Raw genomic sequence first — 142122 nt, 5'->3', positions numbered from 1 at the left:
AATTTTCATGTAGAGGCACTTTGGAAGGACACCTTTTCATGACACTATAGGCCTAAAAGGAAACTCTATTACAGACATTTTGCACCAGAGATATGGAAATGTTTGATGGGAGAGGTGATCTTTAGGTGTTATATAAGCGGTTTCCCAAACAAAAATCATGTTTCAAGGAAACCAATAAAATTCTGTAAACATGTAGAACAAACCAAACAAAAATAATGTAGAGGCATTTATGTCTGAGATATATTGGGCTCCATCGTTTCGCGGTTGCAACTGCTTATAAGTCAAAATTTAAATTTTAGAACCTAATTTTAAATTTGATTTTGTGGTTTTTTTCGTTGTGGTTTGTTTTACAAATTTCGCTTTTGAGTCGCTATGGATACGTATATAAAAGTTTTACCTGTAAATTATTTTTCGTTTGTAAAAACGTGTTTTTACTTATTTCTCCAAAAAGCGAAACGATGGGAGCCATTATAAACTACTCACAACATTAATTACTCTATACATATAACGAGTTTCTTAGCAGATATTTCTCCTTGGTATTGGAAGGAGGTAGGAGCACGTCTATTTCATATTTTTAAATCAGTAAAGCACAACAGCGTTAATGGAACTTGTAAAGTGGATGCAAGAGGTCACTAATCTTTCTAGTTGATGAAATAGTTCACAGAGGCTTGATCTATGGATGCAATTAATCAAGAGAACTTCTTGCACGCCCTTAAAATTTTAGCCAATCCCTCGTGCTCCTGAGTTTTGGTTACTTCCCTGTATGCCTATGATTTTTTGTTTTAATCCCTTCCATAGCCATTCCATTAATTGACCATTAGTTGACCATTGAATTCCCATGAAATAGTTAAATTTCCCTTATGTACGAAAGAAAAATATAAAAATTTATGGAATATATTGTTGAAAGTGTATAATTTGTTCTACGTGATATTATATTCATGATTTTGTTGTGTGAGGTATTATTCACGGCAAATTTTATTTTTAGATAATGATAGGAAAAATAATTTTTATTTATTAAAAGTATATTATATATATTAACATATTTTTATGCTAGTACAACATATATCCCAGGTGTTGTATATCTTATGAAAAAATGCTATCCAAAACTAAAACTGTTATGTTTACCATTTAAAAAAAATGATACACATACTTTTCAAATATATATTGTCAAATGGAATAGGGGAAACACCTCTCACCCAATGTGTGGGGGTGACCATGTATTGATATAGCCTTGAGATCCTTAATTAATGTATAAAATGAATACAAAGATATAATGCAATCCTATAGATATATAGCTACATATGGATGATAAGGCTCATATATTCCTAATACCCACCCGCAGCCACATAAGGATCATGGACGCAAAGACTGGACCTGAAGTCCGTGAACAATTGTACTGGCAGGCCCTTTGTCATGATACCCGTGACCTGACAGGAAGACGGTATGCGAAGATGGATTAATAATCTTGTTATTGCTTAGCCCAATTACAAGATAGGGTTTCCTTTATATATCCAGAGTGCACCTCATTTCATCCCTAAAAAAACTCAAGGCCATTACATAATTCAACCGACATCTTCATGCTTAATCCTGAATTAAGGATTCCTAACTTTACTGAAACTAACATAATCTTAACGACTCAATCTTCTCCGGCTTTGCCAAACCACGGTGTTACTGACATTCTCCCCGGTTCTCTTCTTGCACTAATGAGTCTCAACCATTAAACAAGCCCATAACATATTATGCTCCCTCTTGTCCAAAATAAACACCTGTACATAGGTTTAAAATACACTTAGGAAGAATTCAAAATAAAAACATCCAATAATGGGCTTATTTGTTGCTGAGTGAGTGAGCGGTAGTCGTTGGAGATATGAGAATGCAATTAATCAGAAAAACCTGATTATGACATCTATTTCCTTAATTTTATTAAAAATCTGTTTTACATCCGTGAACTTTTATGAACTTCAGAACTGGATGTTATTCAACCTTACATTATCAAAACCATTTATTTTTCAAATTTGGTCTATAGTTAGAACGGTTTCGAGTGACGCGGCAATTTTTTTTCTTAAAAATAAATGAATTACTTCTAAAAATTTGAAAGAAAAAAATCAGTTGTGCACATGCACAAAGCCAAGGCACCTATAGCTATAAAGCAAATCCATATTGCAACTCATTTCTGATACATGGGCCTGAAAACCTAGGGTTTTATCAAATTTAGTTTATCTCATTATTTGACATGTAGGATATTCCCGGGCGTATCTGATATTCTGATGTCATAGCATATATTCTCCTCTTTGGTTACTTTATTTCTCAACCTAAGAGCTAAATGGTTCTATACGCAATTATGACTGACAAACTCGATGCCGCTAGTTCACAATTATTAATGTTGCCAGATTCACTTCTACCTTTATTTTGGTAAATGCAGAATGAAGTGTCCATGCTTATGATTCAAGCTGATCCAGAAGCTGCAACGACACTTCACCGTCAGGTAGCAAAGAAACGGGTGACTGATGAATCAACAAAGGATGTTAGGTCACTGACTCAGACATACACGAGCAACACTTCGCTGGTGGCTATCCTCATCGCGACAATAACCTTCGCCGCTGCTTTCACCTTGCCTGGAGGATACAGCAACGATTCTGGAAGCGAGGGGCTCCCTGTCATGGCGAGGAAGCTGGCATTTCAGGCGTTCTTGGTTTCTGACACCATGGCGATGTGCTCCTCTCTTGCCGTTGCCTTCGTGTGCATCCTAGCAAGGTGGGAGGATCTTGAATTCCTGCTCTACTACAGATCATTTACCAAGAACCTCATGTGGTTTGCATACATGGCCACTACCATAGCGTTTGCAACTGGCTTGTACACCGTGTTGGCCCCACGAATACTGTGGCTGGCTGTTGCAATCTGCTTCCTTTCGGTTTTACTGCCCATTCTGACCAAGCTGCTTGGTGAATGGCCTGTCTTGAAGCTCAGATTTCGGTTAGGTAGAACTTTCAAGTCTGATCTCCTTGATATGGTTTGACATCACCGGACTTCTCTTGCCGGTTCTGCTTTCTAACACTATATAAATTCATGTGAAATATGTTTTGTAATATGTGTATTTTGTTTTGGTGATATGCTCCGAAGAAATCATAGAGATGATGGTACCACAAACAATACTTATGATTCATGAATGAAGTGTTACGCCCTCGTTTGTATTTGCTGCTTCATTTCTTTCTATCAATAAGTATTTGATTTATTTGTGAGACTATTTTTATGTTATGACGTTATTTAAATTCCATATGATCCTTGAGGAGGATATCAGGCGATATATGATTAAACGATCAGTGTATGTACTGTTTTTATGCATGGTGAAACATCTGAAAATTACGTAAGTTCAATTAAGTAAACATTTAGTGTAAAAGTGTGAAGTTTTGGGGAAATTTAAAGCTCTTTATGCAAGTAATTTTGGAAGACCCTTTAACTTTTCAAAATTAAATAAGATACTTTTATTGAGCAATCACAAGAATGGAATTATCCCAGTGTCCTGTAAGTTTGGCCCATGAAAGCAGCCTGTAGAAATTATCCTAGCTTCTCTTCCATTGATGAAAAGTGAGCAGTAGTTGGATAATTTAAAAAATGAAAAAGAAAAATGGATCCCGGATACAGCAGAGAAGGTCCACAAAATTATTCGCAATTTTTCAACTTTGTTTTCTAGTAGTGTTAAATTCCTCAAACAATATAACTCCCGAAATGAAAAATGTGTCGGCACTGTTCAAATCTGGTCCGAACAGGCCCAATCCGGATCCACCTCTTTCTCCCTGATGAGCTGCACAAACCAGCAAACATGGATGGGAAAGAAATTCTATGGCACCTGGGCTGTGTTATTTTCCCCGTATTATTTCTCGGTTTTTGCAAAAAAAAATTTATATAGAAGTTGATCATCTCATATTTGTAAAGTAAATTTTAAGCTTTATAGTAATTAGTTTCGTTGTTTATACCATAAAATACTATCAAAAAGTTAGATAATTTTTCATCCTCATTTGACAAAGCAATGTATACATCCTACTCGTTGCCAATCGTGATGCAGGGTTGACCTTGCTACAATAGTTTCAAACCTGCGAGAAATTCCTAAAAATAAGAATGGTAATTTCAACATAAAATTTCAGAAACAAAATAAGAGCAACAAGATAGACTAGTAGCAATGGCCACTAATCCAATCAAGCAAAGTTACAAGTGGCTACGAGGTCAGAATTTTGAAGAAACCGTTTGATGACAGGAGGAAGTTAGTGGTGGGTAGGTCAGAATTGTACGGACATTATATTCAAGCCCGAGAGTCCGGTATTTCATATATTAGCATATCACCTATGTGTTGTAATAAAATTTTATTAAAAAATAACATTAGCATATTACGAAAATAGAGTTAATAAAAATGATTTGATATATAAGTCAGTTATTTTTCCTTACAAAAAATAGGAGAAAGTTAATGGTGGGGTAGGTGACAAATTCGCAACCATTGCTCCTCTTTATAGGAGTATTGAAAACAAAAATATCCTAAATATTGGAAGGAAATTCGTGTCACCCCTCAAGTTTCTGTCCCAAGCTAAAATTCAATAAAGAAATTGTTAATTAATAATTGACATAATTAAAGCTCTCGAGAAATATCCCTCCAAAGAATTAATTTAATTTAAATAAATTAAAGTCCATGAACTCATTAACTGGAGGTAAAGTTGAAATTCAAACTATAAAATTTGTCCAAAAAATTTAGATTAAAAATTTGCAAGGTGAGGCCTTCTCACTCTTTTTCTTTTTCCCTCCCCCTCCTTCCTCCCTTCGGGCCGGCCTAGTCGTAGCCGCGGCCGCGGCCCACCTCCTTTCCTCCCACGCACGCCCTCCCTACTCACTGGGCCATTGGCCCAGCTCGCACGTGCCGCACCGCGAGGTCCGCTCGGCCTCCCTCGCCGCTCGCGCCCGCTGACAGGCGGGGCCCGCCTGTCAGCCACCCCTCCCCCGCGTCCGACATGGTCTCCGCCGTCGCCGCCGCCATCTCCTCCGCCCGACGCCACAAATCACGTCGCCGCCTTCCAAATCGGCGCCACCTTCCATCCCTGTGCCCTTTCCAAATGCCGGCGACCCCTTTCCCCACTATATAAATCCCTCCGCCGCACGCCATGTCGTCCTCTCCACAGCAACCCGAGCCGCCGCCCACGTCGCCGAAACTGCCGTCCGCCGCCGGTTCCTCGCGTCGTCGGCCGTCATCACACGTCCCGTCACCTCGCTGACGTCACCGCTGTTTGCTCGTCGACGGTGAGCATCTCCCTCCCCCCTCTCCTTTTTTCTCTTCGGCCGGTCGCTGCCGAGCCGCGCCGTCGCCGGGCGTGTGCGCCGCATCGCCGTCGCCACCGCTCTCTGGCGTCGCCGTCGCCTCCGCGACGCCATCCCCGAGCCGCCTCCGCTGACGCCACCGTCGCTGGCCATCCTCGCCGACCTGTCGCCGTCGCCGCCCTTCCTCTCGGCCGCACCCCGTGCCGCCTCCTCACCGTGTCCTAGGCCGGCCTCCACCGTCGCTGTCGCTGTCGTGACGCCGCTGCTGGGCCGTCACCGCTGCTGCCGGCCTCCCAGCCGAGCCGGTCACCGCCACCGGTCACCCCTTTCCCTCTCCCCTACTCTCGCTCTCGCTGACCGGTGGGACCCACCATCGACCGAGCCCCTCTCTCCCTCCTCCCCGGGCCCGCTAGTCAGCCGCCCGACCCCTCCTCCCTCTCTCTCACCCTCCCGGGCCCTCTCGTCAGCCTCTCCCGGCCGCCCTCTCTCACCGACAGGTGGGGTCCACCTGCCGGCGCCGATTCCCTCTCTGGCTGACGTCATAAGCCTCAATAATTGCGCAATATTTAGGATTTTTCCATTTAGTTAAAAAAAACCCAGAAAACTTCTAAAATTCATAACTAATTCATCTTGTCTCCGTTTTAGTCCATTCAAATTTCAGTAAATCCAGAAAAATGCCAAGAATCTACTAAAAATAGTTTCTTTTACTGTTTCAGTAGAGTTTATGCCTATTTATTTATTTTTTTGTGCTTTGTCGCTTAGATTCGGACCCCGCCGAAGCTCCCGTTTCTTCGAGATCGTCGCGGAAATCCCTCCTGAAGCTGAGCAAGGCAAGTGGCACTCCTTTTGACCATATTGATCCTAGTTATTGTCATTACCCTCCAGGGTTAATTCCAACTAAAATAGGGTCGTTGGTGCATTGTTTTGAAAGTCGCACCCATGACAATTAAGGACCAGTTCACGGGAAACTCTGGAAGTAATCTAGTGCTAACCACATGCCGAAATGGGTAAGGTGGGATTTGAAGCATGACTTCAAACTATTTGACGTACCAAAACAAGGGTGGGCGTGATGGAGTATGGATGGGAGTCGTGGTGTAACGATAGCCTATGCTGCTTCCGGATTCACCAAGGCACAAGAGGGTGAAGTCCCAGAGAGACAGCCTAGAGGGGGGGTGAATAGGTGTCCTAAAAATTCTTTCAAATCGCAGCGGTCAGTACAGGGGCCGGACCGTCCGAGCCTATGGTCGGACCGTCCGGTCGGCACTCTCGGGTTGGGCCGAGAGCTCTGGCCGGACCGTTCTGGTTAGAACACCGGACCGTCCGGTCAGTGAAAAATGCAGACTTGACAGTCTACCTTTTCGGTGATGTTCCTAGGAACGTGATGTGATTGTGTGTGTAATAAAACAGTAGAAAGATCGCAGGAACAACCAGACCATGAAATCATAAGAATAAAGACACGAGAGATTTATCCCGAAGTTCGGACCTTTCGATCCTACTCTCCGTTGAGGCGCTCCTGCGAGCGGGATCTCTCTCGATCCTTTCCCTCTCTTGGCTTTCTCCCACAAGGCCAACACGGGTCTCCGAATTCACAACTAGGGACTAGCAACCCCTTCGATCGACCACCAAGATCTAGATCAAGGCGGCTTGCCCAGCCCTAGATTGGAATTCGCTCTACCCTGCAGCCTTCTATGAGAAAGCACAAGAATTCACTATCAATCTTACATATTCCCTTGCAGAGGTTAGGCACCAACCTTCACAACTTGCTCCCGGGCGATCCACACGAATCGAAGGCTCGCAGGCGACGCCTATCCGTCTAGGAGATCAATCTCCAAGAGTAATAGGCCACCTTGACTCCACATGCATCCACCAACACCCGAGAATAAACACTCTATCACTCACTAACCTTAACACTCTCTCTAAGACATGATCCAACGATTAATCTCTCTAGGAGGTGTATTGGGTTAGTGGGGAGGCTTGAGAGGTGCTAAACTTGCCCTAGCAACCAAAAAACTCGAACAGAAAGCCTCACCAAAGGCTAGATCTCAAGAGCCCCTTTTATAGGCTGGCAGTCGTCACTTAGCCGTTGGAAAAGAAACCTAACCGGACTGTCTAGCTAGGGGTCGGACCGTCCGGCTGACACTTAACTCACTCACTCAGAGCTGGGGCCGGACCAAGGTCCGGACAGTCCGGCCACCGGACTGTCCAGCTTGGGGCCGGACCATCCACATATTCGACTTAAGCAGGGGCCGGATCGTCATGTCCCTTCTTCAGGAAAAATAGCAGCGAGCCTCCGCTCGACTTCGACTCAACCCTAACCACTCTTGGATGCATGCTTAGCTTCTGGTGACCCCTCTTAATAGTACGGAGTTCCTACGACTCAAAAAGAAAAAATAAAATACGCCTTCGAGCGCCTTCGTCTTCATAGAGCCATCGCTTCGGGTCACACATGCTCTAAGTTTTATCAAGTAATCCTTCAATCGAATTGATCCTTTAAACTTCTCTGCAATCACAGCTCATTAGCACACACATGCTTGGCTAGCATTGTCACTAATCATCCAAAACTTCGTTTAGGGGCTAGATGCACTTTCAATCTCCCCTTTTTTGGTGATTGATGACAATACTAGACAACGCATGACAATAAAACATCATACATGCAGAGATCCAATAAATCTAGCTCCCCTAGAAGAGTGCTACCTTCAACAAGCAATTATGCATGAAACTTGAACTTTTCTAACGTAAGGCATACGAGTTCATGCAACAAACACACAACACATAGCAAGGAAATTAAATGCGAGCTAGCCTACAGTCAATACATCCCAGCAACACAAAAGTTCAGAACAAAGGATAAAGGGGGGCGGACTATCCGGCTTCAGGGCGGATGGTCCGGCCGACACAGACTCAGAAACATTTTGACCCCTCTCAATTCTACAACTTCTCTCAATTCTGCAACTTCTCCCCCTTTGGCATCAATACACCAGAAAACGGAGCAAGCAGGGGAGTGAGATGGTCAATCCTCATCTGACGGGACAATCTCAGTGGCGCCAGAGGCGATGCTCGCAGTGTCGTCCTCTGTCTGAATCCCATCACTCTCAGTGTCGCCCTCTGTCTGAATCCCATCACTCTCAGTGGCCTCTGCCTCTACAGCTACTTCTGGCTGAGCTGGATCTTCCATCTGAGGTGCACCAAACACAAACTCCTGCTGAGTAGAGTGGCCACCTGAAACTTGAGGTTCTGAGGCCGCCTGCTCTGGCAACTGTCCTGCCTGCTGCTCTGACTCCCCCTCTGCCTATGCGTCTCCCTCCTCATCGTCTGTTGCCTTGCCCTCATCAGACTCGTCCTCCTCTGAGGACTCCGCTGCAGGCACCTTGGACTCCTCGTCGTCCTACTCAACGTACTCCTCCTCCTCGGTGTCGATATCACTATCAACAGGAGCAGGGCGAGAAGAGGATGCGCCGACATCACGGACGATGGTACGGGCAGCCTCATAGGCAACAAAGGGATCCTCGTAGACCTCATCCTCGGACTCAAAGGGAATCTCATGCCCAGACTCACGCAGAAGCTGATTGATCTTTCTTTCGTTGGATTTTACTTTCACTGATGTCCTCTTGCAGATCCCAAAGATAGCAGAGAGCGCTTTCTTAAAAGGAGAAAGTGATCCTGAAGATGGGCGTTCAGGAATCTACAGAGTGGAGGGGCGAGCTAAGGCACTGGACTTCCCTTTGGCTTTGCTGACTTTGGGGAGAAGGGGCTTGTAACTGCTGTGAGCACAGTCAGCTACAAAACGCAGACCAGTGACTGTCTCAATCATCAGATGCAGGTATGGAGCATATGCAAGTCCACAGGAGGCATCCAGGATGATTTGTTGTAGCTCATACCAGATATACTTCATGATGCTAAAAGGAGGCGCATTTTTCCTCATGCGCAACAGCAAGGTATGGTGCCTGGAGGTAAGGGCTGTCTTGTCATCGCTCTTGGGCGAAACAGTAGTCTTCAAAAACTTGAGTAATAGATCGTAATGAGGAAGGAGCCCCTTGGTCGAGCCAAGTGCCCCTGCCGGCATCCAGTCTGCATACAAGGTGCGAACCACCTCTGAAGACATTGGGGACTCTGCGTGTATGCTGGGCTTGTTCAGATCGAGTGCATCGAGTCCCAAGATGGTGGCAAATTGTGACATGGTCACAGTATACTCTTCCCCTTCAGTCAGCCACCGCATCTGCTGTTTAGTCCCATCCTCCGTCTCCAAAAAAAAACAGTCGCAAAGAACTGTCCAATCAGCTCCTCATTCCAATCCTTCTCCAAGCACATGATGCCACCAGCATCCTTGTGGATGCACATCTTGATCACTTGCTTAGCTACCGGATTAGTAGAAGCATGCAAGTAGTCCTAATCCACCCATTTCATCTCTGTGAGGGAATTGGTCCTGCCGAGGAACACTGAGTTGTACCAATCCACTTGCACCTAGGTCTTGAAACGGTAATATGCTTCACACAGGTACTGCTGTTCTGGAGCCTTCAAACGTTCAACTCTGGTCTTTCCCATGCACCTCATGTAGTCAATGCTCTTCCTTGGAGTCTCAAACTGGTTACAGTGCATCACAACCCTTCTTTTCCGTAGCTCAAGGGGGCGGCCGCTCGACTCACGATGGGAAGGTCGAGAGGAGCTACCACCAACTGGTTCCTTCCCCTTCTGCTTCTTGGATTTCTTGGACTTTTTAGCGTTCTTGGCTTTCTTGCCCTTGGCAGGAGGGGATGAAGGGCAAACAGGTGAAGCGGTCTCTCAACCTGTCTGACTACGAGTACGGGGATGCGGAGGAGACTCAATCACAATCCCCATGGAGCGATTACGGATAGCAGCTCGCTTGCCTCCCTCTTTGGTTGCCACCTTCTTTCCTTTTGTCATTTTCCCTCTTGGCAACTCAACCGGAGGGGAATCCTCACTGTCTGTCTTTGTAGATAGCTCCTGACGAGCCTTCTGACACTTTTCTGAAGTCATGACTGAGGACAAAAAGTGTAAAAATCAAGAAGCATGAAAGAATTGAAGTATGGTGGAAGGTGGAGCCAAAGAATTAATCGGACTGGCTGTGGGTCGAAGCTCACTGTCTGGCCAGAGAAACTGAGTCGGACCGTCCGACCAAGGGCCCGACTGTCCGGTCCAAGTGCTTTGCCAGACTGAGAGGGCCGGCCGGACCGTCCGACCTTGAACACCGGACTATCCGGGCAAGAACAAGTGGTTGAGTATGTGATTTTGGCCAGTAGATTGGTAAACTAGACATCTAACTAAGTGGTTTTCTATGATCAAAAGTTGTTGAACCTAACAGATTTAGAGATCGGGCTAAAACAAGGTGAAAACCCTAGAAAAAGATTGAAACCAATACCTGGAGTTGGGGAATGTCGATTCCGCGTTCAGGGGCAAGTTCTTCACCACCAATGCAGCGAAAAACATGTAATCCGAAGCCTTTTCGACGGTGCAAACCCAAAATCACCTCTATGGGAGTGAGAGGGAGTTAGGGTTTGAGGGAGAGAGGAAATGAGAGAGATTTCCTCTCTCTACTCGGCCTGGGGGCAGTTAAGGGAGTCGCCGGCCGGACCGTCCGGGTAGGGGCCAGACCATCCGGCTGGGACTTTGCGAAGCACGCTGAGGGGGCTAGCCGGACAGTCCGGCTGGGGATGGATTGTTCGGTCCAGACTGGACTCTGGTGGAAGTAAAAGAGGCTGAAGCGAAACTAACTCTAAGAAGATTTGGCTATTCAACTTGAGAATCAGATCAAGCAATCAGTACAAAACTATGATTCTTAAGTCAACAACCATTTTCGCAATCTAGAAATCAAGTTTTCGCAAAGCACTCAACAATTTTCGCAACCAAGTTTGAAAAACAAGAATTTTAAAATTTTGTTTGGGAATGTTTGAGCCTTACTCCTGGTATTTAAGACCAATTCTATTTAAGAATTGACCTCTAGAAATACAAAGACTCATGTCGTTCTAACATGTGTTTGAAATTGACTTAACTATTTGAAAAATCAAGCCGTTTTTCATGCAATGCTGCGAGAATCCAAGATATTTAGTTCATTTCTCAACTCACAAAACCTTTTCTCATCTAAGGGCTTGGTGAAGATATCGACTAGTTGGTGTTCGGTTCTCACATGAGTTATGGAAATGTCTCCTTTGGTTTCATGGTCCATCAAGAAATGATGTCGTATATCGGTATGTTTGGTTCTTGAGTGTTGGACTGGGTTGTTGGCTATTTTGATAGCACTCTCATTGTCACAAAGGAGGGGATCCTAGTCATGGTGTATCCAAAATCTTGGAGAGTTTGTTTCATCCATAGGAGTTGGGCACAACACGCACCCGCAGCTATGTATTCGGCTTCGGCGGTGGATAAGGCTATGGAATTTTGTTTCTTGGATGACCATGAGACTAGAGACCACCCAAGAAATTGACAAGTCCCTGTGGTACTTTTTCTATCAACCTTACACCCGGCATAATCCGAGTCGGAGTAGCCCACTAGCTCAAAATTGCATCCTTTCGGATACCAAAGCCCTAGGTTTGGAGTGTGCACCAAATACCTCAAGATTCTCTTAACGGCCACTAAATGACATTCTTTTGGAGCAGCTTGAAAGCGAGCACACATGCATACACTAAGCATTATGTCGGGCCTAGATGTGCAAAGATAAAGGAGGGAGCCGATGATTGAGCGATATACCTTGATATCTATCTCCTTACCATTTACATCAAGGTCGAGGTGTCCATTTATAGGCATTGGCATCTTGATGGATTTGGCGCTGTCCATGTCAAACTTTTTGAGGACATCTTTCAGATACTTTGTTTACGAAATGAACGTGCCATCCTTGAGTTGCCTTACTTGCAAGCCGAGGAAGAACTTCAATTCTCCCATCATGGACATCTCAAACCTTTTGGTCATGATCCTACTAAACTCTTCACTAAATGAAACATTAGTCGAGCCAAATATTATGTCGTCGACATAAATTTGGCATACAAACAGGTCATTCTTAAATTTCTTGGTGAAGAGAGTAGTGTCGGCTTTCCCGATTTCGAAACCGTTCTTGGTTAGGAAATTGCGAAGACACTCATACCACGCCCTTGGTGCTTGCTTGAGCCCATATAGAGCCTTGTGTAGCTTGTAGACGTGGTAGGGCTGCTTTGGATCTTCGAAGCCCAGCGGTTGCTCCACATATACCAATTCGGAGATTGGTCCATTGAGAAAGGCGCTCTTGACGTCCATTTGGTATAACTTAAAATCATGGTTAGCGGCATAAGCTAATAGAATGCGAATGGACTCAAGGCGGGCAACCGGCGCAAAGGTTTCTCCGAAGTCAAGTCTTTCGACTTGAGTGAAACCTTGGGCCACTAACCATGCTTTGTTTCTTGTGACGATCCCATGCTCATCTTGCTTGTTCCGGAAAACCCACTTGGTCCCGATGACATTTTGCTTGGGCATTTCCACTAGAGACCACACTTCATTTCTTTTGAAGTTGTTGAGCTCTTCTTGCATGGCCATTACCCAATCCGGGTCTCCAAGTGCGTCTTCCACTTTCACTAGTTCCAAAGATGAGACAAACGAGTAATTTTCACAAAAACTTGCAATTCGGGATCGAGTTGTTACCCCTTTCCTCATATCACCAATGATGATGTCCACCGGGTGATCCCTTTGTACTGTTTGATGAATTCGAGGATAATGCACCGTGGGGGCCGGAGCCGATTCTTGCTCACATGCGCCCACGACATCAATCACATCCCCATGGTTTTTATTGCCACCATCATCATCAACTAGTACGGGATCATCTTCGGTTGAGGATTCTTGTTGAACATCTCGTTCTTGCTCTTGCTCCCTCTTAACCTCCCGGGGTCTTACATCACCAACAGCCTTGTTGTCTATATCCTCTCATGAAATTCCAATTCCTGCATCATTCACTTCAACTTGCTCTACTTGAGAACCATTAGTTTCATCAAACGTCACATCCCTTGAGATTTCAACAATACCGGTGGTTTTGTTGAAAACCCGATAGGCACACACGTTTGCCTCATATCCTAATAGAAAACCTTCATCTACTTTGGATGCAAACTTAGATGATCTAGGCCTTTTGCTAAGAATAAAACATTTGCAACCAAAGACACGGAAGTAGGATACGTTTGGCTTTTTACCGATTAGAAGTTCATATGCAGTTTTCTTAAGAAGCTTGTGGAGGTATAGACGGTTGAGGGAGTGGCACGCGGTGTTGACGGCTTCGGCCCAAAAGACATCCAGAGTCTTGTACTCATCAAGCATTGTCCGAGCCATCTCGATAAGTGTCTGGCTTTTCCTCTCCATAATCCCATTTTGAGGAGGATCATATGGAGCGGAGAACTCGTGCTTGATTCCCTCTTCATCAAGAAACTCTTCAACTTGGGTATTCTTGAATTCTCCTCCGTTATCACTCCGAACTCTTTTTATCTTCACTTCAAACTCATTTTGCGCTCTCTTCGCAAATTTCTTGAAGATTTCTTGAGTTTCGCTTTTGTCATAGAGAAAGAAGGCCCAAGTGAAGCGAGAAAAGTCATCAACAATTACTAGACCTTGTTTGTTACCTCCCAAGCTTAAATAAGCTATTGGTCCGAAGAGATCCATGTGCAATAACTCCAATGGTCTTGTAGTCGTCATGATGTTCTTTGTGGGGTGGAAGGTTCCAACTTGCTTCCCTGCTTGACAAGCACTACAAACTCGGTCTTTCTCAAAAATGACATTAGATAAGCCAAGAATGTGCTCCCCTTTAGAAGATTTGACAAATTTCTCATCCCGGAGTGACCAAGGCTTCGATGCCAAAGACATCCAAGAGTCGATTTGGCGATTAAGCAAGATTTAGAGTTAACTCTATCATTGTCGAAGTCGACAAGATAGAGATCCCCCTTTAATCTTCCCTTAAACAATTTCGATTTGTCATCTCTCCCAAAGACGGTAACATCTATGTCGGTGAAGAGGCAATTAAATCCAAGTTTACATAATTGAGAAACCGAGAGTAGATTGTAGCTAAGGGACTCAACGAGAAAGACATTTGAGAGAGAATTGTCTTTGGAGATAGCAATTTTACCTAAGCCCATTACCTTTCCTTTGTTGTCATCTCCAAAGATAATGTCATCGCAATTTCCTCCATTCTCGTCGAGTGAGATAAACACACTCCTTTCTCCGGTCATATGATTAGTGCATCCGCTATCGATCACCCAACTCGAGCCACCGGAGGAGTATGCCTACAAGAAACAGGTCAAGCATGCAATTTAGGTACCCAAACTTGTTTAAGTTTGGGTCCCTTAACAATAGTGATCAACTCCTTTGGGATCCATATGCTTGGCCTTCGCTTCTCTTGGCTTGATCTAATGAAGATAGCAACCACACGTCCACGGTTGTTCTTCATGATCACATGAGAGCCACAGATAAGTCTCATTCGAGCTGGATCCTCATGAACTGAGGAGAGCTCAAAGTCAACCTTTCCGCTCAGATGGGGCCGGACTGTCCGGCCCGTAGGAGCAGACCGTCTGGCTGGTACTCTCTGCCAGGCAGACAGCTTAGGTCGGACCGTCCGGTCCTTGCCATCCGGCCGGACCCTTCTGCCAGACCGAGAAGTTTGACCGGACTGACCGACCCAGACCAAACTGTCTGGTCTACCCTCTCTGTTGAACAGAGGGGCCGGACCGGACCGTCCGAGCCTGGCCGGACCGTCCGGCATGCCTTCTCTATTGAACAGAGGACTCAGGCAGGACTGTCCGGCCCTGTTCGGACTATCTGTCCTCGGGGCTGATTTTTGTGTCCTCTTCAACAGTTGACTCCCTTTCCTTCACAAATGCAACACATGGTTTACCATTGATCATTACTCTTTTTGGGCTTGCATTTAAGTCGGGGGAATATCCAAGACCTCTCTTATCCTTGCTGTTTAAGAGGTGATTGCCTTGAAGAGACCATCCTTGGATTGGTAAGTTCGAATGCATCCAAACTTTACCAAGGTCTCCAACCTCTCATTTTCTTTCTTCAACTCTTTGAGAGTTGCATTGTTAGTCTCAACAACACTTAAGTCAATAGTTTTGCATTTCTCACAATCAAGAATAGTATTGACTATTGTGTTGTCCTTAGAGTTGGAGAGGTTGTGCTTAAGATTGTCAATTTCATTCTCAAGACCATTGTGCCTCCATTCATGGACACAATAGTTTCCTCAAGGATTTCATTGACATCCTTAAGATTGGTTATGGTTTGATTTGCTAGTGTAAGCTCCTTAGACAAATCAACCAACTTTTCATCCTTTTCGGCAAGGACCTTTTCAAGAGAGTCATTTTTTATCCTCTCTTGAATAAGGAGATCCTCTTGCCTCTCGAGAGATCCTTCCTTTTCTTCTAGCACTTTCATGAGTTTAGCGATATGAATGAGAGCGGGTTTGCTAAAATCTCTAAGCAAAACATCATCATTATCATGGTCTATATCATCATCATCACTAGAGTCAACATGATGCTTGGGAGCTAGATATACCTTGCACCCTTGCGCCATGAGGCGCAATGGCATATGGTCACCGTCGTCGTCGCTCAAGATGAAGAAGAGTCGCTCCGTGCTTGATGACGATATGGCCATGGTAGCGACGTCTTTGCTCTTGGAGTCGCTTGACTTGGGCTCCTCCTCTTTGTCGCTCTCATTGTCGCTTGAGAACCACTCTTCACCACTGTGAGCTCTCCCAGGCCTTTTCTTGAAATACTTGGTCTTGCCCTTGCCCTCCTTGTTCTCAGCGAGCTTGGGGCAATCCGGTATAAAGTGCCCAAACTCCTTGCACTCATAGCATGTTTTCTTGGATTGCCTCTTGTACCGGTCCTCATCCTTTCTCCCATAGCTCTTCTTGCGGAGGAATTTCTTGAATTTGTGAACCAAGAGAGCGCGTTCTTCATCCTCACTCTCCGAGTCACTTGAGCTCTCTTCTTGAAGCTTGGAGTTAGTCTTCTTTGCCTTGAATGCAATCTCCTTGTTCTTGGCTTGGGCGGCATTGGTGGCGTATTTTTTAACTTCCTTGGCTTCTTCCTCCAAGTGTTCATGCGAGATGATCCTTGAGAGCACGTCACTTGGAGTCATTCTCTAGAAATCGCTTGACTCACGGATCAAAGTCACCAAAGTAGGATTTCTTGGTGAAATTGCCCGGAGCAAGCGCTTCACCACAACACGATCCGTCATGTCTTCACTCCCAAGGCCACGGATCTTGTTCACTATGACCATCATCCGGTCATACATCTCTTGAGGTGTTTCGTCATCTTCCATCACGAACCTCCCTAGCTTCCCTTCAAGAAGTTCAATCTTGGATTCTCGAACCCTTCTTGATCCTTCATGAGCAATGCGGAGCATGTCCCAAATCTCCTTGGTTCATCAAGTTGATCAACCTTGTTGAATTTCTCCGGGCTCAAGGAGTTGAGAATCATGCTTGCCGCTTGAGCATTGCGGTGGATGAGGAGCTCTTGCGCCGGAGTGAGATCTTCTTCATCTTCCGGCATATCCTTCACACCTGTGCACACAACTTTCCAAACACTTGGATGCAAGGAGATTAGATGAAGTCTCATTTTATGTTTCCATGCCCCATAGTGAGTACCATCAAAGGAAGGTGCATGACCGAAAGAGATAGAAATGTTAGATGATGAAGTATTGAGTTTAGAGTAATCAAACTAAATAGAGGCTCCCTTTTTGGTAGAGCCTTCTCCACCATTTTCATCTTTACGGTTGTTGTTGTTGAAAACGTCGCTAGTCTTGTCTCTCATCTTGGATCACTTCAAGCTTTTAAGCCTTTTCAGAAGAACCTGGCTCTAATACCAATTGAAGTCCCAGAAAGACAGTTTAGAGGGGGGGTGAATAGGTGTCCTAAAAATTCTTTCAAATCGCAGCGGTCAGTACAGGGGCCGAACCGTCCGGTCGGCACTCTTGGGTTGGGCCGAGAGCTCTGGCTGAACCGTCCTGGGTAGAACACCGGACCGTCCAGTCAGTGAAAAATGCAAACTTGACAGTCTACCTTTTCGGTGATGTTCCTGGGAACGTGATGTGATTGTGTGTATAATAAAACAGCAGAAAGATCGTAGGAACAACCAGAACACGAAATCATAAGAATAAAGACACGAGAGATTTATCCCGAAGTTCGGATCTTTTGATCCTACTCTCCGTTAAGGCGCTCCTACGAGCGGGATCTCTCTCGATCCTTTCCCTCTCTTGGCTTTCTCCCACAAGGCCAACACGGGTCTCCGAATTCACAACTAGGGACTAGCAACCCCTTCGATCGACCACCAAGGTCAAGATCAAGGCTACTTGCCCAGGCCTAGATTTGAATTCGCTCTATCCTGCAGCCTTCTATGAGAAAGCACAAGAATCCACTATCAATCTTACCTATTCCCTTGCGGAGGTTAGGCACCAACCTTCACAACTTGCTCCCGGGCGATCCACACGAATCGGAGGCTCGCGGACGATGCCTATCCGTATAGGAAATCAATCTCCAAGAGTAATAGGCCACCTTGACTCCACATGCATCCACCAACGCCCGAGAATGAACACTTTATCACTCACTAACCTTAACACTCTCTCTAAGACATGATCCAACGATTAATCTCTCTAGGAGGTGTATTGGGTTAGTGGGGAGGCTTGAGAGGTGCTAAACTTGCCCTAGCAACCAGAAAACTCGAACAGAAAGCCTCACCAACAGCTAGATCTCAAGAGCCCCTTTTATAGGGTGGCAGTCGTCACTTAGCCGTTGGGAAAGAAACCTAACCGGACTGTCCGGCTAGGGGACCGGACCGTCCGGCCGACACTTAACTCACTCACTCAGAGCAGAGGCCGGACCAAGGTCCGAACCGTCCGGCCACCGGACTGTCCGGCTTGGGGCCGGACCGTCCACACACTCGACTTAAGCAGGGGCCGGACCGTCATGTTCCTGCTTTAGGAAAAATAGCAGCGAGCCTCCGCTCGACTTCGACTCAACCCTAACCACTCTTGGATGCATGCTTAGCTTCTGGTGACCCCTCTTAATAGTACGGAGTTCCTACGACTCAAAAAGAAAAAAATAAAATACGCCTTCGAGCGCCTTCGTCTTCATAGAGCCGTCGCTTCGGGTCATACATGCTCTAAGTTTTATCAAGTAATCCTTCAATCGAATTGATCCTTTAAACTTCTCTGCAATCACAGCTCATTAGCGCACACATGCTTGGCTAGCATTATCATTAATCATCCAAAACTTCGTTTAGAGGCTAGATGCACTTTCAGAGGTGACTCCCTGACTTGGTGTAAAGGAGGGGGTGAAACCTGAAGTACAGTACGATTAAATATGGAGGGTTATGTGACGGTTCCTATCACGGTCTCCTTTCCGGTATACCATGGTGGTATGTCAGCGCACGTTCAAGTGCAGTGGAGTCGTGTCTTGTGGGTACAGTAGTACACCTCTGATCAGAGTAGAATCTATTCGAATAGTCGAGCCCACGGTCATGGGTGGACTCCCAGATTCACTGTGATTAGTTGAACCATTAATAACTTGGGTAAACTGGCTTTCACTTGGGCCTACTGCAACATGGTGTAACGTTGACTAGGGGTTGGGGCTGTTGCAACGTGGGGTAACGTTGAACAGCATGTTGATGCTTTATTTAATTGCTTTATTTAACTGCTTTATTTATTTAAATCCTGTTATTTTACTTAAAGCTATGTTTTACCTAAATTGCTGCTTTTGTGCAACTAACCCTAGCCTATCCTTGTATTTACTTGTATACATTCATTACTCCCTTTCTGTGTTGCTTGTTGAGTACGTGTATGTACTCAGCCTTGCGTTTTTCCCTTCAGAAGTTGAGTACGGTTCAGATGGAGGTGATTATGAGGTTTAAGGCTTGTCCGCCGTTGAGGTGCTGCTTGTGGTTGAAGTCACACTACGTTGAAGCCAGAAGCCCTTTACTTTACTTTCCGCTGCATGTCGTTAGACTTTAATTACCTTTTATTGCCATTTTTAAGAACGATTGGTGATGTAATCAACATTGTCTATTGGTGTACCCCGACTGGTCGTGGACGGGAATTTTAATACACAATAATGTTTGGAAATTCGTGTAAGGAATTTCTGGGCGTGATAATTCGTTTGTTATATGCTTTTAAATTTAGATCCTATGGGCAAATTACGGGAATTTTTTGATATGTTGTCACTTATTAGAGATACAATCAACTTAGAATTTTTTTTTGATGTTAAGACTACATTATATTGGGTATTTTGAAAGTATCACAATAAATATCTAAGAGTTTGCTTGCAGACCTCCCACTTGTACCTACAACAAGAAGAAATTTCAAATGGGCTGAATTTGGGATGGTTTCTCTTCTAGCAATGCTGATAGCAGTTCATCCACCTCAAGTACTGTTGTCACTTCTCAAGGCGCCGAATATTGTCTTCCTACTTGGATAGCGATGCAATTAACTACAAAGCATAAGTATTCAATGTACTTTGTGCAATCTCAGTGATGTCGTCTAGAGGGGAGTGAATAGGCATTCCTAAAAATTCTTCAAAAGTCACAGCGGATAGTAGGGCCGGACCGTCCGGTTGGGGCTCTCAGGTGAGACCGAGAGCTCTGGCCAGACCGTCCGGCTTTGAAAAGAGTGGATTCAGATAATTTCCTTTTCAGGTGAAGTTTCAAGGAACATGAGGTGGGTGTGCAAAAGATAGAAGGACAGAAACAAATGCAACGGTAGTAAAAATGAGAAAGCAAGATAGTGAAACAACAAGTTTTTTCCAAAGTTCAGATCTTTCAATCCTACTCCTCGTTGAGGTGCTCCTGTGAGTCAGATCTCTTTCCATCATATTCCTCACTCAACTTTCTCCCACGAAGTCAACTTAGGTCTCCAAATCCACACCTTTAGGTTTTGATTGATCCTTGATCGACCACCAAGATCAAGATCAAGCGATTCCTCTCAACCCTAGGTTATGATTTGCTCTACCCAGCAACTTCCTAGAAGAAAGCCTAAGTTTTTTTCACTTTTAAGAGTTACCTAAGTTCCTTGCGGAGGCTAGGTGGAACCTTCACAAATTTTCTGGGGCAATCCACAAGAATCGGATGCTATCGGGCGACATCTATTTGTCTAGGAGAGTGATCTCCAAGAATGCTAAGCCCCAAGGATCACCATATGTATCCATGGACTCCAAATGAATCACTCAAGAACTCTCCACCTAGAACTCCATCTCTAGACTTGAATACTCACAATAATCACTCTAGATAGTCATAAAACTAGTTAGGAGGGCTTGAGAGTTGCTAAAACTACCCTAGGAGGCTGCTAGTTCGATTTTGGAAGGCGCAACAATGGTTAGAACACTAGAGTTCAATATATAGACCTATCATACGTCATGTAGCCATTGGAGAAGTCACCTAACCGGACCGTTCGGCTAGGAGCCGGACCTGTTGGCCCCGTTCGACCAACAGTTAGGGACTCTCTCTAGGAGGTGGTCGGACTGTCCGGTCTGATTGGATAGTCCGGTCCAGGTTCTCTAGAATACTGACTCTAGACCAAAGAGTTTTAGACCAGTTCACTCATGGATGCATATAGAGTCACTTGCAGCCCCTTTTAAGAGTACGGTGATCCTATGACTCAAAAACAAAACAAAAGATCATCGATCTTGATCGGAAATTGCATGGGAACACTTTGATCGATTTAATCCTGCAATCCTTGTTGAACCAAAACACTTTTTCTGCTTCACAGGCTTGTTAGCACAAAGATGCTTGAATATCATTGTCATTAATCAGTCAAAACTTGATTAGGGGCTAGATGCACTTTCACTTTGGTGGTGAACTGATCACAAGATGACATATCCCATGCTTTTCAAAAACTAGCACGGGTGTGTTGACAGTGCCTATATCTATGATGTCCTCGAATTGACTTTTAATCTTTATGGAAGAATTATTTAGGATACGAGAATAAGTCTAGGCAACGAGGTGGTAGAAATGATACTTGTCGTCAAAGACTGAGAGCTAGCTAAGGAACAAGGCCAACAAACCATAGAGAACCGAATTTGGTTGCTCAGTCTGAGAATCTTTATCTAGATCAGGATGGACTAGATTAGTAACTTTTTTATTTTTTTTATTTTTTTGAATTTTGGCATGTAGGTTGTACTCTTTCTTCTTTGTCATGTTTTCTTAATTATGAGTTTTTACGTGACAAAGTTTTTGACGAGGCAACTCTTTAATATCAACCTTAATAATAGATCATTGCCCCCTTTTCCCTTATATATTTCCTCATAATTTTTTCGTATTTTCCTTCCTAATTCTTGTATTTCTTTTTACTCTACTTTTCTCAGTCACGCACTTGCGCATCATATATTGCCGCCCGCGCCTCCTGCCCACCAACAGCCATGCGCTCTCAGCCCTAGCCTCCCACTCCCTCCATTCAAACAAGGAAAATGTATACTTTGACCCTCCCCCAACTATGACTCCAATCTAATTCATACTATCCGACCATACAATATTGACTCCTGCAACTATTAAAATTGTGCAAACTAGATCTCTCATAGTTTTGGTTAATGTGGTATGTATGTGGTAGTGTTTACTTGGTCTTCATTGCACGTGGCATCGATGTAGCCATTTTGTAGCTTTAGAATAAAAATAAAAGAACAAAAAAATTTGAGGAGGTCGAGACAGAGGCATGGTCACATATTTTGTGTTTTTCATTTTTATTCTAATGCCAAAAAAAGGCTACGTCAACACCACATGGACCAAGACCAAATCAACACCGCCACGTAGGCATCACATCAACTAAAACCGCTTTCCAAACTACCAATGAGTATATAATTTACGTTATTTTAATAGTTGGAATCAATAAACCTATTTATGGGGTTGAAGGATAAGAATCAGATTCGAGCCACAGTTAAGGGGTAAAAGTTTTTTTTTCTCATTCGAACAAACAAGAAGCGCGTGCCAATGGGCTGCAGACGGCCCACGGCCCCAGGACAGGTAGCCTTGTGTTGTTGTTGGGCCATGGGCTCAACACTTGGGCCGGCCCGGCACGGCCCGGCCCGCTACAGGCGTCGTGCCTAACGGGCCGTGGCAGCCCGGTTCAGCCGTTTGGCCATCTATTCGGTCTCCTCCTCGCGAGTCCTGCGGCGACGCATCCTGCTGCTTCCGCCGCCGCATCGTCGCCGCCGGTGGGCACACATCCTCTTCCCCATCCCTCTGCCTCTCCTAGACCTGGAGGTTATTTTGGATGTTTTTGGAGTTTTGGTGATTTCTGATTGTTTTTTTTTTTGGGTGGTTTGATTCTAGGATTAGGGATGTCGGGCCGGCAGCAGTCGGAGGAGCCGGAGGAGCAGGTGGACCTGGAGGGGGACGATGACACCATGGGCGACGACAACGGGTACCGCCGCCACCGCCGCCGTGAGGACTCTGAAGAGCCGGAGGTGGAGGAGGAGGAGGATCCGGCCGAGGGCGACGGCCGTCAGGAAGACGCAGGGCCGGCGGCGAGCGAAGGAGGCGCGGGTGAAGAGATGGACAAGGCCGCCGGCGATGGGCCTGAGGGCGAGGAGGAGAAGCGGAAATGGGACGAGCTGCTCGCTCTGCCGCCTCAGGGCTCCGAGGTGTTCGTTGGTGGTCTCCCACGCGACACCACGGAGGAGGAACTTCGTGAGCTATGCGACTCATTCGCCGAAATCCTTGAGGTATCTCGATGCTCTCGTCTTCTTCGGTACTCTCTTCATAAATTTTTATAAGGTGTATTTTTTTACGTAAGCAAGTCAAATTTGAAGGAATTTGACCAGTAATTAGTTAATACACAAGTACATTTTGGTGTTAAGACTTGTACTGTTAGATTCATTCTTGAACACAATATTGGTTTCATAGCTATTAGAAACATATTTTGTGAGATATTAATGGTCTTCAAAGTACTTGAACACAATATTGGTTTTATAGATATTAGAAATATATTTTATGATCAATTATTGCTCGAGTTTTTGTTTCAAAGAAATTATGAAATCAAAATACACCTTATGAAAATGTAGAGTTTTATTTTCCCACCTATAGTATGTACTGCAATCTGACCTGATGCCCTCGATGACAGGTGAGGTTGATGAAGGATAAAGAGACCAAGGAGAACAAAGGATTCGCATTTGTCACCTTCACCACTAAGAATGCAGCTCAGCGTGCTATCGAGGAACTGCATGACAAAGAACACAAGGTAATCTTTGTGGCTCTCTGGGTTGCAATAGAGGAAATCTACTCACATATGCTTATGTTGGTGGTTTATTCTTTGGTGCAGGGAAGGACACTGCGGTGCTCATTGTCGCAGGCAAAGCACAGACTATTCGTTGGCAATGTACCCAAGGGGATGAGTGAGGAGGAGCTGAGAAACATAATCCATGGGAAGGGGCCAGGTGTTGTCAACATTGAGATGTTCAAGGTGTGTCTGTGATTTCATGGTTGTATTTTACTTTTATGACAAAGGTTCCAAATTTTCTAATAGAGATGTTGTCTTGGTCCTGCAGGATTTGCATGACCCCAGCCGTAACCGTGGGTTCCTCTTTGTTGAGTATTATAACCACGCTTGTGCAGATTATGCCAGGCAGAAATTGTCAGCACCAAACTTTAAGGTCGATGGTAGCCAATTGACCGTCAGCTGGGCTGAACCTAAGGGTTCATCAGATTCTTCTTCTGCAGCTGCCCAGGTATCTTTACTACAAAAAGGCCCATTGGAGACACTGAGTCTGCACTTACTTAGAATTAACCCCATCTACCATCCATTATTATCCTTATCTATACTATTATAAAAACCAGAGTTTGTTCCGCCCTTCCAGCCCAACCATCACGTGTCCTTCCCATCACATGTGGTGTGCAACGTCGTGCCGTGTCCTTGTTATGTCAGTGTAAACAGAGGCGAGTGCCAGCATATCCTCTCCAAATAGTCTCTCCCCATGTCCTGCAGAAATTGTTTCCCCATATACACTTGCGATCATATCCCACACCTGGTGTATGCCATTATCTTCTGCTCACACATTTATCCCACCTCCATGTGCACTATGTTCAGGCAGTGTGGTCAGCACCCTACCAACGCTGATGCTCTACAGATGGAATGCCTGCATACTTGACACCGCCCCCAACACCAAGCATTGATGTTCCCTGTGCTCAAAACTGTTACATGCACCAGTCCCGCTACTATAGTGCTATCTTCCCCTCAGCCGCTCGACCTCAAGTTGCTAACTGGTGTCCACAGATCTACCAGCTCTCCCTCTCCAATATCCACTGCCACTTGGCTACACACCGTCCCACTCCAAGCGTAGGCACCTCCATGCCCTCGCTAACATCACTGGTGTAGAGTACAACAAAAGGCAGTGTCAACGGTGGCTGGCAGCCTGGCACCATGATGCGGGCAGATGTCAAGATGGCAATGTGACATGGGTCATGTGTGTGGCAGCTCAGGGAAGCTGCAGGGGAACATCTTCACAGCAAGCAGCAGAAAGTATGCATCGGCAAGATTGTCTTGTGTCCAGCCGTCCATCGAAATGGTGACACTTGCTGACCTTTTTCCTCTTTTGGTTCCTGTGTTGCTGCCAGGGGGTTCAAATAAGGATTTGCCTTAGATAATAGCATTCAGTTATGTACTTATGTATGCATACAAGGTGCTTGAGAAAATGCTCAAGAAACAAGACTAATGGATTTTAGAGCATACAGTAACTTTTTAGTTTGTTGTGTTGAAGCTGCTGGGTCTTTCTTTAGAGCACAAGGAGGTGATCTGAATGCAGAAGGTTCTACTTTCGTTTGAAGTTGGAGACTTCATGTTTCGTATCATGAGCACCAGCAATTAGAAGTCTGGTTCAAATAACCAGTGCTTTGCTGATTTAGCAGCGGTCTTTGGCTTACCAATTGTTTTATCTAGAACTGAACACTTAATTTCTAAGAAAAAAATGCTCAATCACTTTTTTCTTTTCGAGACATATATACATGGGTTCTCATACACCAACAGTTGTATGCAAGCTTATGTATCATGCACGCTATGTTTGTCACATATTTGCAAAAATGTATTATAATATATCCTACAGGTACATTTAGATGTATTCAGTTTTTTCTTATATATGAAAGGTGCAGTTCTATCTTAATTTTTTTTAATAGCTTGAAATGTTTTTAATCTTAAATTTTATTATTAGCTTAGAAATGTTTTATCCCATCACACCGCACAGGCCGCTGTAAATGAAAAACTCTGCACTATTTATTATTCAACTAATGCAGTGCAGCTCTGCACATCGAAGTAGAGCCCCTTAAGGAAAAAAATGTTTATATTGCTAATTTTATTAGGGTAATGTACTTGTAAAATAGGCATTTAACTTCTTTTATGCCATAATTTTGCTAGAGAATTGTCAAATGAGTAAAGAAACATGAATCTGTGATATATTTGGAGCTATTTATATTTACTTATTTCTTGTTCACATTATATTGTGAACCAGAATTACCTGTTACTATGGCTGAACCAGAATAGCCATCGTTTTGTGGATGTAGAACCAAACATATTTTGTTGTCTGTACATCGAAACAGTGTGCCGTAGTAGTTAGGATGTCTTCGAAGTTAGTCTACTCGTTCAATGCCACTGACTCAGCTCAACCTGTGCGAGGTTGTCTCTGTTGTTGATGGATTCTCCTATTTTTATGATGCACTTTTAGCTTGTTGAATTTTTTATATTCACAGAGTTTAGTAGGTTTAAAATGTTATCATCTTTTTTGTTGAGCCCTAGGAGCATTTGTCTGAATGACATTTCCTTTACAGGTGAAGACTATATATGTGAAGAACTTACCAGAGAATGCTTCTAAAGAGGAGATTAAGGAGATTTTTGAAAGGCATGGAGAGGTTACAAAAGTTGTTTTACCACTTGCTAAGGCTGGCAATAAGAGAGATTTTGGTTTTATTCACTTTGCTGAAAGATCAAGTGCACTGAAGGCAGTCAAAGGAAGCGAAAAATATGAAATTGATGGTAATTTTTCCTCCGTTTATCATTTATCATTATTCATTGAACTTGATCTTCTTTATTTAGGTAGTTGCTTGATGTGGATAGCAGATGTGGTTTGTTCATTTGCTGCAATGATTTCATGGGGCCTTTGCATTGAGCTCTACTACACGCTATATTAGTAACCACTAACTTGTTAGTTTTGGATATTAAGGAGCCAGTGACATTGCCAAGAACTTTGTCAACAGCTACTTCTAGATTTTGTTCGTCAGAATTAGAGCTAATCTTGCACTGACGAATCACAGGGCAAGTATTGGAAGTATCAATGGCCAAGCCTATAGCTGACAAGAAACCTGATCACTCGTTCAAGCCTGCAGGAGCTCCAAATTTTCCTCTTCCTTATGGTGGCTACATGAGAGATCCGTATGGTGCTTATGGTGGTGGTGGTCCTGGATACAACCAGGTAAACCAAACCGTTTGTAGGCTACTACCATATTGACATTGTAGTCTGTCTTTATGGACTTTTTTTCTTTTTTGCAGACTATGATATATGGTAGAGGACCAGCACCAGCTGGAATGAGGATGGTTCCAATGGTGCTCCCTGATGGTCGTCTCGGATATGTTCTGTAAGATAATTTTTCCCTTGTGCTAGGGTAGTAAACAATTCTTATCACACATCTTCATTTCCTCACAACTTGTTTCTAATGTTGATAGGCAACAACCTGGGGGAATTCCTCCTCCACCCCCACTGCGACGGGGTGACCAGAGGGATGGTGGTAGCCGAGGTGGTGAAGGGAGTCATGGCCGGCGATATCGCCCTTACTAGTTTTAAAGTTCCCTTCTGCCGCCACCCATCACCCAATGCCATAAATTTGTTAATTTACGAAAACAAGATAAAGCTTGTATTCCTGTTCCAGCATAAAACCTGCAATAGCCCAAGACATACGACATTTTTTTTTTCAATTGTAGTTATGTGTAGCGCGGTGCTTGTGGCTTGAAACAGTGTGTTCAAGCTTTGTATTTCTCACGGCGTCTGTAGCGGTAATCAGACGAAAAAAATTATCAGCAGACATCCAGTTGGACCTAGCTCTGTTCTTCCTTATTTTTACCTGAAAATGCATGTCCGGCTTATGCCAGTTTTTCTGTTGCCTCGTTGCCTCTCCTGGCTGTGTTTGCCAAATTTTTTTTCTGTTACAGACAAGATTGGCACAAATTTGAAGGCAATAAATTTAACTGTGAAAAAACTGTAGCCAATAACGATCTAAGAGTAATTGTAATGGTGATGTCAGGTTGGTTTCCTTCTAGTTGTTTTATACCGTCTTTGTCTTAAAATACAATTAATTATATATTGTTTAATTATTTATAATTTGGATGGCCATTATTTTTACATGATAGGATGCATAATCTGCTGGAGCCTGTTTTTTTAGAGTTAATTAGATCTGTGTCATCGGAACTTTCACGGATTAAAAAAATACCACTACAATTCACTTATATGGATTCACTTATTCAGATTAATATCATCGATACTTCTTTAAAATTAGATTTAAAATTAGATCATGCCACTACGTCGTCATCAGTTCCGTCGCTCCTCCAACGTTTTGCATCCATCCATCATCCTCCCCGTCGAATCCCTGCAAGCGGTAGCAAGCAGCAGCGACGAGCAAATCCGGCGGCCTGACGATGGAGTCTATGGAGTCGACGACGAACACGGAGGCGGGGGCGGCAGCAACTCCCACGGCAGTCGTATGCAGCAGCAGCACGCGAACGCGCCGGCACCACCCCGGCCTCCCTTGCGAGCTCGGTGGCCTGGAGGTAACAGGGGTGGGTGGCCGGCACCCTGGAGGAGCCGAGGTAGACGGCGCCACGGCCGAGGCGGCCCACGAGGTCAAAGCACCTCGCCATCTCCGCCCTCACCTGCACCAACCAAACCAATCAATCGCCAAAAGCAAGAAGAAGAGAGGACGGTGAGGTGAGGTGACCTACCTCACGCGGACTGCTCCTCTCCGGCTCCATGGCCGCCGCCTCATGCTCCCCTAGCTGTTGCTGCTGCCGCCGCGAAGGATTCGCGCCGGAGGCGGCCACGCCGCTCTCCAATAGCCGGGCTCCGCTGCTCCTGACGAGGTGCGGGGCACCATGGCCGGGCCATGGCGGATGCAGAGACGAGAGGGGACAGCAGCTGCGGTGGAGGCGGCCAGCCAGCCCTAGAGGAACGCGCGAGATGTAGCTCGGAGCCAAGTCCGCTTCCCACCGAACTCGCCGCCGCCGCCGATGGATTCTGTCCCTCCGGCTTTGGCTCAGAGCCAAGTCCACGGCGCTGCTCCGGGACCTTTCGCCGCGTTCTCCTCGGCGCTGCTCCGGGAGCCCTTCGGCGCCAGCAGCAAGACAGCGACGCCAGCAAATGGTGACAGTGGCGGACGTTGAGCGTCCGGCGGGATGGATGGAAAACGTTGGAGGAGCGACGGAACTGACGACGGAGTGGCATGGATTCAAATTCAAACAAATATCGATGGCATCAATCAAATAAGAAATTATAATGATATTTTTCTAATCCGTGAAAGTTAGAATAGCAGAGATCTAATTAACCCTTTTTTTATCATATATTTTCAATATGATTATAGGATGGCATGAATCGGTGGATTTGCCCTTAGTTCATTTATAGGTAGCACCAGATGACCAGACACTATCTATTTAAACTTTGACAACTCTTATTTTAAAATAGCATAAACGCTTAAAATGATGACATATCATTGAAGTGTATTATATTAAGCAATAAGATTTTGTTTCTCATATGCTAATTATTTAAAAACTATTAGCACTAGTACTAGTCAATTGTATCATCTATAAAACAACGGAGGGATTTTGTATCATATATAGGGGTGACAATGGGCCAAGACCCTGGGATTCTTTCATAATCCTACTAAACCCTTAAATATTTTTAGCTAAAAAACCTATAAAATTTTAGTCCACCCTGTTTTGGATCTTATTCCATAAATTTTATATAAAAAACTTCAACCCATTAGGGCACTGCTTGTGCAGACCCAAGGATAGTTTCTATCTGTGTTTATTGCTATGTCATGTAAGCAATTTGCTTATGTGGCAGGTTATTTATTAAAGAGAGAGACACAAAAATAAAGAAACTGGTTCTAGATTAAGACCCAGTGTCTTTACGTAAAATGAAACTGGTTCTAGATTAAGACTCAGTGTCTTTACATAAAAGTTAGAGAAACAAATGGGTCATGTGACCACGAGATATAAAAGTTACATTATAAAAGATGATAGTTTCTTAACACGATATCCTATAGTATAGAAACTAAGGCAGTTTCTAAATACCCTTGCCACCTCAAACCACACAACCACTGCACAATCTGAGCTACCGACCAGCGACCGATACCCACGTCTGACAGACATTGTTACAGCAACCTTAAGCAATTCGTAAGTGAAGACCTGCAGGTTGTCTGCGATTGTTTGGTTTTTTAATAGAAAAATCAAACAATATATTTATAAATAAAAATTAAATTGTGAATAAAACTTTATATACTTATTCTTAGCTATCTAAAAGCCAAGGCTGCAAAATATATTTTGGTGAAAGAACCCCAAAATCAACTCCAAATTTAAGGTTGAAAATTCAAATTTTAGTTTATAAGCATAACCAGAAGTGAAAAGATAGGTAAAAATTTCCTGTCATATGGACATACGGCCAAAGCGCGTTTTCTAGGGTCAACTGCCAAAATACTCTTGTTAAAACTCTTAACTACTAACTTTGTCCTAAAATCTAAATATTTCTAGATTATTTAGCGGAAATTAAAGTTAAGAAGAAAAGATTACGATGTTCCTTAATAAATAAGAAGTGAATGGAGGCTAGAGAAGAATTTTGAATGAAAAATTATTGATAGGTCTAGTACTATATATAGTGCCATAAATATTTATATTTTATATCATATTTAAATATCAGAAATACTAATATTTTGAAATGAAAGGGGGTATATCAAGTGAGCTGAGCGTCCATACAAGAATTGTAATAAATGCTCCGCATTATATCGTCTTGATGAAAACCTCGCACAGCAAAAAGGAAAATAAGAACATAACTTCTTATGAAATTTTATTTGTCAAAAAAGTTCATATAATATTTCTTATATCACCTGTTTTTATAATACAAATTTGCAATTGCCTCTTTGTCATAGTACGTTATTCCTACAACAGAAAAGTGTGTGAAGTTCAAAACCTCAATAACAAAATGACCATAAGGGTTTATACAGGTTCTGGTTTACAATACACTACTCTTTGTGTTCTCTGATTTTAATGGATGTAATGTGTATTGCTTACAAATATTCTTGCCTATCATAAATTTATAGATTGACCCATGTTTTTATATTTCAAAAGAGGCCTTATAATATAATTATTACGTAGAGAAAAGTAATAGAAAGCCTTGTAATGGTCCACTCTAGCATCATTATGCTATTAGACGGCTTATCGCCACTGCTTTGCCCTAGGAGCCATGACCCAGGGCCCTAGGGCTAGTCAGCCCTTTTGTCCATGACACATGGCTGAGTATGCTCCCGTGCCAGCACGTGTATAATACAGGGGTCATTGCTAGCCAAGGCGGGCAGCTACACCTTTCCATGTTGCCAAGCTAATGACCTGCCAAGTGAGGTGGCATCCCTGGTAGCTTCGGGCTTCACCACCTCCCAACTGTATGTGGTTGTCAAATTATCCTAAACTGTAATTCACCTTTGAGCGTCCATCATCGATTGATGGGATAGTGCTGCTCCTGAATGAATCACTAGGTTTACCATCCAACATGTACCGCTAGTGAAACCCATAGGACTTAACCACACGTTACTCCATTCATTGGGATTGTGACAGCAACGCCCTAGGGTAATATGTATGCACACAGGCATGTGTGTGGAACGCCCGGGCCCCTGGCATCACCTTGGGCTCCTGGCACTTCTATGCTATTCAGTAGGACCTCGAGTTGAGTTAAACGAGTTTCTCGAAAATATCATTGATGAAGAAGTTTATGATGGACATAGCCTACTCACTGGTGGTGTACCACTTGGACACTGTGTCAAGTGTTTCCTACATATTTCTATTATGTAGGTCTCAACATCTTTCTTACTCACAAGGAGATACATCACTAAAGTAGAAGGATGGGGGCCGCCATAACCCTAGGCCCCACATAACATCGGTAACATTGCACATTTCTTGTAGGTGTAGATCTTGTATGTCTCCACACCCTCTTTGAGGGATTCTCTAAAGCATTGTGCGAGGAGGGGGCACTGGTGCTCTGGGCTGCATGCCCCAAGCATGACCCTTGCGCCCTACCATCCAAGCCTTGCATTGCTCTTCTTTTCACTGGCATTGGTATTATTGGGGTGACTTGACGATCCTTGACAATGATACAAATGAGGTAGCTTGGGAGTTGGGGAATACCACCGATTATGCCACGACTTTAAACTGGGTAATTCAATTCTATTCATGTAATTCAATATTACTTTAATATTACTTTAGTTTTTCATGGCATATATGTTAACTGCACAGGTGCGTACCTTTAATAGTTGTCATATATTTTCTGGAAGTCATATACTAATTTTTGAAGAGCTCTTTTAAGGTGCTCCATGTTACCTCTAGTAAATCCTGGCCGTTCAATTTTTATTTGTTTTGTCTAATGATAAATAAATTTTCACAACTTAATTAATTGGTGAAAGCACAAAAAGGATATAATTGATAGTCCTATAAACATTACTTCCAAAGAAAAACACATGCAAGAAATCCGGGTCCATAAAATGCCAAACATCCAATCCATTCAAATGGCCCATGCAGGTTATTATTTCAAATATGTTAAGTGATTATTTAAATTTTCTTGGTAATCAAAGTTACACAGAAATCATGGTAAGATTATGAAATTAGTATTCATAAAAAAATATATTTTACAATTCAAATGACTGTAGTTTTAAAATCTAAAATTAGAATAGCTGCAATGAAATTAAATATGGTTTAGATTTCAAAGTATTTGAAAATTTCATAAGCATGTGAATGATTTACAGTTTGAAATATAAACACTAGATTTGAATTATGCTAATTTGATAGTAGAATTTAAAATTCTCATTATGATTTAAACATGCACAAAGTTGGAAAATTATAAAAGTAAGTACCTTGCCATGTTGTAATTTGAATTTTGAATTATGGTAAATGAGAACGTTTCATTAATTACTTACTCTATAGGCATCAATATTTTATAGTAGTTTGTAGGACTTTCTTTCCTTTTTTGTGATCTCTTACCTCCAATGAGGTAAGAGGAAACCTATCCATTGGATCAACACAAAATGAATGGTCTAAACAACTTTGGAGCGTTGTAAGAAAAAAAAATCCATTTTTAAAAGTAAAAACTATGTTACTGTTACTAGTGCACCGAAAAACAATGTAAATTCTGTCCAAGGTTGATAGTGCGTAATTTTAGTGGTAAGGGTTAAAAGTGAATGATTCAAAAGTTAGAGTTAATAAACACCTTTCTTATCTTATTATTGTATCATTGTGTAATGACATATGTGCCTGTCTTTCAATGAATGCAGAATGAAGTTGTCAATGCTTTTCTTAGAGGCTGATCCCCAAAATGCAAGCTCTGTTTATTATAATCTTCAGAAGAAAGTCAAGGGAAAGTTCACTGATTCTTCAAGGAATGATGCTGTCCTCATTTCAAGCAAAACGTCCATAGTAGCTATCATCATTTCAACAATTACCTTCGCCGCGGATTTCACCTTGCCTGGAGGATATAGCAACGATGCAGGGAACGACGGACTCCCCATCATGGCAAGAAAGCTCGCATGTCAGGCATTCCTGGTCTGCAATGTGCTCCCGACTTGCAATTGCATTTTTACACGTTGCCGCAACGTGAGAAGGTCTTCAGTTCTTGCTTCGTTATAGATTCTTACTAGGGTTATTGTTTAGGTATTTCATAGAAAAAAACCAAACGGCATATTTGTAAGTGAAAGGTAATTTGTGGATAAAAAAATTATATATGTATTCCTGGTGATCTAAAAGTCAATGCTGAAAAATAAATTTCGGTAAAAAAAATTCTAAAATAAACTCCAAATGGAAGGTTGAAAATTTAAATTTTGGATCGTAAGCACAAGTATAAACGAAAACATGGGGTTTGCATACATGGCAACCACTGGCATTTGCTACTGGTTTATACACCGTATTGGCCCCAAGGCTCCTATGGCTGGCTATTGGAATATTTATGCTATCGGTTTTGTTACCGTATATAACTAACCTGCTGGGTGAATGCCCAGTCTTGAAGCTCAGGTACCGATTGGGTAAAACATTTCACTCCGATCTCCTTGATATGGTGTGATATCATCCATTTTTCAAATTAGCTTTGGCTATTTTCTGCTCACATTAGGTTTCAAAGCATTATGTAAGTTGTGTACTTCTTACCTATTGATATCATGTTCCTAAGAATTACTCCCCCATTCCTTAAATGTTTGACGTCATTGACTCTTTTATACACGTTTGATTATTCGTCTTATTCAAAAAATTTACATAATTATTAATTATTTTTATATCATTTCATTTATTGTTAAATATACTTTCATTATATATATAACTTTACATATTTAATAAAAAGTTTTGAATAAGATGAATAGTTAAGCGTTTATAAAAAAAAGTCAACGGTGTTAAACATTTAGAGACGGAGATAATACTTTTTATTTGCATCCATGGTGCAATAGCCGCGAAAAGTCTGAGCATGTCTCAAGTTTCAGAAGGTTTGAAGGAATTTGCCGAGTTTTAGGCAAAAGCTTATTCCTTTCCTAGTAAGTTTGGCCAGGGCTCTAGCATTGTTCAGGGAGTCTCAAAAGAAGATGAAATAATTCCAGAGTTCCGTCCAAATTTCTGGAAGATATGGTGCAGACCGAGCACTACCAACATGTAGACCGTAGCCAACAAATATATGGTTGTGCCAAACGCACGTCAAAAAAGCAGGGTTCCATTCAGTTCCGGTCACCCTAATTGCCTTCTGCATCTGAGCAACACAGCCTAGTTCAGTCCGATAACGAGAATGTAGTATTGTAGCAGTATTAACAGGGGTTGATGAAACCGTGGTAACCGCACACTCCACCATGTCACGGTAACAGTAAGCGGCAGTAAGGACGGACATATGAATTTAGGCTAAATTCAAAAAAAACTGGGAAAATTTGAAATAAAAATATATGTGGTAGAGATTGATTTGTAGAGATGTTTGGTAAAAGAAATAGATGAAAAAAATAAATTTAAACACAAGAACAAAGTGAAAACAAAATATTGGCCAAAAAAGAAAAAAAATGACACTTGTGTTCTATATTGATTGCTTGCAGTTATCCCATGGTAGGGTTAAGTAACAGTATTTGAATTATCATAGGGTTACGATAATATGAAAAATAAAAATCGTAGTTGTCGCTTATTAGATAACAGTTACTACATGAATTATCTGTAGATATACATTTACTTTCTAGGGAGATGTATATAGAAAAAATAGATGGTATAATATTTGTGCTACTTATTACTTATATTCTGGTGTACTCATATACTTTAAATATCACTTCCGTTCTATATTAATTGCCACTTATCAATTGTTATATATATAATTATTATAATACCCCTAATTAAAATAGATGTCAGAACTCTTTTTTTTAAATAACATGTCTTAAATGTTACAGCTATAACATTCTAATTGTTTTCTATTTTTATATAATTTTATGATATTTTCTGATTATTTGAATTTTTTCACCCTTGGATTTCACTCTTTACGGTTTTCTCTGCAAACCGCGTGGTTTCTACGTAAAATCGCACGGTTTTGGTCGACATACCAAGGCTTTCGCCCTTTTTGAATTCAAAATTTGTAAATTCAAATTTGGCATTAGCTCCACCACCAGTCGGTTCGGTTGTTTCGTATACCCTAAGTATTACCATGCTACAATGATTTTTCAGAAGAAAAGAAAAGAAAAGGAAAAAAAAGTAACGCTACCATGGGACTTACGACATTTGAATTAAGATCCTTTGCAGTATTGCCCCTACAATTCTGCAGACTGACATGTGGGCCTTACCGCCTGTGGAAGCCACTTGTTAGTGAACAGTACTGATATATAGATCTTACCATCTGTGGAGCCCACTTGTTAGTGAACAGAGGATATGATCCAGGACATTCGGCTTCGGCAGTTCAGTACAGTAACAACAAATTCCGGTCCGTTCACTCTGGTAGATCTGATGGCTAATTTGGGACGTTTAGATTTCACAAGGTACCAAATTACCAACTCGGTAGCTCAAACCCAGAAAGAAACCAAACGAACACAGTGATCCCACATCTCATCAGATTACCGTAGACACTAACTGTAGTTAAACCTGGGCCAGCCAACTCCACGTTAACAAATAAAAATGGTAAAAGAACGCACCAAAACAACAATGTGAAGAATCGACAACCCAGTGGTACTGTTCAACATTACTAAAATCTACGAGTTACTGCAACTAAGTTCGGATGCTGATACAGTTGGTCCACCTTACAACAGCAGGACATGCCAATCCTAGAGATAGTACACAACAAGGCAAGAATATACAGAAAAAGTTTTTAACGTGGCTAATTGATACAGATCTTACAAACCAAATGGCATGCATATGTTGGAGCTTACTGCTTTACCTAGTGTAGCTCAGTAATGCAAGTAATGGGAAAAAAAATACTGAGCTGGGTTCCATTCAGTTCAGATAACCCTGATTATCTAGAAGCTTCACAGTAGCTCCTGCATCTGAGCAACATCCATTCATCATTCAAACTCTCTAGTTTGCAACGATAAGCTCATCCAACTGTTGGGCTTCAGCAGTCTGTGGTTGCATCGTCAATTCATCATCTGCAGCACTAAAATGGTATTTCTCGCCAATAGCTCTCATAAGCTGGTAAACCTCAAACATTGTCGGTCTTTCCTTGTGAGCAGAAAGCACACAAGAACATGCGACCTTCATGAACTGAAGCAGCTCAGCATCATAATCCTTTCCAATCAAAGACTTATCAACTGCATCCTGAAGGATAGAATTATTTGATAGGTATGTTATCCAATCCACTAAACTCCCTTTGAAGTTTTCCGGGGCATTTTTCACCTGTGTAGGCTCTTCACCGGTGACAAGTTCAAGCAACACAACTCCAAAGCTATAAACATCCCCTTTTGGAGTGGCCACAAGGGTGCGTGCATACTCAGGAGCTACATACCCCAGGTCTCCAAATTCACCATTGACAAATGTGCTCAGGTGTGTGTCAATGGGATTCATAAGCCTTGCCAACCCAAAATCAGAAATATTTGGGTCATAGTCATCGTCAAGTAATATGCACTTTGAACTAATGTTCCGGTGAAGGATGCGGGGATTGCAACTGTGGTGAAGCCATGCCAACCCTTTAGCAGCCCCAATAGCAATTTTGAGCCTCAACGGCCACTCCAATGACTTTTTCTCACCAGTCTGTTGGTGTAGCTGATCATAGAGTGAACCCTTGGGCATATACTTGTATACCAAGAGCCTCTCTTTCTTAGCAATACAATAGCCTAAAAGAGGAACTAAGTTACGCTGCCTAACATTTCCCAATGTTGACATCTCAGATGCAAATTGACTCTCCGAATGTTGAGTATCCTGTAGCCTCTTGATAGCAAGGAATGAACCATCTGGGAGTGTAGCTTTGTACATAGTTCCTGACCGACCAGTTCCAATAATATTTTCCTTAGTAAAATCACCTGTTGCCTTCATCAGATCATTCAACTTCATCTTTGCAACAGATTTCTCAAACATGGATACCTGAATTAAAAAAGTGACAGTTCAGCAAACAATACTGTTTCCCTAGGCGAGTGCACTGATTAATGAAATGTTATCAGGTCTGATGCTTAAAATAAATCCCTGAGGATTGTACTCATAAAGCATGTGGTTAAGTTTCCTTTAGAGATGGGTGGGGAAGGGGTTATGACTTGATAACAGATTGGACAAGCAGAAAACTACTCTGGATATTAATATACTACCAATTACAAAAGATATTTCATATAACAACTAAAATCATTGGTAAGTGGTGATTTGGTGGCATGGAAAGATGTTAGAACACCCTTTTGAATAGCCAAATAATTCTTAAATCCCCAGAACAAAAGTCATGATTAGATAAGACCCTAAGTGAATCACCAGAAAGTAACCAAGTTTTATAAACTAGGAAAAGGAAAAGGCTGCATTCAAATAAATAGATGTGCATGCTAAGAAACTAAATCATAATTCCAAAATGAAGAGTATACCTTCGCTCCTTTTGCACCCTTAATATTCTTTGCCCATTTATTTTCTTCCACATCCTTTTCCTTTTTCTTGGCAGGCATTTTCCGCAAGAAAATGAACAGAATAACACCAACTATTATAAACATTATAACTGCACCAGCAACAGCAGAACCAATAATGACCCCTGTACGGCTGCTTGAAGTGGTAGTGCAATCATTGCTCAGAGGTTTCCCACAGAGATCTTGATTTGCGAAACTGGAGGATGAAAATTTGCCGAAAGATGAAGGTATTGGCCCTGATAATTGATTGTTGGCAACATTAAACTGGGTTAGGCGAGAGAGAATACCAAGCTGCCCTGGGATTGTTCCAGTCAATTTGTTATTTTGCAGATTGACAGTATTTAGATAAGTACAGTTAGATAGGGATTCTGGAATATCCCCTGAGAAACTATTATAAGATAGATCAAGGTTTGTAATGAATGGCAGCTTTTTTGAGATATCAGCTGGGATTGGACCAGAAAGGCTGTTGCTTGAGAGATCCAGTGAAGTCATGCTACTGCAATTCTCAAGCCCATCAGGGAAACTGCCCTTAAGACCCATGCTGCCAAGACGAAGAGAGAGAATCTTATTTTCATTAGGATGCCAACACTCCACACCATTGAAACTGCATATAGCTCCCTCAGTAGTGTTACCAAATGTCCAGTCTAATTTATTGTTTGGATCAACTGATTCCTTCAGTCTCTTTAAGCAGTTGATGTCATTTAATGTGCCATAGCATGATTGACAAAGCATGAAGCAGATGAGAAGTTGGACGATAGTTGTAAAGGGGAACTTGACCGCCATCCTGGTATGCTCTAGCTGCTGAATCACTTCAACATCCAAGAATGAAGTTGTTGGATGCCTAAACAGAAACATGAGACAAAATAATGAGAACATCCCCAAGAGCACTCCTTCTATTTGACAATATTTGTCCATGGCAATTATAAGGATAGATCACAAAAGCAAAATCCAAGGAGAAGTTGATGCAAAATTACAATAAATACCCATAGTAAATGGCATTATCAGTTATTAAACCAATTATAATGCATTAAACTAGGGCCAGACAACAACAAAATATAGAAATAAACATATCCATGATTTTGTTAATTGACAAAAAACCCAAGCAACCAGATAAACTTGTGAAATGGGGGTATCTACTTATTCAAAAAGTTAGTAAGCAAATGCTCAAGAGCAAACAGAGTTTACCAATGCTCGATTCATATGGATGCTAATGAATCTGAACATATATGCAAATAACATATTCATTGATCCATTGATGAATCTATAGTTAGAGCTAAAACATCCCATAATATAAAATGGATGGAGTATACCGATCTTAATAGCCCAACCTATTTAAGATACATAATAGACAAGGAGATTAAGGGGGTGTTTAGATTGAGAAAATTTTTGGGAGAAGTGTCACATCAAATGTTTGATCGGACGTCGGAAGGGGTTTTCGGACACGAATGAAAAAACGAATTTCACGGCTAGCCTGGAAACCGCGAGACGAATCTTTTGAGCCTAATTAATCCGCCATTAGCACATGTTGGTTACTGTAGCACTTATGGCTAATCATGGACTAATTAGGCTCAAAAGATTAATCTCAAGATTTCTTCCATAACTGTGTAATTAGTTCTTTAGTTCATCTATGTATAATGTTTTATTTAGGTGTACAAAAATTCGATGTGATGTTTTTGGAAAAAAAATTTAGAAACTAAACAAGGCCTAAATGCAATAAATGCTGGAATCGAAGGTAACAACAGCAAAAGGACAATTTTTTTTGTCACTGATCACCGGTTAATATGAAAACTACCAAAATCAAAACAGTAATAACCATGGTCAACATGCGCTAGGACAATACAACTGGAGCATTCCCCAAAACGGGGTCATCTACAAGAACTAGCCAGGGGGGTGGTCTCGCGGTCGTGGCAGCAAGATTTCGATCCGACACCAACAGCGCGGCACAGAGACACGGAGCAGATCAGGGAGGGAAAGCGAAACCGGCATCGGGCGGGGAAAGCGTCAAGGCAGGCAGGAGGGAGTTTGACCAAAGAGCTAGCGAGAGGTAGAGAGTACCAACCTCCCTGCCGGCGGCGACGCAGCCAGCTGGAGGTACCCCTTCGCGGCCGCCCGCCCGCCGATCCCGCACTCCTAGGCCTTCCCGCCGGGCCCAGCAAAGCGCGGCGCCCGATCTCGCCTCGCCGCCCCCGCTCGCCCGCCGCTGGATCCCGGCGGATCGGGGGCCTTTAGCCGTGGCAGCTCGAGCTCGCCCGCCGACTCCCGGAGGTGGGTGGGGGGGGGGGGGGTTGCTCGCGGTCGCCGTCGGAGTTGAGCAGGCGGCGGAGTGGCGTGAGGGTTTGGACCGTGGACTGGACTGGACTAGAGTGCTGCTGCTGCTGCGACGGAGAGGAGAGGCCGTTGGATCGGGTTTTAGTTTAGGTCAGTCAACCGATGACGATTGGGATAGTATAGCTCGGTCAAATGTGCAGCTCAGCGGTCAGTCAGTCAAGAGAGCATTATCATGGATACTTATTAGTACTGTCCAAAGAGCATTTTGCAATATATATCAAAAATTTGGTATTAAGAAATCTTATTACCCGATGAATCATTGTGGGGCAGATACTAAAGTGGGTACTATCTTAAATATATATAGGCCCTCTTGGCTGAGCCATCTAACTAAATTCTCTCATTTTTCACGCGCGCATTTTTCAAACGGTTAAACGGGTTATTTTTTACGAAAATTTTCTATAGAAAAGTTGTTTTTATAAATCATTTTAATTTATTTTATATTTTTATAATTAATAATTAACTAATTATATACTAATTTTTCCGCGCAAGGTAATTTAACTTACCACCCAGCGAAGAACGCGTCCTTACTGTGAGAACTGCAGCTCTCATCTTTCTCTATTCCATCCAATCATTTCTCTTACATACGAGCCCAGTTTACCATCTGCATATAATGAGAACATACGTTGAGATGCCCTAACAGCGTTAGGGCTGTTATTTTGATCAACAAAATTTAAAGAGTGGTATATAGGTCCTTAAACGTATGTGTAATCTAGGTTCCTGAACTCTCAAAATGTATTTTTGGGTCTCCGAACTTGTCCGAAGTTGTCATATAGGTCCAAACAGGCTACAACCCGCTCCATCCGCTGATATGCCATGCCACGGTGACGCCTACGAGAAGGAAGAGAAAAGAATAAGAAGAGAGATACTGACATGTGGGATCTACATGGCCCCAACAACACGTAGATGCCACCGTGGCATGCCACGTCAGCGGATGGAGCGGGTTGGAGCCTGTTTAGACCTATATGACACCCCCGAATAAGTTCGGGGACCCAAAAATACATTTTGAGAGTTTAGGAACCTAGATGACACATACACACAAGTTTAGAGACCGCCGGTGCACTTCGCTCAAATTTAAATCCTAGATTTAAAATAGGGTGAGTTAAAATTTTATAGATTTATGAGAGAAAGTACAAAGAATCGTGGTCCATTATTATCCCTAAGTAGCATACAAGATCAGCTAATTTAGTATTATTAGCCTGCTATCAGACCGGTTTGATAATATATAGCTAGGATCTCTTTTTTGGTGGAAGCGCTATGAGTATATAACCGATAATATCGAATTGGCTTTCCCTTTCCTTAACTTGGTTTTTTTTTTCTTTTCGATATGAGCATATTTTCGTCATCATTTTAGATGCATAAATTAGCGAAAGCATACATACACACAAAATTAGCGAATCCAGTGATCTCTTCCATCTTCTCCGTCCACCATCTAGATGTCACGCCCAGAAATTCCTCACACGAATTTCTGAACTTAATTGTGTATTAATTCCCTGTCCAGGATCAGCCAGGGTACACAAAAAGACAATGTTGATTACATAAGTTCTTAGAAACAACTGAAAATTACACTTATTCTAGCGGAAATGCAGCGGAAAGAAAAACAAAAGGGGGTAGACTAGCTCCAGCGGGTACGGCTCCAGTCCATAGGCAACACTTTGACGGCGGAACAGCTCACTCCTGAGAGGCACCTCCATCGGACTCAGCTTCTAGCTCTGAGTTGGGAAAGTTAAGCAAGGCTGAGTACAAACCACCGTACTCAACAAGTAACACGGACAAGGGGGAAATAAATGATGCATAAGAATTAACAAGGACAGGCTAGGGTTAGTTGCAATAAAGCAGCAGTTTAAACAAATGACAGAGCTTAAAGAATAAAGGTAATTTAGAACGGTAAAGCATAAATAAAATAAGCAGTTGTAAAGTACCACAACACTGTCCAACGTTACACCACGTTGCAACAGGCCCAACCACTACTCAACATTACACCACGTTGCAGTAGTCCCAAGTGATAACCGATTTATTCAAGTTATTACGGTTCACTAATCACAGTGAAGCTGGGAGCTCGCCCGTAACCGTGGGCACGGCTATTCGAATAGTTTATACTCTGATCAGAGGTGTACTACTGTACCCACAAGACACGACCCCACTACACTTGAACGTGCGCCGACATACCACCACGGCATACCGGAAAGGAGACCGTGATAGGACCCGTTACACAACCCTCCCTATTTAATCGCACCACACTTCAGGTTTCACCCCCTCCTTTACACCAAGTCAGGAAGTCCCCTCTTGTGCCTTGGTAGATCCGGAAGCAGGAGAAGCTTTCGTTACACCACGATTGCCTGTCCATACTCCATCACGCTAACCCTTGCCTGGGTACGTCAAATAGTTCAAAGTCATGCTCTAAATCCCACCTTACCGATTTCGGCATGTGGTTAGCACTTATTTACTTCCAGGGTTTCCCGTGAACCGGTCCTTAATTACCATGGGTGCGACTCTCAAAACCATGCACCCACAGCCCACCATTATCAATATTTTAGTTGACATTAACCCGTACCGGGTAGTAAATCATTATCTCGGCTATTCAGAACTAAGCATAATTAAATGTGATCCCATGAGCTATTTGTTCTAAGCATGGCTAAGCATTAACCTAGGCCTGTCTCTAATCAAGTTACCCCTGGTCCAGCAATGAATAAAGTTGGATAAACAACGGCATAATAATAAGGTTTACCCGAAAATAACATAAAGTAAGTACTTTAATTAAAACAATGCATATTTGAAGTAATAAAGCGGGGAATTTGCAATAATGGGTTCAATATGTTCAAGGATGAGTGTCACTTGCCTTGCTCTGGCCCCTGGGAACTTCGGCGACGATCTCGAAGTAAACCGGCTCTTCGGAGGGGTCCGAATCTAAGCGACAAAGCACAAAAATAAATAAAACAGGCACAAACTCTACTGAAACAGCAAAAGAAACTATTTTTAATGGATTCTTGATAATTTTATGAATTTAATGAAATTTAAATGGGCCTAAACGGAGACTAGATGAATTACTTATGAATTTTAGAAGTTTTCTGGGTTTTTTAACTAAACAGAAAAGTCCTAAATCAATTATTGCGCAATTAATGGGGCTGCTGACGTCAGCGAGGAGAGAGGAAACTGACGGCTGATAGGTGGGGACCACCTGTCAGTGAGAGAAGGGGAGAGGGAGAGACTGACACGCGGGCTCGGGGAGGAGAGAGAGGAGGCGGGCGCGGGGAACGACTGACGAGTGGGGCCCACTCGTCAGCGGGAGGGGAACAGAGAGGAGCAGAGCGCGCGGGCTCGGGCGGACGGCGGCGACCGGCGGGAGCGGCGGCGCACGGCGACGGCGCGACGACGACGACCGGCGAGCGGCGACGGCGCGACGGCGACGACGGCCGGGGCGGCGACGCACGGGCGCAACCCGGTAGAACAGCGGCGACGGCGCGGCACGCGCGGGCGCAAGCAACGGCGGCCAGACGTCGGCGACGCGGAGGCGACCACGACCACGGCGGCCGGCGGGAGCGGCGAGCTTCGGACTCGTCCGGCGACGGCACGTGACTCGACGGCGGTTGGCCGGAAAGGGGGAGAAAGAGGGGAGGAGGATGCGGGTGCTCACCGGCGGCGGCGAGGGCGCGGGCGGGCGGCGAGACCGAGGCGGAGGTGGCGACGCGGGTGGGTGCGGGAGATCGGCAACGGCGGCGGAGAGCGATCGGCGGCGGCGAGGCGACCGGGCGCGACGGCGACGACGCGACGGAGGAATGCGCGGCGCAGGGACGTTCACCGGCGACGACGAGGACGGCGACTGGTCGGCGACAGCGACGCGGAGGTGATGACGCGGCTGGACAGCGGCGAAGGCGTCCGACGGCGAAGATGCGCGACGGCGGCGAGAGGCACGGCGGCGACTCGAGCGGACGGCGGAAAGTGAGCGACGGCGCGCGGCGGCTCGGGATTTATAGGGTGGCGGCACCGGCTAGGGCGGGCGGAGGTTGGAGACCGAGTCGGCGACGACACGGTCTCGGCGGCGGCCGTTGCGGCGGCGGCGGTTGCGGCGCGGCGGCGGACTCGGACTCGGCCAGCGCGGCGCGGCGCGGGCTGGCGGAGCTCGGTCGCTGACAGGTGGGCCCCACCTGTTAGTGGCGCGAGAGAGAGGAGGGAGGCGGCGCGGACTCGCGGCGCGGGTGAGCGGGCGACGCAGGAGATGGGCCGGAGACGCGGCCCAGGCGGGGCGCGCGCGGAGAGGGGAGGGCGGCCGGTCGGCTGGGCCGGCCGACGGGAGGCGGTGGGCCGGCTCGGCTGGGCCGGCCCGGGAAGAAAAAGAAAAAGAAAAAGAAAAGGAAAAAGAAAGAGGGAGGAAAATTGGACTTCGGCCCAATTTGAGAAGGAAGGGAAAAAGAAAAGAAAAAGGAGGGAAAAAGGAAAACCCCACTTTTGCCGAGTTTTAAATTAATTTGTTTGGCCAAATTTTATACTTCTGCAATTTGAATTTAAATCCAGTTAGTCGATTTGCGAGCCTCGATTTAGTTGAGTTAATTCCTTTTAGAGGGATTTTTCCTGAGTTAATTAAGCCAATTGTTACTTACGAATTTCTTTTTACAATTTAGGCTTAGGACGAAACTCCGGGTGTGACAAACTTACCCCCCTTAAACGGAATCTCGACCCCGAGATTCGGAGGCACTGGCGAAGAGGTGCGGATGGGCGGCCTTGAGCTCATCTTCTCTTTCCCATGTCGCTTCTTCTTCTGAGTGGTGACTCCACTGAACTCTGCAGAATCTGATCACACGGTTCCGAGTCTTCCTTTCACTGGTTTCTAGAATTCGTGCTGGCTTCTCCACATAAGTTAGATCTTCCTGCAGATCGATGTGCTCGGAGTTGGTCTGTTCTTCAGGCACACGTAGGCACTTCTTGAGCTGCGACACATGGAACACGTCATGGATTCCAGCCATGTTAGCGGGGAGTTCCAACTGATACGCAACTTCTCCCCTGCGTTCCACTATCCGGTATGGTCCCACGAAACGTGGTGCCAATTTTCCTTTGGTCTGAAACCGGTGCACTCCTCGCAAAGGTGTGACGCGAAGGTACACATAGTCTCCTGCTTCGATGGCTAAGTCCCTTCGACGATTATCTGCATAACTCTTCTGTCTGGTTTGAGCTGTTTTCAACTTTTCGCGGATTATTCTGACCTTCTCTTCGGCCTGGCTTAGAATTTCAGTCCCAAAAACTTGACGTTCTCCTGTTTGATCCCAGAAGAGAGGTGTACGACACTTTCGCCCATACAATGCTTCAAAAGGTGCCATCTGCAGACTGGCCTGATAACTGTTGTTGTATGAGAACTCTGCATATGGTAGATTCTTATCCCAAGTTCCACCAAAGTCGAGAGCGCAAGCTCTGAGCATATCTTCAAGAATCTGATTTACCCTCTCTGTCTGACCATCTGTCTGGGGATGATAGGCTGTACTGAAGTTCAGTCGGGTTCCCAATTCTTCCTGTAGCTTCTGCCAAAACTTTGAAGTAAACTGACTTCCACGGTCAGAAACGATCTTTTTAGGTACTCCGTGTAGACACATGATCCTAGCCAAGTAAATCTCAGCTAGTCTTTTCCCCGAGTAGGTAGTGTGAACTGGTAGGAAATGAGCGACCTTTGTCAAACGATCAACAATTACCCAAATCGAGTCATGACCGGCAGCGGTCCTTGGTAAACCAGTGATGAAATCCATCCCGATTTCTTCCCACTTCCATTCTGGAATCTGGAGAGGTTGCAATAGTCCTGCTGGCCTTTGGTGTTCTGCTTTGACTCGTTGACAAACATCGCACAAGGCGACGTATTCTGCAATTTCTCTCTTCATACTAACCCACCAAAACTTTTCTTTGAGGTCCTGATACATCTTGGTACTCCCGGGGTGAATAGAGTACTGGGTTTGATGAGCTTCTTGGAGTATCAACTCCTTCAACTCCTTATTATCTGGTACGCACAACCTGTTTCCCACCCAGATTGTCCCATGTTCATCTTCTGAAAAATCTCGAGCTTTACCAACTCGCATATTTTTCTTTAGCTCGGCTATCTCCGGATCATTTGCTTGGGATTGGCGAACTTGATCCACCAAAGTGGGCTGCGCTTCTAGGGCTGCCACAAAACCTTCTTCGACTAAACCCAAATTTAGTCGTTCAAACTCCTGTTGTAACTGCTCACAAACTTCCGTTGTTACCGCAGCATTGCAGTAATTCTTCCGGCTCAAAGCATCTGCAACTACATTTGCTTTGCCTGGATGGTAATGGATACTTAAATCATAATCCTTGATCAATTCCAACCATCTTCGCTGGCGGAGATTCAAATCCGATTGTGTAAAGATATACTTTAAACTCTTATGATCCGTATATACTTCACACTTGTTACCGATCAAGTAGTGTCGCCAAATCTTTAGGGCATGCACTACAGCTGCTAATTCCAAATCGTGAGTCGGGTAGTTACCCTCATGTGGTCTCAACTAACGAGAGGCGTAAGCAACCACCTTTCCTTCTTGCATCAGCACACATCCCAGTCCTGTTCTAGATGCGTCACAGTAAACCTGGAAGTCCTTCGTTTGATCCGGCAAAACCAACACGGGTGCCGAAACCAACCTTTGCTTGAGCTCTTCAAAACTCCTATCGCACTCACTTGACCACTTGAACTTCTCTTCCTTTTTCAACAACTGTGTCATTGGCTTGGCTATCTTCGAGAAATTCTCAATGAACCGGCGGTAATAGCACGCAAGTCCTAAGAAACTCCTGATTTGGGAAACCGTTTTAGGCGGGGTCCACTTGATCACTGACTCCACGTTGCTGGGGTCCACTGCTACACCTTGGGCATTGATCACATGGCCAAGGAACTTCACTTCATGCAGCCAAAAATCACACTTGCTGAACTTGGCATACAACTGGTGTTCTCTTAGCTTCTCTAGCATAATCCGCAAATGTTGCTCGTGCTCTTCTTCTGACTTGGAGTAGATAAGAATGTCGTCGATGAAGACAACCACAAACTTATCCAGGTATTCCATGAACACCTTATTCATGAGATTCATGAAGAATGCCGGGGCATTAGTAAGTCCAAACGACATTACCGTACACTCATACAAGCCATAGCGAGTAGTGAATGCCGTCTCAGGGATATCATCTTCCCGAATTCTCAGCTGGTGATACCCTAATCTCAAATCGATCTTGGAGAAAACTTTGGCTCCCTTCAACTGATCAAATAGGTCATCAATCCTTGTCAGAGGATACTTATTCTTGATAGTGACATCGTTCAAAGCACGATAGTCCAAACACATTCTCTTAGTTTTGTCCTTCTTCTCAACAAAAATAACCGGGGCACCCCAAGCCGAGGTACTCGGTCGGATATAACCTTTCTGGAGCTGTTCATCCACTTGCTTCTTCACTTCGGCCATCTCATTGGCGGCCATCCTGTAGGGTCTCTTATAGATCGGTGCGGTTCCGGGTACCAAGTCGATACGGAACTCGATCTCTCTTTCTGGCGGCATCGTTGTGAGATCATCTGGAAACATCTCCGGATACTCACAAACCACTGGTATGTCTTCCAACTTCTTTGGGTCTTTGACTTTTTCCGAGGGCTGCTCTTCGGCTTCCATCTGATTCAAACAAGTCCTGGTTGTCACTGACTCCAGCGACTGATAAGTCACCACTTTACCCTCTTCACTGGTCAAAGTGATTGTACGCTTGGCACAATCAATCACTCCTTGATGCTTGGTAAGCCAGTCCATTCCCAAAATGACGTTTAGGTCTTTAGATTCGAGAAGGATGAGATTGGCTAGAAAGGGTGTCCCTTGGATTTCTATGGGCACGTCAAGGCTATAAAGGTCCGAAAACATACTATGCCCTGGAGTATTAACCTGCATCGGGTTTCTTAACTTTTCCCTTCTTAACCCAAGCATTCCCACAAACTTCCTTGAAATAAAAGAGTGTGTAGCACCAGAATCAAAAAGTACTGTAGCAGGTACGGAGTTGACAGGAAACGTACCCAGTATTACTTCCGGCGCAGCCTGTGCTTCTTCGGCGGTGACGTGATTCACGCGAGTTTGCACGAACCTTTGCCCACTGCGCTTCGGCTTCGGGCACTTGTCAGCAAAGTGACCTGGGTCGCCACAGTTGTAACACACCCCAGGCTTTGCACCTGCATCCTTCCTGGCTGGAGGAGGTTGAGCTGTCGGTGGAAGAGCATTCTGTTGCCGGGGAGCTGGTGCGGGGAGAGCACGCTGAGTAGGAGCACGCTGGGATGAACCACTGGAGAAGTTGCTGGGATTGTAAGGACGATGTTGGCGGACAATGAAGGTTGATTGCCCATGCTGCTGATTCGAAGGATAGGGGCCGGTGTGGAATCGGGGCTTCTGAGGAGGCGGCTGGTTAGACCTGAACTGCGAAGCCTTCGTCTTCTTGTCCATCTGGAGGTGCTGGTCCTCCTGACGGATGGCCTTATCCACTAGTTTCTCAAAGTCGGCATAGTCGCCCGAAAGCAACTGCTTCTTCAGTTCATCATCCAAGCCTCCGAGGAACTTTTCTTGTCTTTCAGCGTCGGTGCGGACATCCTCGGGAGCGTATCGCGCTAGGCAATTGAACTCATGAAGGTACTCAGTCACCGTCTTGGTACCTTGCTGCAAAGCGCAGAACTCACGCTTCCTCTGGGTGACTATCCCATCGGGGATATGGGCCTTGCGGAAGTTAAGACAGAATTCCGCCCAAGTCACTTCCGTGGTAGCGGTGCGGGTAACCAGGAAATTATCCCACCAAGTAGAGGCGGGACCCATCAGTTGATGTGCGGCAAAGGAAACCTTCTCTTGGTCAGTGCACTGCAATAGGTTGAGTTTCTTCTCGATAGCATGGAGCCAATCACTTGCCTCCATGGGGTTGGTGGTGCTTGAGAAAGTTGGGGGACGGACACGGAGAAACTCTGGTAACTTGGACTGCACAGGGGGTGGTCCCTGCTGTTGCTGGTTGTTCTGGTTCTGATTTAGAAGCTGGTGGAGCACTTGTTGATGTTGCTGCTGTTACTGTTGCATCTGCTGCATCATCCAAGAGAGCATCTGCGTCTGGCTAGCAAGAATCTGGGCAAGCGACGGGTTCTCTGGTGGAGGCGGCGGGGGCGGTCCTCCGGTGCTGGACTGGTTGGTGTCGCGGTTGCCGTGGCGGGTGTTCACCATCTGCGGGGCGGGAGGAACAGAAAGAGAAAGAAGAAAAAGAAACGACTAAGCAAACAGGGGCTTTATTTAATTAGTGAACTGTAATTGTCTTGCTTAAGAAACACACTTAAAACCACACAACTCCTGGCGGTACAACCATAACCCCACTACTGCTATGGTTCACCACTAGCCCCAAGCGAAGCAAACCTAACACACCAAAACTAGCACACAGCGACTAAAACGAAGCTAAGGGCGGCGTCTAGGGCACGGAAGGATAGCGACGATCGACGACCGGAGACGGATCTTCTTCCTCGTCTTCAGAGCGGCTTCTTGAGTTGCTGGGGAGGCCATCTTCATCTTCACCAGAAGCGGACTCATTGCTGCTCGAGACCGTGACGACCCTGTTGCGGTTCCTTGCAGCGTTGAACGGGGAGACACCTTCCTCAGGCACTGGGGTCGGAGAGGTTGGCACCATCTGCATCAGTGGTCTTGGTTCATCCGGGGCACCGGGGTAAGACTGAACTCTTGGCGGCCCACGGGTTCGCTTCCTTGCCGTAGTGCGACACCTTGCACCTCCGGGCTCTGGGAGTCCTTTGAGCCTGGCGTTCTCCTTCTTCAACCGATCGACCTCATCTTGCAGACGAACGATCTGGGTAAGCTTGGCGTCGTTCAGAGCCTTGGACGCTTCGTGGAGGTCGTGATGCATCTGGTCGAGACCCTGCAGCACCGTGCACATCCTACCGAAGGTAGGGTCTTGCTCACTTCGGGCAGACCGAAACCTACTGACCATGGAATTGGGTCCACGACCAGGGTGATACCGGTAAGCCGAATGTCGAAACGTCAGGTCATGCCTGGCCCTGAGCGTTGTCATCAGACTGTAGGCAGCTTCCTGGCAGGCATGCTCATGTGTGCCTCCGGCTCCTTCTGCTTCCAAGTTAGGGAGGAAACCGGGGATTCCATGCAGCTCCAATCTTACTCGGTGGGGGAACTCGCCTTCCAGAGGATGGATCGTGGTGTACTCTGGCTCGTAGGGGTATCCTGCCATGAACGAGACTCTTGCCAACTCTGCCACGAATCCAGCCATTCCGTTTCCACGATGGGACAAGGGGTGGTCAGCCATCTAAAGAACACAAGGATTTGGAATCAATAGATGCAAAATTTTATTTCAAGATAAATAAATCATAAAAGAAAAAAAGTAAATAAAGTTTTACCCGTAAATCGATTTACTCACGCTTTTCAATCAAAGGGGTTTTGTCTTTTTAAATCACTCACGCTTTTGAAAAACACGAACCCATTTTCAAAACACTCTAACTTTCGCAGACTATGCACAAACATGAAAAGCAGAGGGCTCTTAGGGTTTCCGTTGGGCTGATCCTACGGTCAAACCTGGCTCTGATACCAACTTGTCACGCCCAGAAATTCCTCACACGAATTTCTGAACTTAATTGTGTATTAATTCCCTGTACAGGACCAGCCAGGGTACACAAAAAGACAATGTTGATTACATAACCATCGTTCTTAGAAACAACTGAAAATTACACTTATTCTAGCGGAAATGCAGCGGAAAGAAAAACAAAAGGGGGTAGACTAGCTCCAGCGGGTACGGCTCCAGTCCACAGGCAACACTTCGACGGCGGAACAGCTCACTCCTGAGAGGCACCTCCATCGGACTCTGCTTCTAGCTCTGCGTTGGGAAAGTTAAGCAAGGCTGAGTACAAACCACCGTACTCAACAAGTAACACGGACAAGGGGGAAATAAATGATGCATAAGGATTAACAAGGACAGGCTAGGGTTAGTTGCAATAAAGCAGCAGTTTAAACAAATGACAGAGCTTAAAGAATAAAGGTAATTTTGAACGGTAAAGCATAAATAAAATAAGCAGTTGTAAAGTACCACAACACTGTCCAACGTTACACCACGTTGCAACAGGCCCAACCACTACTCAACGTTACACCACGTTGCAGTAGTCCCGAGTGATAACCGATTTATTCAAGTTATTACGGTTCACTAATCACAGTGAACCTGGGAGCTCGCCCGTAACCGTGGGCACGGCTATTCGAATAGTTTATACTCTGATCAGAGGTGTACTACTGTACCCACAAGACACGACTCCACTACATTTGAACGTGCGCCGACATACCACCACGGCATACCGGAAAGGAGACCGTGATAGGACCCGTTACACAACCCTCCCTATTTAATCGCACCACACTTCAGGTTTCACCCCCTCCTTTACACCAAGTCGGGCAGTCCCCTCTTGTGCCTTGGTAGATTTGGAAGCAGGAGAAGCTTTCGTTACACCACGATTGCCCGTCCATACTCCATCACGCCAACCCTTGCCTGGGTACGTCAAATAGTTCGAAGTCATGCTCTAAATCCCACCTTACCGATTTCGGCATGTGGTTAGCACTTATTTACTTCCAGGGTTTCCCGTGAACCGGTCCTTAATTACCATGGGTGCGACTCTCAAAACCATGCACCCACAGCCCACCATTATCAATATTTTAGTTGACATTAACCCGTACCGGGTAGTGAATCATTATCTCGGCTATTCAGAACTAAGCATAATTAAATGTGATCCCATGAGCTATTTGTTCTAAGCATGGCTAAGCATTAACCTAGGCCTGTCTCTAATCAAGTTACCCCTGGTCCAGCAATGAATAAAGTTAGATAAACAACGGCATAATAATAAGGTTTACCCGAAAATAACATAAAGTAAGTACATTAATTAAAACAATGCATATTTGAAGTAATAAAGCGGGGAATTTGCAATAATGGGTTCAATATGTTCAAGGATGAGTGTCACTTGCCTTGCTCTGGCCCCTGGGGAACTTCGGCGACGATCACGAAGTAAACCGGCTCGTTGGCAGGGTCCGAATCTAAACGACAAAGCACAAAAATAAATAAAACAGGCACAAACTCTACTGAAACAGCAAAAGAAACTATTTTTAATGGATTCTTGATAATTTTATGAATTTAATGAAATTTGAATGGGCCTAAACGGAGACTAGATGAATTACTTATGAATTTTAGAAGTTTTCTGGGTTTTTTAACTAAACAGAAAAGTCCTAAATCAATTATTGCGCAATTAATGGGGCTGCTGACGTCAGCGAGGAGAGAGGAAACTGACGGCTGACAGGTGGGGACCACCTGTCGGTGAGAGAAGGGGAGAGGGAGAGACTGACACGCGGGCCCGGGGAGGAGAGAGAGGAGGCGGGCGCATGGAACGACTGACGAGTGGGGCCCACTCGTCAGCGGGAGGGGAACAGAGAGGAGCAGAGCGCGCGGGCTCGGGCGGACGGCGGCGACCGGCGGGAGCGGCGGCGCACGGCGACGCCGGCGCGACGGCGACGGCACGACGGCGACGACCGGCGAGTGCCGACGGCGCGACGGCGACGACGGCCGGGGCGGCGACGCACGGACGCAACCCGGCAGAACAGCGGCGACGTCGACTGGCGAGCAGCGACGGCGCGGCACGCGCGGGCGCAAGCAACGGCGGCCAGACGTCGGCGACGCGGAGGCGACGACGACCACGGCGGCCGGCGGGAGCGGCGAGCTTCGGACTCGTCCGGCGACGGCACGCGACTCGGCGGCGGTCGGCCAGAAAGGGGGAGAAAGAGGGGAGGAGGATGCGGGTGCTCACCGGCGGCGGCGAGGGCGCAGGCGGGTCGGCGAGACCGAGGCGGAGGTGGCGACGCGGGCGAGTGCGGGAGATCGGCAACGGCGGCGGAGATCGATCGGCGGCGGCGAGGCGACCGGGCGCGACGGCGACGACGCGACGGAGGAATGCGCGGCGCGGGGACGTTCACCGGCGACGACGAGGACGGCGACTGGTCGGCGACAGCGACGCGGAGGTGATGACGCGGCTGGACAGCGACGAAGGCGTCCGACGGCGAAGATGCGCGGCGGCGGCGAGAGGCAGCAGCGCAGCGGCGACTCGAGCGGACGGCGGAAAGTGAGCGACGGCGCGCGGCGGCTCGGGATTTATAGGGTGGCGGCACCGGCTAGGGCGGGCGGAGGTTGGAGACCGAGTCGGCGACGACACGGTCTCGGCGGCGGTTGCGGCGCGGCGGCAGACTCGGACTCGGCCGGCGCGGCGCGGCGCGGGCTGGCGGAGCTCGGTCGCTGACAGGTGGGCCCCACCTGTCAGTGGCGCGAGAGAGAGGAGGGAGGCGGCGCGGACTCGCGGCGCGGGCGAGCGGGCGACGCGGGAGATGGGCCGGAGCCGCGGCCCAGGCGGGGCGCGCGCGGAGAGGGGAGGGCGGCCGGTCGGCTGGGCCGGCCGACGGGAGGCGGTGGGCCGGCTCGGCTGGGCCGGCCCGGAAAGAAAAAGAAAAAGAAAGAGGGAGGAAAATTGGACTTCGGCCCAATTTGAGAAGGAAGGGAAAAAGAAAAGAAAAAGGAGGGAAAAAGGAAAACCCCACTTTTGCCGAGTTTTAAATTAATTTGTTTGGCCAAACTTTATACTTCTGCAATTTGAATTTAAATCCAGTTAGTCGATTTACGAGCCTCGATTTAGTTGAATTAATTCCTTTTAGAGGGATTTTTCCTGAGTTAATTAAGCCAATTGTTACTTACGAATTTCTTTTTACAATTTAGGCTTAGGACGAAACTCCGGGTGTGACACTAGATTAATATAAAAACGAGTTATATTTTTCTCTACGACCACCCAACAAAATGTACATGGAATATGTACGACTCCGAGGGCTGTTGTGAGATACATGTACTACATCCATAAGTTGTACATGTACATATAGGTTAGAGGATACCAAATAGAAAGGCAATGTCATCTGTACCGAATAGGTTAAGTAGTTTGGTAATATTCGGATTACATATCGGGAACACTAGGTCCAACCGTATCCGACAGAATAGATCTTAGTCTTATTAGATTATGACAATATTTATAAGTCATATCCCCTACTGTATAAGGGATACGGGGCACACTCTGGACACACACATTATCATCTACATATCACCGAATACAATCGCCAAGTAGAGATGTCAACGGGACCCGTGACCCAAGACCCGATGGGTATTTACTCCATTAGGGTACGGGTATGAACTAAATATATCATCCGTGGATAAGTAATCAGGCAAATACATTCACCCGATGGGTACGCGAGTATAAAAAAGTTATTATGATCTCTATACCCGTTTACTCATGGGTAATAAATACCCACAAGTTTAAATGCGCATCATGACCCAATATCAAATTAGCCTAGCCCAATTAACCAAAACCCTAGGTATTTAAACCATCCATATATTTTCCACCACACTATATGAATATGTGATGTCTTAAGTATCTAGTGTCTACTGTAATATACTATATGAAAACTATGTAATTTAGATCGTTTTAAACTGTTGCGGGTATACGGGTGACCCGACAAATAAGGTTTACCCAAGTGGGTATATGGGTCTGGGGAAATTTTCCTAACCGTGACCGGTATGGGCATTTTGATGATGCGAAATTTTGCTGATAGGTATGGGTCTGGGGTACCAATACCCGATGTGTATTTACTCATTGCCATCCCTATCGCCAAGTAGGACTAGGATATTATTTTGCTAGCTGAGAGTTCGAATCTGGGTAAATCTCCGTCTTCATACTAAACATCGTTCTCTACGCCTTTGAGCTACCCCATATATTATTATTGCGGACCTAAATCGTCGACAACGTCTTTGTTTCTAAGAGCATATATAGTAGGAGACTACAAGCTGACTTAGAGGAGAGATAAAATAAATAAAGTGAATTGAATTTTATGTAAAATATAGCACTACATACTCCCTCCATCCTAGAATAAGACAACTATTCCGTTTTTAGATATAATGTTTGACTTTTCGTCTTATTTAAATTTTTATGGTTAATGTTTTTATTTTTATTAGATGATAAAATATAAATAGTACTTTATGTGTGACTATTTTTTTAATTTTTTAATAAGTCTTTCAAATAAGACGAATGGTCAAACGTTGAACACAGAAACCAAAAGATTGTTTCTTTTTGGGACATAGAGAGTATGCTCTTAGGACAACAATGTATATGGTAAAAGTAGTCCATATAGATGGGACGCACGTATTATAAACTTTAACTATTGTGACATTCACAATGTATATAGATAGCAAATAGCATTAGAAGGAGAGAAGAGATAGAGACAGATTATGTATTTCATTCTCTATGGACAGCTCATATGCTTATGTGTAGATTTTTGTTATTTTTTTGCTATGGACTAGTTTCACAATATTACTAGGTGGCTAAATCACATATTATATTACTTATGGATCACTTTTGAATCACATTGTAGATGCCCTAAGATAGATGCATTAAATACACAAGTAAGAAAGAGATAGAAAAAACACTGAAGCCATTATAAATAAATATTATAAATAATTTATTGTACATGTTAGTTCTAATACGAGCTTATAGCTAGTAATTGCTTTTACTATTAACTTGGGCTCCAAGAACATCATGTCCAATCCAATATATGTGTCCCAGGAAATCCAAGTAGCAGCCCAACAGGTCTTGAAACATAGGTAGTACCAAGCTGGTACAGTGTGATTGGCTGCTTGCCAATCTCTCCTTCCCTCTGCACATGTGGGCTTGTTCTTAAGTGGCTGTTTGGATCCAAGGATTTTTTACTTTCTTGTCATATCGGATGTTTAAACATTAATTAGAATTATTAAATATTGATTGATAACAAAACTAATTACATAAATAAAGGCTATTTCGTTAGACAAATTTTTTAAACCTAATTAATTCATGATTAGCAAATATTTACTGTAGCATCACATTCGTTAATCATGGACTAATTAGACTCAATAGATTCATCTCGTGAAATAGTCCAAAGTATGGGATATGTTTTATTAATAGTCTGTATTTAATACTTCTAATTAGTGTCCAAACATTCGATGTGACAGGGACTGAAAAAGTTGGAGAAAAACACAACACTCTAAGTCGTAAACTACCTGTGACAACAAAGTCACATCGGCCAATGTGAAAGAAAGAAAATCATTAGCACGTGATTAATTGAATATTGTTTTTTAAACTTGAAAAATAGATTGATATGAACTTTTTAAACAACTTTTATATATACATTTTTTTATAAAATATACTATTTAGTTGTTCGGAAAGCATGCGTGTGAAAAAAAATAAAAATTTGGCCCATGGTTCACTCGAGGGAATAATTAACTTTTACCAATCTTACATTTGGTCATAACAGATTTGCCACTGGATTCACATATCATATACACATAAGGATCCACATGTCATAGACAGTGAATGATAAATCTATTATCATCTAATTTTAAAAGTGATAAAAAGTTAAATGCTTAAGGACACGCGATCTCCGAAGAGAGAAAAAAAGGGTTATTGTTTGCAATCGTCAACCTGCACTTTGCGGTCGAAGAAGCGATGATTGGTCGCGTGGACTTCCAATTTTCGAAACCAAGGTGGATGCATGCATGAGCCTTCACGCTGACACAAAAATTTAGCCATATCCTACGCCAAGCATATGCATATGCAAGCGCCAACCGTCTCTCTTAGGGCACCTCAAATACATATTACTCAGTGAGATGCTTGAATGTTGTTAAGCATCTTACTAAGCACTATGTATTGGAGTGTGCTTAGCCCTTAGGGCATATACAACAGTGAGACATTGAGACGATGACCGTCTATATACATTTATATCAGATTAATCATTCTACGTGACATCATTAACTCAACAAAAATTTGGACGATGTCTCTTTGTTCATCTACTGCTTAAGCACGTGCTCCAAAGTCGCATGCAATATTTTCTAAAGAAAAACATCATGCATTGGTTGCATGCCACAACTATAGGACATAAAAAAATAGTGTATTAAATATTATATAGATAAGTAAGTACGCTATCTATTGTACAACTTATCTATTTAGTTGCCTGTGCATATCAAATAGACAACGGTTATCTATACTGTTGTACATGCCCTTAGAGCAGGTACAACAGCTGACTCTAAGGCCATATTTAGTGTATATTTTCATAGTAAGTTTTAAGTATGGATATGTCATAAGGTGTTAGTTTAGTCAAGTGTGCTCCAATGCCTAGACTCATATAACTTAGACTAAGGTGGGATCCACTGAGATAAAAAGATGTCATCCTTCTCACCTTTCCCCACCATGAAACATTAAATATGTAACTAAAATATTTTTTCAATCTAAGCACTAGTTGTTTAAATAAACAATGGGTGTTTAGAAAATTTAGTTTAGCACCTCCCTCCAATCTCCAATGTATATATTCTTCCCATACATTTCTCTCCTCTATACACCTTATTAGAGCTGCCCTAAGCCAACTATAAACACATTTTAAGAAGATAAAAGAGGTGAGAGAAGAGCAGTTAATTATAGATTTGTAGTCACTTGCAGCACGAACTCCAAATACAATGTGTGTATGACGGGTGGGATAAGGTAGTATATGTTTTGTAGGTAGATATTGTATGAATTGGCTATTAGATTGACTAGAGATGAATTGGAACTAGTAGTTGGCTATATTATTGAACTTGCTCACTCGTCAAATGGTATATTTTTAAATAAAATTGTTATATGCATATTCTTAGCTATATAAAAGCTAAGAAAAATAAATTTCAATGAACTAAAAAAACCTTCAAAAATCAACTCTAAATTAAATTTTAAAAATTTAAACTCTAACTTGTGAGCTGAACGAAAATATGGGGTGAATTACCAGTTTTAACTGCACAGGGACATGCCGCGGTATGCATGTACGGCAATCTTAGATACAATATCAGGCTATAAGCCAGCTATAAGCATATTTTAAAGAGATAAGAGTGGAGAGATAAGAGAAGTGGGTTACTAATTTGTAGTCATGTGTACACGAACGTCAAGACACAGTGTGTGTATGACATGTGGGACCATATACTAATGTTTTGTAGGTAACTATTGTATAAATTAGCTATTAGATTGACTATAGATAAATTAGAGCTAGTAGTTGTCTATGCTATTGAACTTGCTCTTACGCAGTACGTACCACGTACGTACGGCCTCTCATCGATCATTACGACCGCATGCACCTTCACCTCCATCGCCGCGCCGCAATCCTTCACCCACACACACTCCGATATACCTATAGCTCATCACCTTGCCACGCCGCACGCACTCCGAGGCAACGAACATGGACGGCCGCGCCGCCAACCTGCAAATCAACGCAACGCGACTTGCGAGCAAATGCAAGAAAGACCGCCATAAATACGACCAATCTCTCGCTGCTGATTCCGTGTCGCCGGCGCGCCCTCTTTCACCGCATCGTATCGATCAGCTTGTGGGATCAAGAAGAGGGGGATATGGCCGTCATGGTGGTGGCGGTGGTCGGCGTCGTCGTCCTCGTAGTCGTAGCGCTCGCGACGGCGGCGGCGGCGGCGACGGAGTACAGCGTGGTGGACTACGGGGCGCGGGCGGGCGGCAGGGTGGACGCGGCGGGGGCGTTCCTCGCCGCGTGGGCGGCGGCGTGCGGAGACGACGGGTACCGGCCGGTGATGCGCGTCCCCGCGGGGACGTTCCTGGTCGGGCAGGCGTACTTCCTTGGCCCCTGCCGCAGCGCCGGTGGCGTGGTGCTCGCCATCGACGGCACCGTCGTCGCGCCGCCGGCCGTCGCCAACACGTCGTGGATCATGTTCCACTACGCCCACGGCCTCGCCATCCGCGGCGGCACGCTCGATGGCAACGGCCGCTCCTTCTGGGCCTGCAAGGCCGCCGCTGGCCGCGACTGCCCGCCCGGCACCACCGTCAGTGACCAACCATGAATCACGTACTGCACCAAATTTGATCGAACTTGCCCCTTTTTGTTGATAATTCGATCGAATTTTGCTTTCAGACGCTGGACATCAGCCAGTCGAACAACGTGTCCGTGAAACGGGTGACGCTGGTGGACAGCAAGAACGTCCACGTGTCCATCTTCGACTGCGCCGGCGTGACGCTCCAGGGCCTCAGGATCACCGCGCCGGCGGACAGCCCCAACACCGACGGCATCCACGTGGCGCTCTCCCGCGACGTCTCCATCCTCAGCGCGACGGTCGGCACCGGCGACGACTGCGTCTCCATGGGGCCGGGCACCTCCGGCGTGGTCCTCCGCAGCATCCGGTGCGGCCCGGGACACGGGATCAGCATCGGCAGCCTCGGCGGGGGCGCCGGCGAGGGGGAGGTCCGCAACGTGACGGTGGAGTCCGCGGTGCTCACCGGCACGCAGAACGGCCTCCGGATCAAGACGTGGGGGAAGCCCAACGCCGGCCGCGTCGCCGGCGTTAGGTTCACCCGCGTCGCCATGCGCGGGGTCGGGAACCCCATCGTCGTCGACCAGAACTACTGCCCCGGCAACGTCAACTGCCCCGGCCAGGTAACGTCAAACGACTTACAGATTCTTCTCGCTTGCTTGCAACACGCCATTGCTGAAGCTCATTGTGAGCTCGATGGCCATGGTTGTTGACCAGAGCTCCGGCGTGAAGATCAGCGACGTGGAGTACGACGACATCACGGGGACGTCGGCGACGGAGGTGGCGGTGAAGTTCGACTGCAGCGGCAGCAACCCGTGCACGGGGATCAGGCTCAAGAACATCAACCTGACGTACGACGGCAAGCCGGCGCAGTCGTTCTGCAAGAACGCCGGCGGGTCGGCGTCCGGCGCCGTCAGCCCGCCGAGCTGCCTCTGACCGCACGAGCACGGCCGCCGAGGCAAACGTACGAGATTAGCTAGCACACACGCATACAATGATTGCATGTGCATGTGAAATCTTGGCTATTTGCAACGAAAAGCAACCATTGATTGGTGCAACCGGAAGCGACGGCGACTCGCCCATGGGTAGCGTATTGGTCAGTGACGAAGTCGGCGGCGCCGGCCATTTTAACGGCCGGATTAAGCGACTCTTTCCGCGTTTGCAAAGAAGCTAAAGCATGCTCAAATCATTGCAAAAGTTAAAAATATTTACACATGTATTACAAATTTGTCTAAAATATACTGGTTTTCAAAATAACTGGTTACGAATATTTGGAATGTTACATGTGCATCTTCGAACTGAATTAAATGTATAGGCATGTTCAAACCAAGTCTGAGCTGTCCTGATGGCGTATCGAACTGGTCTAAACTTTGAAGCCGCAGCGCCCAAAAAATTGAAAGACCGAATAAAACCTGATAAAGCCCAGTGCTATGTGGTAGCCATGGTCAAATGGGCCGGCATGGGCCACGGCATGTCTGGGTATGGCCCGCTACGGCACTGCCAGTTAGGCGCTAACCATGTAGCGGGTTGTGCCATGTCGGTCCACGTGCCGTGGCCACGGCCCGCCCAACAAGGCTATGGGCTGTGTCGTGCTAACCCAGGCCCAAATGTGGCACGTGGGTCAGCCAAGGCTCATTAGCACGTTTGATCTAATTTTTTTTTAAAAAAAAAGAAAAACTAATAAAAATTAGAAAAAATTAGGAAAATATAAAAAATATGCAAAATTTAGGGGAAATAAAAAAATACATGAAAAAAAATAAGTGGGACGACCTGGGCGTGCTACTGTCTGCTCATCCTATCGACTAATCGTTGTTGCATCAACATCTGATCGACTGGATACTTAGTTATCTATCGGCTCGATAGCCGATCGGCTTGTTTTATACTTAATATTGTCAGTTGCAGGATCAAACTGACTGGCACGTCCGCGCATTCTAAGATTTAGGTCCTACACTAAAGTTGTCTAGGATTGACTCTCAGGTCTTCGTGTGACATGTCAACATTCAAATTTTGACACCCATTGGGCGTAGATGGGAGCCAGAGCTTCGTGACCTCACCAGATTTCAAGAAGTCTCATGCTGTAGGCTTGTCGACCACCGCCCCATCGTTACCTCCCTCCGTGCAAGTGCAGGTCTCGTTGGTTGTTCACAGCAAAGAAAAGTGTGAGAGAGAGGATGGATGGAGAGAGAATGCGGGCTCCATGCATGTTTTTAATTCATCCGATGACGAGGTTGTCACGCATGTGGAAGTCGTCCTCTAAATAACCGAAGGAGTTGTTTTTGCATGGTTTTAATAGTTGGAGGAGTTGTTATTCCCGATTTTGCTATTGAGGATTACAAATCAGATCCAACCTATATGTGAAGGAGTCAAATTAAACTTTTTCCATTATAGCTACCATCAAATCTTTGATACAATCTTCAAGATGTTATATTGAATAATAATTTTTTAAAAAATAATTCATCTTAAATAAAAAGAGTTGCATATTATGATAGTAATAGTTAGTTTAATGATAAATCTAAGTAACATCGTAATGATAAATCTAGTAACATAATGCTTACATAAATCAATCTTATATTTTTATTATTAAATGCTAAAGTTCAAAATATATGGTTTTGTCTTAAATGCTAAAGTTTAAAATATTTGATTTTTAATTAAATATTAAAGTTTAAAATAGTTAACCTAACACTATTCTAATGGTAAGAACCAGAAGGAGTATTTTAGGTCAGCGTTGGGCTGAGGCTTGGCCTTTTACACTTTTTTTGGCCCACTTTGAAGACTGGTCTGGCTTGACGTGTGGACAGATATCTCTTTGTGAGGTCGGTCTAATGGACGAACATTCACCGTTATTTAACCCACATTAATACTTTATATACTTACAAAAGTTTGTATGTATACTTTCTGTTTGTATATATAAAATCATCTTTATATGTAAAAAGTTTATATATAGAAAAGTTATACGTGAAATCAAATTTAACATATAAAGTATCTAGTAGGAAAAAATAGATATGTTTGTAAGTTGTTTGCACAAAGATTATAAATTTATAAAATGTGTATCCATGTAAAGTGTTCGTGCGGATTAACATGTTGGACTTTTCAGTCATTATGCCTCGGTAGGAGTATCTCTTTGTGGACAAATTGTGAAATTGGTGCCTTCTATTAGAGGCTAAAAATATTGGAGATGCTCTTACAGCCTGTAAACGATCTATTGGAGTTAGGCGGGGGCCTGGCTCGGGCATGGATTTTATCAGACCCGGCCCGACCTCTGGACAGGTTTACTTCCCCACATGCTAGCCTGAAAGATCAGTTAAAACCAATAGCTTCACTTTTAGTTCATAATTAGGAGCTGGGAGCAACCAAATCCAGAAGGGACAACGTACGGCCACGGACTGTCAGGTAGGAGTACCATGGTGCTCCGTGGTCACTGAAAAGAGGAAGAAGAAAAGGCCATGTCCTGCAAAGCTGCTCTTGAACTCAGCCAGCTACTTGTAGCAACTGGTCCACATATTAAGCTGTGCATTACCTAAGCTTACAAGTAATCATCTTCACATGGAAACAACCCACACGTACAGTGCAAGACAGTTTAGGCCACATCAAACCGTGTTGCTTTGCTTTGCTCAACCAACTCTTGTTGCTTCGCGCCAAGAATCCTTATTTTTGTGCGGCAATGCCGCGCCGCGCCGGCGCCGGAGCTGTCGCTGGCTTCTTGGTATCGATGCTCGTCGCAGCGGCGGCGGCGGCGGCGGCGACGTACATTGTGGTTGACTATGGCGCGGTGGGCGACGACGGCGGGGCGACGGACAGCGCGGGGGCGTTCGTGGCCGCGTGGTCCGCGGCGTGCGCGGACGACGCGCCGGCGACGGTGGTCGTGCCGGCGGGCGGGGTGTTCCTGGTGTCCAGGGCGAGGTTCGCCGGGCCGTGCAGGAGCGGCGCGGTGACCGTGGACATGGCGGGGGCCACGGTCGTCGCGCCCGTGCCGTACGCCGGGGTGCAGCTCTGGATCGTGTTCCAGGACGTGGACGGCGTGTCCGTCGCCGGCGGGACGCTCGACGGCCGCGGCCGGGCGTTCTGGGCGTGCAGGCGCGCCGGCCGGCCGGACTGCCCCGCCGCCACGAGGTCGCTGACGATACACCGGTCGAAGAACGTGGTGGTGCGGGGCCTCACGTCGCGCGACAGCGCCGGGATCCACGTCACCGTGCAGGCGAGCTCCGGCGTGGCGATCGTCGACACGGTGGTGTCGGCGCCCGGGGACAGCCCCAACACGGACGGCATCCACATCAAGCAGTCCACCGGCGTGACCGTCCGCAACGCCGTGATCGGCACCGGCGACGACTGCGTCTCCATGGTGGAGGGCTCCTCCGACGTCTGGATCGAGGCCGTCACGTGCGGCCCCGGCCACGGCATCAGGCGAGCGACCAAGCCTCAATCCGCGTCGTCTGCTCGTACCACCATAGCTACATTTCCGTTGTTGTTTGCCAGCATAGGGAGCCTGGGGGACACGCCGGAGCAGGTGGCCGTGCGCAACATCACCGTGAAGGGCGCGGCGCTCGCCGGGACGACGAACGGGCTGCGGATCAAGACGTGGGCGAAGGCGAACAGCGGGGCCGTCTCCGGCGTCGCCTTCTCCGGCGTCGTCATGAGCGGCGTCAGGAACCCGATCATCGTCGACCAGAACTACTGCCCCGGCAACGTCAGCTGCCCAACCGAGGTACACCCAAGATCGATCTTCCGCGATCCATCCATGGCTGCCGATCGATGCCAGTGTTCCTCTCCGTCGTGTTCAGGGGTCGGGGATCAAGATCAGCAACGTGTCGTACACGGACGTGGAGGGGACGTCGGCAACGGCGGTGGCGGTGAGGTTCGAGTGCAGCCCGAGCCAACCGTGCGAGGAGATCACCATGCGGGACGTCCGGCTGAGGTACCGGCCGCCGGAGGGGGAGGAGGAGCAGCCGGCGGAGTCGCTCTGCCGGAACGCGCAGGGGGTGGCATTTGGGGAGAACGATCCACCAAGCTGTCTAACCGAGTAGTAACCAGCAGAGAGTATCGCCTCATATTTTCGTTTTTCTTAGGTTTATAAATTAAAATTTGAAATTTTAATGTTAAGATTAGATTTAATTTTAGAATTTTTATTCACCGAAATTTATTTTTTAAGTGTTTGATCCAAGATCGTTAAGAATACGTGTATAAAAGTTTTATTTATAAATTATTTTTCATTCATAAATATGTTGTATGATTTTTTCTACAATCCTCACCTGTTTCAGACAAAGATGAAATGTTGACTTCCGCTAAAACAATTGACTCGCTTCTTTTGAAGGTAAGGTCGCGTTCGTTTATGGGTGGCTAAGTTTACTTATTCGGTGCAGAAAACATAGTAATAGATTATTACAGGATTAATTAATTATTAAAAAAATATAAAATAGATTAATATGATTTTTTTAAAACAACTTTTCTATAGAATTTTTTTGTAAAAATACATCATTTAACAGTTCGAGAAACGTGCATATAGAAAACGGGGTTAAGTTAGGCCTTGTTTAGTTTTCAAAAATTTTTCTAAAAACATCACATCAAATTTTTAGACATTTAAATGGAGCATCAAACATAGATGAATCAAAAAACTAATTGCACAATTATGGAAGAAATCTTAAGACGAATCTTTTGAGCCTAATTAGTTCATGATTAGTCGTAAGTGCTACAGTAACCAACATGTGCTAATGACGGCTTAATTAGGCTCAAAAAATTCGTCTCGCGGTTTCCAGCCGAACTGTGAAATTCGTTTTTTCATCCGTGTCCAAAAACTCCTTCTGACATCCGATCAAACGTTCGATGTGACCTCTTGCCTAAAAAATTTTGCCATCTAAGCACTACTTTAACTTATACCTCTTGCTGAACGCGGCCTAACTGTCTTGAACGCAAAGTCAACGTTTTGCTGTTGTCTCTGACGGGAATCAACACTCTCTTCTCGTCGAGAAAAGATAAAAGAGAATTTTATATGGGCCGGACTATTTGGGCCCGGCATTTCGATCCACCATGGGCCTGACAGCCCGATCAATGCGTTGACGAAAAGTCAAGTCCTTCTGTCTCGTCCTCTTCGCGGCAATTTTTTCGCTTCGCGCGGGACGTGAGCTTCTGCTTTTCCCTTCGCGGCGCACTTAGAATTTTCAGAGCGCGAACCCAGGATCATCTTCTTCATCTTCCTCACAGGCTGCCACCTCCGGTGCCGCCATGGCCGAGGTCCCCGAGGAATCCGCCGCCGCAATCCCGGTACATCCCCTTTCCCCTCCCCTCCCTGGCTCCGTCCATGCCCATGCCCTTGCTTTTTATACTACTATTCCATCGAGCTCTACACGCCGGCGCAATTGATCGCCACTTCGGGATGCTCACCTTCGCGTTGGCGATTCTTTCTGCAGGCGCACGGATGCAGCTCGCACCCGCTCTCGTTCCAATCCCGTGGGTCCATTTCTACCCTCTGACGGGTTCTCCCATTCCTTGATACGCAAATTTGGGAAAAAAACGTATAATTTGGATGTGATTTGCACGGTCGAAACATTAAAACAGATTATAAACACAGGAAAAAAAATACAAGAACAATTATTTGAATACACTGCAATAAAAACGTACATAACGAATTAGAGAAATAGACTCAAATGGATTTTTTTCAAGAGGTTTAAGCTATTGCTAACTCTTAACTTTCCTTCAAAATGTTTGCATTCTATAGGAATACCAAATAAAATTAGCTTAATAACATGGTTTGCTACGGATAAAAATATAAATTAGAGATATTGTTTGGAACAAATCAATTGTGAGGATTTTAGAACAGTTCGATACTATAGATTTGTAAATTGTAATGTGTTTGTATAATAAACTTGTGTTTTAGATGCGAAAGGGCCTTTAGCCTATTGGTTTGAAAGGCCTTAGTAGCACCTAAGGTTTGTCGGCTAGTCTTTAAAGGTGTTCATAGGGGGTTTGCGTGCGTGCGTTGTGAGCGTTTGCGAAAAAAATTTGTGTTTTAGACATGAAATAAGATACCCCTCTGTGACTTTTGGGTTTAACATTCGTATTTAAAAATATGTATAATTATTAGTTATTTTTGTTATGATTTGATTTATTACTAACTAAACTTTAAGAATGACTTATAATTTTATATATTTGTAAAAAATTGTGAATAAGATAATCGGTCAAATATGGTTCAAAAGTCAACAATGTTAAATAAAAAACGAAGGGTGTAGAATCAACATGCAGCACTATTCATTTGAAATGTTAAAGTAAAATATATATAAGAGTTGGTTGTTGGTAAATTCACATGCTACATCATTGACTTCTTTTGTAAGAGTACGATGATATGATTCGGTTTTTTTTAAAGGTATTAGGAATTTTTTTTCTATATGATTGAAATCCTAAAAGTTTCCATACGTTATTTCTACAAATCAAATGGGCCAAAAGGACTAAAGCACGATTTATCCCTAGAATGATTGTGTAAATGCGATTTGCCATTTCAACTATGTTACGGCATAAATTACATCCTTAAAAAATTTAGGCCTTATGCTTTTCAGCTTGTTCATCGAATTATTTGCTCTATGCTTCAAGAAATAAGTTTTCTGAAGAAAAAACATGCTTCCACCCCGTTGCTTAGACCACTTACTTAAACTACTACATTTGTTAAACTTTATTTTATAAAAAAATAATTTATTCATTTAAAAGTAGATAATCTACAACAATAATCTCCACAACAATATAAATCAAACATGGCCTTAATCCTGATACTAGTGTTCCTTGCATGTCCAATTTCGCCTAATCCTTCCGATATGGCAATCCAACGTGCCAAACGCTACAGAATAAAATAGCTATTATAGTCTAAATCCATATCATTTGGATGGCCGGACAACAGTGCCATCATCCCATTGGATTGCCACACGAGTCAGTGGCTATTTTTTTTTACTATAACCAGCGTGCAAAAATGGATGGATGCAAATTATAGTCACATATGCTATACGTAAAAACAATGCCGACTAGGCGCCTATTAAGATTAGAGAAATTTTACTAGGATTCTACGACAACAATACTGATTTCGGTTAAAAAAAACCTATAAAATTAATGCTAGAAAGGTCATACGAGTCGGTACCGACAACAACCTCTCTAATTCAACGTGCTAAAATCCCTTGCTTCTCTTACAACATTCTCAACCGTTCATCTAAATTTCATCATCTATTCATATCACGTATCACTCCAATAAACCATCCATATTACATCATTCATATATATTTTATTAATATTTTATAACCATCTCCTTTTATATTATTATTATTCTCTTTTTTTAGATGTTGAGATATGAAGGGATGAGAGAATATCTATACTTAGAGTTTCTGATGCTCTATTTTAGATGATACTATAAAGTATCTACTAGAGTAACATTTTCCTACTCACATACTCTATTTTCAGCATAGATGATGACAGAGTATCTGGTAAAAATGCTCTTAGAACAAACCGAGTAGATCATCTATAATAAAAATAGATGATTTGAGAGAAAAAAAGTTCTAGCATTCATCTATCCAATTATCTCAAAATAAAACATCATTCAACTCTAAATAATAATATTCTCTCCCCTCTCTCCATATCTCAACATCTAATAAAAAAATAGCAATAACAACGTGATGAGGTTGCTGCAGAATATATATTTATAAAAATATATGAACGTTATATAGATGTTCTGCTGTAGTGATAATTAATATGAGTAAAAAATCTATTTTAGATGATATTTTAAATAATAATATATCTATACTCCTATAAAAAGGAGTAGGTGGTGGTGGCAGTCTCAAATTTCTTGAAATTAAAAACCAGTTAAATATAGATTGATATCTACATATAAATTTAAATTACTAATTTATATAAAAAATTTGATAATACATCATAAATCCGTAACAAAGCACGGGTATGTAACTAGTATTATAATAAAAATTTAAATAAGTTAAAATGCTCACACTGCTATATCAAGAGCATCCTAGGTGACCAACAAAAAGACAGCCTAAGGGCGACGCCGCGCGGGTGCGGCCCGCCTCGCCTCGATCCAATCAATCCTCCCCATGGGCCCACCCCTCAGTGACCCTCCCCCGACTCCGCACACCCCGCCCATACACCCGCTCCGCCTCGCCTCGCCTCACCCATCTCGACGCCCAATCGTACCGCGTACCGCCAGCCGTGCACCGGGTTCACGCAGGGTAGCCCCGCGTGGGTCGCCTTCCCTTTCTCCGATCGGACGGACGCGGGCGCAGCGGGTGGTGGCCGCGGCGCCGGATTCCCCTCCCGCGCTATAAATATCCGACCTCGCCGGCGCCCCCGCGACCGTCGGGAAATCCCCTGCTTCTCCGCCGCGGCGCCGGCGCACTTGTCTGTCGCTACCCTGCCTGCCACCGCTGCTACTGATCACGCCCAATGCTGCTGCTGCTGCTAGCCTGCTACTACCAACTGAGCTTCTGCTAGTGCTTGCTGCTGCTGCGGGGGCGCGGGAAGCGGAACCCTAGAATGTCGCAGCAGGAGGCGGCGGATCCGGCGGCGGCGGAGGAGCGGCCAGGGGAGCTTCCGCGGAGCGGCTCCTCCAGCCGGCTCAACGCGCGGGCGCCGGAGTTCGTGCCGCGGGCGGCGGCGGCGCCGCCCCCGCCGGGGGTGATCCGCGTGTTCGCCGCCGCGCCGGCCCCGCCCCCCGCGGCGTTCTTCGCCGCGGTGCCCCCTCCGCCCCCGCCGCCGTTCGAGTACTACCCGCCGGTCGGGGGCGGGTTCGGTTCGCCGGTGGAGCACGAGGCGGAGGCCCAGCAGGCGCCGCCGGCGCAGGGGCAACAGCAGCAGCCGGCGAGGGACGGTATCTCCGACGACGTGGTGCACAAGATCACGAAGCAGGTGGGTGCTCCTGTGCCTTCGCTTGCTGTGCTGTGCTGTCACTATTTGATTGGTGCGATTAGATCAGGAAGGAGATTGGATCGTACATCTTTCACTCACACGGTAGTATGTTGGAAGCTTACTGATTCCCAAGTAAATCAGAAATTTAGTAACTTTAAGAGTGTCCGCTCATTCGGTTAACTTCGATGCGCTAGGATTGGATGCTAGGGATTGGACGAGATATAGACACTGAAGTTATTCCTTTTGCACGCGTGCTCAGGGTGGGGTATGTCCTTATGGCTGGGAAGTCATCTGTACTTCTGATTGAACTCAGTCAAAGCTGTATATGGATGTAGATGCATTTGCAAGGGGTCAAGTATTCCCATTATGTTGGATGTAGTTGCAACTTGCAAGGTATTAAGTATTCCTGTGATGTTTGCTTGCTAGTAGTTGCAGCTTGCAAGGTATTAAGTATTCCCCTGTTGTTTGCCTGCCAGTAATGTTTATGGGGGATGTTTCATGGCTGATGCTGTTATTTCTTAGGTAGCGAGTCCGCCAAAATTCAGGTTGGTCCTTAGTTTTTGTTCTGTGTAGTGTTTTGACTTATGACTTAAGATCCTAAATATCTAGCTGTTTTTCTCTTTTTATAACCTATTCTGTTATCTTCTATCTGAACCTAATGCACTTAAATTCATGCTGTTTATAGGTAGGTAGATTGGTAATGTTTCAGTTAACCAATTAGGGCCTATTCGTCTTGGAGTAAAAAAAAAGATTGGATTCCTACGAAAGCCATTTGGTTTGTAGGAATAAGGTATAGGAAAAACAAAGGAAGTTTTCCTTTCCTACATGTTATAGAGAGAAAACATAGGAACATTTTCGTCCACTCAAAACTCTTGGAAAATTTCCTATGGATTGATGTGGACATGCATTCCTATTCCTGCACTTCTCCTATTCCCATGGGTTAAAATTCCTCCTAACCGAATAGACCCTTATTGTGAATATTTACGTATTTCCAGTGTATCTTCAATGCTCAATTACTCTAGTGTAGGCTCATGGTGTGATGTTATTGTAGAACTTTTTAACCACCATTACTTTGCTTTATTTCATGACGTAATATGCTTATTTTATTTTGTAGACTTACATGGTGCTTTTTTTTTGTCGATTTTAACCAACCATCTATGTCTTTAATTTGCGATCCTCTTTCTTGGTACTAAGGTACCAAATTGTCCAGTTTCCAGTTTTTTTGGTGTGATCTTGCCAATTAAATAGTATCCATGTGTTGTTTTGAGTATGTGACTCGGTTACCTTACTACTCCATGCATTCGGAGAATAGCTGTTGTTATGGCTTGATTCCAGAAGGTCAAGAAAACCAGATATTTTGATTCTCTCAGGCTGCTTCTTCCACTTATGCGATAATTAGCTCTGCATGCACAAAATTTTATTTGGCAAAAGTTAGTGGTAGCCCTTTGTGCATGCATGTTTGGTTCAGAGTGCGAACCCAGGACGTGAGCTGCTTTTCCCTTCGCAGGGCGCTTCGAATTTTCAGAGCGCGAACCCGGGATCATCTTCCTCACGGGCTGCCACCTCCGGTGCCGCCATGGCCGAGGTCCCCGAGGAATCCGCCGCCGCAATCCCGGTACATCCCCTTTCCCCTCCCCTCCCTGGCTAGTGGCTCCCTCCATGCCCTTGCTTTCTTTACTGCTATTCCGTCGAGCTCTACACGCCAGCGCAATTGGTCAACTCCTTGGGATGCTCACCCTCGTGTTGGCGATTCTTCCTGCAGGTGCACGGATGCAGCTCACGCCCGCTCTCGTTCCCATCCCGTGGGTCCATTTCTACCCCCTGACGGGTTCTACCATTCCTTGATACGCAAATTTGGGATCTTCCGCTCGTGCTCATGTCATTTTCCGGTGTTTTTCGTCAGAGCCGTCGGATATCAAGAATTGGTTCTCGAGCTACGAGTATGAGTCGCCGGAGTTACCGGAGCTGGCTGGTGGCGGCCATGGCAGCGACAGCAGCATCGAGACCCAGGATCCACTGGAGAAGGTAAAATGCTTGCGTCCTTTTTGTTTCTGTCAGATCATCATGTTATCACTAATCTTGACAAGGTTTGTGTCTTAGCATGTAGATAGCTTCATACGTGATGTGTTCACCCTGAGTCATGTACTAAACTAGTGTGTTAGTGTAGTTGGGCAATAGCTAGCTAGTAAATTAGCATGTGCGTGTGCTGCATGTGTTAGCAGGAGTGAGTCTTCAGGTTATTAACTAGACTATAGGATCAGCAAGTGGTGTGCGGTGGAATCGGTAGCCTGCAGCATGCATACGAGTGGAGCACGTTGGAGCGTGACTTGCGAAGATGGATGATGTATGCGTATGACCCGGCCAAGCTGTTGAAGCTGTATGCATGTACACGAGGCTACTTAAGCTGTGTAAGTCACTGTGTGTTAAATATAAATAAGAGAAGGCGTGCGTTGCCGATAGTGTTTGTCACTGTATCCTGTGTGTTCATCTATTATTTTTGCTACTGTTCTTCTTCCTCACGTATGTTGTGAGGGAGTGATTCCTAGGCAAAGCTAACACATCATGCTTGATTTGCTCCTATCTTACTTGCCCATTCTTGTCCATGATTCCAATCCAGGTAGGGTTGGCCGGGCATTCATTCTTGGAATGCACCGCTCATGATGATGATGGTGATGGTGATGCTGCTTTGAGGATTAACCAATTCGGAGGACGCCGATACGAGCGTGAGGTTTCTGGCACAAGAGATCTGATCCCCGGTAGTAGGAGCACCGTGGAGCGTGGCGGGAAGAGGAAGCAAAGCTTGCGGAGCTTGTTCGGAGATGGTTTTCTTGACAGTGTCGGCAAGCCTTGTGGAACTGAAAGCCACGCCATGTTGCCTCTGCCAGATTGCAGCGGAATGTGCTTGCCTAATGATACTCAAGAAGGCGCAATTGAAAACCTCGAGCTGGTGGTGGGCTGTAATGGCATCGATTCAGCTGATACTCAAGATGGTTCCCAGGGTGGTCAGGAGACAGAGCACAGCAGACTGCCAATTGGTGACAGTATTAGTTTGATTTCATCTCATACTGAAAAGGGTACCCCAAAAGATCACAACGAAAGCCGGTTCCAAGAAGATGGCATTCAGAACAGCGTGTCACCCATCAATTGTGATGGCATCATCATATCTGACACACACGAAAACTCTACAGGGGAAGAAATTTGCCATGGCAACAGCACAAAGGGTAATAAAGAACATGAAGAAACATCTGCAGTCGATGGTTTTGTGGCCATCGGGAGGAAGAAGAAACCGGAACAAGAAACGAAGACGAACAGATCTGTAGCCGATGGTTTTGTGGCCATCAGGAGGAAGAAGAAACCGGAACAAGAAACGAAGACGAACAGAACCCTTAAGCCCCCAATGAAAAGAGAGAATGCAAGATCGCAAGAGAAGCACGGCATTGTGAAACAGAAGGGGCGCAATGGTAGAAGCCCCTTGGCAGACAAGACCAATGTTTCAGAGTCAGAGGTAGCAGCTGCTCCATCAGCAGAGCTCCGTGGGAAATGGAAGTGCCCTCGCAAAGGAAAGCCCTATGTTGGTCCTCCACTGAAACAGCTGCGGTTGGAGCAATGGGTGCGTCGGGGGGATTGAAACATATGCGTTCTTCAGGTTTTGAAGCGATTCTGTTGCATGTTTCAGTTTTGGTATTTTGGCACAGCCTGTTGTAAGAGTGCATGCTTTCTTCCTGCTTCGATGCTTGTCATCTTGTTGTCCATCGCACTACTGGGTTAAGTTCACTGTTTGCCAAAGCACTATTGCTGACACAATCTTTAGAGCAAGTTGTTGAACAAATGCGTCTCTTCTTCAGTTGTGCTATTTGGATTTTTTTTCTTTTATCCTTCAGCGTTTTGCTTGCTGGTCAATTGGGCCACTTAGGACTAATTTTGCTATATAAATCTTGCTTGGCATTTTTACTCGACTGCTCGATTATTCTTTTAGAGTTACTAGCACAATACCCGTGCTTTGTCACGGAAATAAAAAAAATCATTTCATATAAAATTCCATTAAAATACATGTCATATATATGTGTCATGTATATATAATTTAATAGACATTCGAGTTCCATAAAAATATTTTAAATAGTATTTGATGTAAACGATTGACTACGTATCAGGAGAACATAATGAACGAACGAAAATAGAAATAAACTATATATTTTTAAGTAGGTAAAGATACTATCGGCACGTGCATAGCAACGGGTGACCTTTTAAGTATAAAAGTATGGAAAATTAATTTTAAGAAAGATGGTAACATCGTCTTCCGGATCAAATTAAAATCTTACGAGCCTAATCAAGTTTGTTGGTGCTCCTAACTCTAACTTTGGAAATAACTTTTACGTGCGCTCATTCCTTAGATATTGTCAGGTACAATTTTATTAGCTAATTCTTACTGTTAGTCACAGACAAAACAATCTCACAATTTTGTCTCATGAAAGCACCAAGTGATCGATACAGTCATACCGTCAAACGACATACGTACATCATAAACTTAGCAGTCTAGCACGCCACAAGACAAATAAAACGTCAGCTACGGTTAGTGCTTGATAGATCAGATTGAAGCTTCAAGTAATTATGATCATGATTTGCACGTATGTACTATTGCCAAGTGGAGCTGCTGCCTAATTAACCTCATGATTAGATTAATTGGATTTATCATTAGTTTGGTCTCTTGCTGGCATAATTCTTCAATGGGAAAAATCAAGAAAAAAAATCCATCAAAGGTCCCGGAACTTGGAGCCAAGTTCGTTTTTCGTCCCTAAACCAAAATAATACCAGAAATATGTACCCATAAACTCATAGAATCCGTTTAAAAAAGGTCCCTCGATAATATTAATTTATTTTTTGACTAATTTTGCTGACGTGGTGTCGGATGGATACCGTATGTTGGATTATTTTAATTTTTTCTCTCTCTTTTCTCTTCCTTCCTCTCCTCTCTTTTTCTTCTCTCTCCCGTGCATCTATCTCTCTTCTGTCCGGTGGGTGGCGGCGGGCGTGGATGGCGGGTGACGACCGGCGAGCTGGGTAGCGGCGGGGCGCGAATGGTGCGCGATGGCCTTAGTCCGGGCATCGAGGCGTCTAGGGAAGCGGAAGCACGGCGGGGCGGCGAGCGTGGCGTCGGATGGTGGATTGCCGGTGGCGCTCGCGACGCACTACGTGCACTCGGCCGTCGCGAGGCCATTCGGGTCCCCATCTCTATCCTGATCTCAAGGTCCGCAAGCTCCGCGGGGGGAGAGCCCTCCAGCCGCCGAGGGCGGCGTTGTCGCCCGTGCTGCTCCCGCGGCAGCTGCCGTCTCCAAGACCCGCTGCATTGGACGCGGTGGAGCCACGGGGGACTACAGATGGTGGGGGCGATAGGACGAGGTAATGCAAACATATTTGTTTCTTCCCCCTCTGAATTTGGTTAGGTGCAAAATCGTGTGATTCAATGCGTTCATCAAAGAGAATCTATTCAATTGGTCGTGATTGATGCAAGGGAGATGCGATTTTTATCAAATATAGATTGAGCCAATGTTTAATGCCGTGGAGCGGATTAACAAATTTATGATGACATTGAGCATAGCAAATTTGTAATGAATGTGAATCAATGCTATTTCCTGATGCTCATTTGTTTTTTGATTGCAAGATGACAAGCCAGATTGTTCAAAGTTTCCCGATCATCATGATTTGCACCTAAATGTTACAAGGGTGCTTTTCGTCATCGTCCTGACAGCGCGCTGGCACGGGAAGACACCGACGGAAGCTGCCGGAGGGCGGTGGCGCGAGGGCGAGAAAAGAGAGAGGGGAGGAAGGGAGAGAAAGAGAGAGAAACAATTAAAATAATTTGACATATGGGATCCACCGAATGCTACGTCAGCAAAATCGGTCAAAAAAAAGATAAATACTGCCGAGAGACCTTTCTTGAACGGATTCTATGAGTTTAGGGGTACACATTTCTAATATTTTGGTTCAAGGACGAAAAACATACTCGGCTCCAAGTTCAGGGACCTCTAGTAAACTTTTTCCTAGGCACTAACCATGTAGCGGGTTGTGCCATGTCGGCCCACATGCCGTGGCCACGGCCCGCCCAATAAGGCTATGGGCCATGTCGTGCTAGCACAGGCCCAAATGTGACGCGTGGATCAGCCAAGGTTCATTAGCATGTTTGATCCATTTTTTTTAAAAAAAGGAAAACCATTGAAAATTAGAAAAAAAGGAAAATAGAAAAATATGCAAAATTTAAGGGAATGAAAAAAATACATGAAAAAAAAAGTGGGACGACCAGGGCGCGCTAGTGTCAACCTAGCAACAACCGTGTCGTGTCGTACTAGCCCAAAGATGACATGGCCAAACACGGCCCGCCACTGTTCATTTATGCTCGAGATAGCATGCAAGGGCCCACTCCATTTGGCCATATCTACCCCATGGGCTCGGGCCAATATACCTAGGAAAAATTTTGATTGGACTGATCTGATTCATAACCCAGAACTTTAAAATTGCATATAACAACTTCAAGTCTCCAACTATCAGAACCACGAAAAACGACTCCTTCAGTTGTTTTGAGAGCGGTTTTTGCTAATGTGGCGTCCATGTGATAACCTAGTCATCAAAAGAATTAAAAAAGTATAAGATCCACATGTAAGTGACAAGGGAAAGTAAAAAAATCATGAGGCCCATATGTCAAGCTCTATCTCCTCATATCTTGCTCATCCGAGAGTGAGACAAGGCTGGGACAAAAGCGGTCGATAATGAGGTGGAACTGGAGACAGGGAGCAGAGTGGTGAACCTACCTATCTCCCCATTCTCCAACTCTATCTCCCCCCTACATAGGAGAAGCCCATGGTGGCACCACCGATGCTCATGATCGAGCTTTGTGCCTTTCCCCACAAAGGGAGGCAATGGTGGTGACTAACGAGTCCTTCACAAGCTTTTGTTCATCTTCTCGTTTGCTCATCCATACACGAAGAAAGAAAACAAGGAGAATAAGCACCACAAACTCACTCTCCACCGTCAACTATAACAATTGTGGTGTCATAGAGACTAGGCATGGCGACTCCTATCAGGTTCCATGGTCCTTGTTGCAAAACGGGGAATGGAGGTGGAGCAATTTGTGTCCTTAGCTGCCGCATCGAAGCAACTCTATTGTGCTATCCACCTCTCCTCCTTAGGGGTAGGCAGATGTGCCCGAACCGGTGCGAGGGGATCGCCATGCGCGACGTCCGGCTGAGGTACCGGCCGCCGGAGGGGGAGGAGAAGCAGCCGGCGGAGTCGGTCTGCCGGAACGCACAGGGGGTGGCATTTGGGGAGAACGATCCACCAAGCTGTCTAACCGAGTAGTGGCAAGGAGAGACTATCGCATTATCTTTTTTGGTGTTTATAATTTAAAATTTTAATATTAAACTTAGATTTAATTTTAGAATTTTTCTCCACTGAAGTTTTTTTTTTAAGTTTTTGATTCAAGACCGTTAAGAATACGTGTATAAAAATTTTATTTATAAATTATTTTTTGTTCATAAATATTTTGTATGATTTTTTTCTACAATCATCCCCTGTTTCAGAAAGGATGAAATGTTGACTTCTGCTAAAACAATTGACTCGCTTCTTATCAACGGAAAGACAAGAGAGAGTAACTGTCTTAAACATAAAGTCAACGTTTCGTTGTTGTGTTTGACGGGAGTCAACTCTCTCTTCTCGTCGAGAAAAGTTAAAAGGGCCGGCCTATTTGGGCCCAGCATTTCTGTCCGCCATGGGCCTGACTGACCGGTCAATGCGTTGACGGGAAGTCAAGTCTTTTTGGCTCGTCCTCTTCGTGGCAATTTTTTCGATTCGCGCGGGACGTGAGCTTCTGCTTTTCCCTTCGCGGGGCGCTTCGAATTTTCAGAGCGCGAACCCGGATCATCTTCTTCGTCTTCCTCACGGGCTGCCACCTCCGGTGCCGCCATGGCCGAGGTCTCCGAGGAATCCGCCGCCGCAATCCCGGTACATCCCCTTTCTCCTTCCCTCCCTGGTTGGCTCCCTCCATGCCCTTGCTTTCTTTACTGCTATTCCGTCGAGCTCTACACGCCGGCGAAATTGATCAACTCTTTGGGATGCAGACCCCTCGCGTTGGCGATTCTTCCTGCAGGCGCATGGATGCAGCTCGCAACCGCTCTCGTTCCCACCCCGTGGGTCCATTTCTACCCTCTGACGGATTCTGACATTCCTTGATACGCAAATCTGGGATCTTTCGCTCGTGCTCATGTCATTTTCCGGTGTTTTTCGTCAGAGCCGCCGGATATCAAGAACTGGTTCTCGATCTACGAGTATGAGTCACCGGAGTTACCGGAGCTGCCTGGTGGCGGCCATGGCGGCGATAGCAGCATCGAGACCCAGGATCCATTGGAGAACGTAAAATGCTTGCGCCTTTTTTGGTTCTATCAGATCATAATGCTCGATTTACCCCTATCTTACTGCCCATTCTCGCCCATGATCCCAATCCAGGTAGGCTTGGCCGGGCATTCGTTCTTGGAATGCACCGCTCATGATGATGATGATGATGGTGACGCTGTTTTGAGCATTAACCAATTCGGAGGACGCCGATACGAGCGTGAGGTTTCTGACACAAGAGATCTGATCCCCACTGGTAGCAGGAGCACCGTGGAGCGTGGCGGGAAGAGGAAGCAAAACTTGCGGAGCTTGTTCGGAGATGGTTTTCTTGACAGTGTCAGCAAGTCTTGTGGAACTGAAAGTCACGCGGTGTTGCCTGTGCAAAGAAATGAGGCCTTGGCTCCGCCAGATTGCAACGCAATGTGCTTGCCTGATGATACTCAAGAAGGCGCAATCGAAAACCTCGAACTGGTGGTGGGCTATAATGGCATCGATTCAGCTGATACTCAAGATGGTTCCCAGGGTGGTCAGGAGACAGAGCACAGCAGACTGTCAATTGGTGATACTATTAGTTTGAGTTCATCTCATACTGAAAAGGGTACCCCAAAAGATGGTAATAATGAGCACAGCAAACTGTTAGCTCATTGTACGGGTACAAGCATAGATCACAGAGAAAGCCAGTTCCAAGAAGATGGCATGGAGAACAGCGTGCGACCCATCAATTGTAATGGCATCATCATATCTGACACACATGAAAACTCTACAGGGGAAGAAATTTGTCGTGGCAACAGCACAAAGGGTGATAAAGAGCAGGAAGAAACATCTGCAGCTGATGGTTTTGTGGCCATCAGGAGGAAGAAGAAGAAACCGGAACAAGAAACGAAGACGAACAGAACCCTTAAGCCCCCAATGAAAAGAGAGAATGCAAGATCGCAAGAGAAGCACGACATTGTGAAACAGAAGGGGCGCAATGGTAGAAGCCTCTTGGCAGACAAGACTAATGTTTCAGAGCCAGAAGTAACAGCTGCTATATCAGCAGAGCTCCGTGGGAAATGGAAGTGCCCTCGCAAAGGAAAGCCCTATGTTGGTCCTCCCCTGAAACAGCTGTGGTTGGAACAATGGGTGCACCGGGGGGATTGAAACATATGCGTTCTTCACGTTGAAGTGATCCTGTTGCATGTTTCAGTTTTGGTATTTTGGCACAGCCTGTTGTAAGAGTGCATGCTTTTTTCTTGCTTCGATGCTTATCATCCTGTTATCCATTGCACTACTAGGTTAAATTTACGAGCTTTTTTTATCATCCTTAAGACTTATCTTGAGTTACCAAATATTATAGCGTAAAATTCTGGTATCTTAAGGTAGTATAAAATGTGGTAACTCAAGTTATTTTTTCATGTACGGCAAAAAGCTCTAAGTTCACTGTTTGCCAAAACACTATTGCTGATATAATCTTTAGAGCAAGTTGTTGAACAAATGTGTCTCTTCTTTAGTTGTGCTATTCGGTTTTTTTTTTATCCTTCAGCCTTTCGCTGATTGGTCAGTTGGGCAACTTAGGACTAATTTTGCTTGCCACACTGGATGATAAAACGAGCTATATAAATCTTGCTTGGCATTTTTACTCGACTGCTCGATTCTTTTAGAGTTACGTAAATGGTTAGTTCGTGGTGAATATGATGATAGTGGATTCACATGATATAAGGAAATTTGCTTGAGTACATGATAGAGTGACAGTAGCATGCTACGTACTCCCTCCGTATGAAAATATTTGATGTTGGCTAGTCCATTTTTGAACTAGCCAACATCAAATAAAAATGTTGGGAGGGAGTACGTAAGTACCAACATATCCCTAGCAGGTGTGTATAAAGAGTAAGGCTTCTCAAAACAAAAATTTTCACGTTGTCACGTGGAATATTTGAACACATGCATAGAGTATTAAATGTAGAAAAAAATCAATTACACATATTGCGTGTAAATTATGAGATGAATCTTTTAAGACTAGTTATGCTATGATTTGACAATGTAGTGTTACAGTAAATATTTGCTAATGACAGATTAATTAGGCTTAATAAATTCACCTCGCAGTTTCCTAGTGGAATCTGTAGTTTATTTTTTTATTAGACTACGTTTAATACTTCAAATATGTATCTGTATATCCGATGTAATATTCAAACTCAAAAAATTTTCCAACAGGACCTAAGCTTATGCACTTGGGGAGCAGGGTTTACCAAACTGACGGTAGTAGTATCATGGTAATCACACTAAATTAAAAAATAAATTTATTTATATTTTTGTTAAGATTTTTTTTGGGTTTATTGCATGGAAAGGGAAACCTGCTCACCAGTAGGTGAGTCTGAGAGTACGGAGGGAAAAAAAAAAGAAAAAGGGCTCTTTGAAACACGGTATTGAAAAAAAGTAAGGAAAAAAAAAGGAAAAACACAGAATTTGGACGTGATTGCAGGGTCGAAACACTAAAGCAGACTAGTAATGTACCCGTGCTATCGTTACGATGTTAACTATATCAATCGTTAAATTTTATTATATATATTTTATATGAAAAGCAATTAGGTTTAAAATCAATCCAAGTTACATATTATATTTATAATCATAAAGTACAAATTGTATGATCTGCATATATATATATATATATACATAGAAAAATAATATAATGTTACAACACTAAATATCATGTGTTGTTGGTATAAAGAATATCAAAACATAGGTATTAAGTAAACAAATTAGTTGGATCTATCATTTAGCATTAGCAGATTATCAACACAGGGAAAAAAATACAAGAACAATTATTTGAATACACTGCAATAACAACGTATGAATCAAATTAGAGAAATAGAATCAAATGAATTTTTTTCAAGAGGTTTAAGCTATTGCTAACTCTTAACTTTCCTTCAAAGTGTTTTCATTCTTTAGGAAGACGAAATAAAAATAACTTAATACCCATGTTTTGCTACGGATAAAAATATGATTTATACGTATCTAGTATTGCATATTTGGAGTTTTTTTTCTAATATGGATGATGCTCTATTCTTAGATAATGACATAAATTATATACCGGAGTAATATTTTCCTCTCACATACTCTATTTTAAGGATAGATGATGAGATGGAGTATTCGCTGGAAATGCTCTTAGAACAAACCAAGGAGATCATCTGTCCTAAAATAGATGATTTGAGAGAAAAAAAAGTTCTAGCAGCTTATTTATCCAATCATTCAAAAATAAAACATCATTTATATTGAAAAGACAAACTCTACGTAGGTATATTCTCTCCGCTCCCTATATCTCAACATCCAATCATAAGGAAAAAAAACAATAACAATGTGATAAGGTTGTTGCAAAATATATACTTATAAAAAATTTATAAACGATGGTATATGCATGTTCTGTTGTAGGGATAATTGATATAAGTAAAAAAAATCTATTTTAGATGATATTTCAATTATAATATATATGATAAAATTTAAATAAAGTCATGTTTAGTTCCCAAAAAGTTTTCCCAAAACATCACGTCAAATTTTTGGACATCTAAATGGAGCATTAAATATACATGAACATTAAAACTAATTACACAGTTATGAGAGAAATCGTGAGACGAATCTTTTGATGCTAATTAATACATGATTAGCCATATATGTACTAATGACATATTAATTAGGCTCAAAAGATTCGTCTCGTAGTTTCTTAGTGAGATCTATAATTTATTTTATAATTAAGCTACGTTTAATACTTTAAATACATGTCCACTTATCCGATATGATGTTTTTTTTTAAAAAAATTACTAACCGAACGCTGCAAAAACTCCCACACTGCTATATCAAGACTTCAAGAGCATCCTAGGTGACCAACAAAAAGACAGCCAAAGGAGCGACGCCGCGCGGGTGCGGTCCGCCTCGCCTCGCCTCGCCTCGATCCAATCAATCCTCCCCCTGGCCCCACCCCTCAGTGACCCTCCCCCGACTCCGTACGCCCCGCCCATACACCCGCTCCGCCTCGCCTCACCCATCTCGAGGCCAAATCGTACGTACCGCGCCGTGCACCGGGTCCACGCAAGGTAGCCCCGCGCGGGTCGCCTTCCCTTTCTCCGATCGGACGGACGCAGGCGCAGCGGGTGGTGGCCGCGGCGCCGGATTCCCCTCCCGCGTTATAAATATATCCGACCTCGCCGGCGCCCCCGCGACCGTCGGGAAATCCCCTGCTTCTCCGCCGCGGCGCCGGCGCACTTGTCTGTCTCTACCCTGCCTGCCACCGCTGCTACTGATCACGCCTACTGCTGCTGCTGCTAGCCTGCTACTACCAACTGAACTTCTGCTAGTGCTTGCTGCTGCGGGGGCGCGGGAAGCGGAACCCTAGAATGTCGCAGCAGGAGGCGGCGGATCCGGCGGCGGGGGAGGAGCAGCCGGGGGAGCTTCCGCGGAGCGGCTCCTCTAGCCGGCTCAACGCGCGGGCGCCGGAGTTCGTGCCGCGGGCGGCGGCGGCGCCCCCGCCGCCGCCGCCGGTGATCCGCGTGTTCGCCGCCGCGCCGCCCCCGCCCCCCGCGGCGTTCTTCGCCGCGGTGCCCCCTCCGCCCCCGCCGCCGTTCGAGTACTACCCGCCGGTCGGGGGCGGGTTCGGTGCGCCGGTGGAGCACGAGGCGGAGGCCGAGCAGGCGCCGCCGGCGCAGGGCCAGCAGCAGCCGGCGAGGGACGGGATCTCCGACGACGTGGTGCACAAGATCACGAAGCAGGTGGGTGCTCCTGTGCCTTCGCTTGCTGTGCTGTGCTGTCCCTATTGGATTGGTGCGATTAGATCAGGAAGGAGATTGGGTCGTACATCTTTCACTCACACGGTAGTATGCTGGAAGCTTACTGATTCCCTAGTAAATCAGAAATTTAGTAACTTTAAGAGTGTCTGCTCATTCGGTTAACTTCGATGCGCTAGGATTGGAGGCTAAGGATTGGACGACACTGAAAATTATTCCTTTTGCACGCGTGCTCAGGGTGGGGTATGTCCCTATGGCTGGGAAGTCATCTGTACTTCTGATTGAACTCAGTCAAAGCTGTATATGGATGTAGATGTAGTTGCAAGGGGTCAAGTATTCCCATTATGTTGGATGTAGTTGCAACTTGCAAGGTATTAAGTATTCCTGCGATGTTTGCTTGCTGGTAGTTGCAGCTTGCGAGGTATTAAGTATTCCCCTGTTGTTTGCCTGCCAGTAATGTTTATGGGGGATGTTTCATGGCTGATGCTGTTATTTCTTAGGTAGTGAGTCCGCCAAAATTCAGGTTGGTCCTTAGTTTTTGTTCTGTGTAGTGTTTTGACTTATGACTTAAGATCCTAAGTGTCTAGCTGTTTTTCTGTTTTATAACCTATTCTTTTATCTTCTCCTATCTGAACCTAATGCACTTAAGTTCATGCTGTTAACCACTTAGGGCCTATTCGTTTTGGAGGAAAAAAAAGATTGGATTCCTATGAAAGCCATTTGGTTTGTAGAATAAGGTATAGGAAAAGCAAAGGAAGTTTTCCTTTCCTACATGTTGCAAAGAGAAAACATAGAAAAATTTCCGTCCACTCAAACCTCATGGAAACTTTCCTATGGATTGATGTGGACATGCATTCCTATTCCTGCACTTCTCCTATTCCCATGGGTTAAAAGTCCTCCAAACTGAATAGACTATTATTGTGAATATTTACATATGTCCAGTGTATCTTCAATGCTCAATTACTCTAGTGTAGGCTCACGTTTCCATGTGTCGTTTTGAGTATGTGACTCGGTTACCTTACTACTCCATGCATTCGGAGAATAGCTGTTGTTCTGGCTTGATTCCAGAAGGTCAAGAAAACCAGATATTTTGGTTCTCTCAGGCTGCTTCTTCCACTTATGCCATAATTAGCTCTGCATGCACATAGTTTTATTTGGCAAAAGTTAGTGGTAGCCCTTTGTGCATGCATGTTTAGTTCTGCACACAAAGAGGGGAGGGGGGGGGGGGGGCAGCAGTACGTAGTAAAGAAATGAGAATTAGGAATTAATGGATAGATGTACATTAATAGCGATAAAAGGATCTAGAACATATTCCTTGGTTTTCTGAACATCTGGTGTTAGCAACTAGATGGAGTACTTCCATTTGAATTATTAATTATGTTTTGAGAATCTCTACTTACCTATCCCTTGGCGTTTCTTATCTTCTTTTGTTCAAATAATGTCGATTTTCTGACTAGTTTGATATGAATGCCAACAGTCAGTATTGAAATTACATACTTACACCTCCATGTTTTCGCTTATGCTTATAAGCCGAAATTGAATTTTTAACCTTAAATTTGGAGTAGCTTTTGGGTTCTTTTTTTCATTGTAGTTTATTTTTCAGCCTTGGCTTTTAGATCGCTAAGAACATATATATAGAAAAATTTTATTCATAAAATATTTTTTATTTGTAAATATGCTGTTTGGTTTTTTCCTAGAATAAGCCAAACGATCACCCCCTTAGTCTTGCAACCATTAGTGTTAAACCCTGAGAAAGAGAACACTGTTGCTTTTATTTTGTATTGCAATGAAACTTCTAGTTCCTACAATGCCTTATTTCACAAATTGAAATCTTGTAGGTGGAGTATTATTTCAGTGATATAAATCTAGCCACTACGGAACATTTGATGAGGTTCATTACTAAGGATCCGGAAGGATATGGTGAGTTGAATGCTGTAATCTGAAGCTTTTTTTTCCAGAATTACATTGCACATCTATTTTCAATCCTGTTATTCAGCTAATAATTGTGTATATCTAAGAAATCTGTTCTATAGCATCCCCTCTCTTCACAAATACCAGTAACACTTGACAACAGAGGCCAACCTAGGCAATTATTTGGTTTTATCCAATGTGGCCGATCTGCCATAGGAAACAAACTCAACACAATTTTGAGCGACCAAACATAGTGTTAGAGGAATAAATACATGGAAAGTGGGAATGCACACATATTTAAATGCAAGATAAGTATTTCTGAATCAACTGGTCAGATGATACAAGTATTATTAGAAGGATGGAGTAACATTTAGAAGATGAAGAGAATAAATTCAGCTTTCCAATATATACTCATATGCTACCTATGTTTTATCAGATATTTTGCTTTCTTGCTTTGTTGATGTCTGGTATATGCATTTTCTCATACACTCCCTCTGGTCCCAAATACGTTTTGTTTTGAACAAGCATTAGGCAGATTTTTCAAAATTGTTAGTATGAATGTTTTTTAAGAAATAAAAATATATAGACTGGCTACATGGTGATCATATACTATATAATTGTCCCAGAATGTACTTTCATGATGTTAACTTTAATAGATTTTTATGAAAGTACTACAATAGAAATTAGTGGTCAAAGTTACATTTGGGAGGCTGAGTTGATGTTCTAACCAACATGTATTTAGCACTGGTGGGGTGTGTCTTAATCTGGATAAGATTTTCTGTTGAATAATCGGAATAAGACTGATTCATTATATTTCAATTTGTAGTAAAGGAACCAACTAGACAGTGTTTTTAGTTGAAAATTTGAACATAAATATTTATATATATTATCACGTGTGCAATAGATTGGTTTCCATGAGTCCTTGTAATTTAATTCTTAATTTTCTAAATTAAGTTAAAAGGTTACAGGATTGCTAATTATAATATTTGTTTTTATTAGATATATATATATTCAACTAACTAGTCTTAGTGCAGATATCAACTCCAGCTGTTATTTCAGTTTTCTAATTATTTTCATTTCAGTACTTCCTCATTTTCTTTTGTGGCGTTCATTTGTATTTAATGTGTGGGAAGATGTTACCTTTGGTATTTTAGGCACGCTTATAAAAATGATATAACTAAAAATAAACTTAATGATGCTAGGACAAGGCCAATATAAATCTGTATCGAGTACTATACGGTAAACTGATGTGTCTTCTCACTTAATGCAGTTCCAATATCAGTTGTTGCTGGTTTCAAGAAGATTAAAGCTTTGATACAAGGTAACGCAATGCTTGCATCAGCTCTACGGACATCATCAAAGCTCGTAAGTTTACAACTGTGTTATATCCTGTGGCTTTAATGCTTGATCTTGCAATGTACACTTTATTCTAAAGTTGTCTTGTTTAGCAATGGGCTACAAGGCATCACCACATCAGAATAGTGGAAACATTCATCTACAGCTGCTTATGTCTTTCCTGTGTAAAATGCAAGTTGCTTATGTCACATAATTATTTGGTCGTACATGCAGGTTGTTAGTGATGATGGAACAAGGGTAAAACGTGAGCAGCAGTTTACAGAGTCAGATTTAGAAGAGCTCCAGGTAACCATACCCTAGATTGCTTTTTATGAAAGAAGTGTGGGATAGTCAGATGAAGAACACTTCACCTGTCTTGTAGGCCCGAATTGTTGTTGCAGAAAATCTTCCAGATGATCATTGCTACCAGAATCTCATGAAGCTTTTTTCAACTGTTGGCAGGTAAAGGTTTATCTAGCTAGGTCAATGTAATATGCAACTCTTCCTTCCAACCATAACATAGTTCTACATATATCTGTTTCGATTTATGCTTTTCTATGTTCCAGTGTCAAGACAATTCGAACATGCTACCCTCAGACCCCAAATGGCACTGGTCCAGTTACTAATAGATCCGCCAAGCTAGATATGCTTTTCGCTAACAAGGTAATTATGTTTCATGTTTCTGTTTCTCAAACACCATTTCTTTATCAATCACTGGGTTCTAGCAGTTCCCATATGAATCTTCCTGAACAATGTATTCCTGCACAGTAGCAAGAATTATTGAGCATCATACAAATATTAAAGATCTATGGAAATTAAATGTCTATTGAGTATTTAGAAAAAAACTTGAGTGGTTTAACTCCATTACAACACCTGGTCCTTGCAAGTGAAACATCCTTGTTCCTTTGGCCCGTTTTGGGGGAGCTCAAGATTGTAAGAAGCGGCTGGTGCGAAGCTAGCTGGTGAGAATCTGGAAAAGTTGGGTTTCCCAACTTCTGACTTCTAGTTTATTTTTTAGTTGGAATCTGGATCAGAGTTTGGACTGCTTAGGGGAGCTGGAGATTATTGGAGAAGCTACAGCTCCTAGAAGCTCCCCCAAATAGAGCCTTTATCGGGTTCATAGTCTGATTATGATGCATGAAATTTTGGAAATCCGATTGCCCTCTCGACCTATGTTTTTTTTTTTCTGTTTGCGCTGGATTGCATGAATAAAATCATAGCATAATTGATGTCTTGCTTTATCTTCTTATGTATTGTGAGAAAAAAACTGTATATTCTAAATATATGTGCACGTATATTCATGATTTCATTTCAGCATTTTCATGGGGAAAAGTATTTCATCATTTTTTCAACATAGGTCCTGATGAAATGATGGATAAATGTAATATGTAATAGTGAGACATTAATTCTCTTGGTTCAAATTAATAAGATTCTTTGTTAACAGGAATTTTTTTTTTGTTATGTAGTCTTGACATATATCGCTACACTTTGTCATTGTTTTCTTGTCAAATTAATATATTTCCCTTGATGACAGCTGCATGCTTTTGTTGAGTATGATACTGTCGAGGATGCTGAGAAAGCGGTATGAACCATTACATGATGCATTTTCAATATTTGTGAATATGATCACTTTTGCACATGCATCATTTCTGATGTTTGCTTCATTCTATGCAGATTGTAGAACTTAACGATGAGAGGAACTGGAGAAATGGGCTAAGAGTTCGATTGTTGAATACTTGCATGGTAACCATTGGATTAGTCAATTGCACATGAGAGTTCGGTACTTTGGTGCTCAAGTGCATATGCAAACGTCATGCTAATATGCACTTGTTATGTATGTGTTGTTTTACCTGTCTGAGAGAACTTTTGCTGGTTTTGATGTGTATGAATCTGTTTTAATGGCAAGAGACCATGATTTAATCTAATCCTTAGAATAGATCAAACCTTGCGGACATATTCAATCAAAAGGTACTTAACATTGATCCATGGAACATCTAATAGAGCATGAAGTCAATTAATCTATCCAGCTTTCAATACACAAGATGTAGAGGAATTGCACTAGCGCACTCATAATAGTGTTACATTTCAGATTTGCTCACAAGTATGGCACAATCAGTTGTTATGCCCCCAATTCCTTGATCACTATCCCACTTTGATTCCAACCATCCATGAATATTAATAACTGATCAAATGGGGACCTTTCATCTCATATATTGTCCAATATTAGAGACAGGTCTAGAGAAGCCATATGCAAAAATATGGGGAAAATTTGACACCATGGTATATAGGTTGATGTGTTTCAACTTATGACATTATAAGTTTAACTTACTGCTAACATTTGTGAGTGCAACCTACTCAAGAAATTGTAAACATGCACAGCAGAGCAACAGATAAGTCATATTTATCTAAATGCCAAATGGGCATTTGACTAGAGGACCACGGGCAGTTCAGTGCTGAAATAAGCATTATTCTATTCTATCAGAATGGACAATTATTGTTTATAATCTGTGATAGCAATATATGCCATTTTTAGACTTAATTTGAACTTCAAAGTAAGAAGTTTCCCCAATTATTTGACTTCTTTTTTAATACCAATATATTTTGACCTACTATACAACAATTGGCTTCATCATGCAGACAATTCTTCCTATATTTTGTTTGTATTCGGTACAACAATGATGTAGTGTAATTTATGTGTGCAGTGCTGTCCGTAAATTGGATGCATATCTCAAAATGATTATGCAGTTTAATGCATGTCATTAATGTTTGCTTAATTTGTTTGCATAATGCAAAAGAAAGATTTCTCCCTACCTTCTAATATTCGTCCTTTTTTTGTGGTTTAGACAAAGGGAGGTAAAGGGAAAAAGGGCTGTCATGATGTTAGTGATGGACATGGTGTGGAGGATGATGTTTCCACTTCTAACCAATCAAATGAGAAACATGGAGAAGAAGCACAACAACCAGATGGACAGGGAGAGCAATTGGTAAGATTTCCATTTTAATTTATATAATCCTTTATTTGAAAACAGTAAAAAAATAAACAAAGAACAGTGCTTTACTTTTTTTTTTCTGAATAAGAGAAAACAGTGCTGTACTATTGTAGTGTTTCCAAATGTGCACACAATTTATTTCAAAATATGAACCCAATGTGGCTCATGCAAAAAATCAAGTTACATCACAATTAATGATTCTCTGTCTTTTCAAGTTCATGATTGGTTGGACAACTTTTATCTAGTTTTGTGTACCTATGATTGTTAAAAATGCTATGCGCCCAAAGAATCGAAGACAATTTACTGTTTCTGCACAGCCTGATGAAAGCGCGGGGGATATGGGCCGAGGTCGTGGCAAAGGCCGTGGGCGTGGAGGTAGAGGCCGAGGGCACGGCTACCACTACCACAACAACAATCAACAGCACTACCACAACCATCAGCAGCATAATAATCACCAAACCAGCAACAGCCGGAGTTCTTCTGCCCATCCAGTCGGAACACCGCCATCCAACCATCCTGCCAAGAACGAGCAGCAGCAGCAGCAGCAGCAGCAGCAGCAGACGCAGACACAGCCACAGCCACCGGCAGGAGCTAGCAAGCAGCCTCCAGGGCCTCGCATGCCTGACGGAACGCGCGGATTCGCCATGGGCAGAGGGAAGCCACAGACGTCGTCTTCTTCACCCAGCGCGTCCGCCAGTGAACCTTAAACCTCAAAACACGCCATGATCACGAGACGCAGCGCTTGCTGTATGTGTGTTTGTCATGTTGATAGAGAGATACCGGCGAGAGAGACTTGTTTTTTATAAAGTCTGTCCTTGGGATGCTGCTGCCTCTTCTGTTGTGTGTTTCTGTACACGTTTCTTGTTTTTGTGTGTGCCGTGTGTAACTACTTCTAAACCACAGGTTGCGCACACCGTTTGCGTGATTCGTGTGGGTGTCACTTTGCAGCTCTGATTTTGCCATTTTTGCCACCCTGACTGTAAAAGCTGATGCGAAAAAGAATAGGGAAGGAGAACATAGTAAGATATGTTGATGATGTTTCCTGTGCTGTTACTCTGTTGGTCTCCTTGTTTTATTACTCGTCTGGAGATTGGTTGTGGTGTCGTTTATACCTTATTTTTTGAAAGCGATGGAATTGGCATTTTCGTAAATAGAAACTTACCACTGTAATGTCGTTTAATTAACTTCCAAAATATAATGTGCGAGAACAAATGGTAAGAGGTTTTTTTGGGAGGCAAATGCTAGGAATTTTGGAGGTTTGTTTTTCAGGGCATATTTGGTTGAAACTTCAGCTTAGGCTCGCCGTGGCAGCAAGCAAAGCTCTACAACAATATTTCCTTTAAGACTTTTTGATCTTGGATTTATACATGTGCTAATGAATTTAGACACATATACAAAATAAATATATTGATATATGAATGAATTTAGACAACACAGAAAGTTTTATAATATGGAACGGAGAGAGTACCAATGACTGTCATGCCTAAAGCTAAAGCTTGAGGCATCTAAAAATTAACCAAACAAACACTACCTTAAAATCATGTTCTATTGGCACGACCTGTCAAAACACTTTTATGTTGCACTCCTAATGCATGAAGAATTGCATACTAAGAGGTAATTTATTAGTGTCTACATATTTTGCCTATAGTAAACATGGCCATAGCCCTGCATCGGTTTTAATAGAAATCGGCGTGAGCCCAAAACATCAAGAATTAGCATCCTTCAGTTCGCAGCCTAAAACGTCAACAATTTGGAAACTGGAGAGAATAGATGGGATTACTGGAAACACAAAATCGTTGATAAATGTTACTATTACAAACACAAGAGAAAAAAAAATCCAATCTTGGTGATCAATCGCAGCATGTACATGCCATTACAAAAGACTAACCAGCAAGCAAGCAGACAGTACCAATGGATGAAGAAATGCAAAAACTGATTGATGAATGAATGATTCAACTACAAAGCCAAGAAGTCATCTTGGAGATCAATGGCAGTGTGCTCGTTTGTCACAGAAGACTAATTCTGGTAACCTAGCTAGACGAAGAAACTATGGCTTCTCGCCGCCGGCGCGCCCTGCCTCGATCTGCTCCGCCGCCGCGAGCGGGTGGACCTTGACGGCGCCGCCGCTCATCATTCCATCCGCCTGGGCGAGCAGGCGCGTGATCCGAGCGAATTTCCACCTGCGGTCGAACTCGTAGGAGAGGGCCAGCTCCAGGTTGATGCCGCCGTAGCGGCTCACGTCGACGGAGCCTCCGCGGCCGCCGTCGTAGGTGTACATCGCCGCCAGGTGCAGCGCCACCTGCTCCTCCACCCACCGCCTCTTCTCTGCCTCGTACCGCCTCCGCTCCGCCTTCCGCTGCTGCGACCGCGCGCCCCTCGCCGCCTCCGACGGAGGATGGAAGCAGCCCGCCAGCACCGACATGATCGCCATGGGACTGCGCCGGTGAGCTCGCCTGCGCTAGGGTTTATCTCGCGACTCTCTTGGTTGTGTGGTTGCTGTCAGCTCGATCGATCGAGTGCTCGAGGCGTGATGGTAAGCTGAGCCTAAATAGCTGGCCGGGACGAGTGGCGCCAAATGCGAATCGGATTGGGAACTTCAAACGGAAAACCAGTCGGATTCAGATGCTCCGAATCGGAGAAGACGACGACGACGAATAGCTACAGATGGTTCACTCACGTACGGAACCTGTATTTTCTGAAACAAAATTAATTAATTAATCAAGTTAACTGGTTATATTGTTGTAAACTATAAGATTAACAACTAGTTATAAAGTCCTAATGATACAAAGATTTGTGATCTTTTACTGATGAACTCGCGAGCTTTCCTACGAAAGCACACGAGCTAAAAGTTTAGCTTAATTTGCTCGGCTCATTAGGACTACGAGCTCGAGTCAAGCTCAATACAAGTCGGTCCAAAGCACGAGCTTTTAAGCTTTTTATCCACCTCTGGCTGTATATAATCCATCAAGTTAATCCTATGGGTATATATGTCTGCGCGCACCTTGTGGTCTATTCTTCTCGTAGAATTAACTTATACACAATCTATTAGTCTTCACTATAATTTTATTTTAGAACACATTTCGTGGAGTTAATGGATGGATGGATATTGAGTTGGCTTCGGCTCGTTTAGCTCACGAGTCATGATTAGTAGGTAATTGATAGAGTTTTGGGAGCAACGGAGAAGGACGCTCACCTTATTGAAGCCGCGCATAGCATAGAACGAGCTCCAAGTTGCCATCGCACATAGGACGAGCTTGATAGGATGATGGCTAGTGCTAGGGGCAAGCTGCGCCTATGCCTGAATGCCTCAGATACTGCACTTGGCGTTGGATTGGATTTCTAAAGTGACGAATGGGGAAGAGAGTTGGTGGCAGTAGGCCTTTGTTTTCGATCTATTAGCATTGTTGGGCTGCCATTGAGTGTTAGGCCTGGTCGCGAGAAGGGCTATTTGGATCATTTGGCTCATTTCGTCATTCAAAAATCATATGACAGTAGCATACTGATGAAATATTAGTCATTCATAAATCAAAGAGCGGTAGAATAGCAATGAAATATTAAGAAAATGAATAGGGAATTGAAAATTTTACTTACTCAAGATCAAAACTAAGAGAGGGAGGAGCAGCCCATAACCAAGTAGCCAACCACTGACAGGCAAGTAGGCAGAGCCAGTAAGGCAGGGGCACTGGGGCAGGGCCGGCGGGGCTGGTAGGCAGGGGCCAAGAGGGTGTGCGGAAAAGAGGCAGCTGGTCATGGATGAGTTGTTGGATGAATTGGCTAGTACTAAATTGTTTTCCAAGTTAGATTTGAAAGTTGGTTATCCTCATATCAGGATGGTGAAAGAGGATGAGTATAAAACAACTTTCAAGACCCATCACGGTTAGTTTCAATTCTAGGTTATGCCCTTTGGTCTTACTAATGCTCCATCAACTTTTTACTAATGAATTCTATTTTTGCCCCTTTTCTGAGACAATTTGTTCTAGGTTCCATGGATGATATATTGGTATGTAGTCCTGCTATGGATAGCCATTTGTCTCATCTTGAACAAGTGTTTAAGGTTTTGAGGCAACATAAGTTGTTTGCCAAGCTGTCTAAATATTCTTTACCTGCACTAAATTGGATTATTTAGGACATATCATCTCTGATCAAGATGTGACCACTGATCCTGATAAAACATCAGCCATGTTGGCATGGCCTTCACCAACATCTGTCATAGAGCTGTGAAGTTTTTTAGGGCTCACTGGTTATTATCGGAAGTTTGTGAAGGGTTATAGTATTATAGCTCAACCTCTCACTATGTTGTTGATGAAAAAAGTTTTTCAATGGACTGAGTAGGCTCAACATGCGTTTGAGCAGTTAAAATTGGATATGAGCAGTACTCCAGTGTTAGCCCTACCTAATTTTCATTTGCCATTTGTCCTAGAGACACATGCATGTGCTTTCAGTATTGGAGCTATGCTCAGTCAACAAGATCATCCTATTGCTTACTACAACAAGACATTGGGGCCTCAGAACCAAAAGTTATCCATTTATGAGGAGTTTTTGGCTATTATGATGGCTATTGAAAAGTGGTGTTGCTATCTCTCTCGAGGTCCATTCACTATTTGAACTGATCACAAAAGTTTGTCATTTGGATGATCAAGTGTTGGGTACTGAGCTACAACAGAAAGCTATGACTAAATTGTTGGGTTTACCATACACTTTTCAATATAAAAAGGGTGGCAAGAATGTCGTCGCTAATGCATTGTCTAGGATTCCTCCTCATTCTCACCTTTCTGTAATCTCTGTGGCTTAGCCTGTGTGGATTCAGGAAGGGGCTAATTCTTATGCTGTTGATTCTCACACTCAGAAGTTATTGGCCGAGTTGGTCGTTCATTTATCCCAATGGTTATTCTTTATCTGATGGTTTGATTAGATACCGGTGTAAGATCTGGATTGGGGCTAATAGTGGGTTATAGTGCAAAATTATCAATGCTTTTCATGCATCTCCAGTTGGTGGCCATTTAGGAATTGCAGCTACTCATCAACACATGATGAAATTGTTTACTTGGTTCGAACTTAAATCTAATATCGATAGTTTTGTCAAACAATGCCAGTTTTGTCAACAGACAAACATGAGCATGGTAAGCTACCAGGGATGTTGGTTCCCTTGCCTATACCTAAAGAAACTTGGGTGAACATCTCTATGGATTTTATTGAAGGGTTACCAAGATATGCCGGCTATAATTCCATTTTTGTAGTGGTTGACACTTGATAGAATTACTAAGTTTGCCTACTTTATTGCTTTGAAGCACTCTTTTACAGTCGCTCAAGTTGCTTGTGCTGTCGATCGAATTGTTTTTCGGATTCATGGTATTCCCAATTCTATACTATCATATCATGATTGTCTGTTCACTAGTAAATTCTGAACTGAACTATTTGCCACATGGAATACTCAATTGCAAATGAGTACAACATAACGTCCACAAACCGACAGGCCGACAGAGAGGGTTAATCAATGTCTCAAGATGTATTTGCACTGCATGACGCAAGCTAATCCCATGAAATGGCATGACTAGCTTTGTTTGGTTGAGTTCTGGTATAATTCCAGTTATCACACTTCTTTGGGTTGTTAACCACACAAGGCTTTGTTTGGTGTTGATCCTCGTTACTCTCAAGTTCCTGCTTTGCATCATACTTCTCATCCTGACGCCAGTGATTTCATCCATGAGCGTCAATAGTTGTCTGCATTCTTGCAACACTAACTTGCTCGTGCTCAACTAAGGATGAAAAATCAAGCTGACAAAGGGCATTCCGATCGCATTTTTTTAGTAGGGAATTTGTTTTCTTAAATCGTCATCCATATGCTCGATCTTTAGTGGTCAATAGGCCATATCCTAAATTGGCATACAAGTTCTATGGTCCATTTGTGATTCTAGAGAAAATAGGGGCTGCTGCTTATCAGCTGGATTTGCCTAATTCCAGTTGGATCCATCATGTTTTCCATGTGTCTTGGCTCAAAGTGTGCGTACCTGATCATACTCCGGTGCTTACATATTTGATTGTGCCTGTTTGTTTTGGATGTCGTGGATGTGGTGCCTGAAGCCATCCTCGATCGCCGTCTGGTGAAGAAAGGTAACTCGATGCATGTTAAAATTCTTGTGAAATGGGCATCCTTACCTTCTGACCATGCTACTTCGGAAGATTCTGAAGTCTTATGGCACGATTTCCATTTACTACAGCTTGGGGACAAACTGTTGATCCAGGGGAGATGGGCACGTGTTGGGCCTACGAGTCAGTGTGTGGTCCGTCGGCCCAGTATGGATGTATATAACTGAGGAGACGGACAACGGGTAAAGACATCAAAGAATAGAAACAGAATATCTCCATCCCCAATCTATCTTCATCTCTCTGCTCTTCTCCAACTCCGATCCCCTTTTCTGTAATATCCCAGCCCAAGGCTTAATAGGATTTGATAGATACTCATACCAACAAGTTGCAACTTCTTTTCCGGAATATCTCAAGAGAACTCCAAGGTTAACCGTGCTTGACTTGGAGCAATCTTGGGATAGGTGGCCGGTCACCGGGAAGTCATTCTCGGGTGCGCATGAGTGAGGACAAAGTGTGACTTTCCGGGTGCGCATGAGTGAGGACAAAGTGCGCAGAAAAGACATGCGTGTTGGTTGTGTGAGGGAAGTATTGATGTCCTAGAGCATGGGCCCGACCTAGGGGGTTCCTAGGGTTGGGGCGTGACAGAATGGTATCATCTCGGGTGTGCATGAGTGAGGACAAAGTGCGCAGAAAAGACATGCGTGTTGGTTGTGTGAGGGAAGTATTGATGTCCTAGAGCATGGGCCTGACCTAGGGGGTTCCTAGGGTTGGGGCGCATGAAAAAGACCAATCAAATCAAACTTTTCTTGGAAAAACCGACGCCAACGTTAAGATCAGTCTCCTTTCTTTTCGGCGGCATCCTTCCGCATTGGTGGCGAGTGGAAGAGTTGGGTTTGATTCCCTTTATACGCGATGTGGCGAAAAAGACTGATTCAACGAAATATGCCATGCCTGCATTATGTTGGTTGTGTGAGGGAAGTATTGATGTCCTAGAGCATGGGCCCGACCTAGGGGGTTCCTAGGGTTGGGGCGTGACAGAATGGTATCAGAGCCGACCCTCGCGGTTTCACGGGCGCGTGTGGGCGCAGGTGCACGGGCATGTTGCGCATGGCGCGTGGGCCCTGCGAGGACACGGCATGGCACATGGGCCGGACTTGGACACACGGATGTGCCAAAGAGGGGAACGTTCCTGGTTGTTTGCCCAAGTGTGGGTACGTTGGACCGACGGGGACGTCGGGTCCTTTGAGGGTGGGTGTATGTAACATCCCAACCCAAGGCTTAATAGGATTTGATAGATACTCATACCAACAAGTTGCAACTTCTTTTCCGGAACTTTTCCGGAATATCTCAAGAGAACTCCAAGGTTAACCGTGCTTGACTTGGAGCAATCTTGGGATGTCATTCTCGGGTGCGCATGAGTTGGTTGTGTGAGGGAAGTATTGATGTCCTAGAGCATGGGCCTGACCTAGGGGGGTTTCTAGGGTTGGGACGTGACATTTTCTCATCACCAATTTTGGCGATCGCCGGAATTATCTTTGCGACGTCGTACACACGGTTTGCTCATAACTCATCCTGTTCTTAAACGAGATCCCATTGCCTAGTTTCTCCATTTCCGTTAACCAAGAGCAACTAGAAAGATAAACGGAAAAGGAAAAATAAAAGAAAAGAAAAGAAAAAGATAAGGCGTTGTTTATGTTGGGCCAACCAAAGTTCCCAGACTGATGATGGGCCTACAGGCAGGCCCGGATTAGTAGAACCGTTGGATGGCAATGGACGGTAGCTTCTCCCACTCCGGCGCGGTCGCAGAATCCGAGAGATAGGGTTTATCGTCGGAGAGGAGAGCAAGGTGGAGGCGACGCGATGATGGCTTCCAGGCTGCGGCTTCACCAGCGTAAGACCTCCTCCAAGTTTTTTCTCCTCTCGCTACGCTTTTCTTGTGTTGTAGTGAAGTCGCGAGGCCAAATCTCCGTGGCGGTGGCGGTGTTTTTTTTTTCTTTAGTCCTATTTTTTATCTGTGGATGGATGGAATGATGGCCTCCAGGCTATAGCTCTGAGAAATCGGGAACAGAAACAGAGAAGGACGCATTGGTTTGCGGAATCAAGTAGGCAGTGAGAATTTGTCTGTGCAAATTCGGGGAAATGCATCCCCAACCAATCTTCGTACCCAGCCATTTTGTCCCCATTTTCGTTGTTTAATCTCTCTCTTTGTGTGTGTAAGTTATGGGTCAAGCTTTCGATAGATGTTCTCTTCGTGCAGTGAAGAATTGGTAAGTGAATTGAGAAGAATTAGGCGAATTAGTAATTAATAAATATCACCGTTGTGTGTCCGCGGTGGATAATCTCCGCATATTGCAGCTTTATTAGTATAAGGAAACTCCTTAAGTCTTGCTCTTTATATCACAGCTAAAGAATGGTGTGCACGGTTCTTGAAGAAAAAGAAATATGTGAATAGGCAGTCTGGTATGTGGTGTTAGTGAAAGAACTTAACAAAACATATGGTTATAAAAATAAGCACTCAAGCTGCATAGAGGCAAGAAAGAAAAGTAAAAATGTTTACATCGAAAAAACACACTTGATGCAGATTGTGCCTTTCGTACTTGAAGATCAGAGCTTCGTCATATTCGATCATATTGCTTGATCACTAATGGCCAGCACAACTGGTGGTTGATGTACATTGCAATCGAGACCCACTTCTTACTACATCTACAGACATTACACATGATAAATGTACGGCCATGATAATATGCTTAATCCAATCAACGGTAGATCTTTGTGATTAACGTGGACTAGGAAGTGCCCAATTAGTATAGAGGTATAGATGTGCTGTTTCCAGCTTCTTGATCTCTGGAAGAGAAATTCCAAATGGGTTCATCAGATTCTTTGATTGGCTTTCTCAGTTAGGCTGGTTGGAGCCAGACCGTCCTGTTGTTCTCCATCCCGGGAGTTCGCGGCAGTGCGATCCCAAAAGATTCAGCTCCCCAAGAAGTAAGGCTTCTGACATTCTTCGATGTTGTCTTCCTTTATTCAAATCTTCTATGTGTGCTTGTGTTGGTCATGACTGATAGTTCATATTAGTTCTGAGTAACTTAAGCCTTCAAATTGCTATGTGGTTCTGCTTCGGAAGGCTTCGATTCTAGATTCACTGTTTCCTGCATCCTGCATGTTTCTGGATTTGAAAGCTAGGTGTTTATATTGTGTGTGAAACAGTTATGTTTGGTACCTTCACTCTTCAGGATTGCATGTCAATAAGCTTGTCAATGTGGGCCAACATTTCCCAGTGTTTCTATTTACTAGTGTCAAGTATGAGAAATTATGGCCTCTAGATTGTCATGGTATCATTTTTATTATTTTTTATCTCTTTAGACCTAACAATTTGTTTCTTAATAATTAAATGATGGCTATTCTACTTTTGTTAAACTAGCCAATCAGTGACTTAGTTTACTGTAAAGTAATTAGTGTCAATGGGTCAGTATCAATATGGTAGTGGTATTTTGTATCATGGGTCATTTTTTACCTTCTTACTCAGGAAAAGACGATTGGATGAAGTGTGCCTCGAGAGGTTTCAACAGTATAGCAGGACTTACATCCAGTCGTGGATTCTTCAGGGTTAGTCCTTTCCTGCCTTGATTTTAAGCGTTTAGATCATTATAATTGTAAATTGATTTGGTACTTTATACTTCATATGGTGTTAAGTGTTAACACTGCTTCAAAAAGCAACCTCAGCTATCATGTCATGCCAAACAAGAATGCCTTAATCCTGTCATCATTATTCAACTTCAACAAACAGTAAGACTGAAATATGAGAATGCTCTGTGACACTTGATCATATATATTTTGTTGAAAGATCAGTGAGCATTGAACTGAAACGTTCACTTCTAAGAGGAAACTATATTAGAGGCATGCTTATGCCACCTCAAGCTTAATCTGTTGTTATTATCTGTATATATTTAAGACAACAATTATTTGCCCTCCTGTTTGATGGCACTTTTTCAATATAACTTTATATCCCATTCAAATCCATCAAAGTAGCTGAGTTTGGAATAAAGAGAAATTTGCACCATAAAATTAGTCCTTTTCACATTCAAGTTCATCTATGAAAAGCTCATAGATGTTGGCCATACTGCAACAGATTTTATGATGTATACCCGAATGTGTTACTCATAGTACTGCCGCATTTGACGTATATAAGGGAATTGCAATTTACACTTTGTATTTCAGTTATGACTTTTTAACCATGTATATTTTGTATGTAAAGCAAACCTTGTAAATCATCCTCTGTTATTTCACACATGAATTTTTAGGTAAGGTTCTTGTGGATGGAAGGGTTGTAAATAAAGCTGGAACACAAGTTTCTGACAAGTCAGTCATAGAAATCAAGGCTGAAATTCCAAAATATGTATGTAGGTGATGCTCGACATTATTAACTTATTATGCTATAAAAGAAACTAGTAAATAACTCCAGTTCACGAAGTTTTTTTTTTCTTCTCTTCTGATCAAATTCAGAGCTGGGCATAAGCTTGAGGCAGCCATCAAAGAGTTTGGTATTGATTGTGATGGAAAGGTAGCCCTTGACTCAGGGTTATCAACTGGTGGTTTTACTGACTGTTTACTCCAACATGGAGCATCACATGTATACGGTGTCGATGTTGGCTATGGACAGGTTGCGCAACTCACTTAAATGTATATTTTCAATCTAACTGCTACCACATTATTTGTCAGCTGCAGGTAGTTGTTACAAGGTTACAGCAGAAGAATTATAATATCCTCTTCATTTCAGGTGGCTGAAAAAATTCGAGTGCATGAACAGGTTTCAGTAATCGAGCGTACAAATTTAAGACATCTTACTGAACTGCCACAACTGGTTGACTTGGTGACATTGGACCTATCATTCATCTCAATTCTCTTGGTATGATTTGGTTCTAACCTTTTAGTGTCCACATGACTGTCTACTTACACAAGTCTTTTCAGCAGAGCTCTTAGTATGTCACTGTTTCTTAAATGAGTGAGTATCATTTCCTACATTATTGAAAAATACACTGGGTTGTTTTAATTTTCTTTGCATAATATTTTCTTGTCCTACTCAGGTTAATGATCTTTGTGTTAGTTCTTGTAAAAGTTGTCTGGTATGTACAGTAAAGCGACCTAATCAACTGCATAGATTTCCAGTACTTGGATGCATCAGTCATATATTGTGTGCTGCATATATTGTGTGCAGGAATTTCTATTCATGTGCCCTGTTATCTTAACTAGCTTGATTGCATGGCTGTTATCTTATGTTAGTTACAGTTTCTATCTAGTAATCTTAGACGTAATATCTTTTATCTGGTTTGCAATGTTATTTGTAGCAGTTGAGGGTTTAGATCGATTTGGTGGGTCCATCCCCGTATAAAAATGGCATTGTTTTCTTTCCATTAGGAAGTGAAGATGATTCAGTGTAGTTTGTAGTTTCTCTCCCAAGGTTGTTCCTCCCATTCCTAGTCCATTGTATCCCTGATAAAATTGAGGTTGCTTGGCTGTCCTCCCAGCAGTGTTTAGTGTTTATCCCATAATGATCTAAGTGTCATTGCAATGAGTTCTTATTAGACACTAGGTAATCTTGCCGAAGTAACTATGTGTTGGAAAGCGTTCTCAAGGAAAAAAAGAAATGCATTAAAAAAAATAATGTGGCTTTGTTGTCCATGGTTGCTGTTGCTCTTACTGCCCTATGTAGTTCAAGTTCATGCTGTTTTTCATGTTCTGCATTATTTTCCAAATAAAAGATGATAGATCAGCATCTTCAATAAATTATTAAAGTCCTTGACATCAATTGTTCACTGACACTACCTGTGAAATCAAGGTTATGCCTGCTGTAGTCAAAGTAATGAAGACAGACTCTACATTGATTACACTTATCAAACCACAATTTGAAGCTCGTCGATCTCAGGTATAAAACAAATGGCATCTCAGGTTTTTTTTTTCTGAACTTGTTGATTGAATATAAATTTGGCAAATAATGGTTAATCGCAATAATGGAAATAAGCAAGCCACTAAGAGCAAATCCCATTTTACCTTGCTCAGGTAGGAGGTGGTGGGATTGTTCGAGACCCTCTGGTTCACAAAGAGGTAACGCTTTGCTATTATCCCTGCATCGTTGCTCCTGTTTTGTGCTTCACCGTCATAAAACTTTACACTGAATAGGCTATCTAGGAATTAGCTACTTGAAATAGGATTGGTATTTATTCCTGGTAGTCGACCTGCAAATACTTTAACTTCTAAACAGAATCCATGTGTTCTGCAGTATCTGTTGCTCATTTTTCTTTGCAATTACTCAATTACTTTCCCTTGAGTTCTGATTGGAAAATCAACATTATCCCATTGCTTCATTCATTACAGGTGCTAGATAGGATAATTTCAGGCGTAGAGCAGTTTGGATTCTGCAACAAGGGCTGGATTGAATCTCCGATAAAGGGCGCAGAAGGGAACAAAGAGTTTCTTGCTTGCTTCAATAGGATCCCAACTCCAGAACTGCTGCCAGAGGAAGCAGAGTCAACATGATTACTGTATTACTGCCAGATCAGGCACCCATAGAATAGCTGGAGAGTACTTGTTGATCTGTTTACTAAGGATGTTACTTAAATTAGCATAATGAAATTTAGCAATACCCTTCTGCAATGCTTTCCTTTAGCTCGTTGGTTGCTTTCAACTCACTCTGCGGATTTCTGTATGTACGGAATTTGTTTGGCGAGATTGAAAAGTTTCAGAGACGGCAGATGCTCTGAAAATAGAGACAAAAAGTTGCATGGAGAATTGAAGAGCAACCGATTTTGTTTTTTTGTAATTGAAGAGCAACCAATTTTGTTTTTTGTTTATATTTTCTATTTTTTTTTTTGGCTCATGCTCGGGCATCCCACCAAAACAAACGGCGTACCTTGCCAAATAAAAATTACAGTAGCATTACTCCGTTTCGAAGGTCTACAAAGTTTCATGTTCACATGTGTATTTTTATTAGGCAATCAGTGGATTATCGATTTAATTACAGAAATAAACTAAATGTTGGGTAGATTGCACGACCATATTAGGCCAGGTGTTAGCAGAGTGCACTTTGGACCAATTTTATTGCCTAAGCTTTGCACTTTGACAACAAACGAAAGGCAAACACAAGAAACAGCACAAGGCATCAGAGGACATTGGTATTAAAGAACTATACGAAGCAGATTCACACATAACACAGGTTACATGAGAAAAAGCAAAATGTTTCAAACAGACAGAACCCAGAGGCAGATCACAGGATTTAAGCAGCAGCAGCAGCAGCAGCACGAGGAAGACGAAGCAAGTAATCTAGTAGTCGTCACCCTCGTCGCCGTCGTCACCCTCATCAAACTCGGCGCCGACCTCCTCGTAGTCCTTCTCCAGCGCGGCGAGGTCCTCGCGGGCCTCGGAGAACTCCCCCTCCTCCATGCCCTCGCCAACGTACCAGTGGACGAAGGCGCGCTTGGCGTACATGAGGTCGAACTTGTGGTCGATGCGGGAGAACACCTCGACGACGCTGGTGGAGTTGGAGATCATGCACACGGCCCTCTGCACCTTGGCCAGGTCACCGCCGGGGACGACGCTGGGCGGCTGGTAGTTGATGCCGCACTTGAACCCCGTCGGGCACCAGTCCACGAACTGGATGGTGCGCTTCGTCTTGATGGTCGCCACCGCCGCATTCACGTCCTTGGGCACCACGTCGCCGCGGTACATCAGGCAGCACGCCATGTACTTCCCGTGCCGCGGGTCGCACTTGGCCATCATCGACGACGGCTCGAACGCACTGTTGGTGATCTCCGCCACCGACAGCTGCTCGTGGTACGCCTTCTCGGCCGAGATCACCGGAGCGTACGACGAAAGCATGAAGTGGATCCTCGGGTAGGGCACAAGGTTGGTCTGGAACTCGTTGACATCGACGTTCAGAGCGCCGTCAAACCTCAGGGACGCAGTAAGTGAAGAGATGACCTGCGCCATTAAGCATATCCACAACATTGTTGATTAGAGACCATTGCACAAGTATTACCCTCACAGCAAGTACTACAACAATTGGATAAAAATGTACCAAAGACAGTGCATTGATCTTACAGCACGAACTGAATGAAGCAGAGAGCATCGCAAGGATGAAAGATAGTACCTGAGATACAAGCCTGTTGAGGTTGGTGTAGGATGGGCGCTCAATGTCAAGGGAGCGGCGGCAGATGTCATAGATGGCTTCGTTGTCGAGCAGGATAGCAACGTCAGTGTGCTCAAGGAGGGAGTGGGTGGAGAGGACACTGTTGTAGGGCTCAACCACGGAGGTGGAGACCTGAGGGGATGGGTACACGGTGAACCCAAGCTTGGACTTCTTGCCATAGTCCACAGAGAGACGCTCAAGGAGAAGGGAACCAAGACCAGAACCCGTTCCTCCTCCGACAGCGTTGAACACGAGGAATCCTTGGAGACCAGTGCAGTTGTCGGCAAGCTTCCTGATGCGGTCAAGGCACAGATCAACAATCTCCTTGCCAACTGAAATGAATAGCACCATATGTTAAATCATCTCAGCCTCATAGCCAAGAAATATGCATACAGGACAGTTCAGTATGAAGAACATGTCACTTACTGGTGTAGTGACCACGGGCAAAGTTGTTGGCTGCATCCTCCTTGCCACTGATGAGCTGCTCAGGGTGGAAGAGCTGGCGATAGGTACCAGTCCTCACCTCATCAATCACAGTAGGCTCAAGATCCACAAAGACGGCACGGGGGACATGCTTCCCAGCACCAGTCTCACTGAAGAAGGTGTTGAAAGCATCATCACCTCCACCAACAGTCTTGTCACCAGGCATCTGTCCATCAGGCTGCATAGGGACAACATTTTTCAACAAATTACTTCACAAGCAATTTTATCTCAGGACAGAACGCAAGCTAGGAATTACAGTGAACTGCATGATACACATAAGGGGTCCTTCAGAGAGCACTGTTCTAATGAGTTTTGAGAATACAATGGAACCAAAGTACAGATCAGTTCAGCAGATTAAAAAAAAGAATATGTAAACCATTGTACTAACAAAATCAAACGATTGAACAATCCAGAAGATCATTAATATTCCCTCCATCCCATATTACAAAATGTTTTGGTTCTAACTAGATTCATCCACAGATCAATGAATCCATATGATTTTAGGAATAGTCAGAACATCTTGTAATATGAAACGAAGTTAGTAACACATAAAAAGATGTCTAACAGTCTTGTGTGTTTCATCAGAAATGATTGTTTGCTGACATGCACACCAAACATTTCTTGACGCATGGAACCCATATGCTTTGCCCAGATAGTTGCCGAAACTACTGGTCCGGCACTAGCACTTAAATACAGTGGTACAAACAGGAGTACAAATCAGTACAAATGTCAGGTGAAGAGCACTAAACATATCATGATCTGTCAAACTAACGGCCATTTACGCGCGGATCAAGGCAAATCGGTCAGAAACAATATCATTTCTAACATACCTAGACAGAAAATTTTAGAGGAAAAAAAATAACCATGCATTGATCAGATCTAGTACCACAAAGGAACACACTATCACCACGGGAACACTTCTGATTCAGTAAAACCCCCCCAGATCGATCCGCGCAGCTACGAGAGAGTGGCGGGAGAAGGGGAAGCGGACGGGGAGGATCCCGTTTAACCTGGATGCCATGCTCGAGGCAGTAGAGCTCCCAGCACGCGTTCCCGACCTGGATGCCGGCCTGCCCGATGTGGATCGAGATGCACTCCCTCATGGCGGCGGCGGAGGCGCAGAGAGAGGGCGAGTACGAAGACGCCTTCCCCTGCGGTGTCCCCGGCTTAGGGTTTCCTCCTCCCTCTATAGAGCGGGAGGGGGAGCGCGTGGGGCTTTTTTGCGTTTACCCCCCTTGCTACATTTCTCTCTTCACATTTCGCTCCACGTTTTCTGCTGTTCCGTACCTTTGGTGTAAAATGGATAGGATGTAAGGGTCTTTATGTAAAAGTGTCTTTGTTCTGGGATCTGGGTGGGGGGCCGGCATCTCTCACTGTCAGGTGGGGCATGTGGGTGGTGGGGGCCCTGTAGTCAGTGTGTGTGGCGGAGTTTGGGCGTGGTGGAGTGGGGTGGGGTGGAATGCGAGGGTGGTTCCGCCGTTTCCTCGTCGATGCGGCGATGCTTTTGGGGACTTTTTTATAAAAATGTTCGAGGGCCCGGCCCATGATGTTTTGTTTGCTGGATTTGGGCTCCGGCCCAGCTAATCTTTGTGTGTTTTTCCTTTTTTTTTTTTCGGTTAGAAGTAGTTGAGATCATCGATCCGACCCAGAATGCAAGGCGAAGAGGCCCCGTTTGGTGGGGATTCTCGTTCTTGATTCTATGAAGAATTAACAAAATCCAATCCAAACGAACTTAAGGTGATTCTGATTCTGAGGTGAAACAGAAGAAATGATTCCTCTTATTTATACAGGCCACGTGAATATGTAAAAAACGAGTTTCTCGCCTGAATCCAATCAACCAAATATGAAAATACCCCTATCTTTTAGAAAAAAATTACTCACCAATGCCACCGATATACCCCTTCCCACCTCCTCCTCTCTCTCCAAAACAGATCGAGAAGGCGCGTGCGCGTGTTGGATTAGGGCATCGGCGCCCCCGACTGACGCCGCCGCCCCCGACGCCCCTGGGTCACCATCGCCCCCGAGCGCCTGCTCCTCCGTCCCTGGGTCGCCGCCGGCAACAACTTTTTTTTACAGAAGGGTATTTTTACCTGGCCTCTATATCTACTCGGATATATGCAGCCATTTTTATTTTGAAAACTTTGAAAACTTAATCTAAGTAAATGACTTAGTCTCTCAAATACCCAAATCTGAAATTCATGCTCCTATGGAGATTTGAACCCAGGACTTTGGATGCTACTCAGACGGCTCCAACTGCTCCTCCATCTCCCCAGATTCATTGCCCTCCCCGAGGGACGCCGCCGCTGCCGACTGCCTCCCTCGCTGCCCCTGGACAGCCGGACTATACGAGGGAATGTCATCTCGCGCAAATGTTTCAACGGAGCGGGAAGTAGTGGTGGAATTAGTGGTCTCAGCTCATGTTTGCTTCATCTTGCGTCCCCTGTGTTTTGCCGACCTTGATGGACACATTGTTTCACTGGTTCTTGACTTGTTGCTGTATGTTTACTGTTGTCGTTCCTGAACTGTCTGTGTCCTCCAATGCTGCTTGCAAAACATGCTTCAAAGAAGCAATACTAGCTGAGTTTTCATGTTTACTTCATCTTACAATGTTCACAGAATATCCTTAATTTTTTTACCACGGTAGATAGTGGTTCTGCTTTTGTTTAATACTCCATACAGCAAGCTGAAGCAACAACAGCTGAGTTCATATGTTTTGCTTGATCGTGCAATGTTCATAGAATGACCATTGTAGATAGTGTAGATAGTGATTCTGATTTTCCATACAACAAGCTCGCAGAATAATTTTTTCCCCTGGGTGAAGGCCATTGTTCCGGATTCATTACTTTTTTTTGCTTCCATGGCAGAGCAGCTCTGTAGTTTGTTCAGTTACACATCCTCTATGTTCTGAATTTTTACTCTGGTTGAGAGTCGTAGCAATTTGATGAGTGTTCTTGCACTCATTAAAATCGCTTTGAGAGCTAATTCGCTTCCCGCGTTCTTGTTTCAGCGGTCAAGTAAATGTACAAAAAAGTTGCACATAGTAATGTCTACTTATAATAATTATTGATGTTTACATTAAGCCACATGAAGAAATATATAAAAAATCAACTCTCTTGCTATGTCAGGGGTAGTACTGCCAATTTATCTTGAAAACTCATATTAGAATTCAAGATTAGTGTTTCTAGCCAAACACTTAATCAAATTGATTCTAATTCTATCTTGAATTTGATTAATAGAGAATCAGAATCAGAATTATTGAATCCTAGAATCAAGAGCCCTACCAAACAGGCTCTTACAAACGGGGTTTCTCAGCGATTTATTACTCCCTCCGATCTCAAACATAGGTCGATTTAGCCGGTAGCAACATGAATTTACTCGTTTTTCGTTAGCACGTTTCCTAAATGATAGTTTTTATAAAACTTTTTTATATAAAAGTTGCTTCTAAAATAAGATTACGATAAAACTATGTTTTAAAGTTCAAAATAATTATTACTCAATTAATCATTAATTATGCGGTTATCTCGTTTTGCGTGCTAGGGTGTTGCACCTCCAATTCGCTGAATCGAACTCGTCCATAATATTCTAGCGCTACTATAAGTACGACTAAAAGCATGTAATCATCGATCAATTAAAGGAGCAGCGCTACAGCCGTTGATCAATTTAGTCGTACATAAGCCATTGATCAATTTCCATAATATTTACTTTAAAATAAGTTGCTTTAGTACTTATAGGTAAGTATTCTTCCATGTTTGTCCCTGGTAAATAAATGGTATCTATAGCAAGTAAAGCGAGTCATCTTTCTCAATATAATATAAATAAGGGGTATCAAAGTAGTTGGATTGTTTTTTCTTTATTAGTACTCCCTCTGGTTTTTTAATTAACTTCGTTGACTTTTGAATCTAAATTTGACATCTCGTCATTTAAAATATTGGTGCAAATATGCAAAATTAAAAATCATGCTTAAATTTACTATAGTAAACAATCAAAATTATTACAAAACAATAATTAATAATTATATAAATTATTTGAATAAGTGGAATGATGTGTTTCAAACGACATCAGCTTAAAGAACGGAGGGAGTAGAAAATAGTCCATTCGTCCGGAACAAGAATCTGGTGACCAATAGCATAAACGGATGTGCACTGTGCACACAAACTTGGATACTTCTGCCGACATATCCACGTGATAGGAAATCTAGCTCTCAGAAGCTTCCTCTGCATGCATACTACAAGTTGAGAAATAGCTAGCTGTACTTCAAATCCTACCTAATTTTATAAACCCAGTGGTACGGTCAAGCTTGTGGTTGCAAACAGGATATTATTTCTTCAGATATAACTAATCTCATTAACATGAAGTTCTTTTTTACCTAGAGAAACCGACATATGTCTTTGTTTTTTTGTTTTTTTTTTGAATCCTGAATCAGCCGGCATTGCCTTTCGCTTTTGTTTATGCTTATGAACCAAAATTTGAATCTTCAATTTAAAGTTTTTTCATCGCAGTTTTTTTTCTTAACCTTGCCTTTTATATCACTAATAATACTACATCCGTTTCATATTATAAGTCTTTTTTAGCCTTTCCTAGATTCATCAATTGATAAATGTATATAATGTATATATATGTCTAGATTCGTTAGCATCCATATAAATCTAGGCAAGGCTAGTTGTGAAACGGAGGGAGTACATATGTAAATTTTTTCTTTACAAATTATTTTTCATTTGTAAATATGTTTGTTTTTTTTCACTCCCTTACATGTTCTTATAATGAGAATGAAGAATGCCCATCTGTTGGGCTACCATTATCATACAAATAGCATAATGACTCTGTAATTTATATTGGAGTTGCTACTTGGTTTTTTTCGAGCGTATTGGATTTAATTAATAGTTTAGGAGACAATAACACGTCTAAAAAAATGAAAGTCATATGGCCACGATAGTTGACTTCATTTAAACTAGTAGTAGCAGCTTCATGGGAATTGACCAGGGAGCATAATTAAATCAAACTAACAGGATTTGACCAAATTTAATGTAAAAAAATGAATCTCATTGTTTTTTTCTCCATGTTCAAGTCAACAACTAAAATAAGAATCATCCATAGAATGCAATCTGATTTTATGGATTATCCGATTCCGTAATAGCTTTTTAAGGGTATAAAAAGATTGATTTAACCAAAAGTTGAAATTTTGCTTAAGAAAGATCTAATGAGGACATTTCGTATAGAATATTTTTGCATGAATTGTGCTGTTTAGGAGCTTGTAAATGTAGCAACAAAACCCAAAATCCACTATCAGAAAAGAACATGCCTAAATGGGGCAGGAATGCTCAAGCCGGAAGTGATAAATTGTTTTGCCGTCTTATTTTGTTTCTTTTGAGCTAGATTATTCATCGGCTTTTGCGTAAGCTTCCCACGGTGCTAACAGTGTGTTTTTTATTAAAAAAATATAAAGAAGTTCATCGTCTTATCTATGTAGACTATATTTTTAATTTTATAGCAGTTAATTTCATCCTTCATACTATTAAATAGCTATTAAGAAAATCTTTCATCAGTTACCAAGCAAGTTTTTGTTTGAAAGAGCATTTTTAATTAGGATAATGACGTATTAGTAGGATGACATAGGTTCAGGTTTGTTCCACAGCTTTTGAATTTTAAAGTTTTAGATTTTTTCACCGTAGTTTTTCTCTACATTTGTTTTTAGGTTGCCATAATATTACCTGTTGACCAAATTATTTTATTTCCTATTTAAAGCCTTCTGCTTTTGTATTCACTACCCCTATTTTGACAGAGATATCACCATCTTTTCGTTTATGCTTATACTTATAAGATAAAATTTAAATTTAAAACTTAAATCTAGAGTAAATTTTGGAGTTTTCTCATTATATTTTTTTACATCATTTGATTTCATATAATTGAAAACACGTATGTACTTATTTATATATTATTTTTAATCACTAATAAGTCGTTTTATTTATGCTTATTTTAAGTGAAAAGATGAAATTTGCATATGCTTATTTTAGTGATGTCGACATGGTGGTATTTAACGTTAACTATTACTACGACGTATATTTACAGTTACAGAGTATGCATGTGCTTAGAGTAGATACAACAGCAGACTATAAACCAGCTGTAAATATTTTTAAGAAGATAAGAGAGGAGAGAGAATGACACTGAGCTATAGATTTGTAGTCAGCTACAACACGGACTTCAAAACACAGTGTGTGTATGACAAGTGGGTTATGGTAGTATATGTTTTGTAGATAGCTATTGTATGAATTGACTATTAGATTGACTATAGATGAATTAGAGCCAGTAGTTGGCTATACTATTGAACTTTGCTCTTATGAGGATGAGTATGCACACATGTTTGTGAGCGCTACGTCGTGAAAAAGAAACGAAACTATGGCTGATAAAGCAAGAATACATTTAATCAAGAAGATACCTCAATAATTGTACTATGTTTTTCCTGTACCAATGCTGAAGATTCTTTGAATTGGATTCATGCATATATATAGAACGTGGCTCTACTAGGGACCAAGAATTTCAAGGGAGAAAGAAAAAAAAATGATTCAATGCACTTGTGATCATCTATTACCTTTACTGAAACTGGTTGTTTTGCATACACACGAAATCACTAAGCTGTAGCCATGTTTGATTGCCATGAAGTCAGAGACCAACTAATTGTAATTAACTTTTGGGTGTCTGATTAGTAGCTTTTCAATGTGCAGCGAATAAACATGCATGTTTCATGTTTGTAGGAGAGCCTAACCTATGGCAATGGTGTTTCACATGTATGGACCACCATGATCCGAAGCTTCTAGAAGGAGATGCTTAGGTATTGTTGGAGCAATCTGGACCTCCCCATTATGCAGGGTTTTTTTTTGGAATTTTGTTTTGGAGGTATAATTTAAGTCTAACTAATTTCAATGGGAACTTGAGACAGTTCAGTTAACTTTTCAAGGGTAAGAATGAATAGTTGGATTGTTTTTTTAATGATGGAAATGGCTTATAATGAATATCGGTTTTTCAATTTACTGTGGACATATTGAAAAACTGCTAAAATTTAATGAATTTAAATATAAGACTTTATATAGATGTAAAACCATTATAGGTGCATTCATAACTTTTTTATTTTCTCTAAATCACTAAGAGCAGTTTTTTTTTTGTGGTTTGGAAGACGATCACTAAGCTAAGGCACTGTTCGAGACAAGCATATAGGGTGAGAAAGTCCACTGTGGATGACCAGCTTTCTTCGTTTGTTGCTGCTAGGTGAAACTGGGGCTGCTTTGCCATTATGCGTGTTGAAGCTTGACAATAATAATGCGTTCAAGTTTCCTTCTGGAGGTGTTTGATGCTTTTTGATATAGTATAGGTCGTGGTGCTTGATAGCTTAGATTGATGTTTACCGTGGGAAACCGATGTTGCTTTTGTTTGTTTTGGCAATGGCTTTTACAATGATGACGGCTTTTACAATGATGACGTGATTATGTGGAATTGGAGTTGTTGTGTCGCTAGGTGAGAAAGCTCATTAATAATGGATTTTGTGAAATTATAACATTGGTGTCGCTTTTATGAGAAACTCAGTAATGATTCATTTGTGTTGGGCTCCATTGTTGTCTTTAGTCGGTGGTGGAGACTTGTGTGTTATTCATATGATTTGAGGTGTTCCAAACATAGATTTTTGTTTCTTTTCCATGTAACGTGTATATGATTTTACTTTTAATTGAAATATAATTAGCAATTCTCCCACCGATTTACTTTTCCTTTAAAAAATGAGACAAAGTCCATTGTTTATATGACACGCCTACTGAACTGCTGGTGTATTTTTCTAAAAATTTTAAAAATATATTAATATATTTTTCTAGTTTAAAATAATATATAACTCAATTAATCATATGGGAGTGGCTCACCTTGTTTTGCATATCTTTTTCTTCTTTTCTCACCTATGCTAACAAACCTTCAGTATGGAGGGGGAATTAGCAAAAAAAAACAAGGAAAAAAATATGTTTTTAAACAGGGTTTTGTAGAAACGCCCACCGGCAATTTTCAAAACAATGTACGGAAAACTCGTGCTCTAATTAGTCAGGAAAGCAGGATTAATTAACATCTTTATACATATTTCTACGGACGATATGTGCCCAGACTATATACTGCGAACAAAAAAATAAAAAGGAGTTTGTTAGATGAAAAGCACCGCTGTACGAAATGACTCGGAATGCCTGCCGCGATCGATGGATCACCTGTGACCTGAAGTGACGAGCTGACAATGCCGTTTGTTCCATTAGTTTGATGACACGATTTGTAGGCTACTTTGGTGTAAATTGTGGTCGTTTTACTTTTACATGTAACACGCTCCCTGTAGTGATGCAGACAGTACAGACAGGGCACGTTAACTCATTCACTGGATTGGACCTGGGGTGACGTGTGCGCGGAGCATAAGGCAGTTCAAAAAAAAAAACTTTTTTCACAAAAATCACGTCGAACCTTTGTATACATAAATAAAACATTATATATATATATATATATATATATATGAACATTAAAGCTAATTAAATAGTTATGGGGAAATCGTGAGACGAATCTTTTGAGCCTAATTACGACGTGATTAGCCATAAGTGTTACAGTAACCAACGTGTGCTAACGATGGATTAATTAGACTCAAAAGATTCGTCTCACGATTTTCAGACGGAATCTGAAATTTATTTTATAATTAGACTACGTTTAATACTTCAAATATGTGTTCAAAAGTTTGATGTAATGTTTTTGCAATCTAAACAAGACCTAAGCATATACTCCATCCATTTTAGTATAATACGAGATGTTTGACTTTTACTTAAAATATTTAACCATTTGTCTTATTTAAAAAGTTATGAAATTATCATTTATTTTGCTTGTGACTTACTTTATCATCAAAAGAACTTTAAGCATGACCTGCTATTTTTTATATTTATACTAAATTTTTGAATAAGGCGAATAGTCAAACGTTACAACATCTTACGTTATGAACATGAGGTAGTACTATTCTTTTTGTCTACTCATTGTCTTTTTAATAAATAATTTTATTACTAATCCTAAGAAAAAATTTTTACCATATGAACCTTTTGGTCACATCAGTATTGGTAGCGTTGCAAGATAATGCTGTCACGTAGAGTATTTGACGTGACAGACTTACCACATCCCTAGCGTAACAACGTTATCTTGTCACGCCGGTGACACTGGCGTGACAAGACTGCCACGCCAACCTTATTGCGTGACAACATTCTATCATGAAATGCTTCGTTCACCGGGGATATTGAAACAATTGAAAGGAACTATTAAAAATGATATTTTGGGGAAGAGAACAAAAATTTCTTGAGAATTTTGTAAGAAACCTCTATTTAAAAACTCATATTAGCTGATCACATTTTGTTATGATGTGCAACATGCCTTTATTTTCTTTTTATGTGTGTGTGGAGGAGATGTCTATTTTAACCCCTTAAAGTTTCGAGTTTGTTATGCGTTCGTAGACTAGGTAATTAAATGCATATGTTATGGGCTTATGTTTTTTTTTTAAAAAAAAACTTCATTGACCATCCTGCATATGTTTATGGGCCTTTCATGACTTGACTTCAAGTCAAATTACCTCCACGATTTCCAAAGTGCCCTCGAGACATTTAGAGCAAGTTCAAAGCCGAATACTAACTCTTATTTATCTATAATCAGTTTAATAGCCAATTCATACAATAGTTAGCTATAAAACATTAATACATGGTCTCACATGTCATATACATACGATGTCTTGGAGCCTGTGCTGTCACTAACTACAAATTAGTAGCGTACTCTCTTCAATCTCCCCTCGTATCTTTTTAAAATATGTTTATAGTTAACTTATAGTTACTATTGTAGTGCTCTTACTCTTAGGGCACTACTGCCTTCTCGTTTCTTCCATGCAATCAACTAAAGTACTTAAAAAAAAAGAAATGCATCGACGTCCGGATTATATATTTATATAAAGAAATTTGGAGAAACGAGAATTACAACAAAATTCAAAAACCGTCGTGTATCCATTCCAACCGAAGGTTAAAATGAACCGTACGCTGAGCTTAAGAGATATAAAATAACATTGCTATCAAATAATTAGAAAAACATATACTCCCTCCATTTTCGATGCCCGATGATATTTACTTTTAAACATGGGTTTTATCGCCCAGCTATGCGATTGTTTGATTAAACACGCGTAATTTGCTGAAATTTCATTTGAACATAAATCAATGGCAAGTTGTTACGTGCAGGGGTTCAACCCTAGGGACGAAATTTAAGGCATCTACGACGATGAGTCCATTCATCGATGAGATAGGCAGCCAGTACTCAAAAAGTTACATAGGACTCTTGGCCAAATTAACATGTGTCCCGCGTAAAATAAAAACACAAATATCTTTTTCTCTCTCGGGCCAGTATTTGGGACCAAAATATTTTTTATTCTCTAGAAATCAAGTCTAATCTCTAGTTGGGTTCTTCAGTGATCAGGGGCGAAGCTATATGGTGTGTGGGCCTGTGGGGGTGTGTTTTCTAGGTTCAGAAATTTTTTAAATAGAGTTTACCTATTTTCACCATATATTTATCTAATCAATCTAAATTCAGACATTCGTAGTAGTCTAAATCATGTTCAAAACAATACAAATAAGTTAGTGGCAAACCTCTGTATTTTGTATTTTGTTGTCCCCGTCGGTGATCATGAGTCGCTTTGAAACTGCCAGGTTAGTTCATGCATCGGTCACATGAGATGGACTTAAGCTCAAACAAAGATGAGTGGCAAGTTATGGCGTACAGAGGAATAATTAACTTTTTGTCACTCTTGCATTTGATCATAATAGATTTGTCACTGGACCCACATGTTATAGACATATGAGAGTCTATGTGTCATAGACAATGAGTGGCAAATCTATTATCACCTATTTTAGCAAAAAGTTAAAGAGTAATGCTATACGTATACTACGATGACACGGCAGCGCGTCGATGGCGTAGCAGCGCACATCCGGGGAATGCTAGCGGCGCGACGAGCACATCAGCCACGGCGACAGAAAATCAGAATCATATAAAATTGTCGTACATAAAACAGTTTCGAAAAGTTAAATGCCCCGGCGTACAGGGGTTGAGCGCCCCAAGCGTACTGACGCCTGCTTGGCCTGTCTGCCGCCAACTCGTTCGTTGCCTCGTTGGCGCCACTGAACCTGCCTCCGCCTTTGATGCTGCTGCTTCTTCTCGCTCTCTCTCTCCGTTGACTTTGCGTAGAATCCTGGGCTTGATGATCCATCGAGTTGCTCCCACTTCAGTTTAACCCTTTTCATGATTACCACTAACAGCTTTAGCTGGCTAGGTTCTTGTTATAGGCTGTACACGTTGGTCTGTACAATCTAAAGGGCTAGCACACAATGCAGATTACTATCCGCGGGTCATGTTTTGGCTTTGCATTTAGGTTATAATCCAAAATTTAAATTTTTAACCATAAATTTAAAGTTTATATTGAAGTTTTTATCAGTCTTGGCTTCTAAATCGCTATGAACACATATATAAAAGTTTATTTGTAAATTATTATTTTTTTACAAATACGTCGTTTATCTTTTTTTTAACACCCTAAAGATGACTCCATAGTTTTGTTGCAAATCCACGATCACCTCCGGATTCTTCCAATAAAAGAGGACTTTTTATGACTACTTCAAACAATACCGTTCTTTTTAGATAAGTAGTAGATGACCTATGCTATTTTTTACGGGAATTGCTAGGTTTCAGGTGACCTGAAATACAACCTAGCACCAGGATTTATGAAGACTCACCACTGATTGCAGTAGTGACGGTGAGGTCATCTTCTCCGGAGATGGCATGGTGGCGGCGATGACGACGACGATTGTAGCACTAGGTTTAAAGTATAAGCTTCTGAGTGGGGGGTGGAGGGGGTTGTGTTCAACGTGGAAAGGGAGGAGTGGTGTTTTGGGGCTTAGAGGGTTGGCAATGACCAAGTGTTGAGATGGTGTGGGCGTCGCCTAATCCTGTGATTAAGGGCTGCGGTGGGCAGGGTTTGTGAAACCGCCAGGAAACAGTAATGGTAATCATGTGGCTTGTTTTGATGAATTTTATTCTAATCATGTGGCTTGTTTTGATGAATTTTATTCAAATCCAAAATTTTAAAAATGCTAAAAGCATATAAATAAATTCCTACTAGCAGTACTCGATTTCTATTGCTCTCTAGTGAGCAAAGTTTGTGAAAATAATAATGTTTACTTTATATTTCACGCTTCAACAAAACATGGGTTGTGATATTATTTGAACTTAACAAAAATATGCTAAAGGTTATCCCAATAAATTCATGCAATGTTACATTATTTTAAGCTATTTTCCTTTTTTTTTCTTAATTTTATAGGATTTTCACTATATTTTATAATTCTCACATTTTTTTTAGTTTCAATGCACCCTGGTTAACACAGAGTTCGGAATTTTGAATTTATCATGTTTTATCGTGGTAACCATGTTACAGCTAAAGGCAACAACAATGCCAAATGGTTGTGCAAACCCTAGCGGTAGGTAGGGGCGAAGGTAGGATGGCAATGGGTAAAAATACCCATCAGGTATTGGTACCCTAGACCCATACCCACCAATAAAATTTCGTACCATCAAAATACCCATACCCGTCACGGGTATGAAAATTTCTCCAGACCCATACCAGCTTGGGTAAACCTTATCCATCGGGTCACCCGTATACCCGCAAAACAGTTTAAAACAATCTAAATTGCATAGTTTTCATATAGTATATTACAGTAGACACTAATACTTAAGACATCACATATTCATATAGTGCGGTGAAAAAAGGTATGGATGATTTAAATACTAGGGTTTTGGTTAATTGGGCTAGGCTAATTTGATATTGAGTCATGGCGTGCATTTAAACTTACGGGTATTTATTACCCATGGGTAAAGGGTATGAGGATCATAATAACGTTTTTATACCCACATACACATCGAGTGAAGGTATTTGCCCAATTACTTTCCCGCAGGTGATATATTTAGTTCATAGCCGTACCCTAATGGAGTAAATACCTATCGGGTCTTGGGTCCCCGTTGCCATCTCTAGGTGAAGGAGACAGGCAGTGGATCGAACGATATAAGGTGATGGATTAGACACATGATCCATTGGAAACAAACAAGGTAAGCGAGGGGCATCTCACCCCATACAATATTGGAGAGCAAGGATGTGTTTGGTTTATGGACGATGTAGGATGGGTCGGAGCCATCCCTCAACTGTAGAATGAGTTAGTTTTATTTTCTGTTTGGTTAAAATGATGTGTTAGATCTTGTTTTTTTGTTTGGTTAGAGTGATCCTATCACATGTTTGGACAAAGGGATCGAGGTGGGATGTCTAGATGTGATAACCTTTCCAAAATATCTTGCTGAGGTTACCTCCTACCTCCCAAATAAAATAGTAAATACTAATTATTACCTAATTAACCTAAAGTAATTATATGTCCATTTATGCAAGTGATATATTAAATAAATAAAATAGTAAGTTACAATTAATAAATGGAATGGACATTTCACTATTAACTATAGCGGCAACTAATACATGAAATTGCATATGTCATTTCACACATAATTAGATGCACCCAAATGAGGACATACAATGAAGTTCACATATTTTGTAATTCAAAGTCTCAAGACAATTTCTAATCTTCCACATAATAGACCATAAAGACTTACACATAGCACCAAATTAATTGGTGACACATAATAGCAAATGAGGGGTACTAATAATTCATAATAGCAAAATAATCAGTCTTTCCATAAATATGGTATGCTACATAGCACCGGGAAACTTCCCGAGTGGGGAGTCATGAGGAGAGGGAAGGAAAGTAAGAGGATAAAGTTACTGTTCAGCACAAATCTCAATGCAATCTTAGCCATCCAAATAATTGACTGAAATTTATGGTATTTTCATGTTTAATATTGATAAAGCTATCATGTAAGCTATTGAACGATACACTTGTAAAGTGGGATGGGGGAAGAGGCCTTCTATAAAACCTGTAATTTCCTATGAAATTAAACTGATTGTTGTCTAGGAATACTTGTATAGTTGTATGTGAATTGATGTCATGTCAAGGGGACTTAAAACACATTTCAAAAGTGAGATTTGTAATAGAAACGTAGGCAATAGTTTTACAAAAGAACAGCTCCTTTACATAAATCAAGGGAAATTCTCACATCCAAAATTGACATGGCAAAATCATTTATCGTACTCAAGAGATATAGGTGTAGGTGGCAGGAGGAAACAAATTCTCTAATTTCCTACTCTGACTTTAAATTTCTGACATGTAAGAGCCACGACTAACATGCCTACGTGTTAATGATCAAAGTCCGAAGTAAGAGAAGCCTCATATCCCCGTTCCACGTTATAAGACTTTCTGACCTTGTCTAGATTGATACGTGTGCTAATGAATCTAAATACATATATACATTGATATATGGATGAACCTGAACAAACCTAGAAAGTCTTACGATATAAAATGAAGGGAGTACATGACAGGATGGTCTTATGCAAATGAAGGGCATCACAATTGATCACAAGCCAACTTGAACTGGGGTTGTCGTATTATGCTCCCTTGTATTAGCACAACTCCATGTGGTCAATTGTCCATTAATTTTGGCCAATGCAAAACACAAGCTGACATTTTCTTAGAAATATAATATATATTTTGGTGGTCCAATATATTTAACTCCAAATTTTCCACACCTATACTACAAGTGCAATGGATCTTTGTGAAAGCGACAAGTCGGCTTTGCTGAATGTATCTCTGAAAAAACAAATAGACAGAGGCACTTGCTGAACTCATTTATGCATGGGTGAACAGATAATAAACATGCTTCAAATGTTTATCTACTTTTGTGTCAAATATCTACTATTATTTGTTTGCAAGACTATCTCAGATAAATGCAACAGGGAAAGTTCAAATACATCTCTAAAATGTACTCCCTCCTGTTTTTTTTTGACGCCGTTGACTTTTTGATTTACGTTTGACCCTTCGTCTTATTTAAAAATTTTGTCCAAATATACAAAATTATAAATCATACTCAAAATTACTTTAGTAATAAACCAAATAATAATAAAATAATCAATAATTATATAATTCTTTTGAATAAGATGAAGGTCAAACGTAGATCAAAAAATCAACGGCATCAAATAAAAAATCAGAGGGAGTATAGCATCCCGTGATATATTAAACCAGGTATCGAGCCCCTATTATGCAAAATGTTATGCCCATGCACAGTGGTTTGCCACATCAGTCTGCTGATTAGACCGATGGTTAATGAAATTAAAAAAAAAAGCATTAGCAGAAACGGCTACATCATTGATGATCATTTAGCCAAGATGACTCGGCTCCAGTAGGATTATTTGAGCTACAACTGATAAGCTGCGTGAAAATAAATGAAAAGTCCAAAAATAATTTATGATTAAGAATTTTATATCTAGCTACTTCATTTCAAATTACTTATATCTCTAGTTTTGTCCTAACGTATAATTTTTATCTTTAACCATTTATTCTAGGAATTCATATATTTTAACTAACAACATCTAAATCATATATTGTAAAAGTAATCTTCTAGAAACCGATGGTTAAAGATGTTGCATAGTCTCATAATCATTGTGGAAGGACAATGAACTTGATATATAAGTGAGGAAACCTCTCGGCTCATTGGCTAGCTTTTGAATGATAAAGTCGCTTTACAATCTTACAATTGGTATCATAGTCTAACTGGCTCAACACCTCCGGCTTGATGGGCCATGGGTGCCTGCAGGCCCATATACTTGAGATATCTTTGGTGTACAGTTAACAACTGAGGGGATACTGATCCAACAAAAGATACCAGATACAAATGTTTAACTTAGTAACTAGAATAAACTATGATTATGGTATTAGTAATTTAAAAGCCAATGCAGAAAGATAGACTACAATGAAAAAAAAACAAAAATCAACTTGAAGGTTATGTTTTAAAACTGAAATTTTACATGTGGCCAACAAGCTGACAAATATACGATGAGAGGGACTCTTAACCATGAATCTGACATAACTTTACCCTAATACAATCTGAAATTCTGAATGCATCTATAGTTCCAACCATTTCGACATAATAGCAGCGCTAAACTCTGCAAAATTTTCCCTTGATAATGGTCATTACTAAGACTTCCAGAAGGAAAGGAAAAAAACGTCATGAAAGTAGTACAAATCTGCAAGAGCTGGGACGAGATCTCTTTGATAGCGATCTTGACCGTGAATATATTTTTGATTTGCTCATCATCATAATGTCTATGTTGTTAGGAGTTTGATGAGGACTTTGCAGAGCAAGTGGGCGATCGAACGGATTGATTTTCACTCACATATGTGTGCAAGAGAAAAGAGGCGTCCAGGGGAGAAGAACCCTTGAACAGCAACACCGGCCTTTTCAAAAGTGCTTGGGAGAATATCACCACCACACTCTATCTAACAAGGGACCCAAGGCCTTGTGACCAAATGCAAACGAAAGGACATGATTAATTTGATTTTATGTAATTGGGAAATGGATTTACTTGGCCGTGTGTACATATATTAGTGAAAAAGGATAGACTAGGTGAAAACGAATCGAGATCCTCTGCGGTGGTTAATAGTAACATTAATAGTAACATGAATTTGGGATTTTCTTTTTTGCCGTTGTATCGAAATAGACGGCTCTGATCAAGTACTATAGTGATGGTACTGTTCAAACTATTTTTTTATTGTGCTACTCATATGAATAGTGTCCGTCTGCATCACTACGGCCTATCCGGACCCGATGAAAACGGTCACATGAATTTTTGGATGGACCGAGCATCGTTTGTGTAAAAATATATAGTTTCTGGCCATTTTTTATTATAGCCGTAAATAGAGTTTATTTTTTTTCTAAAAGTTCTTTCAGTGTTGTACTCGTATTCAGTTAAATTGATAAATATGGTTAGTTTCCGATATACTTAGTGTCCCTTCCATACATATGTTACCGTTTCGGGGCGCTTCTACCAATTTTTAATTTAGAAAGATACTATTTTATATTTAGCATATTAAATTATTCAAGAAAAGTTGCAGCACTATCATAAAATAATTTTAGAAATAAATAAGTATCTTTTATACACGTGGATTATATATTATCCAAAAAAAATATGGACTATCTAGTTGAAAGACACTCTAGCCAACCGTACCAAGTACCAACTGGTCATCTTTATCAAAGTTTATCTTGGACAGAGCTTTGATTCTTGACCATCTCTGCCAAAACCGATCATTACAAGAAAAAAAATATGGAGTATTATATAATTCTTCTAGAAGATACTAAAAGTAGTTTACATACACTATTATTATTTAACTATGAACCAAATACCAGGTCAATCCTAACAATACCAAATATCACAAAAATGCATAGAGACTTCCTGACCGGTCTTGTTTTTCCTAATCGATATCCACACCAAGGCTAGGCCTTCGAAAAGAACATAATTATTCTAAGAAGACTTAAGGTAGCCGATCACGATGTTATTGCTAATGACGTTTTAGAATATGTGCCATCCACACATGCACATCCAGTTATTCGGTTTTGCCATGTTTCAAAATGATATTGCGAGATTTCAGTAACAAAGAAAAGGAGAGCTTACATTACATCGTGGTATACTTCCAAAGTTCCAATAACTTTTACTAACACACTTTTAAAAATAAAACCATGGTATACTTCCGATAACTTTTACTAACACGCTTTTAAAAAAGAAAACATTAAGCCAAACCCCTAAATCCACGTTACCAAAGTAAAACAACGAACGATTGAGCTACAACTCATAAGCCATAAATAATAAATAAAGTAAAAAATAATTTATGAGTGCAATCATCTACAACCAATGTTGAAAAAATAGAGTAGAATTAAAACCTCAAATCAGCTCTAAAACTAAGTTTTAAAATTCAAATTTACATACAGTAGATTAGAGTGGCTGACATGTGGACCCATTGGATATATAGCTCACATATCAGCTGCAGCTACTACACAACAGTAATGGCAGATAATCCCTGTCGGAGAGAAACACCCAAGAGAGACAAATGGTAATGACAACTAGAGAAAACAAACCCAACCAAAGAACCCTAATCAATGATTTGATTAAGGGGGTGTTTAGTTGGAGAAATAAATTTTTTTGCTATCACATCAGACGTTTGACCGGATGTCGGAAGGGGTTTCCGGACACGAATGAAAAAACGAATTTCAAGGCTCGCTTAAAAACCGCAAGACGAATCTTTTGAGCCAAATTAATCCATCATTAGTGCATATGGGTTATTGTAGTACTTATGACTAATCATGGATTAATTAGGCTTAAAGATTCGTCTCACGATTTCTCATATAATTGTGCAATTAGTTTTTTATTTCATCTATATTTAATACTTTATTTAGGTGTTCAAGGATTTAATATAATATTTTTAGGAAAAAACTTTTGAAAACTAAACAGGCCTACTCCCAAATGCAATGCAGGAGCAGGAGGGGGGGGGGGGGCCTACTCTTCTCCTCCACTTGTAAGCATGGGTTGCTCCCCACAAGTTGGTCCTTGCAACATGCACTGCATCCACCCCCTTTCTCTGTGTTCTTCCCCCTCCAAGATTTGAAGCAAAGGCCAAACCCCACTCATAAAATCGGCTCCACCTTCCCTGTCACCATGCTAATCCTTCCTCCTCCTCTTCATCCTTGGTCCGGTCCATCTCCTCCTTCGCAGCGTCACCGAAAGGGGAGGAAGATATCTGCTGTTTCGCCATCAGAGGGCGATCCATCCACCTCCTCGTCGTCGTGTTCGTTCTCTTCTTCTTTTTTGTTCGTGCTGCTGCTCCTTCTTTGCACCCCCGGCAGCTCGGAGTTCTTGGCCGGACATGGGAGCAATGCCAAGTTCAGGATCGAAGGTATCGGTTTCTTGATGTTTATCTGGCATCCTGAATATGTTTTTTTTGGTGTTGTTAGGGTTGGTTTGTTTCTTTCATTTCTTGAAAATATTGAGGGATGGGAAAGGCATGAACTTTACTTGCCTTTCTTGATAAATTTTAGGTGGATATTTGGTATTAGGGTGATAAGGTACGTATCGTGTGATTAACTCTAGAAAAAAACACTTTTTTCCCTTGCAGATGTTATCACTTTGGATGCAGTTCTTCCAAAGCAGGTGATGGGCAAGTCAGTAACAGAGACTTCAGATCTGTTCAGAACCTTCAGAGACCACAAGAACTGACACACATCTCAGTTCTTGGGTTCCCACTGATCTCAACAAATCATAAAAGCAAACATCTAGCTGAATCAATCTGGTGCAAAAATGGAGAGTGAAGGTGCTACTAGGCAGAGGAGGAACCCTCTGTTGGTCAGGCCCAATAATGCTTCAAAGAGGCATTTGCATCAGTATCATCATCGTCATCAGCAGCAGCAGGCAAATGCTGATGCTAATGCTGCTGACAAGAAGGTTGCCACGTCGAATTATTTCAGCATCGAGGCGTTCCTCGTGCTCGTCTTCCTCACCATGTCGTTGCTCATACTGCCGCTGGTGCTGCCTCCGTTGCCTCCGCCGCCGTCGCTGCTGCTGCTGCTGCCGGTCTGCCTGCTCATCCTGCTAGTCTTGTTGGCCTTCATGCCGACGGATGTGCGGAGCATGGCCTCCTCTTACCTGTAAATACCTCTCCTAGGGGAAATTTTTCTTTTTTGCTTATTAATTACTATATTATTATTTTGTTTTTAGTTGTGTATTTGGCATAAGATGAGTGCACTATGAGGGAGGTTTTTACCTGTATGCCATTAAAAAAGATGGTGCCGGCCTCTGTGCCACTAAAAATTCAGTCCTTCCTATATGCCATCCTTGAATTTTATCGTGCCCTCCACGCCATTCCGTCGCTATTCTGTTAGGGTTTAACCGTTAAACAACTCTGGCATGTGGGCCTGGGCAGGAAAAATGTCCATCTTGCCCTTTCAGCTTGCCCTCATTTAACTGACTATTTTTATCATTTACATATATGACTGCAGCACAATTATCTTTAACCAGTACCTTTCAGCATGATAGAAAATAGTCCAAAGAATAAATTAACTGAAGATATTTACTCACTTTGAAATTACTCACCCAATATATATATATATATATATATAGCTGTGTTGTATACATACGAACAATGGTTATCAGGCCGCCGCAATGAGAAATTTGCAATTTTGAGAATCAAAAGTCCGCCGTGCCTTCCTTGGCCTCATTGTCGTCTAGGTCCAGCTCCTTCTCCCTTCCCTCGAGCTCGTCGAGATCGAAGGTGATGAGCATGTCCCAGTTGCCGAAGACTCGAAGAGCACGCCGACCTTGCCATCGGTGACGCGCTGCAGGATGCCGCAGTACATGTGGTAGGTGTTGTTGGGGTTCTTGACGAGCACCACCATGCCGAGGAGGAACATCGGCCAATCTGGCGCCATCGGCCGCTCCATGGTCACGAGCTTGCCTGCGGCGGCGGTGAGGCCTTTCTTCTGCGGCTTGGGAGGAGACGGGTTCTTAGCGACGAAGTCCTTGAGGCCGACCTCGCCGTCGGGGAATCCGTTGCAGGCTCACCCGATGTAGTGCTCTTGGTGAATAGCGGCGCGGCGGGGGATTCGGAGGCGAGCTCTTTGCGGATGCCGACCTTGCCGTTGTAGAGTCCCCGGCCACCGAGGAGGTCGGCGACGCGGAACGAGGCCGAGGGAGCGGGGAGGTGGACGACGCGGTGGTCGTGCGGTAGTGGCGGCGGCAACGGGCGAAGGAAGGAGGAGGGCAAAAGATGCGGACGCACGAACGCGAGCAAGACTCTCAACCTAAGGGTAATTGCGTTATTTTAACCAGCAGTTAACCACCGTTAGCACCAAAAGCGGACGGAATGGCATGGAGGGCGCAATAAAGTTTGACGATGGCATAGAGGGAGGACCGAACTTTTTAGTGGCACAGAGACTGACACCATCTTTTTTAATGGCACACAGGTAAAAACCTCGAGGAATGTAAAACATCACATTTCAGGCTTCCAGAAAGATTTTGAATGCTGAAGTTCAGAGGCCATATTGCTACTTACTGATTGGGATTTGGGATTCTGGTGTGTGGTAGAATCTTGCAGTTTTTTTTTCTTTTTTTGTGTGTTATGGGATCAATCTTTTTAAGTAATTCTCCAGCTGTATTGGAATGCCTCCACCTGATTATTCGCATGGTTGTGAATTCTTCACAAGTGACATTATTCTTCAGCTGACCTGAGAAATGCATACCAAATAATGTGGATAGGTCAGCGATGTAAGTTTCCTAAATTATGTCTGAAAGTATGGTTATTTCAATGGCAGACTAGGTCATCAGTTTAATAATGTTTCTGTCCATGCTTCTACTAATGTTTGAACAGAATATGCTCGTTTACCTAGTCAAATACTCTTTTTTTTATGGCTAGATTAGCCACTCATCGCTTCTTGTTAGCTTATTATCCACAGCCAAAATTTGAATGTCAAACTTTTGGAGTTGATATTTTTTTTCATTATAGTTTATTCTCCAACATTAGTTTTCAGTTCTTTTAAACTCCTAATAACACATATATGAAAGTTCTACCAACAAATTATTTTTAATCTCTCTGTTCATTTTTCCATGGCTTATTAGCCCTAGTTTTCAGATGATCAAATATTTAAATGTAAATATCTAAATATGTTTCGAGAGTACTGCCTGTCCCATAATAACTACAGACCTATAATTTTGAACTACCTAGTTGTAGTTATTATGGGATAGAGGTAATAACAAATAATTAAGCCCATGCATGAACATTGTTCCATAATTGGTTGTGTTCTTTTACCGATGAATGATTAATGATGAAAGATAAAACATTAACTGATTTTATGATAGCTATTTAATAATATAAATGATGAAATTAACTACTACAAAATTAAAAATCTATTTTAGAAATATAAGATGATGAATCTCTTCATAGAATTTTTTTATAAAAAACACATCAAGTTCGAAAAGCATACACGTACAAAGCGAGGGAAAATACGAGAATAAATAAAAGAACTCAGCAAACTTGTATGACTATCCTCCTTCCCTTCCTGTCATTATCATATCAGGTGTGACTTGTGACGATGATAATGAAATGCTTGAGTTAACTAATATAATTGAAGAGAAAATTGAAGCTTAAGAAAGCACAGAAATTTGTGGCCTACGAAAACATGCAATAGTGGTTTCGGTCGAAGAAACGTCAGAGGCAACTGATCACTACAAGCAACTACAGTATCATTTTTAAAGAAATTAGATGCTTAATTTAAAACAGTATATCATGTTACAATCATTTTTATACCATGCCAAGATCAACAGCTAAAATGATGATGGACAATAAATAACTCAGTGCAGTGATGCAATTTTACTTCTTAGAGTTAATATCCTTTGTAGGACTGCACATGCAGTAAACGTCACTGACTGACATGTGGACCCATTTGCTTGATCCATGTGTAAGTGACACCTACTGTATGGGTATGTGCAGTACAACAAATGATCTCATTCCTACTTTTTGTGCCTCTACCCTCTGTCATAAAAAATAAAAATAGCATGGACATCTACTGAGGAATGAGCGAACACCTAAATTGTAGGTTAAAATTATATCATTTTCAGCATGTCTTCACTTAGAACCAAGATTTTGAAGTTCGGATCTCAAATGATAGAGCAATATTTTATCGACCTAAACCATACCTAATCAGATTAAAGGTTCTGGATATCTTTTGCGTCAAAAAAATTTTAATCTGGTATTTAAAAAAATGGAAGGAGAACTAAAACTCAATGAAATGAAAATGGAACAAGATAATTAGGGAGGACAGACAAACTGTTTTTGCCATGCCTAAATAAGGCCGCGTTCTGCATAGGGGAGACGGGGTTTAGTTATTTGGCACGAAAAATATAGTAGTAGATTAGTACATGATTAATTAATTATTAATTATAAAAGATCTAAAATAGATTAATATGACTTTTAAAGTAACTTTCCTATATAAAATTTTCATAAAAAATACATCGTTTAATAGTTTAAAAAAACGCACGTAAAAAACAAAGGATTTGGGGTTACTTAAAGGGGGCGAACGCGGCCTAAGTCGTCGATTTTGTAATGTGCCTAATGGACCAAAGTTATTTTTACAGATAGTATCACGTATTGGGCCGCAATGCTTGATGGACCGAAATACATGTGTTACCCCGGCCTATTAGTGAGAACTTTAATGTTCCATTTTTCCATTTATTATTGCTGCTGTAAAATTATGATATCTATCTCTGTGTGAAATAGAACCAGAGAACTTATTCTTGTCACACTTTTACATTAACAAAATTGCCAGATCATGGAAACATGTAGCACATGTTTGATTCGTTAGCAGCAGTACAGAATAACGCCATGATTAGTGGCGTGCGCACCCCATTGTGCACTAAAAAGAATATTATGTCACATCATATGCACCTCCAAAAATATGTTCTTTTTCTTCGTTTTGTTTGTGTACCTAAGAGGCTTGATTTACCAATGCAATTTTTTTTCTTAAATTTGACAAGAACCATCATCTTCTACCCTGCTTTGCTGATCTTTGGTTACTTCTATTTTTTTTTCAATTATATGGGATATTCCTCTAGAAAACCATTCATCCGAGACAAATAAAAAAAATATGATGAGGTGCACTGCTTGCTTTCCACTAGCATCTCTCTTCTCTTCTCAACACAATGCTTGGCAAAAGTTACTTTGATGCCCAAAGGAAATTTTCTGGCTGTTTTTTCTTTCTTTCAAATGGGCATTGTAATTATGGTACCTGACATAGGAGTAGTTAAACAAGCACATTTATGCCTGACCAATCTAGGGTCCAGGTCTGATGCCTGCTATATTAAATCCTTGGTTTCATGGTTGCAACATCCAAATTGATGATGCCCTGAACCATCAGAAAAATACAGTGACTGTCCTGTGGTAATACTGGAGTACTACACTAAACATAAACATGCAGTGCTCATCAAATTACTTACCATTTGTCAGAGAATTATTTTCTAGGAAAAGAGCATTTTTCAGATTTTTCAGAGCCGACATACATTTTGAGCTGATGTCACAGCTCATGGTGTGGCGGTGTGGCCATGGATGATACTTGATATTCTGATGTTTGAACGCAATCAAACCCAGAAAAAAGAATATTATTTGACAAGAAACAGAAGCAAGATCAATATATAAAACTAGTTCCTGTCTCACGTCTCAATCAATGCAACGTTGACATATATAAAACATATACTTACTGTCCATTCATTTTATGTTTGTGAAGCCAAGAAAGATGACTAGTCCATGATCAAAACTCATTAGTCCAAAACAAAAATATGACGCCCATGGCTACCACTCAGAAAACTCGAGAACACTTGCTCAATTCTTATATCATTTTCATCAAGATTATGATCCCAATAGAGATACTCAACACTTTGCTCGACAAGAAGGTACACACCATTTCCCAAAATTATATACTCTCCGAACAGCGCCAGCAGGAGAGTTCAGCCAATAGGCTCTCAGGGACCTCGAGGTGCTATCGTCTCAGATAGTCAGATGTCCCCAAGCAGGAGGAACATGACAGCACTGAAATCTGGAATACACTGAAGATGGTGCATTGCCCTTGTACTTGCTTGCAGCGACCAATGCAAATGATGTGGAGGCTGATCTTCAAGTCTGAATCATGAAACACGGGAGGTGGTGCTTCAAGATGGCCAGGAGCTCTGTGCCTTGGCTAGCCCTGTCCAGCTGCCGGCCCTCGAGTCTACCAGCAGCCTCAACAAGCTGCCCTCTCAGCTTTTGCGGCAATAGCCGCCCACCTGACTCCATGCATTCCCTGTACAGTGGTAGGTAGGCCATGGCAATCACCAGCTCAAGTGGGAGGTCCCTAAGGCAAATTGGCGACTCACCCTTTTCCATTATCCTCATGAAGTTAACGAAGTGCTCTTGCGCAGATGCAAATCCCTCAGAAAACGCTGCTTCTGACCAATGCTCAAGCATGAAAGTTCTAAGCTTTGCATCCACTGCCTCATCAGCAGATTTTGCAATGTTGTCTGCTACAGCATATGTGGCAGCTGGGTCATTGAGGAAGTTTGAGCGGAGAAGGAAGTCCACACCATGCAGGGAACCGGTGCTCCTCTCACCAGCAGCCTTGAGAATTTCGACACTGAGGGGGGCAAGAACATGTTTTGGAACTAGAGGCAGAAGATAGGCTGCAACTGCAACCTGGCTACTAGAGGTGGCAGCAGTAAGGGCTAAGCAAAGCTCCATGTCCCGACAACCAAGGTTGACAAACCATTCAACAACTTGAAGACATCCCCGTTCAGCTGCCCGCATTAAAGGGCCAAGAAAGGCAACCGCATTACCTTCCTCAACTAAGCACCCCATGGTTTCCAGTTTCCCATAGTGAGCAGCAAATCCAAGCGCTAGATCCACATCGATGTCCAAGCTATTCCTTCGAGCAATCTAAACAAAGGTACAAACAACAGATACGTTAAAATGCTACATATGTTTCATGATATATTCGCACTCAAAACACATGTACAGTTTCCACCTATCAATACTCAAAATGCCAGCACATTTTTCTGACAGGAAAAACATTTGTAAAAGAAAAGATGTAATTCTTATATAGAAGCAGCAGTCAATTAAATGGATAACAGCCATATTTGAGTAATAGCCTAACTAATAATACAGTGTATGGCAAAGACTTGTTCTTCTTCTTCCTTTTCTTTCATGAATAAATATATAGTCCACCTACATTAATATTGGCCCAATGTCAACCCAAAGCAGAGGTGAATTACAAAGAGATCCCATTTGTGCATCAGCTGCCTAAACAGCTCCGATATGTCTGATAACCTATTATAGGAACTCATCAATCAGTGCAATTCAGGAATGTTTTCCATCAAAATTTATGATCACTTCAGTCATTTTGTTTTTGATTGATCACACCACTTTGGGATTCCCACCTCTTTTTCCCATTGAGTGGGGATTTTGTGTGTATATCTGGAGAGATTAATAACTACCATAAATTTATGAGCTTCTCTATGGTCAGCATTATACAATTTACCTGATTTCCATGTCCACTAATGTCAAAATGAGTCTGGATAAAGCAAGTCAACAGAAAAGAGTCTCCTAACTACTTTATGTAACAGATTATACGGGTCTTCAGAAATTTGGAAGTTATAGTAATAGGTTCAGGTAGGGTCATACACATGAAGACTGAAGAGGGTTAAACCAAATATAATTCAAACATGACTGTAGATATTCACAACAAAAAAGATCAACTTCCAGTTAAAAGGAACAAAAGTCTGAATTAAGCAAAGAAGGTAAGCTGTACACAATTTCCACTTTCATATATGCATGATTTGGTTATATTTGGGGACCACTGTGTGGTGCAAGCAATTAAAACCACTTAGTTGTGCTGCATTTATATTGTTTGCTCAATAGGAGTCATTAACCTAAATAGTACAACTATTATTTATTATTACCTGAAGTAAGATGCGCACAAGTTCAGTGCTTCCATAGCGTGCAGCCTCAAGAAAGCATTGGTTCACATTATCAGCACCACCCTCTACTAACAACTCTAAGAGACCCTGTATCGCGGCTGCTGAGATACCTGATGCCCAACCTTGGTCAAAGGTGTTTGAGAAGAGTGTAAGAGGAAAACATGCAGCATCAAAGGCCTCCGTGAAATCCTTCCCAGTAAGATCATTATCAGCAAGATCCAGAAACGTCTTGAAAGCAGACAGCTGAAGCTGGACCTCAATCATTGTGCCATGGTTTCCTCTGCCCTTATTCTCCCGCACACGCGAATGCAGACCGATACACTTTAGAGCCCATTCTGTGAATTTGTGTACCTTTGCACTTGCTTCTGCTTTCAATACCTCATCACCATGGGATTCTTGAAGGCGCTCATGCAACCTGACAAATACAGCAACATATTATCACAATTACCAGAACAGTAGCAGACTTTTATGATAATCACAAAGCATGCAATTCATGTGAGCATGTAATGATCAAAAACCATCTTGGACAGACTTACTTTTGTCCCATGAAGCTCACAGCATCGGCGAGGCTAGTCGTCCGCCCCCTGCACGCCGACACGCAGGATGCTAGGAACGATGTCCGGAGCGCGGCGCGCGTGAAATCGTTCGCGCCTTCTGACACGATCCTCCGAATCAAAGCCACAACGGCATGCAGCTCCTCCTTGTCACTGAGGAACCAGATGGCATCAACGGCCACGCAGAGCACGTCGTTGAGCCCCTGCGCGTCGGCCTGTGACACCAGCCCCTCGGCGCTCTCCCAGTCGTGCGAGCTCACGGCGTGCTGGAAGGACCGGCTGAGCTCGACCCGGTCGTGCCTCGACAGCTTCCTCTCCTGCTGCCTGCCACCCTCCTTGGTTGTGGCGTCCCCATTCCCGAGCTCCAAATCCAGCTCGTCGCCGAAGTCGGAGCTCACCGATCTCGGCTTCTTGGCGGCCGCGGCCACACCCCCCTTGGCGGCGCCCCTGGAATCCCTAGCAGGCGGCGGCAGAGGGCACTCCTTGGAGCCCCCGCCATTACTGCCGTCCACCGCGCCGCCCTCCGCCACGCCCAGCTCATCCATATCCATCTCCGGGGAGGCCAGCTGCTCCTCCATCAGCTTCGCCGCGGCGGCGGACCTAACGTGGGGCATCCTGAACACCACCACCAACAAAAAAAAAATCAATTTTGGTGGCAACAAACTCCGATTAGAACACCACCACCCACGCATCAAATCAAGCAAACGTGGGAACGAAACGGGACGCGGTTAATCGGGGCTGCGTGGAAACGAATCAATCCATGCCACCCCCAATGGATCTCTCCAATCCGCGGCGGCCCATAGGGGGGAGAGAGAGAGAGAGAGAGAGAGAGAAGAGCCAACCAGCCAATACCTTCAATTCGATCCGAGCCGAGACCGATGCGGACGGACGCGCGGCGAGAACGAGGCCGGCGAGCTCTCCCCCCGCCCCGCCCCACGCCCTGGGTGGGTGGCTGGCTGGCTGGCTCCGAGCCTCTCCGCTCGCCGGCCGCGCGCGTCGTGCGGGAGGAGGGCCGCGTGTCCAGCTGGGGAGGGCGTCTCCCGGAGAACCCCGCACGCCGGCCGCGCGAGGTGAGGAGGAGGAGACCGCAGCGCCTCGGCCGGGAGCGCGGCGAGGAGAGAGAGAAGCGGAGAGAGAAAGAGAGGAGAAGAGAGAGAGAGAGAGAGAGAGAGGGTGTCTTCGTAAAAAGAGAAGAAAGAGAGGAGAGAGGGATGGAGGAGAGGAGGACATGTGCCGGCATTTTTACCCATTTCTAGCATTTTTTTCTCTTTATTACTATTGTTATTGGGTTTTTCTTCCATTTCGAAAATTACATACCAGTAATTTTTTTTCAAAGCTGGGTCAAAAATCAAAATGATGGGCTATAGTGGTATCCTTTGATTTTGTTGACTAGCTGGTATGATTTTATCTTGGATGGATCCTATGGTAACTTGGTTTCATTTGTACGTAGACCTATAAATCAATATTTTAATAAAACCTTGCGGTTTGTTATTTTGTTCAGTTGATTCTTCAATTTATGGTAAATAGATATAACTTTAACTCAAGGGTATAAATATTATTCAATCAATTAATAAAAAGAGATGAACCATTTTTCTCCCAATTGAATTACCCCGAGAAGGGTGACAAATATTTTTTACTCACAGGCTAAATAACTACTCACCTCTGAATTCTTTCGCTTAACTCCTATGTCTAGCCTCTAAGTATGCCTTCATCCAACCTAGGAGGAAAACAAATTCACACGGATAAATCATAAGAAAAATTACATAAATATGATTCAAGAAATGAGATGAATTCAACTAAAAGAACATGAAGCCAATTGAGTCCACCTTAGGAAACAACGGATTGGATTTAACATGGAGCGGCATAATCCAAATGGACAACCCCTCCTAGAACAAATCATGAATAGCCCAAAAAAGAATCAATCATGGGACACCAGCAAACAACTACCTGCAAGAAGAATATGAGCGAAAACTAGAATCTTGGCGACTAATAAGAAACAATAGAAGAGAAAGACATATTTATTCTCACCAAAGATTAATTGGCTGAGATATATATTGTTTTGTTTTATATAGAATCGATAATCATAGAGATAGAAAAAAGAGGATTGGTAGAAAGATAATAATGTTTTTGTTCAATAATGTGTTGGGGGAGATAATAATAGAATAGGAAAATGGTGACGAAGGTAATAGAAATGAGCGGGGAGGAGCCGTTGCCTCGTACCCCGTGTGACTCGGAGGTCTCACCTTGGAGGCTGATATCCTCACCTCTTTCTCCCTCCCGCTTTCCTCGCAAATGCACACATCACCACCCTTTATCTAGCTCTTATCTATTTTTTTATATTGTATTTTATATTTTTCTAAATTACTTTAAAGGGGTTAGATATTTCTTTCTGTTCGTTATTGTATATTATTTTTTATCTCTTCTAAAAAAACTCAATAAAAACTGATGCATTCTTTTGGAGTAGTGAAATATGGTTTAATTAATTTGAAGGGGAGGGGATGTGCAAATATAGAACAAATTATTGTTATGCAAATATAATTTAGAGTTGTGTATTATTTCCATGGAATTTATTGTTTGGATGAGTTATGATAGCTAGTTTTCTTTATAGGTAATTGTACTATGATTCAAATCCAGTGTGGAAATAAATCAACAAGCCAATACTCCATTTTTTTCATGGTGTTCTTTATTTTATATCACAAGCAGCGAAAAGTTATTGCTTCAAAGAAGGATCATGCCGTTCTTTAAAACAAAAACAACGGATTACTTAGGCATTCATATGTACCAGGTAACGTTGGTAAATATTAGGTTCTTGTCTTGCTTCATCAAAGTTTGCTACTATATATAAAAATGTCAGATTTTCTTAGTGCATGCTTTGGTTGTTGCATGTTACTCCCACATTCCTATTACCTTCCTAGTTTTGTTACATAATAAGAAAATGGCATGTAAGCTATATTCCTAAATAATATAATACCATTTCGCAAAATAAGTATATGCATGATTTTATTAAGTGTTCCACATTTTTTCAATATTATATGATATCATGCAGTTTAACTCATACAATTGGACATTGCTTTCACATATATTTTTGCTGATTTTTCTGCTAACATATTTTATTGTAAAATTATAAAACACAATGTTTCAAAATGATTTTTATGCATACGTAATACTTGAAAATTTCTGTTTGCAGAAGCTTGCAAAATAGTGCTCAAGTTTTAGATACTGCAACTCATTTTAAAAAGGAAATATAATAATTCTAAGTATTTCATAAATAAAAAACACCGTATTTTGTAGGTCAAATGTAAAACAAGGACATATTTATAGTCACAAACAATTAATATCTAAAAATGCTATTTTTGTTGCAGACATATATAATATAAAATAAATAGATCTCAAAATCACAGCAACATAACATTTTCTCAGGAAAGTAGGGGGCATCAAATCAGAAAATCTATTGTGCACTCACTTTGATATTGTGGTTAAATATACGAATCTCATAAAGTATCATCGTCCAATCCACCGTATGGCATAAAATGTTTGTGGTGATCATCTGATCTGATGTGCCCATCGATTTGTGTTTGGTTTTCTTTGGCGATCAAGGAGTGCAATGGAATGGCTAAAAATAAGTAAATATAAGTGTTGTGCAAAACTAAATAAAATAAATAAGTAAGTAAATAAATAAATAAATAAATGTGGCGTTTTCATGCTTTATTTCACTCTCGTCAGCTCACGAAAGTGAAAGTCGCCTCCCATCGGAGTGCCACCACCAAACACACGTCCCTCTCCCCGTGGTGGGGCCCCTCCTTTATTTAGGTTCCCTGCGGGCCCACCCCAATAATTGCATTGCCCCTCCAGACCTCTCATCTTCTGTGCTCAAGCATACAATGGCACTTCATATGGCTTCACTTGGAAATGTTATAACTTTCTCCGTGCCAAAATAGTTTATGCATTTATATTGTTTCGGAAATATAAAGGTTAATTTTTTATTATTTTAATGGTCGATTTTGAATTTTTTTAGTTGCTTAGATTTTAATTCCAAGTGTTTGATTTGTTGTGTAATCAATCGAAATAATGGAATCATGAAAATCAGTGCAGGGATGTTCATATTGTTTTTTATAAAGTTTAAATTCTAAAAATGCTTATATTCTAAAATGGACGGAGTAATATTGTGCCATAATGTTAATTGAGTCGCAAGTGGAAAATAATTAATTTGCAGGAACAACTGAACCAATTAAATTTTGCCAAGAGCTTCTTGACCCTTTTTTTAAAATATACTCTGGGGTCTCGTGCATCAAGTAATAATTTGCTCTATCTTTACACAAGCCCTTAATTCTAAATAATGATATTGAAAAAACTCATCGCAAAATACCCTAAAATTAAGCAATAATTGGGTTAGACCTCGAGGTACATACAACAACAATAATTACAATGTCTCTGATGAGCGACACGTTGGATGTTTGCTAATACGGTGGAGAGAGAATACATATTTCTATTTCTCTTAACAAAATAACGAGTATACACTGTGCAAGTACTTTGCTACACTCCCTCAATCATGAAAGGGTATTCTAAAAATCATTATCTATAGACCACTCTCAGAAACATTTTCACAATGTTAATGTTGTGTGTCTACAATTACAAAGCACAAATTAGAGATCGATCAAAGTAGCATCTAAAAGTCCACGTTGATAAAACCTTTTCGGTAAGCAAATGTCATATTTTCGTGACTGGAGAAAATGTTACCTTATGAATAGATACACATAAAATTGTTTTTGTCCTAGGGCCTATTCAGCTTGAAACAATTTCAGTAGAATTTTGGAGTAAGACCAAGTTCTTTCTCCCCACCTTGCTAACCCATATTACCTTGTTTTTTTCGTGTGTACGTTTTTTAAACAACTAAACGGTATGTTTTTTAGGAAATTTTTATAAAATTGTTTTAAAATATCATATTAATTTATTTTTTAATTTTTATAACTAATAATTAATTAATTATACACTAATTTATTACTACGCTTGTCGTGCCGGATACCCTACCTAAAACGAACGCGGCCTAACTAACCTTTTTTTCTTTTGAAAAACATGTAAAATTCTGTATTTCATAAGAGCCCTTAACTATTACACGTGTTATTTCTCATTGTATACGGCACCTTTATTATATACTCCAACATATTTTTCCCTGGACAAGGAAGTGCATAAATAATTTTGGAGTATATGCGCAGCAGCAAGTTGGGCCACACAGGGACCACACAGAGAGAAAGAGAATGCAGCAGAGCAGATGGGGGGCAGCAGCACACGGGTGCCACAGAGAATTCCAGCTTTTGGTCTGCACCACGGATCTGCAGGTGCAAATTATGCATTTGCTACAGCCAAATCAAAAAAGGTTATTTAAAGCCCGTTTAGTTCTCAGAACATCATAAGAGATTTTATATATATATATATATATATATATATATATATATATATATGAGAAGTATTAAATATAGTCTAATTAAAATATTCAGATTTCGTCTGGAAACCGTAAAACGAATCTTTTGAGTTTAATTAATCCATTATTAGCACATGTTGGTTAGTTAGCACTTATGGCTAATCATACACTAATTAGGTTTAAAAGATTTATCTCATGATTTTTGCCTATAACTGTACAGTTAGTTCCAATTTTCATTGATATTTAATATTTCAGTTAGATATCAAAGATCTGATGTGATGTTTTTAAAAATGATTGTGAGAACTAAACAGGCTACGAATACTATACAATTTTATTTATTTATTTACTACTTCTCCACTATTTGTTTATCGGTTAATTTATTAAGATTCCTCTCTCGCTGGATTCTCTGAACTGTGTGTGCGTGGGTGGGCCACCGCCACTTGATGCCAACACATGTAAGTAGAATTATTACTAAGCGTCTCTGACAAAGTGGGGAATCACGTGGGGACCACTTTTAGGGAGGAAAATGACATGACTTTTCAATTATTTTTCCTGCCCTTTTAATTTTCTGCAGGTGCGTTAAGAAAACTCATTAGTAGAAGTGTTCTTTACTTAGTGTAAAAATACCAAATTTTTCAAAATATAAGTATTTATATTCTTTTTAGCAAAAAGTAAGATTAAATAGAATTTTTTTGATGTCCCTTGATTAATAAACGTGAAATGAAAAGAGGTGGAAAGTAGGTAGGCATAAGATGAGAAAAAAATAAATGTAAAGTAATTTATCACATAATTAGTATAGTGAATAGCGCTAGAATTCTCATATTGTGGAATAAGACTTTTATCATTGAAATACTTGTACTTTGAAATGGGGTGAGTACTCTATTACTAATGGGGAATGCAAATTGTTTAGGAATATCTAATTCAGCTATATTTGTGCACATAAAAATTTTGTTCACAATTTCAAGGTTAATTGCAAAATATGGCCAATATTGTAGAAGAACTCTTGTAGAGTATTTGACTTGTATAATATAACTATTAACTAGGGATTCTGGTTTTAAAGAGTTACAAAACTACACTAATTTCTATCGCGACTGTTGTACCATCTTTGCATCAATATATTGGGATAATTGAGAATCACAAACGCTTCCCGATTCCAAATCATTTGTGATATCCAAATAGCTTTTCACAGAAAATACAATTTAAGAAAATACCCTTACAGTTATTTTTTTTTTCATAGATGGTTCACAAAATATTCCCTACTTACTTGTCAGTAATCCATTTCAAAATATGGGACATATTTTGCTTTACTGGAACAAGAGTTTAACCAAATATTACTCTATTATGATATAATGTTTATGACACAAAATTGATAATATTAGATTCATAGTCGAAAATATTTTATTATGATTATATTTCTATGTCACATAAATGATATATTAATAACGTAATATTTGTTCAACTCTTATCTTAACAAAATAAAATATGCTCTATATTTTGAAATGGAGATAGTACTAGTTTGACGTAACATAACGGTTTATTTATTCTAAACCGTTAGTGACATTTGTTTTGTGCAGATAATTCAAACCCCTCTCTGATATAGGGGTATTAATGATTTTTTTTGTCCAAAGATTGTTATAAAACCATCTCCTTAAGCATAGTGACTCTATGATGACCTTCTTAGTAATAGTGTGAAAAGTGGTATGTGAGTACTTCCACGTTAGTATGCAGTGCATGTGGGCCTGGCAGCTCATTATTTGCTTATAAAGTCACAGCCAATTTTGAGTATTAAAACCTAATTATAAATTAGTCTGCTTGGTTTTTTATCATTTTCTATCGACCTTGGTTTTAATTAAGCCGTTAAGCCCCAGATGAAAAAGAAAAGGTTATCAGGTGAGTGTAAACCCATATTGTTATAAGTGGAAGCAACCCTTCAGAATTGCCTCAACAAGGTTGATACTTTGAACCCTTCAGAAATACTACTGCCTTGCTTAAAATTCATCAATTGATGAATGTATATAATTCATATATATGTATAGATTTATTAGCATACATATAAATCTAGTCAAAAATAGAAAGTCTTGCACTGTGAAATGGAGGTAGTAGTAGTAGGTACCTCCGTGCTTCTCACAAGTCTGGGCCTTAATGCCAAAAAAAAAAATCTCTACCTTTCTTTCCTCAACTAGAAAATGCTATGCAGCTCAAAAATAATAATAATGTCGGCAACTAGCAAAATAAAAGGAAATAAAAAATATATAAAAAAGAAGAGAAAAGGAAAAAAAAAGGACAAAAAAGGAAGGGAATTGAAGAGAGTGAAATGGGGGCTAGCTGTGCAGGTTGCGTACAAGTTGTGTGATGTGTGAGTGAGATATTATTCAATTCCTTTTCTTTATCAAGTTTACAGAGAGAAAGGTGTGTCTGGTTTCTAATTTGGTATTATGCACAAATATTCCTGTGTGATGTTTGAGATTGTGTATAACCACATTTTTTCAAATTTGGTATTTTAAGTACACTCCTTGAGACTTTGCAGTATGATATTTTAGTTCATCACAGAAAAATGGCATGTTTGCATAAAAGGCATATGGTTATACGCATATAACAATTCAAACTAAAAAGAACTAAAAGAAGTACTTAAAAAGAGAAATTGATAGAACAATAATAAATAAGCTCTATTGTTTTTAATCATGAAGTTCTCAAACAACACTAATTTTGGTTAGTGCGATGACAATACTCAATGACTCTGCGCATAGACTCCTCTACCGTTCTTTTTCCTCAATAAAAAAACATTAGGCAATTTACATATAATTTACATATAGAATAAGGTTGACAACTACATAAACAAAAGAAAAGAAAACGAGAAGTTGAGGATGGAATGGAGAGAAAAGAAAAAAAAGGAAACTTAGAGAAAAGAAAAGAAAGAAAGAAAGAGGAGGTTGCTGCAGGTGGTGCTTGTGATGGTGAGATATAGATTCTGCCAAAAAGAAAAAAAAAAGAGAGACAGGGGTAGAGAGAGAGAAAATAATTAATTATGTTCCTTTTAATTACTCCCTCCGCCCTTATATGTTTAACTCGTTGATTTTTTATACACGTTTGATTATTTATCTTATTAAAAAATTACATAATTATTAATTCTTTTTATATCATTTTATTTATTGTTAAATATACTTTTATGTATATATATATAACTTTACATATTTAAAATAAATTAAATCAGATAAATAGTCAAACATATATAAAAATGTTAACGTCGTCGAAACTGTTTAGCGAAGGAGGCAGTATGTTCTTTCTCTTCTCTTCTCTGTGGGTTGCTGCATCGCAGTTTCAGCATGCGTCGGCGTCACTGATGTCACCTCTCGATCGTGGCAACACCTCCCGTTTCTTCTTTTTATCCTCCTTTTTTTTTTCTTTTGTTTCTTGTGTCGTTCGTTTGATGCTCTCGCTGCTTGTTATGCTGAGAAACAAATCCCCTTAATTGCATCTGCAGCAGCTGAGTTACAAACGATCTCTACTTTACGTTAGAAAAGTTCTCCCTGTTGTGTTGCGTTGGGTTGCCAAGAGACCGTGCACTTGGCTAGCTGCAGCCTCTCCAACGGCGATGGTGGCCGGCTTTTTGCTTGTACATGTGCGTAGAATCTTTGCTTTTCCTCCGCGATCTTTTGTCTTTACTTATTCTCGATGTTTTTCAATAAATTATAAGCGGGAGCTTCGTCGATCAATTTATAATATAAAAAAATATTGGTCTAGAAGAGATACAATTTGATATTTGAGAGCACACACATGTGCGCCATGCTTTTTTTTATTAAACGATAACTGAATTATACTACTATAAATAAAATATGAAGTGAGTGATATCTATCATGTGGTAAGATATATGTAGAAGGTGGTTTAATTTCTGAAGTGCAGAATTTATTTGGCTTCAGCAAGAGGTAACTTATTTAGAGCAGGTGTAATAACAAATTATAAGCCAGCTATAAATATATTTTAAAAAGATAAAAGAGAAGAGAGAAGAGCAGTGAACTACAACACAGACTCCAAGATATAATATATGTATGACAGAGGACCATATATTAATAGGGTAGCATATGTTTTATATGTAACTATTGTATGAATTGACTATTAGATTGATTATAGATGATTTGAAACTAGTAGTTGGCTATACTATTGAACTGCTCTTAGGTTTTTCTAAACTAAATAACTTCATTTAGTTCAAACCAGGGGTAAACATAGTTAGGGTCTAGTGATCACTTAAGTAGCAACATGCCATACTCATGATTATTTTTTTTAAAACACGACGGCAGAAGGCCTGTCGAAATATATTAGAAGGAATAAAAGTTGTTAAAAAAGAGAAAAGAAAAGAAACGAGATTACATTGGAGGAAGCTGCTAGAAGAGGGGGAGAGCCCTTTGGGAGGTCGAAAGGCCAAGCGTCTTAAATCTATCTCTAGTTTTATTTTGTGGGCTACTTGAATGGCTGTGTTGTGCTGTCTATTGAAGACTCTACCATTTCTCTCTATCCAGATGTGCCACCAAGTTGTTATCAGGGATCCTATTAAGTTCTTCTGCAGAGATTTCGGTTTGATTTCGCAGAAGGATCTCCACCATTCCCTTAGAGTCTTGTTATTTGGCAGCAAGAGCATGTTATGCTTACCACATAAGTAGAGTTGATTCCAAGTTTCTCTTGTGTAGCTGCATTCCTTGAAAAGGTGGGTGGTGTCTTCAAACGCTTCGCCACACAAACTGCATATCTAGTTGCATGGCCAATGCCTTCAGAGGAGGTTGTCGGCGGTTAGAGTTCTTTTGTGCAGAATGAGCCAACCTAGTTGGCGGTGTTTTGGTTCACACTCTGCCTTCCACAGTTTGTCATAAAAAACTGTAGTGTAGGACCCAATGAATTGCATCTCATATGCACTTTTTGAGCTGTAAGTGCCGTTGCTGGTCAACTTCCATCTGATGGTGTCAGGTGTGATGTGGATCAGGTTTGCTGTCTGTAGGAGCCCCTCCAGAGTTATAAGTTCGTCAATCTCCTGCATAGATGTTAGTTGCCGGAGTGAGAAGAGCTAGCTGTTATTTTCCATGGCGCTGTGGACCGAGGTCTGTTTCCTTTTTGCAAGCCTATAAAGGTTTGGTGCCAAGGTTTGCGGACTACGGTTTTGCAACCAGTTGTCGCTCCAAAATTGAGCTTTTCTACCATCTCCCAATATGATCTCCGTGGCCGCCTTGAAGAGGATTTTGTCCATTTCATCACAAGGGATCTCGAATTGGACCCAAGGCTTGGAATCATCCGTCCATCGCATCCAGAGCCAACAGATTCTTAGAGCCCTAGCGAATTTCTCCAGGTCGAGGATCCCCAACCCACCAAGTCTTGTGGGTCTGCAGACCGTTTGCCAGTTAACTAGGCTGCTGCCATTATGGACTTTCTCTGGGTCCTCTCCTTTCCATAGGAAAACTCATCTATGCTTATCAACTTTCTTTATGACCCACTTGGGGGTTTGTATTGCTGTTAGGTGATAGATTGGTAACGAGGTTAGGACCGATTTAACAAGAGTGGTCCTGGCACTCTTCCCCCGATTTTGTCCAACAGAGGTACATAATCCACCTTTCTTAGTTTTTTAAAATGTAAGGGCATCCCTAGGTAGGTGCAAGGTAGGTTTTTCACTGTTTCCGGCAGGTGGTTTGTGAGGGCTTCAAGATTTTGGCCGTCACATGCTATTGGGTATAATTCAGTCTTGGTAAGGTTTGTGCGAAGGCCACTGACTCTTGCAAAAAGCTCAAGAACTTTTGCCGTGAATTGTAATTCCTGCTGCAAAGGCTTATGAAGATCGCCACATCATCTGCGTACAAAGAACAACGAAATTGGTTCCAATTTTGCATGAGAGGTGAGAGCAGGCATGAGTCTTCCACTGCCTTGAAAAGTCTATGTAGAGGTTCCATTGCTAGGATGAAAAGCATCGGTGACAGAGGGTCACCTTGCCTTAGTCCTCTCAAGTGCTGAATCTCATCGCCTGGCATTCCGTTGAGAAGCATGCGTGAAGTGGACGTTGTTAGGAGGTTTGTTATCCAGCTTCTCCATTTTGCCCCAAAACCTAGCCTTTGCAGAACTTCAAGGAGAAAGGACCAATTAACAAAGTCAAAGGTCTTTGAGATATCAATTTTGAGAAATATGGTTTTTTCCTTCTTGCGGTGTAGCTCTTTGATCATGCCTTGGACGAAAATGAAGTTATCATGGATTGCCCTTTTCTTTATGAAAGCACTCTGGTTGTTTGATATCATCTGATCAAGTTTGGGGGCTAGCCTGTTTGCTAGTGTCTTTGTGATAATTTTTCCCATGCTATGGATTAGGCTTATTGGCCTGTAATGGTCCGGGGCTGTGGCATCTCCCTTTTTCGGTAAAAGACAGATGTTGGCAGAGTTGAGCTCTTTGAGGTTCTGGGTCTTGAAATTCATGAACCATCTAACTGCCGCCAAAAGATCATTTTTGATATGATCCCAGGCTACTTCGTAAAAAGCGCTCGTAAACCCATCCGACCCTGGTGCCTTTTCTGATGGTAGGGATTGAATTGTTTTTTGAAGCTCATCTTCTGTGATATCTGCTTCCAGATCAGCTAAGTCGAAAGTGGGAAAATTAATGGCGTCCCAATTGATGGCCATACTCATGATTAGTTTTGAAATTTAGTTACTCAGGTCATGGGACTCCAAACTTCTCGGTGACACCCTACTAAATTCGTGCCTTTGCGAGTGCATATGATGAGTGATTTGTTGTCGCTATGGAAAATGATTTTCTGGTATATGATTTATTTCGACTTTGTCAATTT

The 142122-nt window shown here is 42.3% G+C and overlaps 12 protein-coding genes, 1 long non-coding RNA gene and 2 pseudogenes across 17 annotated transcripts in view; 9 read left to right on the top strand and 6 right to left on the bottom strand.

Moving 5' to 3' along the window:
* Positions 1 to 3184, top strand: part of LOC102711195 (ankyrin repeat-containing protein ITN1-like) — a 7061-nt gene extending 3877 nt beyond the window's left edge. For all 4 annotated transcript variants that reach the window (XM_040528682.1, XM_040528684.1, XM_040528683.1 and 1 more), the window contains one exon: positions 2423 to 3184. In XM_040528682.1, the coding sequence (XP_040384616.1) occupies positions 2423 to 3016 (594 nt within the window). In that variant the 3' untranslated portion in view covers positions 3017 to 3184. The remainder of the gene's footprint in view (positions 1 to 2422) is intronic.
* Positions 3185 to 22385: 19201 nt separating this feature from the next.
* LOC102710916 lies at positions 22386 to 27312 on the top strand (annotated as a pseudogene).
* Positions 27313 to 35550: 8238 nt separating this feature from the next.
* LOC102710631 (probably inactive leucine-rich repeat receptor-like protein kinase At5g48380) lies at positions 35551 to 39898 on the bottom strand. The gene is made up of 3 exons (XM_006662795.3): positions 39607 to 39898; positions 37512 to 38388; positions 35551 to 37032 (listed from the first exon to the last, which is right to left on the bottom strand). The coding sequence occupies exons 2-3, from the start codon at positions 38328 to 38330 to the stop codon at positions 36031 to 36033; spliced, it is 1821 nt and encodes a 606-aa protein (XP_006662858.1). The 5' UTR covers positions 38331 to 38388; positions 39607 to 39898; the 3' UTR covers positions 35551 to 36030.
* A 14345-nt stretch (positions 39899 to 54243) lies between these two features.
* On the top strand, positions 54244 to 59738 carry LOC102708193 (polygalacturonase-like). Its single transcript, XM_040528798.1, has 4 exons — positions 54244 to 54298; positions 58423 to 58817; positions 58907 to 59425; positions 59520 to 59738. The coding sequence occupies exons 1-4, from the start codon at positions 54244 to 54246 to the stop codon at positions 59736 to 59738; spliced, it is 1188 nt and encodes a 395-aa protein (XP_040384732.1).
* A 2640-nt stretch (positions 59739 to 62378) lies between these two features.
* LOC102707910 (polygalacturonase-like) lies at positions 62379 to 63918 on the top strand. Its single transcript, XM_015842131.2, has 2 exons — positions 62379 to 63504; positions 63581 to 63918. The coding sequence occupies exons 1-2, from the start codon at positions 62464 to 62466 to the stop codon at positions 63821 to 63823; spliced, it is 1284 nt and encodes a 427-aa protein (XP_015697617.2). The 5' UTR covers positions 62379 to 62463; the 3' UTR covers positions 63824 to 63918.
* Positions 63919 to 68312: 4394 nt separating this feature from the next.
* On the top strand, positions 68313 to 72488 carry LOC102707626. The gene is made up of 5 exons (XM_006663274.3): positions 68313 to 68684; positions 70192 to 70299; positions 70447 to 70486; positions 70588 to 70709; positions 71302 to 72488. Exons 1-5 carry the CDS (start codon positions 68313 to 68315, stop codon positions 72310 to 72312), a joined length of 1653 nt encoding a protein of 550 aa, XP_006663337.2. The 3' UTR covers positions 72313 to 72488.
* Positions 72489 to 76637: 4149 nt separating this feature from the next.
* On the top strand, positions 76638 to 78343 carry LOC102707350. The gene is made up of 4 exons (XM_015842130.2): positions 76638 to 76676; positions 76822 to 76861; positions 76963 to 77084; positions 77172 to 78343. Exons 1-4 carry the CDS (start codon positions 76638 to 76640, stop codon positions 78201 to 78203), a joined length of 1233 nt encoding a protein of 410 aa, XP_015697616.2. The 3' UTR covers positions 78204 to 78343.
* Positions 78344 to 81231: 2888 nt separating this feature from the next.
* LOC102710342 (la-related protein 6B-like) lies at positions 81232 to 89086 on the top strand. Its single transcript, XM_040528882.1, has 10 exons — positions 81232 to 81799; positions 83653 to 83734; positions 84996 to 85090; positions 85295 to 85366; positions 85443 to 85522; positions 85627 to 85723; positions 86595 to 86642; positions 86735 to 86803; positions 87904 to 88044; positions 88368 to 89086. The coding sequence occupies exons 1-10, from the start codon at positions 81428 to 81430 to the stop codon at positions 88755 to 88757; spliced, it is 1446 nt and encodes a 481-aa protein (XP_040384816.1). The 5' UTR covers positions 81232 to 81427; the 3' UTR covers positions 88758 to 89086.
* A 727-nt stretch (positions 89087 to 89813) lies between these two features.
* LOC121055802 lies at positions 89814 to 91558 on the bottom strand. 2 transcript variants are annotated; one of them, XM_040529089.1, is made up of 2 exons: positions 91244 to 91558; positions 89814 to 90745 (listed from the first exon to the last, which is right to left on the bottom strand). In XM_040529089.1, exon 2 carries the CDS (start codon positions 90479 to 90481, stop codon positions 90098 to 90100), a length of 384 nt encoding a protein of 127 aa, XP_040385023.1. In that variant the 5' UTR covers positions 90482 to 90745; positions 91244 to 91558; the 3' UTR covers positions 89814 to 90097. The 2 variants fall into 2 exon arrangements, with proteins under 2 accessions (XP_040385023.1, XP_040385024.1); XM_040529090.1 differs by having other exon boundaries at positions 89814 to 90736.
* Positions 91559 to 95934: 4376 nt separating this feature from the next.
* On the top strand, positions 95935 to 101028 carry LOC102706794 (hemolysin A). The gene is made up of 9 exons (XM_015842460.2): positions 95935 to 96028; positions 97035 to 97122; positions 97664 to 97743; positions 98439 to 98541; positions 98641 to 98797; positions 98915 to 99043; positions 99974 to 100060; positions 100195 to 100239; positions 100510 to 101028. Exons 1-9 carry the CDS (start codon positions 95998 to 96000, stop codon positions 100669 to 100671), a joined length of 882 nt encoding a protein of 293 aa, XP_015697946.1. The 5' UTR covers positions 95935 to 95997; the 3' UTR covers positions 100672 to 101028.
* A 175-nt stretch (positions 101029 to 101203) lies between these two features.
* On the bottom strand, positions 101204 to 103975 carry LOC102710062 (tubulin alpha-3 chain). Its single transcript, XM_006662793.3, has 4 exons — positions 103813 to 103975; positions 102746 to 102980; positions 102281 to 102651; positions 101204 to 102111 (listed from the first exon to the last, which is right to left on the bottom strand). The coding sequence occupies exons 1-4, from the start codon at positions 103903 to 103905 to the stop codon at positions 101455 to 101457; spliced, it is 1356 nt and encodes a 451-aa protein (XP_006662856.1). The 5' UTR covers positions 103906 to 103975; the 3' UTR covers positions 101204 to 101454.
* Positions 103976 to 121408: 17433 nt separating this feature from the next.
* LOC102709780 (protein AUXIN-REGULATED GENE INVOLVED IN ORGAN SIZE-like) lies at positions 121409 to 122746 on the top strand. The gene is made up of 2 exons (XM_006662792.3): positions 121409 to 121746; positions 121966 to 122746. The coding sequence occupies exon 2, from the start codon at positions 122148 to 122150 to the stop codon at positions 122496 to 122498; it is 351 nt and encodes a 116-aa protein (XP_006662855.1). The 5' UTR covers positions 121409 to 121746; positions 121966 to 122147; the 3' UTR covers positions 122499 to 122746.
* Positions 122747 to 123005: 259 nt separating this feature from the next.
* LOC102706512 lies at positions 123006 to 123885 on the bottom strand (annotated as a pseudogene).
* Positions 123886 to 127078: 3193 nt separating this feature from the next.
* LOC102709500 (ankyrin repeat protein SKIP35-like) lies at positions 127079 to 131033 on the bottom strand. The gene is made up of 4 exons (XM_006662791.3): positions 130748 to 131033; positions 129878 to 130510; positions 129324 to 129756; positions 127079 to 128301 (listed from the first exon to the last, which is right to left on the bottom strand). Exons 2-4 carry the CDS (start codon positions 130507 to 130509, stop codon positions 127507 to 127509), a joined length of 1860 nt encoding a protein of 619 aa, XP_006662854.1. The 5' UTR covers position 130510; positions 130748 to 131033; the 3' UTR covers positions 127079 to 127506.
* Positions 131034 to 131496: 463 nt separating this feature from the next.
* Positions 131497 to 132019, bottom strand: LOC121055702. Its single transcript, XR_005812691.1, has 3 exons — positions 131924 to 132019; positions 131722 to 131842; positions 131497 to 131612 (listed from the first exon to the last, which is right to left on the bottom strand). It is a non-coding gene; the product is annotated as an uncharacterized LOC121055702 (long non-coding RNA).
* Between the last annotated feature and the right edge of the window lie 10103 nt (positions 132020 to 142122).

The sequence above is a fragment of the Oryza brachyantha genome, chromosome 11, assembly GCF_000231095.2.
Source record: "Oryza brachyantha chromosome 11, ObraRS2, whole genome shotgun sequence".
In the NCBI taxonomy this organism is placed as follows: domain Eukaryota; kingdom Viridiplantae; phylum Streptophyta; class Magnoliopsida; order Poales; family Poaceae; genus Oryza; species Oryza brachyantha.
This window is presented reverse-complemented; position numbering and strand designations above follow the sequence as displayed.

Coding starts and splice junctions, on each gene's coding strand:
- LOC102710062 (XM_006662793.3), bottom strand. CDS start 103,905: ATGAGGGAGTGCATCTCGATCCACATCGGGCAGGCCGGCATCCAGGTC. Junction 102,981..103,812: donor GCCTCGAGCATGGCATCCAG/GTTAAACGGGAT, acceptor GTCCCTATGCAG/CCTGATGGACAGATGCCTGG. Junction 102,112..102,280: donor TCAACAGGCTTGTATCTCAG/GTACTATCTTTC, acceptor TTAATGGCGCAG/GTCATCTCTTCACTTACTGC.
- LOC102710342 (XM_040528882.1), top strand. CDS start 81,428: ATGTCGCAGCAGGAGGCGGCGGATCCGGCGGCGGGGGAGGAGCAGCCG. Junction 81,800..83,652: donor TGCACAAGATCACGAAGCAG/GTGGGTGCTCCT, acceptor GAAATCTTGTAG/GTGGAGTATTATTTCAGTGA. Junction 83,735..84,995: donor TAAGGATCCGGAAGGATATG/GTGAGTTGAATG, acceptor CACTTAATGCAG/TTCCAATATCAGTTGTTGCT.
- LOC121055802 (XM_040529089.1), bottom strand. CDS start 90,481: ATGGCGATCATGTCGGTGCTGGCGGGCTGCTTCCATCCTCCGTCGGAG.
- LOC102709780 (XM_006662792.3), top strand. CDS start 122,148: ATGGAGAGTGAAGGTGCTACTAGGCAGAGGAGGAACCCTCTGTTGGTC.
- LOC102707910 (XM_015842131.2), top strand. CDS start 62,464: ATGCCGCGCCGCGCCGGCGCCGGAGCTGTCGCTGGCTTCTTGGTATCG. Junction 63,505..63,580: donor ACGTCAGCTGCCCAACCGAG/GTACACCCAAGA, acceptor CGTCGTGTTCAG/GGGTCGGGGATCAAGATCAG.
- LOC102706794 (XM_015842460.2), top strand. CDS start 95,998: ATGATGGCTTCCAGGCTGCGGCTTCACCAGC. Junction 97,123..97,663: donor AAGATTCAGCTCCCCAAGAA/GTAAGGCTTCTG, acceptor CTTCTTACTCAG/GAAAAGACGATTGGATGAAG. Junction 100,061..100,194: donor TTGAAGCTCGTCGATCTCAG/GTATAAAACAAA, acceptor TACCTTGCTCAG/GTAGGAGGTGGTGGGATTGT.
- LOC102710631 (XM_006662795.3), bottom strand. CDS start 38,330: ATGGCGGTCAAGTTCCCCTTTACAACTATCGTCCAACTTCTCATCTGC. Junction 37,033..37,511: donor AGGGTGCAAAAGGAGCGAAG/GTATACTCTTCA, acceptor TTTTTAATTCAG/GTATCCATGTTTGAGAAATC.
- LOC102707350 (XM_015842130.2), top strand. CDS start 76,638: ATGGCCGAGGTCTCCGAGGAATCCGCCGCCGCAATCCCG. Junction 76,677..76,821: donor AATCCGCCGCCGCAATCCCG/GTACATCCCCTT, acceptor TTCTTCCTGCAG/GCGCATGGATGCAGCTCGCA. Junction 77,085..77,171: donor CCCAGGATCCATTGGAGAAC/GTAAAATGCTTG, acceptor CCCATGATCCCA/ATCCAGGTAGGCTTGGCCGG.
- LOC102707626 (XM_006663274.3), top strand. CDS start 68,313: ATGTCGCAGCAGGAGGCGGCGGATCCGGCGGCGGCGGAGGAGCGGCCA. Junction 70,300..70,446: donor AATCCGCCGCCGCAATCCCG/GTACATCCCCTT, acceptor TTCTTCCTGCAG/GTGCACGGATGCAGCTCACG. Junction 70,710..71,301: donor CCCAGGATCCACTGGAGAAG/GTAAAATGCTTG, acceptor ATTCCAATCCAG/GTAGGGTTGGCCGGGCATTC.
- LOC102708193 (XM_040528798.1), top strand. CDS start 54,244: ATGCGCATCATGACCCAATATCAAATTAGCCTAGCCCAATTAACCAAA. Junction 58,818..58,906: donor ACTGCCCGCCCGGCACCACC/GTCAGTGACCAA, acceptor TTTTGCTTTCAG/ACGCTGGACATCAGCCAGTC. Junction 59,426..59,519: donor ACGTCAACTGCCCCGGCCAG/GTAACGTCAAAC, acceptor GTTGTTGACCAG/AGCTCCGGCGTGAAGATCAG.
- LOC102709500 (XM_006662791.3), bottom strand. CDS start 130,509: ATGCCCCACGTTAGGTCCGCCGCCGCGGCGAAGCTGATGGAGGAGCAG. Junction 129,757..129,877: donor GTGAGCTTCATGGGACAAAA/GTAAGTCTGTCC, acceptor TGTATTTGTCAG/GTTGCATGAGCGCCTTCAAG. Junction 128,302..129,323: donor TTGTGCGCATCTTACTTCAG/GTAATAATAAAT, acceptor ACCTTTGTTTAG/ATTGCTCGAAGGAATAGCTT.